The 104,059-nt window shown below is 40.4% G+C and overlaps 1 protein-coding gene across 1 annotated transcript; it reads left to right on the top strand.

Moving 5' to 3' along the window:
* The first annotated feature begins 5,170 nt into the window (after positions 1 to 5,170).
* Positions 5,171 to 91,544, top strand: LOC136883123 (uncharacterized). The gene is made up of 8 exons (XM_068229602.1): positions 5,171 to 5,184; positions 14,322 to 14,421; positions 18,661 to 18,736; positions 21,627 to 21,712; positions 66,326 to 66,506; positions 74,203 to 74,288; positions 77,793 to 77,946; positions 91,393 to 91,544. Exons 2-8 carry the CDS (start codon positions 14,341 to 14,343, stop codon positions 91,542 to 91,544), a joined length of 816 nt encoding a protein of 271 aa, XP_068085703.1. The 5' UTR covers positions 5,171 to 5,184; positions 14,322 to 14,340.
* The last annotated feature ends 12,515 nt before the right edge of the window (positions 91,545 to 104,059 follow it).

Raw genomic sequence — 104,059 nt, 5'->3', positions numbered from 1 at the left:
GAGGGTTGAAACTTTAATAGTGGCAACTATTTAATAGCCGCCTCTGTGGTGTAGTGGTCAGCATGATTAGCTGCCACCCCCGGAGGTCCGGGTTCGATTCCCGGCTCTGCCACGAAATTTGAAAAGTGGTACGAGGGCTGGAACGGGGTCCACTCAGCCTCGGGAGGTCAACTGAGTAGAGGTGGGTTCGATTCCCACCTCAGCCATCCTGGAAGTGGTTTTCCGTGGTTTCCCACTTCTCCTCCAGGCAAATGCCGGGATGGTACCTAACTTAAGGCCACGGCCGCTTCCTTCCCTCTTCCTTGTCTGTCCCATCCAATCTTCCCATCCCTCCACAAGGCCCCTGTTCAGCATAGCAGGTGCGGCCGCCTGGGCGAGGTACTGGTCATTATCCCCAGTTGTATCCCCGACCCAAAGTCTGAATGTCCAGGACACTGCCCTTGAGGCGGTAGAGGTGGGATCCCTCGCTAAGTCCGAGGGAAAAACCGACCCTGGAGGGTAAACCGATTACGAACGAACGAACTATTTAATAACAACTGATACAAAAGAGATACATATTACTAAGTTTTACTGCCCTTCAAAGTAGTCACTAGCATTGTGTACAACTCGTCGCCAGCGATATAGAAGTCTTAGAAAACGTGACGCTCCAAATCACATAATAGAGTACTTCTTGTTGTCCCGTAGCAGGAAATTCTTTCCTTTCATCGCACTAAAAAGGAAATCCGAAGACGGGATTTTTTTATTTCTAAGAAAACAGTTAGTGAAGTTTTAAGACCACCTGCTAACAGGTATTTCAATTTCTCTCGCACGAAAAGATTCATCAAACAAATAAACCAGACCACAGTGACCATTCGGGGCAAAACAACATATTTCACAAATCTGGGGGAGCCGAAAGATGTTTACAGAAGAGGCAAGAACATAAATCAAATATTTGAGTGAAACCAAAGTTTGGTGTTTTAACTAAAGTCACAAGAGTAAATAGCAGCCTCTGTGGATCCGTGGTAGAGTGTCGGCCTCCAAATCCCAAGATAGCGGATTCGAACCCGGCAGAGGTAGTCGGATTTTTGAGGGGCGGAAAAAAGTCCATTCGACACTCCATGTCGTACGATGTCGGCATGTAAAAGATCTCTGGTGATACATTTGGTATTTACCCGACAAAATTAATTAAATCTCAGCCATAGACGCCCAAGAGAGATCCGGTTTACTCTGTCTGCCATCTAGCGGACCTAGAGTAAAACGGAACGTCGAAATTGACGAGCAGACAGCCAGATGGCGTCAAATCGAAATGTCTACACACGGTAGCTGAGGCCATACGATTATTTATTTATATACAAGAGTGAGTAACATTTCAATCCACTCAAAAAGCATTATAGTAGTGAATAGAAATCTAACCCAGAGCTGAGCTTCTCCAAGAAATTGGCAAGTTCTAGACAGCTGAACTTCCAAGAGCAGGAGGTACAACAGGAGGAGGACGATGAGCCAAAGAATGGCAGCGATGTTATTTAAAATTGTTCCCCAAGAAGACAATATTAATTTACTCTTAATGTTAAATTAATAATTGAAGATGAAAATTTTTCCACTACTGTATTGTACAATGTAGCATTGTCATCAAATAATAACTGTGTTGCACTTAACGTACGTTTAGTAGTATTAAGTCTTCAACTTCTCTAAGAATCAATTCCAAAATGCACTATGTCCATTGTTGTTTGTTCCAATACTGAACATGTCCGCTTGTACTTTCCAAAACTCGACACGTCCAAACAACTTTCAATGATCAATCAATACTGATCTGTATTTAGGGCAGTCTCTCAGGTGGCAGATTCCCTATCTGTTGATTTTCTAGCCTTTTCTAAAATGATTTCAAAGAAATTCGAAATTTATTGAACATCTCCCTTGGTAAGTTTTTCCAATCCCTAACTCCCCTTCTTCTGAACGAATAATTGCCCCAATTTGTCCCTTTTACTTCCAACTTTATCTTCATATTGTGATCTTTCCAACTTTTAAAGACGCCACTCAAACTTATTCGTCTACTACTGTCATTCCGCGCTATCTCTCCACTGACAGCTGGGAACATACCACTTAGTCGAGCAGCTCGTCTCCTTTCTCGCAAGTCTTCCCAGCCCAAACTTTGCAACATTTTAGTAAAGCTACTCTTTTGTCGGAAATCACTCAGAATGAATCGAGCTGCTTTTCTTTGGATTTTTTCGAGTTTTCGAATCAAGTAATCCTGGTGAGGGTCCCATACACTGGAACCATACTCTAGTTGGATCTTACCAGAGACTTATATGCTCTCTCCTTTACATCCTTACTACAGACCCTAAATGCCCTCAAAACCATGTGCAGAGATCTGTATCCTTAATTACAATACCATTTATGTGATTACCCCAATGAAGACCTTTCCTTATATTAACACCTAGGTACTTAAAATGATACCCAAAAGGAACATTCACCCCATCAACGCTGTAATTAAAACTGAGAGGACTTTTCCTATTTGCGAAAGTCATAACCTGACTTTTAACCCCGTTCACCATGATGTCTTTGCCTACTATCCATCGTACAACATTATCGAGGTCATTTTGCAGTTTCTTACAATCTTGTAACTTATTTTTTACTCTATGCAGAATAACATCATCTGCAAAAAGCCTTATCTCTGATTCCACTTCTTTAATCTTATCATGTATATATATATATATATATATATATATATATATATATATATATAAGAAAACATAAAGGTCCAATAATACTGCGGTGAGGAATTCGCCTCTTAGTTACTATAGGGTGAGATAAAACTCGCCTACTCCTTTATTCTCTGAGATCTATTTTCTAGAAATATTTCCACCCATTCAGTCACTATTTTGTCTAGTCCAGTTGCGCTCGTTTTTTTTCGAGTAGTCTCCCATGATCTATCCTATCAACTGCCATAGATAGGTCAATCGCGATATAGTCCTGAATCCAAGATATCTGCCATACCTTGCTGAAATAATCGCCAACTGTGACAAATGAATTCTGTGTTTTCTTATATATATCAATGATATGTGTAAAGAAGTGGAATCAGAGGTAAGGCTTTTCGCAGATGATGTTATTCTGTATAGAGTAATAAATAAGTTACAAGATTGTGAGCAACTGCAAAATGACCTCGATAATGTTGTGAGACGGACGGTAGGCAATGGTATGGATGATAAACGGGGATAAATGTCAGGATGTGAGTTTCACAAACAAGAAAAGTCCTCTCAGTTTTAATTACTGCGTTGATGGGGTGAAAGTTCCCTTTGGGGATCATTGTAAATACCTAGGTATTAATATAAGGAAAGATTTTCATTGGGGTAATCACATAAATATGATTGTAAATAAAGGGTACAGATCTCTGCACATGGTTATGAGAGTATTTAGGGGTTGTAGTAAGGATGTAAAGGAGAGAGCTTATTTGTCTCTGGTGAGACCCCCAACTAGAGTATGTTTCCAGTACATGGGACCCTTACCAGGATTACTTGATTCAGGAACTGGAAAAAATCCAAAGAAAAGCGGCTCGATTTGTTCTGGACGATTTCCGACAAAAGAGTAGCGTTACAAAAATGTTGCAAAGTTTGGGCTGGGAAGACTTGGGAGAAAGGAGACGAGCTGCTCGACTAAGTGGTATGTTCCGAGCTGTCAGTGGAGAGATGGCGTGGGAGGATATCAGTAGACGAATAAGTTTGGATGGTGTCTTTAAAAGTAGGAAAGATCACAATATGAAGATAAAGTTGGAATTCAAGAGGACAAATTGGGGCAAGTATTCGTTTATAGGAACGGGAGTTAGGGATTGGAACAACTTACCAAGGGAGATGTTCAATAAATTGCCAATTTCTTTGCAATCATTTAAGAAAAGACTAGGAAAACAACAGTAGGAAATCTGCCACCTGGGCGACTGCCCTAAATGCAGATCAGTAGTGATTGATTGATTGATTGATTGATTGATTGATTGATTGATTGATTGATTGATTGATTGATTGATTGATTGATTGATTGATTGATTGATTGATTGATTGATTGATTGATTGATTGATTGATTGATTGATTGATTGATTGATTGATTGATTGATTGATTGATTGATTGATTGATTGATTGATTGATTGATTGATTGATTGATTGATTGATTGATTGATTGATTGATTGATTGATTGATTGATTGATTGATTGATTGATTGATTGATTGATTGATTGATTGATTGATTGATTGATTGATTGATTGATTGATTGATTGATTGATTGATTGATTGATTGATTGATTGATTGATTGATTGATTGATTGATTGATTGATTGATTGATTGATTGATTGATTGATTGATTGATTGATTGATTGATTGATTGATTGATTGATTGATTGATTGATTGATTGATTGATTGATTGATTGATTGATTGATTGATTGATTGATTGATTGATTGATTGATTGATTGATTGATTGATTGATTGATTGATTGATTGATTGATTGATTGATTGATTGATTGATTGATTGATTGATTGATTGATTGATTGATTGATTGATTGATTGATTGATTGATTGATTGATTGATTGATTGATTGATTGATTGATTGATTGATTGATTGATTGATTGATTGATTGATTGATTGATTGATTGATTGATTGATTGATTGATTGATTGATTGATTGATTGATTGATTGATTGATTGATTGATTGATTACGCCAAAGCTCATCTTAAAATGAATCGGCGCGCATGCTCTTTATTATTCGCAACTGACGATTTAAACCAGTCGAGGATCATTTTCACGCCATCTGTGGCCCTGCCCTTTCTTTAACCGATACCTTCATTCTTCGAAGTATCGGATGTCTTCCATTTTTTCTCTCATTAGTGTTACGAGAGGATGATTGGTCAGTTGTACTTCATCTCAAAACAATAATCGCTACTGCCACTACCAGAGATATTTTCTTCACGTGGGACTGAAATTGTGCACATTTCTCCCTGGTGAAATAAGCGCGATTATTTTTCAAAGCATAATTTCCGATGTCCTATCGATTAGTCAACTAAATTACTTAATTCGTGACCTCCCTTTTGCTCTTCTCCCATGTAAAACAACGAACTGTCATTATCATTATCAGATAAGATAGCATGCATTATTATATTGTGATAACATCTGATTTGTGACAGTGGTGTTTGGTCTGTGCCGGAGGAACAGAAGGTAACGTGAGATTACAGGTAGGTTTTTATACTTCTTCTTCTTCTTCTTCTTCTTATTCTTCTTCTTCTTATTCTCCTAGCCGGGTTGATTGGCTCTACGGTTAAGGCGCTGGCTTTCTGAGGCCAAGTTGGCAGCTTTGATCCTGGCTCAGTCCGGTGGTATTTGAAGATGCTCAAACACGTCAGCCTTGTGTCGGTAGATTTGCTGGCACGTAAAAGAACTCCTACAGGACAAAATTCCGGCGTCCCCGAAGTCCGTAAAGGTAGTCAGTGGGACGTTAAAACATTATTATTATTATTATTATTATTATTATTATTATTATTATTATTATTATTATTATTATTATTATTATTATTATTATTATTATTATTATTATTATTGATGATGATTCGTTGTGCCCAACTGTGGAACGCATTTGAACTTATTTTTGCACAATGTTTCTTCTTCTTTTCTTCCCAATATCTCTTCATTTTTTTCACTGTCTTCCTTTCTGGGTGTTTCTGCCCAGCCTGAATTTTTTCTTGTTGGTTTCTCTGCAAATTTATGTTTGTTTACTAAGCTTCTAAATTTCATTCTATCTTGAATGGTTTCGTCCTCAGTACCCATTTCTTGTAGATCTTCATGAATTTCTGCTAACCAATTGTTGCGAATTTTCAGGGTTAGAGCTAAGTTTAGAATTTTCTTTGTCAGCCTGTTGTTATCCATTCTGTGTAGGTGTCCGTAGAATTTTAGTCGTCTCTTTCTGATGGTATCTGTGATTTTTTCTGTGAATTGAAAAATTTCGTGTGGTTTCTTTTTCATCCAAATTCCATTTTCGAACTTTGGTCCTAGAATTTTGCTGAGAATTTTTCTCTCTTGTTTCTCAATGCTTTTCATTTGTGACCTGCCGCCAATGATCAGTGTTTTAGATGCATAAAGTGCCTCTGGTTTGATGACTGTATTGTAGTGTCGTAATTTTGCATTTTTTGATATACATCTTTTGTTGTATCTGTTCCATGTGATTTTGTAAGCCCTTTACAGTTTAGCAGTTCTTTCTCTTTTAGCTTCATGATTTAACCCTGCTGGCTGAATAATTTCACCTAGATACTTGAACTTGTCTACTTGGGAAATTATTCCACATTTAGTGATTAATGGTTGATGGTCGAATCTTGATTTAGTTCCTTCCATATTATTATTATTATTATTATTATTATTATTATTATTATTATTATTATTATTATTATTATTATTATTATTATTATTGTTATTATTGTTACGGAGATTATCCGTGGAGCAGAAAGAGGTGACAGAAGGTGCGAGTGTTGAATGGATCTAACTACCACATCAAAATTGAATTTAAAAGTTTAACAAAGGTTATTTCTCTTTAAATCGCTAACTTAACAATCTTTTCACTGACGGAACAACATGAGGTTACAGGTACAATGAAAATTTCAAAAATTGGAAAATTCAATATTCAGACCTTGACAATTCTGGGCTACAAGCCCCTAGGTTACAAGTTTACAATGAAATGGTATTATTTAGGTAAGGGCAGAAAACCCCTAATTCAAGATCACTTGCTCCCAACATTTACAATACCTTGCCTTCCAGAGGCACACTTTACTATTACAAACCATGAAAAGAGCTAACAGGCTCTCAGTTTCTTCCAGCCTACACGAGGCAACATTACACCAAACTCAAACACTTTCTGGCCTCTCAAGGCGCAAATTACAAATAGAAATAGTATTACACAGAGGTATCTAGTACCCAACCTACAGGGCCTTTGCGGAAAAGAATAGGTTAAATAAATGGCCCGAACACAAACAGAACGGAGGCGTTCACAACGCTCCCAGATAATGAAAAATTAAAACCAACAGGGCTTTCGGCCGATGAAACAGGGGCTATTCCCAAACTACTGAGGTGGCTCGCATGGAAATTGCCTTAAAATATTACAGAGAAAAAGGTTGCTAAATCGTAGTCACCTCAAATCAAGATGAAGGGGAGCTCGAGAGGGTAACTCACTCTCTATCCCCAATGTACAGTTAAAGACCTTATGAATTTTTCACATTAGCCGAAAGAAGATTTACATTTTAGAAAAGTTGGTTACATAGTTAGATATTCGGACCTTCCCCTCGGATAAAGCTGCGGAGGTAGCTACAGAAAAGAGAACTTATGTGGCCATTACCTTGTAGATGTTCTGCGGGCCGGAGAATGAGGCGCCCCGCCTCCTGCCTTAACACACACACTTAGAAAGACGGCGATCAATTGACAAGGAAACATGAAAAGCCGTAGTTTATATACCCTCAGGGAAGGTTCGAGAGGATTTGGGGCTAATCCGTACACACCCTCTCAATTTTATTGGTTAAACTCAAAGGTTACACTCAAAATTGAACAAGAAGCCTGTGATAGGTTGAAAATTAATTACATAAATTTTTCATTGGCCAAATTCAAAACTGGCGGGATGAGACAAGTGGTGCAAACCTAGAGTTACAAAAAAAAAAGCAAAAAGCAAAAAGCAAAAACCTATAAACACAAAATTTCTTTCAGAAACAACTTCCTTTACTTTGCACCAGAGTGCATGATCATAGTTTTTTGGTAGTGTTATCTGTGGAAAAATGTCCCAACTTCTTGATGTATAGCAAAACAAAACAAGGAGAAATTCAATCAGTTTAGGAAACTTCACAATAACAAAATTACCTAATATTTCAGTGGTGACATCTTCTGATTAATGTTCCAACTTCATATAGTATCTGCTGCTGCTGCTGCTGGCTATTTGCTTTACGTCGCACCGACACAGATATGTCTTATGGCGACGATGGGATAGGAAAGGCCTAGGAATTGGAAGGAAGCGGCCGTGGCCTTAATTAAGGTACAGCCCCGGCATTTGCCTGGTGTGAAAATGGGAAACCACGGAAAACCATCTTCAGGGCTGCCGACAGTGGGGCTCGAACCCACTATCTCCCGATTACTGGATACTGGCCGCACTTAAGCGACTGCACTTCATATAGTATAAGTTTCACCTTTTGATCGATAGGGGAGTTTATTAAGGCGCTGATTTTGAATGAGCGGAGTTGAGGTGTACCTCCCGGTACATTTATTATTATTATTATTATTATTATTATTATTATTATTATTATTATTATTATTATTATTATTATTAATGTCCGACTCCCTGGCTGAATTGTCAGCGTTGAGGTGTTCGGTTCAGAGGGGCCGGGTTCGATTTCCAGTCGGTTCGGTGATTTTAATCGCGTCTGATTAATTCTTCCGTCTCGTTGATTGGGGTTTTGTGTTTGTCCCAACATTTTACTCTTCATATTCAGACAACACATTACACTACCCACCGCCACAGCACCACGCAATAGTGATTACATCGCTCCACATAGGGGTGGCATCAGGAAGGACATATTACCGTAAAACTGGGCCAAATCCACATGTGCGTCACAGTTTGCACTCGCGACCCCACAGCTATGGGTAAAAGCGGTAGAAAAAGTATATTATTATTATTATTATTATTATTATTATTATTATTATTATTATTATTATTATTATTATTATTATTATTATTATTATTATTATTATTATTATTATTATTATTATTATTATTATTATTATTATTATTATTTATTATTCCGCCTCTGTGGTCTAGTGGTTAGCGTGATTAGCCGTCATCCCCATAGGGCCGGGTTCGGTTCCCGGCTCTGCTATGAAATTGAAAAGTGGTACGAGAACTGGAACGGGGTCCACTCAGCTTCGGGAGGCCAACTGAGTAGGGGAGAGGTCGATTCCCACCTCAGACATCCTCGGAATGGTTTTTAGTGGTTTTCCCACATATCCTCCAGGCAAATGATGAGATGGTACCTAACTTAATGCCACGACCGATTTCTCCCCTCTTCTTTGTCTATCCCTTCCGATCTTCCCATCCTCCCACCCACCACAAGGCCCCTGTTCAGCAGCGCACGTGAGGCAACCTGGGCTAGGTAGTGGTCCTCCTACACAGTTGTATTCCCCACCTTAAGTCTCACGCTCCAGGACACTGCCCTTGAGACGGTAGAGGTGGGATCCCTCGCTGAGTCCGAGGGAATAAACCAACCCTGGAGAGTAAACGGATTAAGAAAGAAAGAAAGAAAGAAAGAAAGATAGATAGATAGATAGATAGATAGATAGATAGATAGATAGATAGATAGATAGAAAGAATTATTATTATTATTATTATTATTATTGTTGTTGTTGTTGTTGTTGTTGTTGTTACGGAGATATCCGTGGTAGTCAGAGGTGAAAGAAGGTGTGGGCTGGAATAGGTCTCAACTACAAAATTAAAGTTAATTTAAAACTTTAACAAAGGTTATATTTTCTTTTCAAAATCAACAAATAACAGATAACAACATTTAACAATTTCCACTAGGTGAAATAACAACGAAAGGCAGGTACAAAATAATTTTACCCGTTCAGGGGTGTTTTACAAGGTTTTGGGCTTCGAGCCCCAGTCACAATCCTTGAGCTATTAGCCCAACTTTACCAAGGTACAAAATTGAACAAAAGGGCAGAAAACCCCATCATGCCAAGGAGCACTTGCTCCTAATTACAATGTTAAGCCTCCTAGAGGCACACAGAGATAAAATTTAGGAGAGAGCAGACCTGCTCTCAATAGTTCAAGCCTATCAGGAGGCCATAAGCAGACCTTACACTCAACTGCCCTTAAGGCATACTTCTAAATGAACAGGGGCAACTTGTACCCATTCTACTGGGCCTAAAATGAAAAAATAATAGATTAATTTAAACGGCCCTAAATACAAGGGGAATGGAGGCGAGAACTTGCACTCCTAAATACACATATTAAAACCTAAGAGGCACTAGGCCGATAATACAGGGGCTAATCCCAATCTATGGAGGTGACTCGTATGAGGAAACTTAACACATTAAGGAAGCGTAGAAACGGTTATGAAAACGTAGTCACCTCAATTTCAAGATGAAGGGGAGCTCGAGAGGGTAAAGCGCTCTCTATTCGCGCTTTACAGTAAAAGAGATTTGTAGTTTTTACATAGACTGAAAAGGACTTTACATTTTAAAATGGTAGGTTACATATTAAAGGTTTCGAACCTTCCCCGAGAGTTAAACTGCTGAGCTAGCAATAGATACGGATGTTAAGAGGCCATTACCTTGATGAAGAACTGGTGCCTGAAGAACGGGGTGCTTCCCGCCCGCTGCTACATATCCGCACACTGAGCTAGATGTTATACTAGTGGCCCGGAGACAAGAAAATCAGCAGTTTTTATACCCTCGTGGAAAATTCGGGACTTTTCAAGAATGAGTAGACACACCCCCTCAAGTTTATTGGATAGCTAAGAGCTACATATCCGTATCGAAGAAGACATACATGATTGGCTGAGAATTAATTAAAGAAATTCGGGATTGGCTAAGTTCAAACATGGCGGAAGGAAGGATTAATATTGCCAACCCAAAAATAAAAGTACAAAAATTTAGTAAAGGCAACAACTTTTGAATACAAAATTTCTTCAAGAAGGTTCATTCCTTTGCACCAGAGTGTATTACCATAGTTTTTGGTAGAGACATCTGTTAGAGAATGTCCACACTTCTTGATCACAGAAAAACAAAAGTAAATCAAAAAACACTCAGTGACATCTTCTGGTAAACCGTAGAGTTAGTTCGATTTTTAAAGTTCAGGGTTTCTCCTGTAGAGTAGGTTAAATTGGCGCAAGATTTGAACTTGCGTCGTAGAGGTGTACCACCCGGTACAATTATTATTATTATTATTATTATTATTATTATTATTATTATTATTATTATTATTATCATCTTCTGCATGGGTTTTTCCCGAATTAATTGATATTGACATTTGGTGTGGATAAAGCCTAGTTTTACGACCGGAAACCTGTCCTGACGCCACCCTAAGTGGAAGATACTTTACTGCGTCGTTCTGTGATGTCTTGTATGTACACAAAGTGTAAAAATAAAGTAGATCAAACTTTCAGGACACGTTCCTCACACGTACAAGAAGAAAATATGTTATATGGACATGGGTCCGGAGACGCTTCATTTCCATGTTAGAACTCATTTTTTAGAACTCTACATAGTACATTGGTCATGGGAAACACATAGGAACAGAACGTACCAGCAAACCACATGAAACACTTTTTTCCATGAAAAATTCTAAATGTCCTCCGTTAGAGTGCACTAACACGTTGGGCGCCAACTTTTTTTGGAAATTTGTCTTTAATTTAACCCTCTTCAAGGACATCGGTGTCCGCCATGGCCTAGGTGGGAATCAAACATAACGTGTTACCCGCCGTAGCATTGAACCCTGGATGCGCTGATTCAGTGCGACGGCTGGTTGATGTATGGCCGGGAATCGAACCCGGGTCTAACACTCCCGAAGACCAGTAAGCTGTCCATTCAGCCAAAGGGCCAGGAGACAGTTTAGCCTTTGACTTCGGTCGTCCCGTGTGGTTGAGCACATCAGGTGATGACATATTTCCACCGTCCTCTGCCTTCAACAGGTGTTTCAGCATCACTCCAAGACAGTACATCAAACAACAGGTCGTTGTTGAGTTTTCACCGCCTGATATTTCAAGACGACCACTGCAGTTGTTACTTAGTGTTCTGAATTGCATTTTACTTGCTATTGCCGGTCACAAGTGCGGATAAAGGAGGAGGCTGTAATTTTACAATCACTGCGGGGATTTTTCAATTCTTACCCTGAAGTGGTAGGGTAGCCGCCTAGAGGGTAACACAATTTTCTCAGGCCAGGAGATGTGTGGTGGTGATTTGAAGTCAGATGAAGTGCGAGAAAGAATCATATGTTGCCTTGGAATAGGGACTGTCCCAGTATTTGCCCGGTAGTGAGAATGAGAAACCATAGAAAACTGTTCTCAGGACAGCCATCTCGGTGAGGCCTGCCCACTATGTAGAGCCGACTATCTTTCAAGCCGCATTACTCGGTGTGCGGTTTATTATTTGTAGAACGCAATGAAATTTTTCTTTTATATTTTTCTGCTTCTTCTGTTTCATTCATACTGAGGCTTTACTGTGAAACTAACTTGACTACAAGCTTAAACTTTTTCAGTAGCAAAAAAATTTACCTTTTTACATAATTATGACTTAGAGCTGGGCCCTATTTCATAACGTTTACATATTGACAATATCCTGTTTCATAAAAGCTTACAAGTTACAAAATTATAGATTTGTACGATAAATTTACAAATGTCTGTTTCGTAAAACGTTTGAACTGACAGGTAAAAATCTGACAAATTTGTCAAATTGTAGCCCACATGTAGTGTTATGAAACAGATATATGTCATTACTTTTGACATATTTACAAATTTGTAAAATTGTCATTGCAGAAGTGACAGGTATTCTTTATAAGTAATGTGTGTATAACTTGGGAGTTCATTTTCGTGAATGTTTTGTGATTTAAATTCTCTTATGGATAATGAACTGCAGTAACAGCAGTAGTGAGAGTGGTGAAGAAATTTAAATGAGGCCACGCCGGGTTTTTTCGACAAAGGATTAGCCTAACCTTCAACTTGAGTGACTATTCATCGCATCCGGAACCATCTAGTGCGTTATATAGTAAACTTACTAGATCTGACATAAAATTGTCGCGTCTGACATACAATTGTCACGTTCATGAAACAAGTTCTTTAACTTTGACAAGTTACTATGATTTTCCTTGTCAAGTAAGGAGAAATTGTAACATTTATGAAACCGCAAATTGTAGTGATATATTTACAAATTTGTCAGATCTAACATAATTGTCGAAATTGTCGAACCCGTCAAGTTTTATGAAAAAGAGCCCTGGGGGCCGTCCGAAAATTTTTGTACCGAAATAATGTCATGAAACAAAATGTGTGATGTGATGTTACCTGGCAACAGTACCTTCAGAGGTGTACAGGCTATGAATCTCTATGTCATGACCATATCTAGTACGAAAAGATCTCGTGCACACCCGTAATATGTGTCTTACTAACGACAGAGAGTTTGCTCTAGTGTCATCAAATGAATCAGCAACATACAGTTGTAGTGCACAAAAAAGTTGCAATGTGGCTGCCTCCTTGGCAGTTTTAGATCTCGGTCGAAATGTTGTATTAGAGTGCAATTACTGTCCGATGGTACAAACATGCGTGAAGCAACAAGTTTGAATGGGAAAGGAGGGGACGGAAGGTATTGGAGAGGGTAATTGCTACTATGCTTACTGGAAACGAAATTAAGCCAAGTCGCCAGCTGGCCTCCCTACAGCAGAAGTAGAAGCGCCGACCAGAAGCCGATGTGAACACTTCCGTAGCAACTAGCGAAGTGAACGTTTCTCCCCTCTCACTCACGCTTGCAACACACTGTGCTAGGCTTGCAGGATATAAGAAGGGGGGTGTACAGCAGAGTGTCGAACGGAGAGACTGAAACAGAACTTGGCATTAAGCTCATGGTATCCACCAGTCATTTATTACCCACGCCAGCGTAGATCCTGTTATACGAGGTGCGTTTATCAACTGTCTCCTTGGCAGCGCTAACAGCCAACTCGTTTCCCGCTACACCCACGAGGCTTGGAAGGCACAGAAATGTGATTCTGGTGCTAGCAATCCAACACCGAGCTAGCAGGTCCTGGATCCGCTGCACTAGAGTGTGCCGCGGGAAGCGTGCATCATTAGGCTGTAACGATCTCAAGGAGTTATCACACAGTAGAAACTGCGGTAGAGTTTCAAATACAGCATAGAGTTCTGTTGTGTACATGCTACAGATTCCGGCAGTGGTAAAAAGAACCCTGGCTTTGTAATCTCCTTTTATCTCCTCCCGAATCACCTCCTTAATTTTCTGCCTCGCCCTGTGTTCTAATAGCCACTAGTAATTTAGAAGCAACAAATTATTTTAGTAACTGTTGCTTTGATACCAAAACTAATGCTAATATTGATCAAACTACAGATTTCACTTCCTTTATATTGAAAATTAAAATAAATGCATAAAATAAATATAGAATGCATAAGAAAATGTTATTGTACGTACGAAGTGAAGTAATTGAGTTTAATACTTTCTGGAGATCAACATTTCTCGTTCAAGTATAAACAGTTTCATTTCATCTCTTTATAATAGTAACTACTATGCCGCCTAAATATTTATTTAATTTCATCTATTTTTGCTTCTAATTCCAGGTTTACTTTCCTGAAGAAGATGAAGTGCTTAACAGTGAATAAATGTTGCTGCGGATGTTCCCTTAGACAGGGCTCCATTTTCACCGGAGTGGCCTTTGGGGTAAGTATGTATCAACTGGAAGGATCGTGTGATAAGCAGAGGCATCAAACAAACGCTGATAAAGACCTTGGTGTTCTCAACTTTCCTTATTAGCGCCGAAACTTGGAACATTAAAACAGAAAATAATTTACGCCTCCGAGTTCTGGCCATACTGGAGGATGCTGAAAATATAGCGGATGGAGAAAAGGACTAGCGATTCAATCCCCAGTAAGCACCATATGAAGAAAAAGCTATTCTCCATTTGTTACGAGAATTCTGCAGTCCTTTAGTTATATAGTTCTCCTCCAAGAAGACAACCTAAAAATAAATAAAAAGTGTTAAATTTCTCCTTGGGAAAATCAAGCGATCATAAATAACTATGTCTTTCAATAAATAAAATTCAATTTATTTCAGAAGTGAAGCTTCCACGGTGTGAAGAATTAATTTAATTTCCGGGTTGAACCGTGTTGTAGTTGTCTGCACATCACGTGCAGTTTGCCGACGTTTCGAATACATTGTAGTATTCTTTGTCAAGGCGATTGAAATACCCCTACTCGATCCGAGGTAATCAGTCTCCCAGGCAGAAATTACACTGCCAGTCGCCTTGAAAAAGAATACTGCAATGTATTCGAAACGTCGGCAAACTGTACGTGATGTGCGTACAAGTACAACACGGTTCAACCCGGAAATTAAATTAAATCTATTTATTTATTTATTTATTTATTTATTTATTTATTTATTTATTTATTTATTTATTTATTTATTTATTTATTTATTTATTTATTTATTTATTTATTTATTTATTTAAATTCTACAAATAGAACGGAGGCACTACTGTGAAATAATATGCATAAATGAAAGTTGAATAATTTGAATTGGTTAAAACACTACTTTATAATTGCATGACAGAGAGAAATTAAAAATAAACACTAGCCTATTATACTCAGGACAATTGAATTTGGAAGAATAGCACCCCACAATGTCAGTTTGTTTGAATTATTTGACAAATGATAAGAAGGGGGAAAACCTAAAGATAAACTGAAATTATTAATGCAGTCAAAACAAAAAAAAAGAAAGACAATTCAGTGGGACTAGTGTGAAGGGAACAATGATATACAGTTATAAGAGCCTAGAATCGCAGTCATGTGCTTCCAGAAGAAATTCCCTGAAAATTTCTTCCAGTTTGCAGCACAGTGTACCAGCCAGGTCTATCAAGGAGAGAAGAACGAAAAATTGGCTAGGGGCTTTACGTCGCACCGACACAGATAGGTCTTATGGCGACGATGGGATAGGAAAGGCCTAGGAGTTGGAAGGAAGCGGCCGTGGCCTTAATCAAGGTACAGCCCCAGCATTTGCCTGGTGTGAAAATGGGAAACCATGGAAAACCATCTTCAGGGCTGCCGATAGTGGGATTCGAACCTAGTATCTCCCGGATGCAAGCTCACAGCCGCGCGTCTTTACGCCCGGTAACGAAGAATTGAAAACACTTCTTACACCAATGGCAATTAAAGTATTTCTTGGTATTCAGTGCATACTAAATTTCATAAAATGTCCACAATGAGGTTAGCATGAAGTTCAAGAATTGGTATGGATCGCTTAGCCGTTTTTGTAATGGTTAAGACCCAGCAAAGGCATTTGTGAGGGCTCATTCTAAGCTGCAGTTTGGATAAAATGTAACCCATTCAGACCAAGTTAATACCTAAAAAAAGGAAATAATATTAAAGAATAAATAAGTTCTGACTTGGATCTATAAAGGGTATAAAAAATAATACATTTTTGAACGAGCTATGAAAAAAATTTGTAAATTTTCTTCACATTCTAAAAATATTTTAAAAGCCCTCGCGGGCCGCTCATATGGAGTGAGGGCGTATGACCCTGTTGATGGTGATTCGTCCAGCGGTTGGGAAAATAAGCCTTGAGCAGTCACCTTGGTGTTATTCGACAGGTGTAGGCTATCTGACAACACCCGGTTCACCCTCTTCCCATCTCCTTATCATCAGTATTATACTGTACCTAGATGCGCAGATTGCCCAAGGGAGTCAGATATGAATTTTCAGTGAATGTCTTCTGGAAGTACATTACTAGGATTCTTGGCTCTTACAACCGTATATTGTTGTTCTCTTCACACTACTCCCACTAAAATGTCCTTCATTGGCTGCCATTTGGAAATCTCTGATGCTGTATTCATAGATGCAACGAAAGAACAAATTAGAAAAATACAAAGCACCATGAATTCCTGCATCAGATTTATATTTTCGTTACGCTACGACACTCGTGTCACACCTTACTACAAGCAACTTTCCCTCCTAAAATTTGAAGAACTCAGAAATCTTCATGTAGCCCTGTTGGTGTACAGATCACTGACTGAGAGAATTCCCCTGTACCTGTAATCAAACTTTACATACCTTTCCTCTTTTCACCAGCATAATACACGCTCTGTTACTACACTTGCCATTCCCTTTAGCAGGTCAGCTGCCTTTAATCGCTTATTTATTGCGACGGGGAGTAGATTATGGAACTCTGTTCCAAATAACATCCGAAGTAGTAACTCACTGGCGTCTTTCAAGTCTTCCTACAGAAGGTATCTCTTAGATGCAGCAGCCCACGGTGTGAATCTTGATGGGTGAATGGTGATGTGTGGATGTGTGTATAATTTAGTTAACTTTTCTTTAAATTAATTTAAACTTATCATTAAATTTCATTTATTAGTTTTACAAATGAAATGTGCATATTGGTATAATTATGATGTATTTATTTTGAATTTATGATACAAATTAGTTTCTTTTAAAATATTTTAATATCCTCTACGGTTTTTCCTGTACAATTACGTGGTTAAGTGTAAGAGAGGCCCATGAGTCCTAACTTCGCCACTATTAAAGACAAATAAATAAATAAATAAATAAATAAATAAATAAATAAATAAATAAATAAATAAATAAATAAATACCATTAATAAAAACGAGATGGTGTGTGTTTGTTTGTTTACATGGTATGTCCCCAGTTTTGGTAATTTTTGCACTGATCAACTGAAATAACTGGTAATTGGTTGGCCCTATACAAAACGAAGAGCTCAGTGTGACCCCGAAGTAACATATTCTGCAAAGGAACGTCATATGCATTGTCTTCGTAACTGTAGCGGTTTTCGACAAAATTCATCTTTCTTGCGCTTCTGGCTTTGGCCGCCTTCGCTTATGAATATGCTAGTCATTTCACACGAAAGTGGGAGTCACGTGAAGCCACATTCGTAATCACTTGTTTAAAGGCGTTGCTTGTTTGTGTAGTGATTGTAAAATATTTATCTGACCTTGGAAAATTGGACTGTGGGAAAAGAAGAATAATCGTATGTTATCTTTGTATTTTCATATGTTTATTTGTTGGACTCTAAAAAGAAAGTGACTGTGTGTGTAAAATGGTTAAATTGGTTTTTACTCTTTAGATTATGGGCCGATGACCTTCGATGTTAGGCCCCTTAAAACAACAAGCAAGAACTCTTTAGATTGAATGATTGATTTGTGTAATATTGAACTTGGTTGTTCTAGTTGTTTCCTTTATTTGTAATTGTATCTTTTAATTTGTCAATATTATGAGTTCGAGGTGGATGATCGTGAACCTTTTCTTCCCCAAACGTTATACTTTCCCATGGACCTCAATAGGGCTTCCTTCTACCTTCCACAATTCGGTCCGTAGTTGTCATTGTTAGGCCTGTAAGTTATGATTACTTTGCCTATGGTTCGATGTTGCGTATTGATAAGTTAACCGTCACGTTTCCAAGCTTTGGTGTAAAACCACCGCAACATTGAGATTTTTCTATTTTCCCTATTTATTATTATTATTATTATTATTATTATTATTATTATTATTATTATTATTATTATTATTATCTAATTTGTATCTTGTTATTATTAGTATTTTTATTATTTGCTAGACACGTTAACCGATTGCGGTTACATTGGTTTTTAATATTATTATTAATTATTTCTTAATTCACGAACGCTTACCGACAGCAGCTACAGTTTGTTAACAGGCCTGCTGAAGAATGAACGCAAAATTCTGCGGAAAGCGTTTGGAGGCTACAATTGTATAGTTGAGAGTGATTATCCATATTTGAGAACTACTTCAGTCTGTAGTTCATGTATCCAACCATTTTCATTATCATCGTCATCGTATTATATTTATATTCAATGTTTCTATCCTTCTAATATTTTTAACATAGGTTTAGCTTATAATTCACATTTCACTACTGCCCTATATGTTTTACAGGTACTTTCGCTACTACAGACTGTAGGCATAGGATCTGTGGCGGATCATCTCGCCAAAGAAAACGGTGGAATGAATGGTAAGTGCTATTTTGAAAATACAGTAGAATCTCGATTGTCCGGACCTTATCCGGACGCGAAGGACCCTTCTTTATTTAATTTTTTTTACTTTCTACTTCATACGTTACGTAATTTGGCACCGGGAAGAAGTGAAAGTCGTCTGTTTACTTGTGTGTCATGTGCCGGCCAGTTTGTGAGTTCTTCATTGTTTATCGTCTGTTAGTGACAGGTATTTTGTTTAGTGTTCCGTGTGCGGGATATCAAACACAAGGTGAAAAAATTTTTGTTAATGATTAAGGACCACGTGGTGATTTTGGACCATTATTCCCGGGAGTATCAACTTTAAGATTCCCACAAAGATATAGCAGATATTTTAGAATCAAGAGGTCAAATGAAAATTTATCGTCATTGACCTATTCAAGGGCATTAAAAGGGTAGATCTCGGAAGATTACTGACGAAAATGAGGACTCTTGGACTAGACGAAAGAGTGACTGAATGGGTGGCTGAACTTCAAGAGAATACTGCTCAGAGAATTAGATCTCATCCTGTAATGATTAATAGGGGGTCCCACAAGGCAGTGTTATTGGACCTCTGTGTTTCCTTATATACCGTACATAAATTATACAAGTAAAGAACTAAAATCACAGATATAAAGTTTAGCGGATAATGTTATCCTGCATAGAGTAATGAATAAGTTATTGGAGTGTAAGCTATTCCAAAAACATCTTGACAAATTTGTGAGATGGACAGCAGGCTATGGCATGTTGATAAACGGGGTGAAAAGCCAGGTTGTTAATTTCGCCAACAAGAAAATTCCACTCTGTTTTAATTGCTGTATTAATGGGGTGATAATAACTCATGAGGATCACTGTAAGTACTTAGGGTTATAAGGAAATATTTTATGCGGTTTATCACATTGACGGGATTGTGAATAAAGGTTATGACAGTATTGAGGGCTTGTAGCAAGGATGTAAGGGATAGGGCGATAATTTACTGACAAGACCGCATTTACAATATGATTCTACCAGGATTTCTTGATTCGTGAACTGGATAACATCCAAATGAAAGCAGTATGATTTGATGCGATTCCCTACAAACGAGTAGTATTAAGAAAATGTTGTAAATTTTGGGTTGGGAAGACTTGGAAGTAAGAAGACGAACAGCTCGAGCTGTCAGTGGGGATATGGCTTGGAATGGCATTATTAGATGATTAAACTTGAGTGGAGTGGTTAAAATTAGGAAGGATAATAATAAAAGTTGGAATTGAGGAGAACAAATTGGGGAAGATGGATTACGGATTGGAATCATTTACCATAAGTTCACGGCCACTTCCCTCCCTCTCCTAGCCCTTTACAATGCCATCGACGTCATAAAAACCTATCTATGTCATTGCGACGTAAAGCAAATTGTAATTTAAAAAATACACACTGCCTGACAAGAAAAGGTAAGCACCCGGAGGGAGCGGTCCAATATTATCTCATTTCGCTATACAAGCACACCATTGATGTGTGAGTAAATGATTGTATTTACAAGGATCTGTAATGTGTAGAGCGCCCATCAGAGTGCATTCGTGATGGCGCCGTCCTGCTATTGATACGTTTTTACCAGTCAACTGCTGTAAGAGAGTTAAGCAAAACGTGCAGAGAGGTCTACGTACAGTACGAAGCACCCGCGATGCCTCGCAGATGCGTTAGACACAGCCTATCCACCAACTGACAGCATTTGAGAAAGGCCGTATTGTGGGAATGCATGAGGCTGGTTATCGTGCAATTTCCAGGCATGTGGCCCATTCAGATGTCACAGGAGCCCGATGTTGGACTCAGTGAGTACATAAGAGCACCCAATCACATCGTGCAAGTTTGGGTCGACCAAGAAACACCACCCGGAGGGAGGACCGTCATATGGTGCACGAAGCACGACGGGATCCCATAACTTCGGCACCCGCCATCCGCGAGCATGTACTGTAGACTCTGCAACATACTGTGATTTCCCGCACAGTGTCTCGATGACTCGCATCCACCAGATTGGGATCCTACCGCCCCATGCGTGGGTTACCATTGACACCAGAACACCAACGCCTGAATTTGGAGTGCTACCTTGCCCAGGAGGGATGGATAGAGGACGACTGGCGTTGCATCATGTTTAGTGATGAGTCCCGCTTGTCCATAACCGCCGATGACCACCGTGTGCAGGTTTGGTAGCGTCGAGGGTAAATACTGCCCATATTGTGGAAAGGCACACAGGCGTAATCCCTGGCATCATGGTGTGGGGAGCCATGGGATATGCGTTTAGGTCACCTCTAATAGCGCTTCGGGATACTTTGACGGCACAACGATATGTCAGAGACACTCTGCGTCCGTACGGCCTACCCCTTATGGCACAAGACCCTGGGACAGTGTTCCAACAATATAATGCACGTCCACACGTAACACGTGTATCTATGGACTGCCTAGAGCATGTTGAGGTCCTCCCGTAGCCAGCAAGATCCCCGGACCTCTCCATTATTGAATACTTGTTGGATGACATTGAAACGGGACTCCGTCCCAGTACCAACTTGGGGAATCTGGTAAGATAGCTGCAACAACTGTGGACGAACTTGCCTGAGGTGAAGATCCAAAGCCTGTTAGACATCATTCCAAACCGAATAAGGGCAGCCAGTGAGGCACATGGTCTTTCAGCATATGTAGTTTCACTCACTTGCAACCACTCCTTCTGGGTGCATAACACTTGTTGTCAGGCTGTGTATATTACAAGGGATAAGTTTCATAAATTTCCAATTTTTTGGACGGACGGACGGACGGACGGACGGACGGATGGATGCGACACACCATTAAAGTATTATTATTATTATTATTATTATTATTATTATTATTATTATTATTATTATTATTATTATTATTACATTTCAGGTGATGCAGCCATCTTTACTGGAGGAACAATAGTGTGGGCATGTTTCACAATTGCAAACCTATTATTGATAGTTGGAGCAACTCAGGTGAGTCAACTTTGAAAGTACTAGAATATTTGACTTTTCGTAAATTTGTATTCCGTTTACCTTCCAGTATTCGCTTTTTAGCGAAGATACATGTTTTTCATTTCATCATACTTCTAGCGAAAGTCTATAACACAAGTTTCCTAATAAAATGGAAACAGAACGGAGGTTGGAAATGATAACGGTATTGTTATTAATAGGGCCCGGATGTTTACGTCATGCCAGATTTTTTCTTTAAATTATGGAAAGAACAAGTTAAGCATAACTTTATCTACGGTGACTAAAACAATGCAATTTTCACTGGTCATATAAAGTCATATTTTGGTATTGTAACCTTTCCTTGTCATTTTTCCGGTATTTTTCATATTATGGACATACAGTATTTCCCCGTGAATTTTCGGATTTTGATCATTTTTTATCGTTTTTCTTCCATTTTTGCATACTTGCTTGCAGTCGTCTCAAAGACGGATTTTTCACATACCCTAAATGTTGTCTGTAATTTCTTACAACTATCTTTCTTAGAAATATACTAGCAGTTTCCCGCTGGCTCCGCCCGCAATGTACATGCAAAGTTTCGAGTTAAAGAAATATAGCACATGATCTGCTGTGGTAATAGAATGTAATATTATGTCAAAAAAACACCAAAAAATACATCACACAAAGAAATTGAATTAAACGTTACTTGGAACAACACTTCGCGCTGAACTGTTAAAAAGTCCTTCAATGATCTTCATCATGGAGACAAATGTATTCATAATTTTTCTCAGAACCTACCGATTTAAGTGGTTATTACCTCAAAAGAAAGCGCTTGATCCACGGAGTGTTTTTAGACCAAAATGAACCGCGTACCTCAATAAGAACGAAAGATATGATTGCTTCAATGAGAAAAAATGTTAAAGAAATGAGACGTCAAATTGAATGTGCACTCATAAATTTCCTCAGATTGAACCAACGTGAATAGTTAAGATCTGAAATGAAAGAGCTTGATCCACGGAGTGTTCATAGGCCAAAACGAACTCCGTACCTCAATTAGAACCAAAGATACGATTGCTTCAAAGAGACAAAAATTTGAAAACATAAAATAATTTGAGGAAGGCGGAAGTTATGTGATTTATAGTACCTGATGACAAATCTGTGCATGAATACCATTCGGTTAAAAAAGGAATGAAGGAAATAGACCGGATAGAATGGCCAGACTGTAGTTTTCATAATTTTTTTAAATATATAGTTGCTGTGTATGTGTGTGAATTAGGAGGGTTAGCTGTATAGAAAGAGACAGATGAACAGAAAGCGACAGATGGAAAGGAAGCAAAAGGACAGTTGAGGATGACTGTTGTCAGGTTTCTTGCCAAGATGAACCGCTTCTGTAAATAACATTAGCAGGTAGAATTGTTTTCATGGAGGTGTCAAAGGAGAAAGGGTTGATAGAAAGGTACAGTCGGCTCAGTTACTGGACAGATTTCGCTGTATGCGTGTTAGACCGTGAATACTCTCAGTTCATTATGCCAAAACCTAACGCTTCGATAAAGTGAAAAATTGCTAGTATCTGTGCGGGAATATGGAGATAATCATTTCAGTACAGATGGCACTATTCTTTTCTGTAAGCTGTGCGAAATTAAATAGAAGTTAAAAAACTGTTTAATGATGAACAACACTGTAGTACAGCAAATAATAAAAACAACTTGGCTCGAAATGTTACATCACAGAACCGGCAACAGCTCCTGTTCCAGAGAATTTCGTCACCATCTATGACAAGCAAAACTTCATTTTGACGAGGGTTTATGTGTGATGATGATGATGTCTGCTAATATAACCGCTGGAGAAAGTCAATAATCAGCACTTCAGCAATTTATTGAAGAAATACCCAAATCAGCACATTCCGAATGCAACAGTACTTGTCAAGAACTACGTGACTACCTGTTAAGGAGATGTTTCAAACAGAATACAATCCTGCGTCGCTGAAAGCAAGATCGACGCTGAAGGGAGAAACCTGACAAACGTTGTTCCTGGTGTTCTAAGGGGAGACCGATCAGTAGATAAATTTCTCATTTTCTGTGAAGCACTGAACACAACTAACCACTCAACAATTGCTGTAACCTTCGATAATGCGACGAATGTGTTGTGGTCTGAAGGAATAAAGAGAGAAAATGTTCTACTCCCAGTCACTGATGCAGCTGGCAAAGGTCTGCAACTTCTCTACCCTAAAATGATACATGCATTGCACATGCACTAAATAGAGTTGCGGAAGAAATTCTTGTAAATTATCCCGATGAGGATAAGTTAATTTCACTACTGAAAAAATCTTCATCAAAACTCCACTACGAGTGCAAAAATTCAAGCAAATGATTCCTTCTGTGCCATCGCCTCCTCAACCCATCCTCACACATTGGAGAACGTGGCTTAACGCCGCAGACTACTACTGTACCAATTACAATGCTATCGAAGATGTTAATGCATTGAACGAAGGCGAAGTTTCCTCCATCAAAACTGCCAAGACGCTATTTACATGTACCACACTGACCGCAGATCGCGGTTATATCAAGTCAAATTTCAGCATATCATCAACAATCATACAATTAGAAGAAAATGGTGTTCAACTCTGTGATGCCCGTCAACTGGTAAAAAATGTTCAAAGTGAGTTGAAGGCTGTACGTGATGAGGCTGGTGAATATGTAAATGTGAAACTAGTGTGTGCAATATTGAGCGATCTTTTTCCTGTTACAAGTCATGGTTGCGTGAAATTAGAAGACAGTTCCTATTTGAAAACTTCAAAATGAATACCATTTCCTATTGTAATTCTTCCGATCGCCCATCAAATTGTGACATTTAGTTCTGTGCAGAGTCGAGAGTTACCTCTCTGGATTGAGTAATCAAATAAATTCAAAATATAATAATAATAATAATAATAATAATAATAATAATAATAATAATAATAATAATAATAATAATAATAATAATAATAATAATAATAATAATAATTAATATTGTTACTTATTTATTATTATTATTATTATTATTATTATTATTATTATTATTATTATTATTATTATTATTATTATTATTATTATTATTATTATTATTGTTACCGGGTTTTTGTGGTAGTTAGAGGTGAAAGAAGGTGCGGGGTGGTGAACAGGTCTCAAGCTACGAAAGTAAAATTAATTTAAAATTTAACAAGGTTATATTTTCTTTTCAAAATAAGGAAATAACAAGCATGGCAGGTACAGAGTAGCAAGTCAACAAAATGTAGTTACACAATTTACTGGATTTGGGCTTCGCGCCCCGACTTCACAATGCTTGGGCAATCAGCCCAACCTTACTTCAAAATAAGTTTTAACAGAGGGGCAGAAAACCCCATTCATGCTCAGGAGCACTTGCTCCAAATTACACAGAAAAGCCTCCTCGAGGCATACAACACTCAATTTTCAAGAAAGAGCTACTCGCTCTCAAACTTTAAGCCTCTGAAAGGCCACACCAAACTCCACCTTCAAGTTGTCCTCTCAGGACATAGACACAGGGGTAAAATACCCAACCTACTGAGGTCTATTAAGTGAGAAAAGATTAATTACATGACCTCTAAAATAACAATTTGAGAGGAGGCGAACTTGCGCTCCTAATACTCTTTGTTTAAAACCTACTTGGCACTAGGCCGTTAATACAAGGGCTAATCCCATACTAAAGAGGTGACTTAAGAAAGAAACAATTTACATTACGTTAAAGAAGAATAGGTTGAGAAAAATAAGTTCACCTCAAAACAATATGAGTGGGAGCTCGAGAGGGTTAAGCACTCTCTATCCCGATATGTAGTTTAAAGATAGAATAGATACCAAAGATCTTTACATTTTAAGGAAGGTTACATTATGGAAAAACTTCGGACCCGCCCCGAGAGTTAAACTGCTGAGCTAGCAAAGAAAGAAGTTATTAATCGGCCATTACCTTGTTGTTGACCGCTGCCGAAGAAAGAGGCGCTACCCGCCCCCTGCTATGTACTTTACACACTGAGAGATGGTACAGAAGTGGCGCGGAGACCCTAAAATCAGCAGTTTATATACTCTCGCGGAAAGTTCGAGGCGTTTTAGGAAGGAAAACATCCGCCCACAATCTTTTATTGGTGGTTAAAGAAAACCCCTACACAAGATGAAGAAGAAACACATCATTGGTGGAAAATTAATTTAAGAAATTCGGGATTGGCTAAATTCAAAACAAGGGGAAAGAAAGGGTTAATATTGCCAACTTAAACAATAACAGAAAGAAATTTAGCAAAGAACAAACTTTTGAAATTACATTTTCTCCAAAAAAAAAAAACAGTTCTTTCACTCCGCACTAGGGTGCACTATTGTTGATCTTCAGTAGTGTCCTCTAGAAGAGAAAGTTCACACTTCTTACTACAAGCAAAACAAAAATACGTCGAAAATGACACAGTTCAAAAACTCCAAAATTTCCACGTAATGACATCTTCTGAGAAACTTAAAAATTAATACCGTCAATAAAGTTCAGACTTCCTCCAGCAGAGGAGTTTCAACTGGCGCAAATTTTAAATTAGCGGCGTGGAGGTGTACCGCCCGGTACAATTATTATTATTATTATTATTATTATTATTATTATTATTATTATTATTATTATTATTATTATTATTATTATTATTATTATTATTATTATTATTATTATTATTATTATTATTGAAAGTGCTAGATGTTAAAAGTACATTTTTAATGCAATTTTAATTTAAACATTGGCAAAATTTGGAAGATTTCGAAAATGTGACCGAAATATTTTAAGTCGTATTTTCAAACATATGCTTGCATATTTCTAACAGTTTTAGTTCATAAACATCCGAGCCCTAATTATTATTATTATTTCACACTGCAGACTGATACGAATTATACTTCACATTGTCTACAAAGATATGTGCATAAAAAGGACATGAAGTGACAATTACACTTAATCAATAACACCTAGATACTGTCACAAACGATCGAAACGCGAAACGGGATTCATCCGAGAACAGTACCGGAAGTCAGTGTCTTAGCTGCCAGTAAAAACGACTTCCAGCAAAGTGCAATCTCGTGTCACGATGGCGTCTGTCCAGCGCAGGTAATTAAGCGGGTCGTCGGGATCTTAAACTGGCCGCTAGAAGTATGTTTCTAAATCTATTCATGTTGTAGGTCCACATATATTCCACATGCTGTAACTTGGCGGTTTCAAAGAGCTTGTATACACACAAAATATGTCTGCCATGGGTTGTTTTCGTTTGGTCCGACTCGTTGGCTGAATGGTCAGCGTACTGACCTTCGGTTCAGAGGGTCCCGGGTTCGATTCCCGGCCGGGTCGGGGATTTTAATCGCTTCTGATTAATTCTTCTGGCTTGTGGACTGGGTGTTTGTGTCCGTCCCAACACTCTCCTCCTAATATTCACACAACACACTACACTACCAACCACCACAGAAACACGCAAGAGTGATTACATCCCTCCAGATAGGGTTGGCGTCAGGAAGGGCATCCGGCCGTAAAACAGGGCCAAATCCACTTGTGCGACACAGATCGCACCCGCGACCCCACAGGTGTGGGAAAAGCGGTAGGAAAAGAAGAAGAAGAAGAAGGGTTGTTTTCGTTTGGCGTCTCATGCCAAGGAGCCTAGCAACATCTCCTGTCTCCTGGAAAAGTTTCCGTATCATACACTGAGCAAGCCCTAACATTCTAGCAACGTACCTCTGCGAGCAGCCTTCTTGAAACACTGTAAGTAAACGACAGGCTTCATTCGACAATTGTTTCCCTGCTGCGTAGCTCAGTCCACACCATCAGAAATTTCTCGTAAACACTGCACTTCGCATAGAGCAACCCTCGCGTACGCTTTGAACTGAAGCACTGCTATATTTCAGCTGACAATGGCACCTTCCGAACTTCCGGATAATAATACAACCCTTTGTTTTCCAAACAGGATATGTTATTGCCGTAATAATTCAATTCCCACCCCGGTATGCATTCATACAATGAATTATGAACATCTAAAAAACATGACATTTCTGAGCAGTGTAGATGGGCGGTAAACTGGATCCAAGTTCAAACCAACATTGTCGGGATTAGATGCGTATCATTCGTTGCGTCATTCTTTAATCAGATAAGAAAAATTCTCACCACCTGTGGGTGGGGGACGTGGACGAAGAATACACCCACGGTATCCCGTGCCTGTCCTAAGAGGCGACTAAAAGTGGCGACCAAGGGATGATGAAATTAGAACCATCAGACTACAGTACTTGTGATTATTATCATTACATGCGAGACACCATGGGTCGACGTTAGTTGCAACTAGTACCACCTTGCGAGGAAAATTATGGGTCTACATTACATAGGAGCATTACCATTATGCGAGTAACACTACGGGTCTGGGCGTTGTTTGCGATAATGGTCATCGTGTATATTCCACCGGTCGGTTCCACTGTGTTCAGAATGGGTCTGCGTTACCTATGAGTAGTACCACTTTATTAGAAACAACATGGGTCTACGTTGCCTGTGATTAGTACCACTATGTGAGGAAAACCATGGATCTGCGTTGCCTGAGAATAGGAGTACCATTATGTGAGGAATACCAGGGGTTTGTGTAACATGAGAATAGGAGTACCATTATGTGAGGAACACCATGGGTTTGTGTAGCCTGAGAATAGGAGTACCATTATGTGAGGAACACCATGGGTTTGTGTAGCCTATGGGCGTTGCCGTAATGTGTGATACACCATTGCTATACATTGCCTATGATTAGTACCACTATGTGAGCAGTACTAAGAGTATATGTGGCCTGTAATTAATTCCACTATGTGAGGAACACCGCGGGAATACCGGTGCCCGTGATTAGTCCCACTATGTGAGAAACACCACGGATCTGCGTTGCTTGTGAGTACTACACCATAGGTTTGCGTTATCTCTGAGTGGTGTCATTGTGTGTGACATACCATGGGTCTACATTACCTGTGATTAGTACCACCATGCGAGAAACACCATGTGATTGGTACAACTACAGGAGGAACACCATAGTTCTGCTTTACCAGTGATTAGTAACATTATGAGGAGCGGGTGACCCGGATTTTGGACCCCTTTAGTATAATTAGTATCATCCCAGTAATGCAGGCATTATGTTTTGGATCCACTGATTGTTTTATTTTACGATCATTTTTTCATTTTTCATGCGTTTTAGATTCTAGTCAGTGGATACATTTTGAAGTTTTAATTTTTGTCTCGTTCACGTCGTACCATTATGGGCCAATGATCTAGCTGCTAGGCCCCTTTAACCAATAAACATCAACATCAATAAACTCATAACTCAACGTCTCATCTAGTAATGAGGGGAGTTTTCTTGGCTTACTCTGAGTTTAAGTTGTGTGCATTCCTGATGTATTGGGAGGAGAGTGTTCTTACATCATTTGAGCCACTTGCTTTTTCAGTCTCATAGTTGATGAGATGTGTCTTTCATAACGGTGGTAGTGATTGCAGGAACAGAGATTCACAGGCGATGTACACACTCACTTCGTTTTGCTGCACTATTATTTCTCATAAGGCAAAAACTTCAAATACTCATTTTAGAGTAGATTTCCAGTTATCTTTTACCAACGGCACTGGAATATGCCGTTGTAAATCAGCCACTGTGGGAGAAAACAATCCAACTCAATTCAGCATTGGTTCAAGTCCAGGAGAATACTAAGTAAGAATAGCTTAAACCTGCGATCAGTCTGCGTCTTATATCCTCCTTTCTTTTGCCATCGTTAGCCATTCTACTACCTACTTCCTTTAAGACTGCATTTCCTAATCTAATATTTCCTGGATCATTTGGCTTCGTTCGACTGCACTCCACGACCCCTTTTTTTAGATTGATTTATTTTCATCTTCTACTCCTCCTCCAAGACTCTGTCCATACCATTCAGCAATGTATTCAGATCTTCTTGCAGACTCAGATTTAATAACAAAATCATCAACAAATCTCACAATTTTTATTTCCTTCCCTTAAATTGTGATTCCCTTTAAATTCTTCTTTGATTTTCTTTTTTGTCTGTTCCGTATAAACACTGAAAAAGTGAGGGGAACAATCTGCCTTGCCTAACGCCTTTCTGCGTTGCTCCTCCTTTATCATAGCCCTCGGGAAAATAATCCATTCAAATAATGGTATTTACTAGAATGCTTGCCAACAATTGTTCCTTAAACCACACAGTGAGCCTATAGCTGCCCATTTCTTCGTATTAGTCGTATTAGAAACCAAAAATGTGCCCTACACTTGGTTTTACGTTTGATTTCCCGGCTCTTGTCACGTACTCCGACAACACTGGCACAGATATTACTATCGCACCTCACGCACACCCAAAATACCTCACGGCAGACAAACTGTTCGTTTGAGTGACAAAATTGTGGTCAATTTTCCTGTACGCAGGGCGCATTAACTTAGCTTTCCTGCTGTGCTTTCGGAGACCGTTCATCTTCATCCCTCCTCGCCTCTCTCTTAGGCACGTATATTTCAAATAACTGACGGGAATATACTCTTAACCCTCCGAACAGACTATAGCACGTTTACGGATCGCAGCAACTCATAGCAATCTATGTATATAAAATAAGAGTTTTGTCTGTACATTGCTCAGAATTTAAAATGGATGGTATTTCTGTATCAGTCGTGTCCGCAGTAACAAGGAAGTGCAATTTCTAAATGTCTGTCTGTCTGTCTGTCTGTCTGTCTGTCTGTCTGTCTGTCTGTCTGTCTGTCTGTCTGTCTGTCTGTCTGTCTGTCTGTCTGTCTGTCTGTCTGTCTGTCTGTCTGTCTGTCTGTCTGTCTGTCTGTCTGTCTGTCTGTCTGTCTGTCTGTCTGTCTGTCTGTCTGTCTGTCTGTCTGTCTGTCTGTCTGTCTGTCTGTCTGTCTGTACACGCCTCACGAGAAAACGGTTGAAGAAAAATTAATGAAAATCGGTATGCAAAGTCGGAGAATAAGTCGCTACAATCTAGGCCATAAATAATTTTATTCACGCTGAATGAAATGGTAGTTTAGGGGAAGGACTAACATACAATTCTCAAATATTTATGTTATTAGTGGTCGTATCTCAATGAAAATCGGTATGCAAAGTCGGAGAGTAAGTCGCTACAATCTAGGCTATAACTAATTTTATTCACGCTGAGTGAAATGGTAGTTTAGGGGAAGGCCTAAAATTTAATTCTCAAATATTTATAGTGGTTGTATCTTAATGAAAATCGGTATGCAAAGTCGGGGAATAAGTCACTATAATCTAGGCTATAAATAATTGTATTCACGTTGAGTGAAATGGTAGTTTAGGGGAAGGCCTACAATTTAATTCTCAAATATTTGTTATTAGTGGTCGTATCGATAAATACTACATAACTAAAGTTCTATAGTATTAAATTTCCGATTATTTATGTCTTATACATTGTTACCATACCGGCTATGATCACAGAGATATTCATGAATTTGTATTTTTGATGTTAAGTCCATATCAGCACCGAGTCACGAGAAAATGGGTAAACAGAATTAATGAAAATCGGTATGTTAAGTCGGAGAAAAAGGAACTACAGTCTACGTTATAAATAATTTTATAAAACACCCTAATATCGCAGAGTCGAAAGAAAACTAAATATGAAGGGCTACAATATAGTAAGCTCATAAAATTGATCAACAATAACATTACATTGACCATTGTTTGTTGTGATGTGCTTTGTGTCCTCTGTTGCCACTCATCTCCCATAGATAAGATTACTGCTGTGTACCGAGCACTATTTGCTTACGTCGCACCGAAACAGATAGGTCTTATGACGATGATGGGATAGGAAATTGCTAGGAGTGGGAAGGAAGCAGCCTTGGCCTTAATTAAGGTACAGTCTGATGTGAAAATGGGAAACCACGGAATATCATCTTCAGGGCTGCCGACAGTGGGGTTTGAATCCACTGTCTCCCGGATGTAAGCACACAACTGCGCGCCCTTAACGACACGGCCAACTCGCCCGGTCGTACCGTGTGTAACTGCCTGCCTGAATATTGGCGGGAAGTACCTGCGGAGTTAGATAACTTTCTTCTTTTGTATGCCATTCGTGGTTCATTAATTTTCTGATACTACTGGCACGTAACACATTGGTTCATCACAGCATTCGAGCTATTCAATCCCTACTCTGAAGCACTGATTGGAATGAGCAGTGTGAATATTCAACAGGAATAAAGGCAGAAGAGTACTGTTTTCCGTTTGATCAAGTATTTTATATGATAACATTGCTTTTAATCGCTACATTCCTACTGACCTTTTTTGTAATGACCTATGTTGACATCAGTTAGGAAAACCACTAAGTCAGTCTTTCTGATAATCCCGTAGCGAAGCACGGGTACATCAGCTGGTAGTAAATACGATTAAGCAGATCTACTACCGTAATGATATGTTCTACTTTTGACAATCCAATGGTCTTTTCTTCTTTTTGTACAGGAGATCACTTGTCTGCTGATATTATGGATGGTTTCCCACACAATTAATCTACTGGTCTACGTCGGCTTGTACGCTTACCTCGGTTATGAAATGTCTACCCACGACAATGCTGGAATGTCTGTAGTAATGATTATCCTATGCACTTTGGTTCTTGTTGGTAAGTATATATAGCTAATAATAAAATCCCTTCACACCCTCCTACACACAGGTAAGACCCGTATAAATAGTACGGCTGACTCCACATTAACTTAAATGTAACTTTACTGTGGCTTTGCCCCAGCGTTAGGGAAAGATCTGATCAGATTATTACGTCCTCTAGACATCATTTACTCCGGTGGTAACGGCTGTAAATTGTGCAGTGAATTCCTTCGGCAGTAGCTTCAAGAAACGTCAGTAAATATCCCGTTTACTATGTTTGGAAGACAGGTTTCTTTAAGATTAGTACACCTACAATATTTATAACTACATTCAAGTAGCATTTACAGGTTTATTGGCATGAATTCACAAAACTAGGGTGGAATTAGCCATCCCATGTCATGGAATTACCCGAAATGCTACGAAATTAGCCGAAGTAATATTATTAGATTTAAGTGAATTAAATGAAAAAGTATAATATTGCTTTGAAGTACTAAATAAATATAGCATAAGTACAAAGTAATAGTTGTTCCGGTGCACTATAATAAGCTCGCCGGACAAAAAATTAGTCTAATACCGTGTAAGGGTACGTCCAAGATGCACGCTGGTTTTCTGAGTCAGACAGTCGGCGCCGAGTCGACATAAGTATGTCCTGTGTTTTTAAGCGGGACTGGCCATAATGCACCTGCGCGCAGGAAGCCTGCGCACTGGTAGTCTGACTCAGATATTTACCGGAATGATTCGTTCATTCTGGTTTCAGACAACCTGCCGCGCAGGCTGTTGATTTTCGTGTTGAGTGTGGTAATTCGCCCAGTTCTTCGTAAGCCTGTGTTCAAATTTTAACAAAATAAAACAAAACGTATCCGAACTCAGTCTGAAATATTCAAAAATCTGTTTTCGTCGACAAGTAACTGTGGAAAAAGGTGTTTGTACTCCCCGTAAATATATCATAATTCATTAATTGGATGTATATCACTTCTCATTCGTTTTGTAACATTGTCACTTAGCAGCAATAGAGCTGCAGCCTGTTCTCTTGTTAGTTCCATGCTACACTGATCAGTTGTATTTCATATCTTTTCTTTTGTGGCAGCTCTGTCTGCGCTGACAACCAGCTTTCATAATGGCCACATCCCACCTGCCACTCGGAGTCAGACATTCAGCGCCGACTGTCTGACTCAGAAAACCAGCGTGCATCTTGGACGTACCCTAACACCGCTCCCAGCTTTCAGCGAGAGCGGGAGTCCCAAGTTCCTGTATGAGGGCTATAACTTCGCTGATAATGGTATCCCAGAGAGCCACTATATTGAAAGGAGACCGATGTCTCAGTTTTCCAAATGCTTCCACAAATTTTCCATTGGATTAAAATCGGGGGATTTAGCGAAGTGTAACAAGGTGTCGGTGTGTCCGTCGAACCAGTCACGTGTGCGGGCAGACCTATGAACACTGCTGTTGTCATTTTGAAAAAGGGGAGTGTCCACAACACACTCATCACGAATGTACTGAATGAAAGGCAACACTTGATCACCGAGATGAGTGGGCCAAAGTCATGGTACGAAAAACACTCCAAAAATATCGCAGAACCACCTCCGCGCTGAATTTTATCTTTCACACGCCTGCGGGTAAAACAGCTCATTGGGGCGTCGGTGCACCTGTCGGAAAGACTATTCAAAGGGTGTCACAATTCAAGTATCTGGGATATGGATCTAGAAACAGCACTACAAGAAGTGTTTTTCCGAAATCAAAACAAATTTTGTGAAACCGTGACTTTCGATACCATACCAAAAGACGAAGAAGAATACGTTACATTGTCGAAAAGATCCATTTCTCAGTTCAGAGAGAGTATTCTACATATTTCTGTCTGGTGATTACTACTAAGTTGTACGCTTCGGAAACATGAACACTTCACAAAATCGATATAGGATTAGTCTTCAAAATGTGAAATCTACTGAAGACAATCAGAATGATAAGGAGATATAAGACTGCAAACTTGAAGGTTCCTGAAAGAGATAGCTCCTTCCATTTCAAATTATCTACACTAACATATGAAAAGTCAGCGGATAGGTATCGTGTAAGCTATCCCCTGCCCTGACAGAGTGTTGCAACTCGTTGTAGCGTCGCTTCCACAAGCAGATGAAACAAGAAGGAAAGACGTCGATTCATGCCGTTTGTATAGTTGACCACAGCTCCCTGACATTTCTATCCACAAGATATTTGGTGCGAATGGAATTCTCCACCGCTGTGAGTGAACGAAGTGGCCATAAGATCGTTAGTTCTTCACAATATTCCTCGAACCAATTCTGGACAATTTGGGCCCGATGACGCGGTGAATTTTCCTGCTGGAGCACCCCACAGCTGCGGAGATATGTGAAGTCAATGAAGGGCTGCAAGTGGTCACCAGACAGATCAAGGTGGCAGTCACCGGTCAACAATCTGTACAGGTGAAAAATAGGATTCAGTCCATGGCATGTCAACACATCCAACACAATTACCGAGCCACTCCCAGCTTAAGCTACTGGGGGTGGGGGACGCAGATCCACGGTTCACCCTGCCTGTCGTAAGAGGCGACTAAAACGGGCAACCAAGGACTGATGATATTAAAACCATAAGACTACTTGTGTTTAGGATCATAACGTGCGGATCACCATGGGTCGACGTTACTTCCGACTAGTACTACCTTGCGAGGAAAACCATAGGTCTATTTTACGTAGGACCAGTACCATTATGCGAGGAACACTACGGGTCTGGGCGTTGCACGTGATTAGTGCCATCGCGTGCATTCCACCGGTCGGTTCCAGTGTGTTCTGAATGGATCTGCGTTACCTATGAGAAGCAGCAGCATGGGTCTACGTAGCCTGTGATTTGTACCACTATGTGGGAAACACAACGGGTTAGGCTTGCACCCGTGAACAGTACCACTATGTGGTATCGTGTAAGCTTTCGCCTGCCCTGACAAAGTGTTGCAACTCGTTGTAGCGTTGATTCCACAAACAGATGAAACAACAAGGAAAGACGTCGATGAGAAACAACATGGGTCTAGGTTGCCTGTGATTTGTACAACTGTACACTGTATTAGATTTGCCGACGATATTGCACTTCTGGCTGACAATGAGAAGAACATGCAGATCATGCTCAACAAATTAACATCCATCTTAAAAGATTTCCAACTTAACATTAATGCAAATAAAACTAATGTTATGGTTGTAAGCAAATCTAAAATGAAGCCAGAGGCACAGCTCAGAATTGGAAATATTTTAATAAAACAGGTGCACAAGTTCTGCTACTTAGGATCAGTTATTACCGATGACAACAGATGCACTATGGAAATAAAAAGAAGGATTTCCCTGTGTAAGAAAGCCTTTGAGGAGAAAAAGCAGCTCTTAACTAATAAATCCTTAAATACTGAACAAAAGAAATTATTTATCAAAACGTTCATTTGGAGTGTGCTGCTATACGGCTGTGAAGGATGGACTCTCTTGAAGGAGGACGTGAAACGACTAGAGGCAGTGGAAATGTGGCTATGGAGGAAGATGACAAGAACTAGCTCGATTGAGAAGAAAACTAATGAAGCAGTGCTTAGAGAAATAAACACCCAGAGACATTTAATAACAACGATAAAAAGGAGAAAAGCGTCAGTTTTCGGTCACATTCTCCGGCATAATAACTTCATAAAGAACTTGTTCGAAGGCAAGGTGATGGGAAAGAAAGGCAGAGGGAAACCACGGAAGAAGATTATTGAAGAGGTAGTTGAAATGATGGGATGCCAAGGTTAAGGAGAGATGAAAAGGATCGCAGAGAGAAGAGATCAATGGTTGCAGCGACAAGGCGAAGCCTTTAGATAATGATGATGATGATGATGATGTGAGAAACACAACGGGTTTGGCTTGCGCCCGTGAACAGTACCACTATGTGAGGAAAACCATGTGAATGCATTGCCTGAGAGTAGTACAATTATTTGAGGAAATCCATGGGTTTGTGTTGCCTGTGGGTGTTGCCATAATGTGTGATAAACCATGGGTTTACATTGTCTATGGTTAGTACCCCTATGTGAGGAACATCATGAGTATAAGTAGCCCGTGTTTAGTACCACTATGATAGCGACACCATGAGTATACGCGACCTGTGATTAGTCCCACTATGTGAGGAATATCATGGGTCTGCGTTGCTTGTGACTGCTGCTCTTTTGTACGGAACACCATGGGTTTGTGTTAACTTTGAGTGGTGCCATTGTGTGTGACTTACCATGGGTCTACATTACCTTTGAGTAGTACCATCATGCGAGAAACACGATGAGTCCACGTTAACTGTGATTGGTTGTTCTGCTTTACCAGTGATAACTATGATGAAGGGCCGGTGACCTGCATTTTGGACCCTTTCGGACAACAAGCATCATCTCTGAAAATAAGGAATTGTGAATTGGATCCACTGACTGTTTTGTAGATCCTAGACAGTGGATAAATTTTGAAGTTTTAATTATCGTGCCATTTTGTTGCACCTCATACCATTAGGGGCCAGTGACCTAGCTGTTAGGCGCTTTAAAACAACAAAGATCATCATCACCCCCCAGCCTGCACGGTGCTTTGCTGACAACTGATGTGGTTGCCCCACCCGAACACTACTATAAATTCAAAACAACGGGAATCGTGACTCGCAGCATGTCACTGGTCCTCCTGGGATCTAATTGGCAACGTCACGCTCCCAGGCGAAACACAGTTGGTAAGCGCTTTACACTGAATGGAGATGTGAATGCTGTACTTTTCTAAATTCAGGGTATCAAACACAACGGATACACAGGAATATAAATATATTCCTGCGGACAATCCAGCGGCAAGGCCCGGTCAACCAAGCAACACCGGGCGTGGTCAGAATGTGGATGGGTGACCATCCAAATTTTACCCTTGCCGCTGGCTCAAAGATAAATTTAGACATTTTATTCAACATCCAGCCATGGCACGCAAAGAATAAGGTTGAATTTCACCATAATACCACTCAACAGCACCCACTTTACAGTAAAATTTCTACCATTTTATTATTATTATTATTATTATTATTATCATCATCACCCAAATATATTTTATTCTTTTTATACTTATTTTCTACAACAGGCCAGGTGAGGAGCGCGGCATAGCGCACCGGTACTGGCACCGCAACCGGCACCCCCCTAAGGGGTGTCCAAACTGAACATATGGGAAAATCGAGAGACCTGGAGAATAATACAGTTTGTGCCATCAAGACATAATTTCACCATATGCTTGTTAGATTTATAGAACTAGAAAGAGAGAAAGAGGGAGAGAGAGGCTGTGCCCATATAGAGGATGAATAGAAGAAGTCAAAGTGCTGACCCCTGGGGAACGCCGACACTGACTAGCTAAGGTGATGAATTTCCCGGTGTTCTGCACGCGGCACTTGTGATATTACAGTAAAACAGTCGTTAATTCCCATTATTATTTCATTAAATTTCCTTACGAATATGTCCAATGCAACAATGCAAAAATTCTGGTCCAAATAATAACACTGCATACTAAATCTTTGTAAATGTGGCGCATTAAGTGTATTTCTACTACTGACTTTAGTTACACTTGATGTCTTTTGTTTCAGCCCTATTCTGCTACAGCATTTTGGTTGTGTACAGTTACTACCTCATAATCATCTCCTCGCAAGCTGTTATTGAAGAACCGCCCTCACAACCTGACCCTAACGCTAGAAGATGGCGATGAATGAGTACTGCTCAACTGTCTATGAATTATCAATAGAAGATATGATCTCACTAACTGATACAATCATTCATAATGTGATCTGTGAACAGTGGAAACGCTACAAGTTTTCGTCAGAAACACTATAGAAGGAATTATTGCTGACTCCTACCATTTTCCAAGCAGAATTTCGAGTGCTGTAGCTCACTGACTCCTCGCGCCGGCCAGGTACAGGCTGAGCGGATTATCTGTGAAACGTGTGTGCGGTTGCGACCTCATCGGCCAAGCAGCGTGTGCTACCGGTCAGTCATCAAGTAAATTTTGCGATTAAACATGGAACACTTGAGCAGTTGTATAATAAATTACTATCTCCTGACGTGAAAATATCTTAGAAATAGGAATAACAATTTAAAACCTTAAGTGAGACGAAAATTGAGAAGGATTTAAAACGTTATAAGAAACGCGCGCAGTACAGTCGAGTTGCGTACACACATATGCGTGTCAGGAATTTACGCGTCCCCCAATAAGAATGGTTCCCGAAAATATTAATCGTTACGACGAAGAATTGACACACTTCTCGTTAATCCGGACTAACTGAGGGAATAAGTTGTCCGGATTAATTGAAATATACGACAAGAAGAGTAGGAAGTGTATTCAACTCCGTTTAGCGCAATAAACAACTTCTATTATGGTAAATTTAAAGGGCATACACCTAAAAAGTATTATTTGTTATGCTATGGCGTCTCTGAAAAGTCAATCTAAATCACTGAAAATGCATTCCTAACATTACAGCAATTTCGTCCGACTCGTTGGCTGAATGGTCAGCGCACTGGCCTTCTGTTCAGAGGGTCCCGGGTTCGATTCCCGGCCGGGTCGGGGATTTTAACCTTCATTGGTTAATTCCAGTGGCCCAGGGGCTGGGAGTTTGTGCTGTCCCCAACATCCCTGCAACTCACACACCACACGTAACACTATCCTCCACCACAGTAACACGCAGTTTCCTACAAATGGCAGATGCCACCCACCCTCATCGTAGGGTCTGCCTTACAGGGGCTGCACTCGGCTAGAAATAGCCACACGAACTTATTATTATTACAGCAATTTCGACTAAAACGTTGCTGCATCAAGTACATTTTGGGTGGCTTCAAAGAGTTCATCTTCTGTGCAGGAGGATGGGCACTGAGGACATAGAATGTAATGTCGATTACAGTCTACCCTACATTCACGCTTGATGAGTTTAGCATCGATATGACTCCATCTCGCTCAGTTAATTTTGAATCTGCCCACACCTGATCTCAACCTATTCAATTGCCAATCAGTCACTACTGATATGCTTTTAGGGCAGTCGCCCAGGTGGCAGATTCCCTATCTGTTGTTTTCCTAGCCTTTTCTTGAATGATTTCAAAAAGAAATTGGAAATTTCTTGAACATCTTCCTCGGTAAGTTATTCCAATCCCTAACTCCCCTTCCTATAAACGAATACTTCCCCTAATTTGTCCTCCTGAATTCCAACTTACCGGGTGAGTTGGCCGTGTGATTAGGAGCACTCAGCTGTGAGCTCGCATCCGGGATATAGTGGGTTCGAACCGCGCTGTCGGCAGCTCTGAAGATGTTTTTTCGTGTTTTTCCCATTTTCACACCAGGCAAATGCTGGGGCTGTACCTTCATTACGGCCACGGCCGATTCCTTCCCATTCCCTAGGCCTTTCCTGTCCTATCGTCACCATAAGACCTATCTGTGTCGGTGCGTCTTAAAACAAGTAACAAAAAAATTCCAACTTTATCTTAATATTGTGATCTTTCCTACTTTTAAAGACACCATCAAACTTACTCGTCTACTAATGTCGTTCCACGCCATCTCTCCACTGACAGCTCGGAGCATACCACTTAGTCGAGCAGCTCGTCTTCTTTCTCCCAAGTCTTCCCAGCCCAAACTTTGCAATATTTTTGTAACTTTTGTCGGAAATCGTCCAGAACAAATCGAGCTACTTTTCTTTGGATTTTTCCAGTTCTTGAATCAAGTAATCCTGATGAGGGTCCCATACAGTGAACCATACTCTATTTGGGGTCTTACCAGAGAGTTATATGCCCTCTCCTATACATCCTTACTACAACCCCTAAACACCCTCATAACCATGTGTAGAGATCTATACCCTTTTTTTTTTACAATCCCATTTATGTGATTTCCCCATTGAAGATCTTTCCTTATATTAACACCTGGGTACTTACAGTGATCCCCATGAGGAACTCCACCCCATCAACGCAGTAATTAAAACTGAGAGGACTTTTCCTATTAGTGAAACTCACAACCTGACTTTTAACCGCGTTTACACCATACAATTGCCTGCTGTCCATCTCACATTATCGAGGTCATTTTGCAGTTGCTCACGATCTTCTTATTTATTACTCTTAATTCCTCAAGACAGTATTATATGATCTTTATGTTTTCTTATATATATATGGCAACCAGTGTTCGCCATCTATATATTCTAGCTCAGTAGCTATAAGAACGCAACTCTTAGTTACATGCTAACCTACACGAGTTCATTCTCGCTAAGCAGCATACACTAATATGGGCATGGCACAGAAATCATATATCATATCATATATCATTTCTTTATTTCCTTCTGCAACACTACAGAGGAAATATATAAAAACATGAAGGTTATAGTTCGAATCTATGGCCATTGTACTTGAGGTGAGTCAACGCGATATTCCCTACCTTGGACCGCCCCCCCCCCCCCCCAACCACCGCCACCACACCTCCCAACGTTTAACCTGTTGTTAGGCAGGGGGACCCACTCCACCACTGAAAAATGAAATGGCGTATGGCTTTTAGTGCCGGGAGTGTCCGAGGACAAGTTCGGCTCACCAGGTGCAGGTTTTTATTTGACCCCCGTAGGCGACCTGCGGGTCGTGATGAGGATGAAATGATAATGAAGACGACACATACACCCAGTCCCCGTGCCAGCGAAATTAACCAATGGTGGTTAAAATTCCCGACTCTGCCGGGAATCGAACCCGGGACCCCTCAGACCAAAGGCCTGACGCTAACCATTCAGCCATGGAGTCGGACACTCCACCACTGATTCCCTTCCTTTCCTCCCTTTCCTCCCTTTCCTCCCTTTCTCCTCTCCCCTCACGGAATGCATGGCACAGAAATCGACCAGTTTGTTGAACGACGAACACGCCGAAGAGCTTTCATTCCCAAATATCTACCTGACTGAACCGCGTGCATTCAGGATTGAGGGCGTCACTCAGTTTATAATGGCTAAGGGTACGAACATACCGACGATGCATCACAGCTCGCGGTTGCGGTCGAAGTTTACGTCGCGGTCGATGGAGGGTGAACATACCGGGGAGGTTTGCCTTTCAGTGTTCTGAGATGTGTTTACATTGAGTGGACGTAATGTTTAGATCTCCGCGTTCAAGTTAAAGATAATTTATCCTCTACTGCTGAGCTTTTACAAGTATAGAGTATATATTTAAATGACAGTCAGCCCGCCAGTGGAAAGCTCATCCTACAGTATAAATCAAAGAAGGCAGGCGCTGAAGAACTGAAACATCACCCGGACAGATACCATTCATACATGAGAATGTCCCTTGAGACGTTCCAATACATATACAACAATGTGGAATCGAAAATTGATACTGAGAAGTACAATAACTACCACACGAATACACACGCGGGCTCTATGGACACCTGGATCAAGGGCATAGTAGAACGGGGGGGATATATCACGTGATCTCAATCCGGACAATCCAATCAGGAGCAAGCTACATCAATGGCTCCCGTTCTACAGCGATGGAAACACAAACTTTCTTGTCATCGCGCTAGACCTCCTGGTAAATCACGATAGTGAATGGAAGCGAGCATGTTTGACATGAACTGTTCCATTTAAAACTGTGTGTTTGTGTTACCAGGAGGTGACATCGAGGCATCGACCGCGATGTAAACCGCGACCGCGAGCTGCGATGCATCTTCGGTATGTTCGTACCCTAAACTGGTAGAAGAGAGAGTCGTGGAGAGAAGCCCGAACATGTCCTTCTTATGGCGATGAAGATTATATGTATCCCTTTGACAGAAGGTGTGTTCGCCACGTTCAAAACCACCGGTCATACAGCAAACCTTCCTCGCACTGACGTAATAGACAAGAAGTTCATGAAAGGCTGCATCGGGGGGAATCTCTCGTTCCTCAAATCGATTCCCAACTCAATACAGTACTGAATACAGCGGATGAATGACGTGTTGATGATGACCCGTCAACTCTTAACTTTGAACATAGAATTGTGGATATGAACCGGCTCTCTCGTCTTCTAAGCTCAAGAACATAAATATGATTCGAGGGTTCATTCCACATAATATTTCCCAGCAGTCCGCAACAACAAATCACGAGGAAGCACGTGCATTTTGTCGCGGATCCCATCAGAGACTTCATATCTCACAGCACTAGTCATATCCCGTTAGTTCATTCGACAATCGGCCGAGTCCGGCTAACCTCCCTCCCACTGTAGTTTTACCACGCGCACGTTCCACAGATAATTTGCTCACCCAGTAGAATGACATCTCTCTTGTGTCATGCAACGGAATGACACTCAGTTGAGATCTGAAGACTGAATGGATTATTGTCTGTAGACATGTTGTAGTTTTCACAGAAATCAATTATTATTGTCTCAAACTCTTCAAACTGGCAGCACGAATTTAATGGGTATGTAAATAAAGTATGCTTTGCTGTAATATACATTTTGCTTCTTTCGTCGTCTCTTGCAGCGGTATGGAATACAAGTAGATGTAGCAGATTTTAGAAGGCAGTGAAAGACAAGAGACAACAGAAATAACAGAAAAAAAGAAAGTAGGAACCCGATATCGCGAATTCTTTAAGATGATGTGTTTTTTTGCTTGTAAAATCTTATTGTTGTACATACAGCAGTGTAAATAAATGCATTAAATATTGATTACTGACCAAGAGTTATAAGCAGTAACATAACCAATTCTGGTATTTAACACCATCTAATGATCATCCTAGTTTATGGATACTGGTATTCAGTGGAAAAAAAATGAAATGGCGTATGGCTTTTAGTGCCGGGAGTGTCCGAGGACAAGTTCGGCTCGCCAGGTGCAGGTCTTTTGATTTGACTCCCGTAGGCGAACTGCGCGTCTTGATGACGATGAAATGATGATGAAGACGACACATACACCCAGCCCGCGTGCCAGAGAAATTAATCAATTATGGTTAAAATTCCCGACTCTGCCGGGAATCGAACCCGGAACTCCTGTGACCATAGGCCAGTACGCTAACTATTTAGCCATGCATCCGGACACTGGTATTCAGTGAAATAGTGAATAAAAACTGCAACGTTATTCGTGTCCATTGCTTGGATTGGTCCAAAGTCTTTGGATGATTTATGAATTATCTAAATATGGAATTTATCAAAATATATCAGTATTGTGAAGAGCTGCCTGGCCGAGGCGGTAAAGGCGTGATCGTTTCACCAGGAAGGACGTGGGTTCGAGTCCCCGTTAGAAAGCTGACAAAGTAGAGAAACGAAATTTCCACACATGGCCCGTAGGTTCACTCAGTCTACACCAAACATGAGTACAAGGTTCAAGTACTGTGAATCAAATTCCGGTCACGCCATGTAAGATTTGAGCTGGACAAAGCGGAGGCGGGACAAGTTTTTCTCCGCGTACTCCGGTTTTCCCTCTCATCTTTCATTCGAGTAACAATATAATTTCATGTGTCAGTCCTTAATCATTGTCCCAAGCGACTGCGACAGGCTTCGGCAGCCGGCACAAATCCTATCCCCGCTGCTAGATCGGGGCTTCATTCATTCCATTCCTGACCCGGTCGAATGACTGGAAACAGGCTGCGGATTCTTTTTTTTTTCAGAAGGTGATTAAAGCCGTGGAGGATAGTGGATTCCTTGTGATAAGAATTGTGACGGACAATCACAAAACAAACGTCTTCATGTTTAGACATTTTGGACAACTTCAGATATCCAGACGATATTCCAATCAAACTAGAAACAGGAAATCAAATCCTAATTTGCGGATACTAGGTTCGTGCTGTTTAAGAGAGGATGGAGTGTGACATTTGTGTCAGCAATATCTCACTGCCGAGAGCTTCGACACCGCTAAATGGAACTGATTATGCATCAGGACAGAGGAGTTCGATACCAAAACCTTGTTTTGTTGCTCTGGTGAAACATCTGCAGGAGTTCGTTTAAGCTGCTGTGCCCTATTGTCGAAGTTCTTCAAACGTACGAGCGTAATACGAAGAATTGCGACGTCTTCCCGTTCAGAATACCGGGCGAGTTGGCCGTGCGGTTAGGAGTCCGCAGCTGTGAACTTATCTACGGGAGATGGTGAGTTCGAACCCCCACTTTCGGCAGCCCTGAAGATGGTTTTCCGTGGTTTCCCATTTTCACACCCGTCTCCTTCCCATTCCTAGGCCTCTCCTATCCCATCGTCGCCATAAAACCTATCGGTGTTGGTGCGATGTAAAACAAATAGCAACAAAAAATCCTTTCAGAATGTGTTTTGTTACAGTGTGAGGTCAAAGAACATCAGCAAGCTGTTAGTGATGTTATACTAATCAAGTTCGTAAGACCTCTATTATTTGATATTGCGTTGGCAAGAACACAAAAAGTACGGTACCACTCCAAGCCTTCGTCCGGGAAAATCCTTAAATTGTGCATGAAGAGGCCAACTGCGACTTCATACAGGTAATATTGCCGATAGTTAATATTACTGATGTAATTTACGAGCTTAAGTGAACATATGACCATACTGCATAGTGTTTTGTAGGCTATCGTCATTAGAATAAATTTAGAACATTGTGCGTCTATGTCTGCCATCTAGTGGAGAAATTTTGTCGCAGCGTAGTCGCAAAAAGGCTCGCATAGAGCAGGCAGTATAGGAGGATCGAGACGGCTGTGAGTCGCGCCTTCCTGTGTTAAACTATTGGCATAGAGCAGGCAGTATAAGAGGATCGAGACGGCGGTGGTTGTTGTTTACACAGCAAAGCCAAACTATAGAATTCATGCTAGGAACAAGATTCGCATCGAAAAATATTATATAATGTGTGTGTGACATAGTCGTTGGCTTAAGATAATAACGGTTTAGAAACCTCATTTATCGATCGATCATATTTTCGATTCAATTCAGATTTCATTTTCATTCACTTGGCAGCACTACCGGAACCGGGAGAGCTCCCTCCTTACTCCTCACCAACGTACACAAGTATATCCAGAAAAAGTGTGCCGATAATACAGGTTACTATAGTCTCCGCCATGTAAGCGCATATACTAAGGGTGCAATCTAACCCTTTCTACCCTGTAATACCGAAGGCAGTGATTTATAGTTATTTTCTAACTGTTAGGTTTGTTTCAGTGTCGCTAACTATACAGTTTAGGGGCCCTACTTGCCGATACGACGCCTTACGGTTACTGTTCATTGTGCAGGTTGGCACTATGTAGTCATGACTTTTTCGCGACTTGCTACATTGTACGTACTGCCTGTGTCGTATTGTGAAAATCACTAGTATTACATCTGCGAGTATAAATAAAGCATGTTTATTTTTTCTCTAGGATTATAAATCGGTTTGTGTAATACCAGGTAAGAAGAATTATGGCATGTTCGAATACTGCATTTAATAACGTAGTTGGTGTGAAGTGACTAACGCAGCATTCTATTAATTAGAACTGATTTCATTCAATTCGTATGTATATAATCCAATTAGGAAGTGTAAGAAGCACGGAAAAAATCTTCAAAAACTCCTCCGAAAAGGAAAGCAACGTTAACTCCCTTATAAAGATCACTTCAGTTTAAATGTACGGAAATTTAGATATCAACCTAACCTAACCTAACCTAAATAACTTAACCTAACCTAACCTAAATAACCTAAATAACTTAACCTAACCTAACCTAACCTAACCTAACCTAAATAACTTAACCTAACCTAACCTAACTTAACCTAATCTAACTTAACCTAACCTAACCTAACCTAACCTAACCTAAATAACCTAACCTAACCTAACCTTGTCGTGTCACGACTTTGGTATGATTTGCAGACTTAGCCTTTGTGTATTGTTATTGGCTTATGGCATACAGTATGTACCTGTATGTGCTTGTGTGTATTATAACAGCGTGGTTTCACTTTAGTCCGACAAGAAGTAATAGCAAATTTCAAGGAGAGGGCTGAATCATTTACACCAGGCAAACACCGAAAAATATGGTCATAGTAATGTGTATATCATCAATATAAAGTTAAAAATATATAACAATAAACTGAGTGAGGGTGAGAAAGTGTGTTTATTTCCTTAATTTTTAATTGAGCTTGAAAACCGACTTAATTAGAGTAGAACGCAGCCCGGAAGGCGGTTTGAAGAGGGTTGCGCAGTAACATTCGCGCGCTTTGTAGTATGACGTGTTTTCCGCTGAGCCAATAGAATCATTTCAGTAAGAGGTGCCTGTTTGTGCTGGTCACGAGTGAATGTTTCGAGTTTTATTTGTAAATATCATAATCAACGAATTTAGGGAACTATTTGCGTGTGTACGATAGATCCAGGAAGAGCAAAAAGACAAGTATTCCGTCCACAGGCGAGGGAAATAGTATTTAAAGTGTATTTGTATTTGGTAAGCATGCAGCAGTAGGCGTTCATAGGCAGAGAAGGTGAGGAACGCCATGTTGCCACGCTTCAAAAGAAGAAAGCACTCCCGTGTTATATCGGCCTGCAAACAGTACAGAGGATAAAACAAGCTTCGGAAATAAAAATAATGCGGTGTTCAGGTCGCCAGAGAAGAACCCTTAGAGGAAGAAGCCAGTGACGGTCCTCGATGATTTCATTAAAAATGTTCTGCGTACAACAATATTGGATATGTATAAAAACGGCGAATATCCTACGGCATTGAAACTGGACTGTTCATTTACCTTCCTTAATATCTCGAACATTTTCCTCAACACTTTCGCGGGGTTTGATGTTAAAAATTAATTTGGACTTTTAGAAACCGTTTAAGCCCACAAAAAATATAGGTCATCGCTTTAGAATTCAAAATATAACTGGATGAAAAAATGTTTACACATACATGCTGTTATGAGTAGCCACATTGACATCACCGCACCTCATACTTCTATCTCTCTCTCCGGGCTGCGTTATACTCTAAGAATATCTTGATCCATCATTTACTTGAGTAAGGGAACTTCCATTATTGATACTTAAATTGAGGTTAGTTTGTTGATCGTTATGCCTCGTGATATCAAGTTGGTAGCAGTGATGAGGCATTAAAAATAGGAAATGGAGTGGCGGTATTTGCTATTTAATGTATAGACTTACGTGATGAGTAGTATACATCTGATACAACAAGGTAGGATGCAAGGCAAGCGAAGAGCTCCAAAATATCAAAGACTGGACTAGCATCCACTACACCGAATCACTCTTTAGTCAAAGAAAGGGATACCGCTTCCAGGGAAATCGAGAATGCCTGGGGGATCGGACATGGCATTTGAAGGAGGTTGGTGTTATTTATTATACAGCAAAACACAACCCAGAGATGCAGGTGGCATAAAATACGTTAATTTTATAGTTTTACAGGATGTTTCAGAACTATAACGGCAAACAAATTCAGGAATGCTCTTCGTGTCCGGGCGCGCTATTCAAATTGACCTACTTGCCGTATTTGCTATGCCAGAGAACCAGTCGCTGCCTATTGCAGTGCGTCAGAGGTGGTGGTGATTATTGTTTTAAGAGGAAGTACAACTAGGCAACCAACCTCTATTAACACTAATCAGAGAGAAAAAATGCCAGGGATCCGACACTTCGAAAAATGAAGATATCAGCCAAAGGAAGACAAGGGCCACGAAGGGCGTGAAAATGAAAGACTCCGTAGGTCTCGAGTGCTCTAATACCGTCGGGGTCAATAAGAACAAGAGTTCACCAAGGGAGGTGGGATAGGATAGATGCAAGTGAAGAGCCTGGCACAAGTAAGTGGAAGCAATGTCAGTACTCAGATATGGACCCCGTGATTGCCAACCCACGCTCCCTAGTTCAGAGCCCTTGAGGCCCGTTTTAGTCGCCTCAGGCAGGGGATACCGTGGGTGTTATTCTACCACACCCACCCACAGGGGAGTCAGAGGAGAGAGGGGAATTAAGAAGTGGAAGACAGAGGTAATGCTCGGTGCGAATGCACTAGTTTCTCGTTCGTTTCACATAGTCGCTTCCCAGCCCCAGTAGGCAGTGTACAGTTTGTTCTGCAGAAATTGACTACTGTGCGAACCCCATAGAACGAGAACATGAACTTGCACCAAGAATACGGGCAGCTTTCTAGGTCATTGGCGACACACCACACATCCTGAACCGAGTCCAAAGGTCACTACTACACTGTTGTGAACTGTGCATCGAAGTGGGATGGGGTCATATTGAATATCAACTGTGATCAAACCATTGAGCGTAATTTTTCCTTCGTTCAATATTTCCATTGCATGTATAATGTTGTGAGTGAGAGAATACACAATCATGGGATGGCAGCGGTGCATCTTCAAGAATATTAAATAATAAAGAACGTTACTGCGGCCAACAGGCGAGAGGAGAAACGATCCAGTGCATTCCTTGACTGAAAAGTGTGTCTTAATTACAGTGCGCTCTTGTGCTGTGTGTGTAGTTGCGACTGCTTAATAAACGTACTATGGGCATTGCCTGTAAGAGCAAGGACAATCCTGTGCGAGTCGAACGGGGGAAATTGTACATACGCGCGGAGCATTATCTCTGTCCCCATCACACACCCCACTTCCCCTCCCTTCCCTTCCCTTCTTTTCCCTGAAACACAGCAGCGGCGTGGGCTCTGGCATAGCAAATACGGTGAGTTCGCCTATTTGAATCGCGCGCCGGAAATAAGAAAGTAACCTCAATTTTCTCCAAAAGAAATATTTTCTCCGCCAATCCGGTTGCACCACCGTTCTTAGCATACCACGAAGAACATCCGTGATTTTTGTTTCTGTCAGTATAGTTCTGATACAACCTGTATATAATGCTAGAAATCTTATCTGGAAGAGATTACTATCGAGAACTTGACAACTGTATGAATCATAACCGCGTGTGGAGGATTATGTGATTGTAAGATGTTATTGATCTTGACCCTGATAATAACTTAAGTGATAATTACATCTTTTTTATGTTATCATTTTCTTGTTGTATTTTTTCAAAGATTGAGACTCCAGTGGACCTAAAACTCAAGTTCAGAGGACGGAAAGGAATTCCCCGACCATCTTTCGTTTTATGTATTATCAGTTCCTTAGAATTAAATCTCTATACTCCCGGGAAACTTGACTCTGAATGTCAGTTACGGTGTCATGTCTCTTACGTCTTCTGTCCAGCTCCTTGGCTGAATGGTCAACGTAGGGGCCTGGGTTCGATCCCAGTCGGGATCAGTGGATGCTCTTGATCACCTTAATACAGATGTTCATTACATACAGCACATGATACGGCCACGGAAACGCACAATAGTGATTGCATCCCGCTACATATGATTTGCGCCAGGAAGGACATCCGGTCGTAAAACTGAACGAAGTTCCGACCTCGGATCATTGGGAGAAAATATAAAGAAAGTGTCTTACGTCTTCATTTTATTCCTTGCTTGATTGTTTTTCCTAGTAGTTTAACGTTACACCAACACAACGAAGCTTGTCGGTGACAGAAGGATGGGAAAGGACTAGGAATGGGAAGCCAGCGACCGTGTCTTTAATTAAGGTACATCCCCATCATTTGCCTGGTAAGAAAATGGGAAACACGGAAAACCATCTTCAGGGCTGCCGATGGTGGAATTCGAACCCAGTATCTCCCAAAATGCTTATAAAAGGAGAGAAATGAGAACTGTCCTCAGCCAAAAACACAAACATTTCTTAAACTTCAGAAAATTGCGTACTCATCTGTGAATATGACGCAACTGCGATCATATTCTTAACGGAATCTTCGGACAAGGCCAGCTGAATTATCACATAAGAGCATCCATATCAGCATCATACAGTTCGTTAACAGATTGTGGTCCAGATATAGTTGTACTTTAATCCTAATGAAACTATTATCGAATATACACGTAATAACCCATAACCCCCTAATTTTAATAATACTTCTGCTAAAATCATTGAACCAGAAACAGGGGCTTCAACGTGAGCCTTAGGTAATCATAAATGAACAAGAAATATAGGAATTTTTACCAAAGAGGCCATAATCAAAACTGAATAAAACAGAACATTAAACAAATCCACATTTATTAATAGTCTAAGATCCAAATTACCATAAATTCGATAAATATTAAATAACCCAATTAAGAAGGGTAATGAAGCCAACAATGTATAAAATAATAAATATACTCCAGCCTGTAATCGCTCTGGTTGGTACCCCCATCCTAAGATCAAGAACAAGGTCGGGATTGGACTACTTTAAAAAAATAGATAAAAAGAGAATATACTCATTCTTCTAAAAGTACAATACAATATTAATAGTAAAAATAAAATATAAATATGAAATAATTTATTATAAAACTTAACTCGATAGACCGATTAATACACAAATTCAAATGCTCAACAAAATAAGGCCTTAAGATAAAATATCGTAACCAAAATAATAACTTAAATTATTTAAGTCTTGGTCAACACACTCCCTAACAAAATAAATGTTATGAAATATATTAAAAACTGAACAATTCATCAATAATTTATGAAAAAACGTAGTGGGATTAAAAACATAATTACAATAACATTGTCATCATCATCATCATCTGTTTACCCTCCAGGTTCGGTTTTTCCCTCGGACTTAGCGAGGGATCCCACCTCTACCGCCTCAAGGGCAGTGTCCTGGAGCTTCAGACTCTTGGTCGGGGGATACAACTGGGGAGTATGACCAGTACCTCGCCCAGGCGGCCTCACCTGCTATACTGAACAGGGGCCTTGTGGAGGGATGGGGAGATTGGAAGGGATAGGCAAGGAAGAGGGAAGGAAGCGGCCGTGGCCTTAAGTTAGGTACCATCCCGGCATTCGCCTGGAGGAGAAGTGGGAAACCACGGAAAACCACTTCCAGGATGGCTGAGGTAGGAATCGAACCCACCTCTACTCAGTTGACCTCCCGAGGCTGAGTGGACCCCGTTCCAGCCCTCGTACCACTTTTCAAATTTCGTGGCAGAGCCGGGAATCGAACCCGGGCCTCCGGGGGTGGCAGCTAATCACACTAACCACTACACCACAGAGGCGGACACAATAACATTGTAAAACTGTAAAAGTTTGAAAAAAAATCATCTTCCGTTGTATGACACCGCACTGTTGCCCAGCGCATTTCAAGTTCAGTTGAGCGTTTACGTGTTGATTTAACAGGCGACAGATCCACAGATGTCTGCACATTGATGCATGTTTCTCTCTTCGTTAAGAGTCCTCCTCTATGCGCTAAATCGCTCACATTTTCCCCATCGTAATAATGCAATTTTCGGTGCCTGTAAGACTCCGATCCCTTCTTGGAAGCGATTCATAATATCAGCCACCAGTACTGCGTCCCTTGTTTACACACATTGAGCCAAACAAACTTTGTTCAAGTTGTTCGAAACTGAGTCGATCGCCAACACAGACAGACGTGCTAGATCGAACTGTTCTGTTCCTTGCAACTCTTTTTTCGCTTTGTTGAAACCGATGTGCATTATTATGAAATAAAGAGAGTTGTGCAACAATTACAAATACCATGAACAGCCGTTGCCTACATTATTTTACAAGGCCGGGAAATACAAGCAGTTCTGCGCTAAAAATGATGTTCCATGAAATTCCGTCAGTCACCGCTAGGATCGCATTATACCACCCAAGCTACAGCATTCGCGCCTGTTTAGAACTCAACAGTAGTATTACTAATAGTGGTTGTTTTAATGAGTCATTGTCTGGACAATCATTATAGCATGTGCAAAATTATCTAATTCCCCAGCTACTTTCCGCCAATATTCATGTAGGCTATGCTGTTTTACTCGGGACGCAGCAGTAATCCCATATATCGCAGATGAGTGGCAGCAGAAGAGACAAAGAACATCACCACAAACAGTGGGCAATGTAATGTTATTGTTGATCAATTTAATGAGTTTCCGATAATGCAGGCCTTCACATTTATTAATCTTCTTCCGAGTCAAAAATACCACTCTTATCATAGTCGGTACGATAACTGAATAAAATACAGTATGTATGTATGTTCAGTCCGTCAGCGCTAACGCTAGTGGGATCCTCAAAATCTCTGCCATCAGCTGTCATAGATAGCCTAGGCGTCACTGAAGAGGCGTACTAGGGAAATGAGGAGTGAGGTAGCTTCCCGTTGCTTTCCTCACCGAGCCAGAGTTGCTATTACGTATCAGTCTGCCAAGCCCACTGAAATGCATACACCAGCCAACCCTATGAGCTACATTTTCACACCATTCATAGCAGGGATTGGTTGCATAAGAATTGGCATTACTAGCATCGCTCATAACTCAGTCACTTTCATATTGTCAAAGCCAAGGCTAAGACAGAGACAGATCTATGAAAGTAACAAAATTGCTCTAGCCTATACCAGAAGACATAGTGCACTGTAAACGCTAGGTCCTGCCAGCAAAGGCTTCAATAAAATACAAATGATCGGAAATTGTTTCCTCTATAACTTTTGTTATAGGACCAGTTACCGTGTTTTGGTGGATCAGCAGAGGTGAAAGAAGGTGCGGGCTGGAATGGGTCTAACTACAAGGCCGAAAGATGAATTAAAATTTAAATAAAGGTTATGTTTTCAAAACTTAACAATTTTCACATAAAATTTCCGATTTTAACAAATAACAAGAAGTCAAGTCCGCCTCTGTGGTGCAGTGGTTAGCGTGATTAGCTGCCACCCCTGGAGGCCCGGGTTCGATTCCCGGCTCTGCCACGAAATTTGAAAAGTGGTATGAGGGCTGGAACGGGGTCCACTCAGCCTCGGGAGGTCAACTGAGTAGAGGTGGGTTCGATTCCCACCTCAGCCATCCTGGAAGTGGTTTTCCGTGGTTTCCCACTTCTCCTCCAGGCGAATGCCGGGATGGTACCTAACATAAGGCCACGGCCGCTTCCTTCCCTCTTCCTTGCCTATCCCTTCCAATCTTCCCATCCCTCCAGAAGGCCCCTGTTTAGCATAGCAGGTGAGGCCGCCTGGGCGAGATACTAGTCATTCTCCCCAGTTGTATCCCCGACCAAGAGTCTGAAGCTCCAGGACACTGCCCTTGAGGCGGTAGAGGTGGGATCCCTCGCTGTGTCCGAGGAAACAGCCGACCCTGGAGGGTAAACAGATGATGATGATGATGATGACAAGTCAAATCAGGTACAAGACCAAGAAGGCCGAGATTTAGAGAGACTTTAATAATCTGGGCCACAAGCCCTATTTTTTACAATTCCTGAGCTCTCAGCTCACAACCACATATTAACAAAGGGCAGAAATCCCCTTATTACATGGAGCACTTGCTCCCACCTAGTAATGTCAAGCCTCCTAGAGGCACCTTTCAAAACACAATAAAGAGCTGACCCGCTTTCAATCTTTCAAGTCTATTAAAGGCAATACAATGCTTTACAATCACTTGCCATCGAGGTGCAACTTACAAGAATTAAACAGGGGTATCTTTGTACCCAGGGGCTGCCTGACCGAGGCGGTAAAGGCGTGTTCGGTTCGCCCGGAAGGACGTGGGTTCGAATCCCCGTCAGGAAGTCGTAAAATTTAAGAAACGAGATTTCCACTTCCGGAGGTGCATATGGCCCTGAGGTTCACTCAGCCTACACCAAAAATGAGTACCAGGTTAATTCCTGGGGGCAAAGGCGGCCGGGCGCAGAGCTAACCACTCTACCCCATCAAGTGCCGCGGTTAACAATGGTGGAAGCCCTTACCTTCCACTCCTCCAAGGGCCTACTTGGCCTGTACGGAGGTGACTTTGTCTTTTTTTATCTTTGTACCCAACCTACAGGGCCTTAAAGGAAAAATAATAGGTTAATTAAATGGCCCAAAATACCAATATGAATGTAGGCGTAGCTTGCGCTCCTACATGAAACCTTATAAAACGTAAGGGGCACTAGGCCTCTGATACAGGGGCTATTCCCAAACTAGGGAGGTGACTCGTATAAGAAAATTTTAATACATTAAGAGAAGAAGATCGGTTATGAAAACGTAGTCACCTCAAGTCAAAATGAAGGGGAGTTCGAGAGGGTAAGGCACTCTCTATCCCCGATTTACAGTTACATAATACGAAACTTTTACATAAGCCGGCACTAAGTTACATTTTTCGAAAGGTAGGTTACATTGAAAAGGTTACGGACCTTCCCCTAGGGCTAAACTGCTGAGCTAGCAAGAATTAAAGATGTTAAAAGGCCATTACCTTGTAGAAGAGCTGCTGGCGGATGAAAGAGGCACTTTTCGCCTCCTGCTATACTTCCATACACTAAGCTAGATGTTGTACGAGTGGCCGAGAGACAAGAAAATCAGCAGTTTTTATACCCTCGTGGAAGATTCGAGACCTTTCATGAATAATTAAGACACACCCACATGCGTTTATTGATCGGCTAAAGTTTACACATCAAATGTGAAGAAGAAGGACACGATTGGTCCAAAATTAATTAAAGAAATTCGGGTTTGGCTAAGTTCAAAACTGGCGGAAAGAAAGATTAATATTGCCAACCCACAAATGAGAAAACAAAATTTAGCAAAGACCAAAACTTCTGATTACAAAATTTCTTCAAAAAGTTCCTTCACTTCGCACCAGGGTGCATGATCAGAGTTTCTTGGTAGAGACATCTGTGAGAGAATGTCCACACTTCTTGATAATTAGTAAACAAAAACATTTCGAAATTAACACAGTGACATCTTCTGATAAACGGTTGAATTAATTCAGTTTTACAGTTCAAAATTTTAGCTGTAGAGGAGTACTTTAAGGCGGAAAATTCAAATGTGTGGCGTATAGGTGTACCAACCGGTACAGGACCAATAGCATAGGTAATTAAAATTAAATTTTAGGCGCCTTCCCCTAAACTACCATAATACCAGGGTGAATAAAATTATTTATATCCTAGACTGTAGTTTATTATTCCCCGACTCTACATACCGATTTTCATTAAATTCTGTTCACTCATTTTCTCGTGGCTTGGCGCTGATATGGACTTAGCAACAAAAATACAAATTCATAAATATATTATCATAGCCAGTACGGTAAAAATGTATAAGACATAAATGACCGGAAATTTAATTCTATATAACTTTAATTATGCAGTATTTATCGATAGGACCACTAATAACATAAATATTTGAGAATTAAATTTTAGGCCTTCTCCTAAACTACCAATTCACTCAGCGTGAATAAAATGATTTATACCCTAGGTTGTAGAGGCTCATTCCCCGACTTTACATACCGATTTTCATTAAATTCTCTTCAGCCATTTTCTCGTGATGCCCGTACATACATATGTACATACAGACAGACAGACATACAGACGTGACGGAAAATTAAGAAGTACATTTCCTTGTAACTGTGGACACTTCCGATACAGAAATACCATTCTTTTACATTCTGAGCAATTTATAGACAAAACTCTTTTTTTTTTTTTTCATAACCTCTGTGGGTGGGAGACGCAGACGAATAATACACCCACGGTATCCCCTACCTGTCGTAAGAGGCGACTAAAAGGGATGATTGAAACTACTTGTGATTAGTACCATCACGCGGGGAACAACATGCGTCGCCTTTACTTGCGAGTAGCATCACTACAGTATGTTAGGTACACAATAGGTTTGTGGTTAGTAGCAGCAGAGAGCGGTTCACTGTGGGTTTACAGTACCTGTGATTAGTACTATTATATGAGCGACACCGTGGGTCTGTGTTGCTTGTGACCTAGGCGAGGAAACCCATGGGTTTGCGTTGCCTATGAGTGGCGTCGTAATGTGAGAAAAACCACAGGTCTGCGTTACCTGTGCGACGTACAATAATGCTGAGTAGTACCATAACGCGTGGAACATCATGAGTCTACGTTACTTGTGATTAGCACCGCTACATGAGAAATACCATGGTTCTACTTTACTAGCGGTAAGTACCATTATGATGGGCCGTTGACCTGGATTTTGGACCCCTTTAGACCTCAAGCATCATCGATCAGGATTGTATTTTGGAAGCAGCCTCTTGATCAGCAATACTATTGTTTTAATATAGTTTCTGGGAAGGTGGAGCATTGCGGGTCGGATCCACTGATTGTTCAATCAGTCACTACTGATCTGCATTTAGCGCAGTCGCCCAGGTGGCACATTCCCTATCTGTTGTTTTCCTAGCCTTTTCTTAGATGATTGCAAAGAAATTGGAAATTTATTGAACAGCTCCCTTGGTAAGTTATTCCAATCCATAACTCCCCTTCCTATAAACGGATATTTGCCCCAATTTGTCCTCTTGAATTCCAACTTTATCTTCATATTGTGATATTTCCTACTTTTAAAGACACCATCCAAACGTATTCGTCTACTGATGTCCTCCCACGCCATCTCTCCACTGACAGCTCGGAACATACCACTTAGTCGAGCAGCTCGTCTCCTTTCTACAAAGTCTTCCCAGCCCAAACTTTGTAACAATTTTGTAACGCTACTCCTTTGTCGGAAATCGCCCAGAACAAATCGAGCTGCTTTTCTTTGGATTTTTTCCAGTTCCTGAATAAAGTAATCCTGGCAAGGGTCCCATACACTGGAACCATACTCAAGTTGAGGTCTCACCAGAGACAAATATGCTCTCTCCTTTACATCCTTACTACAACCCCTAAATACTCTCATAACCATGTGCAGAGATCTGTACCCTTTATTTACAATCATATTTATGTGATTACTCCAATGAAGATCTTTCCTTATATTTATACCTAGGTATTTACAATGATCCCCAAAGGGAACTTTCACCCCATCAACGCAGTAATTAAAACTGAGAGGACTTTTTCTATTTGTGAAACTCACAACCTGACTTTTATCCCCATTTATCATCATACCATTGCCTACTGTCCATCTCACAACATTATCGAGGTCATTTTGCAGTTGCTCACAATCTTGTACCTTATTTATTACTCTGTACAGAATAACATCATCTGCGAAAAGCCTTATCTCTGATTCCACTTCTTTACACATATCGTTGATATAATTATATAAGAAAACATAAAGGTCCAATAATACTGCCTTGAGGAATTCCCCTCTTAATTTTTACAGGGACAGATAAAGCTTCACCTACTCTAATTCTCCGCTAATTATTATACATTCATATTCATCCATTCATTCTTCATCATCACGTTTTGAATTCTGGTGAGTGGATGAATTTTGAACATTTAAATTGTCATTACATTTCGTCTGATTTCATACCATTAGGGATCGATGACCTAGATGTTAGGCCCCTTTAAACAGCAAGCATGATAATCATTATCATCAGAGTTTCGTAAAATTGTTAACTGCTATCTTCTATTTCGTACATCTCGTTTCCTGTTAATTAAGTACTAAGAAATGAAGTGGATTTCAGCTGTTTCTCGACAAGGTGTTAAACCAAGTACGATGTGGACTCCTTCGGAAAGGTCGGCGCTTTGTAGTAGGCTTTCTAGAGAACAAAATTATAGCGTGAAGACAATTAGAAGGTTTCTTCCTCCTAAATATGTACCTTCAGTAGGCTTGTTCGGAGCATTTCCTCAGCACAAACAAGTGACAGATACAACTACAGTAGGAAACCTCCGACGACAGCCCCTAACTAGCAATATCGGTACACTTTTATCCAAACGAAAATGTGTCTCTCAAGAAACTATAAGACGATGCAAATTGTAAAAGAATAGGAATACAACTATCACCGATTTTAAGACCAGTAGTTAGGAAGTCTCTTCGAAAGAGAGTGCTAAGCGAGACGCCGTTATAAAAAGGTTACCAACAAAAGTCATCATCTTCAGAATGAATTGTACAAACATAAAAATAACAAATCTGGCATGAACAAGCAACTGTCCGTACTTCAAAATGAAGTCCAAGAAGGTAGTATTAAAGACACTTCTTTGCTGAAAAATACTAGCATTGAAGGGTGTTTACAACCTATTTCTCTTCGTGCGAGTGAAAGGCCGGTCTTCGGCCTCATATGTGTCTCGGAAGAACTTGCTCATAAACTACAATTTTATTACCAGACATGTTTTTATCATATAACTTAGTGTGGCAAATGCAACGACTCTAAACATATTTTCTTCTGCGAAAAGTAATGAAACCACTCCCGGACAACCTATCCTTCTATCGCACGAGCAGGAATGAAAGTTTTACAGCTTAATAAATAAGCCTGTCAACAGAAAAGTACTGAAGTTTTGATTAGTGACTGTTTGTTTATGATCTTCTGGTGAGATGTATATATGACTAAGTAAAGCTCACAGTTATAATATGAATAAAAATGGTCAGTACATTCTCTCCTCTAATGCATTATAGTGCGCTCATATTTATGTAGACAGCTAAAGCGCGATCCTGGTGGCAGAGTTCTGAACTTCAGTGTTGCCCAAATAGCACGTCTGGGCGAAAGCTGGTTCTATTCCTGTGATTGTAAGATCTGCGGCCGTGAAAGTCATTTTTGATATGTTCCTAAGGTATGAGAGACGTGGTCTTCCTCTCGACTTCTTCCGTGGGATCTTTTCTTCGAAGACATTCTGGAGAAAGGTGTCATGTCGTAAGACGTGTCCAAGAAATTTAGCTTTCCTTTGCTCAATTGAATAAATTAAGGTCCATTTCTCATTAACATCATTCAAGATTTGGGTATTAGTCTTTTTTTCTGTCCAACCCGTCCCTGTCAGTCTTCTCCAGAACCGCATTTCAGTACCTTCTAGTGTTGATTGTGCTTGTTTTCCCGAAGTCCAGGTCTCACAACCGTAAGTTAGCACACTCCAAACAAAGGGTTTTAACAAATTTCTTCCTGGTTTCAATTCCTATGAGCTTATTTAACAATAGATTTTTCCTGTATTCAAACACTTGTTTTGCCATAGCAATTCTACTTTTGACTTCTGTCAGGCACTGATTATCATTGGTAATAACACGATCCAGATAACAAAATTCTTTAACCTGATCTATTTTTTCACAGCCTAATTTAATGTTTGTTTTCAATTGTCTTCTTCTTTTGAACAACCATCACTTTCGTTTTCTTTGTGTTTATTTTTAGCCTGAACTTCTCTAACGTGTTGTTTAGTATACCGAGCATCCTAGTCACTTTGTGCTCAGAATCAGCTATCAATGCAATATCATCTGCAAAGCAAATACTATGAATTGGTTTACCATTAAAATGTATCCCTTTGGTTTTATCTTTTACTGTTCTTATAGCGAATTCTATGAAAATATTAAACAGATTAGGTGAAGGGACATCCTAGCCACACTCTTCTTATTCTTGCTTCTCTTGTCGTTCCATTGATGTTTATTTCTGTGCTTTGGGCTCTATACAGGTTAAAAAGCAAACATCTGTCCTTCCAATCAAGAGCCAACGTTCTCAGAGTTTGAAGCAATAGCTTCCAATCAACCTTGTCGAATGCTTTCTCTAAATCCACGAAAGTTACATAAGTCTTCCTGTTAACTTCCAGTCTTTTCTCCAGGATTTGACGCAGAGCTAGAATTGCTTCTCTAGTACCCTTACCCCCTCTGAAGCCATATTGGTCGTCATCTAAATTCTGTTCAATTTTCCTGCTGGTTCGACCTTTAAGTATTGTCAGTAGGATTTTAGATGCATGGGATAGAATGGCTATTGTTCTGTAATCAGAACAGTTCTTGGCATTTCCTTTCTCTGGGAGTGTTATTGCCCGGCTCTTCATGAAATCAGCTGGTATGATTCCTTCTTCATAGCAGTTTGTAATGATATCAAACAATCTCTCATGATGTCTCCACAGTTCTTTAGGAGCTCTGCTGAAATGTTATCAACACCTACGGCTTTTTTATCCTTTAATAAGTGTAGAGCCATATTAAACTCACGTTTTGAAATTGGTGGGCCTTTCGTGTCTAACTCAATCAGGCTCTCATCCTCTACATAATCCCGAATGTTATCTATTTCCTTACCTTCAAATAGATCTTCAATATATTGCTTCCAGCTATCACCCACTTCCTCATTTTCAAAAAGAATCGTTCCTGCTTTGTTTTTAACCACATTAACATTAGAGAAGGTAAAAATATGTCGTGGCTGCTTCTTGGGAATACGTCCAACAAGATGGTGGACAAAAGACGGCGCCGGGACTATTTAGTGCCATGCAGGGTGCAATCCTGCTATATGTACATATCTATGATGGTGACCCTGATTTCGGGTATCTTTGTTTTTGTCATGGAGCCTGTAAAATAACATGTAAATATTAAGGCACTTACGGAGCTTCGTTTTGAAGGATTTTTTTAATAACTTTATGTAAAGTGCGTGGATGTAACTTGAGATAATGGTGTGTTCACAAAATGCGCTGTCGTTTTTAGTCTTACTTGTTTCGTCTTTATTTATTTTCAAGTACTAACCAAGACGTACAGTAGTTTCTATGTTTCCTAGCTTCATTTTCCGCTGAAAATTTACAAGAAAAAGAATTGTCTGTCGTAAAATATGGGTTTGTCGATTCCAGTCCTCGACTATTTTCTGTTTGGTATATCACTTCATAAAGGATCCATCATTGTCGGTACCATCTGTTCGGTAAGTTTATTACTTATGATTTAAAATTGTTTTTGGTAAGGGTTATAGAGTACGTAGGGTATTTTTCTTTCTATGAATACAGAAAGGCTGGCATTTGACTGTGTTTGGTGAGATAGCTGGTAGAGAGAGGTCAGATACCCACTACCTCTGTTATCTTACAGGGTTTTTTTATATACAAGGAAACTGTTCGTCTTGGGCCAGACAGATTCAATGAAACTTGAGTGAACGATAAATGAACAATCTTAAATTTAATGGTAATACTGTGATCATGTATCTATATCAACGCAGACCTGGACAGTGACAAAAAGACAGGAGAATAAAATCCATACCAGTGAAATGACTTTTTTAAGAAGTATGATAGGAAAGTCAAGGAAGGACAGTGTAATAAATGAGGACGCCAGAAAGAAAATCGTAATGAAAAAGCTTTTCGACAGAATGGATAGGGATGAACTTTTTGGACGTATGTTAAGAAGGGGGTAGACGGAAGGATGTCGAAGCGGATAATGGAGGACCAGATAAGAGGAGGGAGGGCAAAAGGGAGACCCAGACTAAGGTGGTTGAAAACGATCAAGAATAGTGTAATTAGATGAAACATGGATTGGAACATAAGGAGGAACCAATGGTGGTAAGATATAAGAAGATGGAAAAGTGTCATAAATATTCCCAACCCGGCGGGAGCGGGATGAGGGAAATTGGTGATGATGATGATGATGATGATGATGATGATGATGATGATGATGATTACTACCACTAAAATTTACAACCCTAAGGTTGATTGGCAGCAGTTCTCCAAAAGTTCCGGTTTTGTCTCATTCTCTTCAGTTCTACATAAGATTGGCCTCCCAGCTCCTCCACCTGTTGCCCAATATATTCCAGTCTAGGACTTCCCCTACAATTTCTTCCTTCCACAGAGTCCTCCAGGATGAAGGCTAGTAGTAAACTTTCATGTCTGATTATATGTCCAATCCATATATTTCTTCTTTTCCTCACATTCATAGACAAGCTCGGGGTTTGTCCAACACTTTCCATTACTTCCTATTTAGTAACTCTATTTGTCCAAGGAATTTTCAGTATCCGTCTACAGCACCATTGTTTAAAGGCTTCTTCCCTATTTCTCTCTGCCACCCCTAGTGTCCAGATATCACTTCCGTACAAAAAATACGCTCCATAATCTCTTAAATAATTGTTTCCTCAGTGTTAAGCTGATATTTTTAGATGTGAAGAGTTTTCTCTTTTTATTGAAGGCTATCCTTGCCTGGTTAATTCTGCTGACCAGATCTCTCTTACCTCGGTTATCAGCTGCTATTTTGCTTCCTAAGTAAGGAAACACTTCAACGTTACTGAGCTTATTCCCACGCAGAAATATCTTTATTTTTCTTTGTTGCTTACTTACCACCATTGCTTTTGTTTTGTCTAAATTTATTTTCATGTTGTATCCATATGTAAAACTACTGTCCATGGTTCTTCTTCTTCTTCTTCTTCTTCTTCTTCTTCTTATTATTATTATTATTATTATTATTATTATTATTATTATTATTATTATTATTATTATTATTATTATTATTATTCTGTAAAAGACACAAAACTAGATTTCCAGTGTCATTGTCAAAAACTTCTGCTGACGAAGAGTCATTCTACTGTTGTCATACGCAGTGGCGGCGCGTGGATAAAACATCTGGGGGTTCACTGCTTTAGAAAAGAACGTATTCAAATTTATTACTACTTGATGTTTACATAGATGTAAAATAGTGATATTGCTTGATTAGCAACGCAATTTTCCTTTTAAGGCACGCGACTGCAGCTCGAAGAAGTTGCTAAAATAACCAGGAATATAAGTTGCAGTTACTTTAAGCTGATCCAGTTTCATCTGATTTTGAAGACGTTGCTTGCGAAGGAATAACTGCTTCAAGAACGTGTTAGGCAGGCTACTGTTATTTATGTCTTGACGTAGTTTGCTGTTTACTTTTTATTTAAAAAAAACAAGGACTTTTTGAAATTTAGACCTTATAATAGAAATGGAAATCGTACGTTCATTCGTCACCAGATGGCACCCCGGACGTGGCAAAGCGTTAGCCTTTCTCGTGCACAGTCGAGATTTTCTTCTGATGGCGCAGAGCACAGTTCTCTGCGAAACGTAAAGAATTTCACCTTATTTTCTTGACACGGCATAAACCCAAAAGCCTATACAGTAGCATGTCTATAAAATAATGTTTGTTCACCAACATTCTAAAACCAGGCCTGTCACATATAATTTCACCTGTTATGCTGATTTCTTGGAGGTCTTTTTCTTTCTTTCTTAATCTGCTTCTAGTTCTTCTTTTTATGGATAAATGCCCACCCTACCCACATAACGACCGTAGATATTTGAAACTGTAAATCGGAATTGTGCGAAAAGGTCCAGTGTTAGCGCCAACCGGAACTGCGTGCCCTCTTGTAATTGGTACCCCTATCATCAAGAAGTGGGCTTGGTGTGTAGCCTGGCACGAAGTATACGCGACAGAAGGTTGAGAAACCCACGGACATCAGGTACACACTGGTGGACTGTTTCACTTAAAACTCTATTGTTACTTGCAATTATAACTTTACCGGCACACGCGGATGACAGCCTTTTATGCCAAAACCATACTGTTTCGCCCGACTTGTTTTCTCTCTGCTTATAAAAACATTACCATTAAATTTAGTTTACCCTTTTGCGAAGTAAGGAATTCCATGTTTTGCACTGCTCCATGAAACTAAGCAGAAAAGCTGAGTAAAGATCAGTGTCATACTCGGAAAATCTGGTGATAATTCCTGTTAATACATGGGATATCCCATTCTAAAAGTGGGTGGACAAATATGGATTGAAGGGAAACGTGAGCCACAGCGCACCTCATCCTTCTTGCGGTCATCGCAGGCATCTGCTGTCCGGAGTCGTGAATTTTCAGATTAATGAGAATATTAATTTAGCTACTAGTTCGTAGTCGTGAGTTTTGATATTACAAGGGCTGGTTTTCAAGTTTGGGAACTATTTAATTTATTGATACACAGCGTGATTCAGCCGCACCTTCCAATATAGTTTATGCAACCCACAATATTCATTCCGTCCTGAAAACATCTCCCCTGCAGGTATGCTCAGACAACACAACCACCTCACCATGATAGGACGCCGTAATGTTATACTCGTATTAAACACTGGAAGACATGCGTGTACCTTCTAGATCATATGAACCTGACACGCCGGCGAAACACTAAATTGATATTGCGACCACAGTAAACCTAATACTTGCCATAAGCTGCCTAGTGTGCCGTACGGAACCATAGTGTAGTTTGTAAAGGCGTGGCGGAGCGGGCTTGCATGTCAGCTGGGAGGTTCGAGTCCGGGGCGAAGATTACAAATTTATGAAATATTTGTTCAATACGCACCATACGCAATGTAAGTTAATACCCACTTATCATACAAACTGTGTGTGAATGAATGTGTTTGTGGCCTTAAGAAGAGCCGATTAGTTAGCAGGCCGGACACATACAGGCCGGAAATAATAGGAACACAACTGCCCTGACAATGTTTTATCGCAAGAAATGCTCGATGTGATGACCGTTTCATTTTATGCACATTTGAGACCGGTGTCCAATAGATCGTCTTGCGCGTTGAAGCATTCCAGGTGTAATTGCTCGGCAAACGTCCGCGATGAGTTGTCGGAGCTGGTCGGGGTTTTCCGGCGCTTGAGTGTAAACGATGTTCTTCCAATGTTCCCACAGAAGAAGTCTAACGGCGTTAAATCCGGTTATCTGACGGGCCAAGGAACAGGGTCTCCTCGTCCCATCCATTTCGCAGGCAGTTCCTCGTTCAGATGGTTACGAACGGGCAAAGTCGAATGTGGTGGGGCTCCGTCCTGTTGCAACCACATCGTCAAACGATCGTGCGAGGGCACATCCTCCAGCAGCAGTGGGAGTTCCTGACGCAGAAAGTGCAGGTAGCGTAGGCCCGTCCAATGGCCCTCAAAGAAATAAGGTCAAACCAGGTGATGCCCCAAGATTCCACACCAAACATTCACTCCCCATCGTATTTAATGGACCGCCTGTCGCACCCAGTGAGGATTGTCTGGACTCCAATATTGCATGTTGTGACGATTGACGTTTCCATTATTGTGGAAGAGCGATTCGTCTGAGAACAAGATACGCGATACGAATGCTGCATCATTGTCCAGCCTACCTAACAGCCACTGACAGAACTCCATTCGAGCTTCGACATCCTGCCCATGGAGCTCTTCGTGTAGCTCAAGATGGCATGCAGTATTCGCCAGATAGACGACTGGCTAGTGTTCACCTGTCGTGCAATCGCCCTTGTACTGATGTATGGATTATTTCGAGCTGCCCCCGGAACGGCCTCTTCTGTTTCACCGGATGTAAGGGGCCTATCGCGGACTGGTGGCTACTTGGAAATCACTGAACATTGTACCATACTCGTACCACGCAAATGACATACTTTTATAACAAAACCATACTGTTTCGCCCGACTTGTTTTCTCTCTGCTTATAAAAAAAATAACATTACATTCCCTGCAGGAGAATAGCACCCATATAACCATGTGCACGTTAGTTAGGCGTGACAACAGGCTACCTGCACTTGCAGCGTTAGGAACTCCTACTGCTGCTGGATGATGTGCCCTCGCACGATCGTTTGAAGATGTGGTTGGAAAGGACGGAGTTCCACCACATTCGGCTTTGCCCGTTCGTAACCATCTGAACGAGGAACTGCCAGGGAAATTGATAGGACGAGGAGGCTCTGTTTCTTGGCCCGCCATATCACCGGATTTAACGCTGTTAAACTTCTTCTTGCGGGGACATTTGAAGAACATCCTTTACACTCAAGCGCCGGAAAACCCCGACCAGCTCCGGCAACTCACCACGGACGCCTGCCAAGCAATTGCACCTGGAATGCTTCAGCGCGCAAGACGATCTATTGGATACCGGGCCAGAATGTGCATAAACCAAAACTGTAATCACATCGAGCATTTGCTGCGATAAAACATTGTCAGGGCAGTTGTGTTCGTATTTTCTGCAGTCCTCATGTGTCCGGCCTGCTAACTAATCGGCCCTTCTTAGAGCCACAAACACATTCATTCACACACAATTTGCATTGAAGCGGGTATTAAACTCACATTGCGTGCGGTACGTATTAAACAAATATTTGTAATCTTCGTCCCGGACTCGAACCTCCCACCTGACATGCAGGCCCGCTCCACCACGCCTTTACCACCTACGCTACGGTTCCATACGGCGCACGGGGCAGCTTATAGCAAGTATTAAGTTTACTGCGGTCGCAATATCAATTTAGTGTTTCGCCGGCCTATCAGGTTCATATGATCTAGAAGGCACACGCATGTCTTCCAGTGTTTAATACGAGTATAACATTACGGCGTCCTATCATGGTGAGGCGGTAAATACCAAGATATCCGGTTCTGTTGTCTGAACATACCAGCAGGGCAGATGTTTCCAGGACGGAATGAATATTCTGGGTTGCATAAAACTACATTGGAAAGGGCGGCTGAATCACGCTGTATGTACTCCTTTCTCTTCAGCGTTCGCTTAATTTATTTTTGCAATGTTGCTCAGTTCTATAGAGTTCATTACACAGTGAGCTACTGGCAACCACCATTTCTCCAGTGTTGATTTTCTGTTGTATTCCAGATCTGGGCACTCTACATGATAAGTGAGTATGCCCCCACCGTACTTGGAAACACCTACTGTTCAACGGCTGTGGATAGTAGGGAGAAAAGCGAAACAACTGCCCTGAAAATAGCCAGAAATCTGGACATGATTACGGAAGCAAATTCTGGAGTTGTGTGGAACTCGTGTACTATTTCAAAAGGTAATTAGAAAAGTTAATACATGTTATTTCACTTAAAATAAACTATGTATGTGGCACGAGAAGTCCCGGCAGCTTTTAGGTATGGAAGAGGAATAAATACTACACACTGCTAAAATAACAGCCTCGATGAACTGTGCAATCTCGTGGTGAGTCAGATGTTCTACATTTCTGAATTTATTTTAATTATATCTGAATTTTAACGGCTTTAAAAGTGCGAATATACGTATAGTATCACTCGAATTAAAAAATAATTTCGTTCATGTAGGAAAACGCAATTTTCAAATGTAAATGTTGATCCACAAAAGTGTGCGCCAAGATCCACAATTTTCACCATACTTGCAATTTTTTGTGTCTTATGCCTGAAAAATTTGTCAGCGGGAAAGTTCTAGTGGAAAGGATGAAATATATTATGGAGGAAAAGTATTTCCAATGGACCATTAGTTCCTTCACAATAGGAGTGAAAAATGGCACGTTTATATGGCAAGTAAGTTGTTTCTGCGCGAATACCAGGTGTATGCATACGTTTCTGCCGGCTTATGTGGTAAAGAAAACACGCAATTTTCAAGGGAAATTCATTTCTTGTTTATTCAAAATATTCGCCATCGGCTTCTACGCACTTCGCCCATCTTTCAGGTAAGTTATTAATACCATGCCAGAAAACAGCTTGTTTTCTGCGGCAAACCATTCATCGAGCCATCTTCCAACTCCTTCGAAATTGCTGAAGTGCTGCTCTGCAAGCGCGTGCCCTATTGATGCAAAGAGGTGATAGTCAGATGGCGCCAGGTCTGGGCAGTACGGCGGGTGCGGAAGGATGTCCCATCCAAGGGTGTCTTTCACTGGTATTGCTGTGTGAGACGGCGCATTGTCGTATAACAAAATCACTCTGCCATGTCTTCTGGCCCACTCCGGTCGTCTTTCGATCGATGCGTGATTTAAACTAATTATTTGTTGGCGATAGCGTTGCGCATTAACGGTTTCGTCGCGCTTCAAGAGTCTTCGCACTTTTGTGGTCTACCAGAGCGCGCACGGTCTTTCACATTGAAATCATCACGTTTAAATTGTCGAAACCATGTCTCACATGTTCTGGGTGTTCACTATATGTTTCTACCAGCAAACGATGACTTTCCACGGCCTTTTTCCTTTTGATTAAATAAGAAAAGCAATCCGTGCCGCAAATGTTCTTTTTCAGGCTCAAAGGTCGACATGATCACTGAACAATACAACACAGACGCTAGTGTTTGACGGGTTCAAATTGTGTGTGTCGGTAGGTTAATGTCAGACGAACAAAATGACGTGCCAAATTCGTACGCTGTATACTGTTCGCTGGCGCCTCCTGTTAGTGAAACCGGAAGAGACTTATGCATACACCTGGTATCTCGTGACGACATTATACAGCCAGGTGGTGGTGGTGATTATTGTTTTAAGAGGAAGTACAACTAGGCAACCATCCTCTATATAACAATAATCAAACGGAAGATATGGAAGGGGTCCGACACTTCGAAAAATGAAGATATCGGCCAAAGGAAGACAAGGGCCACGAAGGGCGTGAAAATGAAAGACTCCCTAGCCCTCGCAAACTTAATAGCGTCGGGGTCGGAAAAGAACAAGAGTTGACCAAGAGAGGTCGGATAGGATAGATGAAAGTTAGGAGCCTGGCACAAGTAACTGGAAGCAATGCCAGGACTCAGCTGAGGGCCCCGTGGTCACCAACCCATGCTCCAAAGTTCAGAGCCCCTAGATCCCCTTTTAGTCGCCTCTTACGACAGGCAGGGGATACCGTGGGTGTTATTCTACCACCCCCACCCACAGGGGGTTTATACAGCCAGGGCCATACCATTGTTTAGTAAACATGCCGCTAAGAAATCCACCATAATTTTAAATAATAATAATAATAATAATAATAATAATAATAATAATAATAATAATAATAATAATAATAATATAGCTACCAGTGTTTACTACTCAGGAGGTAACCAAGGCAAAGCGTAGTGCTCATGAGCAAAAACCCACTCCTCCTTGCAACCCTGTCTCAAGCGACATCTCATGGCGTGGACTACAAAACAAAACAAAAGTTTAAGACAACCAGCGAAAATCAGTTAACGTACTCCTGGTCATACATTTATGATACGAATTGGTCTGCAAATATATATGGCTTACTCGTGTTGATATATAACTTATGAAAAAGAACCGTTGAAATATCGAATGAAGTTTATAAGTTATAATTTTTGAAATATTTTGAGAACATAAAAGTACCCAGCATTTTGGTTTAAAGGCCACCCTGTTCACTAATCTACAGCAAGCATTATGGCTACTTATTTTTTTCTAAATACTTATCCAATGTGTGGTCCGCGGACCCCTGGGAGGCCGCGACGATAAACCAAGGAGTCGGCAATAATAATGTAAGTTGTAAGTATTTCAAGAGCGATATTTTATTGTACACACACAATTCATAGATCATTATTCTAAGTTTAGGAACTACATCTTCACTCTTGTATAACTTACATAGGCCTACAGTATATGGAATTCTTGGTCGATAAATGGTACAAGTTGACAGTATCTTTTGAACACTTTGACACAACTCCACGTGTCTGATCGACTTTTGGGTCCGTGACATCTCCTATACCCTACTATTTCTAGAAAGGAAACTCTGCGCTTAATGCCTTTCATGACAATATACCTACGTGAGTGTACCTTTTCTGCTTTCACACAAATGAAAACGAAGTACAGAAACAGGTCTGATGGAGAGGCTGATTTTCGGTTCCGGTGACTACGCTTTTAAAACGCTTGGTCGTTGGAAAACAGCATCATCCTCCTATTGATCCAACAACCCAAACAAGTTAATTTACTGAAGTAAATTTTCAGATCCAGACTGTTTAATTATTAGCCTAGTGTCACATTGTTTTATATTTCTGTGCATATAAAAAGCATCTTTATGTAAATGAAGTTAAATTTAGTCCTTTATTTATTTAACGTATGATGAATACAATATTATATACAATACTAGCTGATGTACCTGTGCTTTGGTATGGAATTCTAAATTGTATACAGAATTCTAGGTTAGGTAGTGTACACGTTGTAAGATTGTAATAAATTGCATAGCTCTTAGCGTTACCCTAGAAACGCGACGGGGAAGTGAAGACTGGGTTAGGGAATTTTCATTATAATGGTAGGCCCTCTTGCCTAACATCGGTCACAGTTAAGTTGGGGAAATTTCATTGTAATGGCAGAATCTCACTCTCCAGCTGCCTTTTTACATCCTCAGAAATACTGCCTTAGTGGTTTTTGCCAACTAAAACTAACATAGGTCATTACAATGATTGCAGAAGCAATGTCGCGATTAAAAGCAATGTTATCAAATGAAATACTTGATCAAATGAAAAACCACACATTTTCTCACTTGTAATGAACAGTAGTGCGCTGCGGATCTGACAGTCCAAAGTTCCAGAGCTGGAATGACCAGGCCGCAGTCAGACGTGAGCCGTGAACACTTTTTTTGGGGGGGGGAGGGGGGCGAAGAGTGGAGTGTCCCAGGGAAAAAACTATGCCCTTTTACTCCCTGTTTCCTAGGAGTACCCGAAGAGTTGGAAAATCTCAATTCACTACACTGGCGGGGGGAAATCTGTCTGACTTGGAGGCAAATTTTTCCTCAAACCCAGAGGAGAAAACCCCCCTCTTGGCTGCTAATTTGAATAAAATGAATGTAAATTTAATAAAAGTGAAGGGTTAAGAGATTTTCTTAAGAAACGGCTGATTTCAGGTTTGAATGTTGAGTTATTTAGTGAATTGTTGTGCTATAATTTGGAATAGGCCGAAATTGTAATTCTAGATCAGGTCATAAGTGAGCCTCTGCCATTATTCCGTTAATTGTGCACACTGATCAATCCAATCAGTGCGTCAGAGTAGATCGATTAGCTGGAATACTACGATGAACCAGTGTGTTACGTACCAGCAGTATTATATAATGTGTGAACCAGAGGAATTGTATGCTAGAGAAGAAAGTTATCTAACTCCCCTGCTATTTCCCACTAATATTCAGGCAGGCTGTTCTACTCGGTACGTAGCAGTAATCCCATATATCGGAGATGAGTGGCAGCATAAGAGACAAAGAACATCACAACAAACATTGGTCAACGTAATGTTAATGTGATTAATTTTATGAGCTTTCGATATTGTATGCCTTCAAATTTAGTTTTCTTCCGACTCTGAAATACCACTCTTATCATAGTCGGTACGGTAAAACTGTATAAAACATTAAAAATCGGAAATTGTATTCTCTACAAATTATGTTATATAGTACTTCGCGTTAGGACCAATAACATAGATATTTAAGAATTTAATTTTAGACGCCTTCCCCTAAACTGCCATTTCATCCAGGGTGAATAAAATTGTTTTAGATTAGACTGTAATTTCTTATTCCCTGACTCTATATACCGATTTTCATTAAATTCTGTTTACCCATTTCTCGTGGCTGGCGTTGATATGGACGTAGCAACAAAAATACAAATTCATTGATATCTCTGTTATCATAGCCGGTACGGTAAAAAGTATAAGGCAAAAATGATCGTAAATTTAATTCTATATAACTTTAGTTATGCAGTATTTATCGTTAGGACCACTAATAACATAAGTATTTGAGAATAAACTTTCAGGCCTTCCCCTCGACTACCATTTGGCTCAGCGTGAATAAAATAATTTATATCCTAGATTGTAGTGGATAATTCCTCGACTTTACATACCGATTTTTATTAAATTCTCTTCAGTCGTTTTCCCGTGATGCATGTACATGCATAGAGACAGACAGAAATTACGGAAAAGTAAAAAAAGTGCATTTCCTTGTATTGTGGACACGACCGATACATAAATACCATTCTTATTAAATTCTGAGCATTGTACAGACAAAACTCTTATTTTATATATATATATATATATAGATGTACAACAACCATCTCAAGTTCATAACTAAAGTTCCATATCAAAAGTTGAGAGCCAGAAAAGAGCTTCACCTGAGGTACAGTGTAAGACCTCTATAGAGCCTCTATAAGCACGCAAAGGACACAAATGCAATGTGATCTACTGTCTGCTCCTCTTCTCCGCACTCACATTGCAGTGATGTCTTCATCCCCCTTTGGAGAGAGTGACTCCACATCTACCTTGGCCGGTCCTAATTCGGTTTAGTTGCATCCGGGAGATAGTAGGTTCGAATCCCACCATCGGCAGCCCTGAAGATGGTTTTCCGTGGTTTCCCATTTTCACACCAGCCAAATGCTGGGGCTGTACCTTAATTAAGGCCACGGCCGCTTCCTTCCAACTCCTAGGCCTTTCCTATCCCATCGTCGCCACAAGACCCATCTGTGTCGGTGCGACGTAAAGCCCCTAGCAAAAAAAATCGGTTTAGCGTCCTCCACTGCCGTCTGGAAAGGGAAAAACCATCTGGGCACTTTCAGGGGTTAATGATGTAATGATGTGGTAACGAGGATTTCTGTTGTCATTGTTCTTTCCAGACATCCGATAATACATCCTGAATTATACCAATACAATCAAACATGGTAACACTACAAAATTCTGGTTTTTGTTCACTGAATTCTGAATTCTGTTCTAAGGCTAGGGGATTCTTGGATAAGATTGAAATATTCAGAGGGGGCCTCAGGCACGAAATGTTTGGGAAACCCTGCGATAGAGTGTATATTTTCGTAAAAGCTGAAGAATGAAGTATCACAGGTCGTTTTCTCTGTATTTTCACGGCAATAACTTCCCCGATCGGACGGTAACTCTAACTTTAAAGATAACACGCCAGTCAGAGATATTGCTCAATCTGTAACATATAACAACCCCTGCGATCTGTTGGGCGAAGCGTGTACTACGTGAGGAGTGAAAGTTCGGTGACGGTAGCTCATTCCAAAGAGTTTTCTACCATTTTAAATACGGTTTTAGATCTTATTATTTAAATGCGAAATTTGAAAAAGAACGTCCCCAGAAAACAACTATCCTATGCCAATTTAATCTTTCGGCTTTTATGCCAGAAGACAGTCTATTGGATAGTTATTTATAAAAAATAAAGTAGTCGTATATCTTCTGTAGTTTAGTGAACAGGTTGATCTTTACGCCCAAAAGTGGAGTATTTTTACAGGTTCTCAAAATTATAACTCTTAAACTTCATTGGGTATGTCAACGGTTGTTTTTATAGTGTGTATATCAACAGGAATAAACCAGAAAATACTTTGCAGACCAATTCGTAGAACAAATGTAGGACCACGAGTTCATTAATTGATTTTCGCTGGTGGTTTTAAATTTTTTTTTAGGTCCTGTAGTAGGGTCGATTTGGTGTTACAGGAGTCAGAATCAACGGATAGAGACATCCTCGACTGTCCACGTCAGAGTCTATTTTCTGTGATGTCCAATGATATGAGATAAGAAAACAGTATTTCTAAATTTGGATTGTATACCACTATCCTATAAACAATAAAATATTAAAATGTTTTCTCTGACTGTTACACAGCACTTTATCTGTACCAGTCTGTTTGGTATAGAACTGTTGGAGGTGGGTTTTTTTTTTTTTTTTTTTTTTTTTTTTTTTTTTTTTTTTTTTTTTTTTTTTTTTGCTGGGGTGAAGCATAAATTCAATTTGCACTTCCTCCATACTACCTGAGTGTACCCATCTGGGCAAAATTTACATCTGCTAAGCTTTACTGTAAGGTACCTCGAAGTGTAAAATAGGCCCCGACGGTCTTAAAGTTCCGGAGATTATACTCCTTTAGGAAAATAGCATCCATACATTGTCCTTTAGCTAAGAGACTATAAGTCTTAAGAATTTATTTTTGAAATAATGGACATCTTCAGATCATTGCCAAACACTTGTGAAGACCTCTTGGTCCTGCGAAGACTTAAATGCCTTGGTTTGTAAAATTGGAGCTCATTCTCCCCTATTACTGTTAGAGAATTATGGGAACTTGTCTCCCCTGTTGGTGGTGGTTATATCATTCTACAGCAAACGAAGGAATTATCTGAAAGGACACATTTGACACGGACAGAAAGGACTGAACATAACATATTCTGGAGGATATTTCATACTTGGTTGTAGTACTCAGTACTGCTTCACGGAAACGTGTGGTGGTTTGCCGATATTAATTTAGCCTGTGTTCTTGATAGTTGGTCATGGAGGCCTCTAGTTGTGGTGTCTCCTTAAAAACACTACCTCCACCTGTGTTCAGTCAAATATTTCTGGTTTAGTATGATTAGACAGTGTAATATTCTCATCCGACAATACTACTTGTCCCTAAAAATAGCATTACTTTATCTGCTGTATGTACATACCATTGACATCTCTGTCTTCCTACTAACTTATTTTTAAGCAAATTTTCATTCCTCCCCTGAAGGGAAAGGTAACGCTTTCTCTCTTGTCAGAAGATTCAGGCGGGTTAGGGCTGAAATAAGGGATTTAGAAGTTAGGTAAGTAATGTATATAAATAAGGAGATAGAAGGGGAGTGGGCTATTGGCTAATCGTATTTTTCTTTTTCTTTTATTCAGTATTTTTATTTTTTATTGTTATTCATAGTACGTAGTTTGGGATATGTACAGTATAGGTTTCATCAAGATGTTGTATATAATACATATTTGCTTTTAAGTGTCTATTTACATTATTTATATACAAGGCTTCCCATAACAATTAACTTAATATTTACACATTTTTGTCCACAGGAAATCGGATCATTATTATGATATACATGGCGTTCATCTGCCTGCTCCTATTCTTTGATATATTACTTCTGATCGGGCTCCATTTGGTAAGTGAGAGTTATAATTGAAACCTTCCCAGTATAAGGATGTAACCAACAAATTTTCGAAAAACCGGGCGAGTTGGCCGTGCGCTTAGGGCCGCGCAGCTGTGAGCTTGCATCCGGGAGATAGTGGGTTCGAACCCCACTGTCGGCAGCCCTGCAGATGGTTTACTATGGTTTTCCATTTTCACACCAGACAAATGCTGGGGCTGTACCTTAATTAGCGCCATGGCCGCTTCATTTCCACTCCTAGGCCTTACCTATCCCATCGTCGCCATAAGACCTATCTGTGTCGGTGCGACTTAAAGCCAATTGTAAAAAAAAATTTTTGAAATGTGACATTTCAGTGGAAATGAGGTGTACCATCACTCCTCTATGTTGTGGTGTCATCTTATGCCTTAATTTGAAAGTCAAGCTGTGTACAGCCAGCAGAACTTTGTCCTCCGTGGTGTAAGGATGGAACATCAGTCAAGATCAGTGCTAGTGTTGGTTCATCACCGGGTGTAGTAGATCAATTAAATAAAGGCCACTTTGAAATGTACTCTTGACATTTTTATTGTTATTGTAGTTTTTTATTATTACACTAACAGCATTTAATACCATCAAGTGGATGTACAGGATTTATCTTCTGTTATATACGAGGGTTGGAACTTAAATAGTTGGAACTTAAACTGCTGCGGAGACGCTGTGCAACGGAATCTAGTATTTGTCGCTGATAGCACACGTTGGTTACATACCTACCTTACCTCAGAGCAAATGGACTCGCCCTTACCCCATCACCTGCGTGCGCACAAGCGAGAGAAACACAGTCACTTGTGAGCCAGCGGTCTAACGTAACGTTATCACTATGTTTTCTAAACAGGAACAGCGGAGTTGGATCAAGATTGAATGTGCCAGAGGTCGTACAGCATGACAGTGTCATCAAGGTCTTCAAGAGGCTTGCGGGGAATCTGCATTGCCTTACAGAACAGTGGTACGTTGGGTAAAAGCCTTCAACAATGGTCGGCAAACTGTGGTGCATTCATCGGACAGGTCATCCTACGAGCGTCAGTGAAGAAGAAGTGCATGCTCTTCGATTTGATTCCGAAGATGAAGGAACCATTTCGTGGCATTCGCTTCAGAACTGTTGCAGAGATTCAACAGGCAGTAGACTGCTCCATTCGCACCATCAACAGAACAGGCTCTGCTAAAGGTATACTACGACTTTCACTTCGCTGGCAACGGGTTATACACAACGCTGGTGACTACATTGAAGGACAGTAAAGGTTGATAACATGTAACTCTTTTGTATCTGTTATAAATAAATAGTTGCCACTATTTAAGTTCCAACCTTCGTACAAACGTAAGACTTACTTGTAGATTATTTTCAGTTGTATCAATTTTATTCCAATTCATACATTATAGTTAAAACCTCAAGTTATAACAATAAAATATTGTTTTAATATATGAACTCATTCATACACTTGCATATGCAATTAATTCAAGTACTGTATACCATGAAATAAACCCCAAAAGTAATTTTCCTCTCTTCTGAAAAATTACCGATCTGTTGGTTACATCCTTATTCCGGGGACGTTTTCAGTTCTAGAAAGTATTATCCGAAAATGAACTCTGCTTAAACCTCACACTAGCATCTAGCAATCAACATGGAAATAATGGAAAATGGAGACGGGTATTAGGTACAGTACATAAAGATATATTATATTATATTATATTATATTATATTATATTATATTATATTATATTATATTATATTATATTATATTATATTATATTATATTATATTATATTATATTATATTATATATGTATTTCTTTTTGTCAGTACAATGTTGTCTGGTTCCGTGCCTAACTAGTTAGCATGCTGGCCTTTGGTCCAAGGGATACCTGGCTGAATTCTCGGCCGTGTTGGGGATTTCAACCTTCATTTAACCTCGGGACTTGATGTTTGTGCTGTATTCAACATAAGATTTCATCCTCAGTAAGTCGCGCAGGTCAACTAAGGACGTCTACTCACAAGAACTGCTCCAGGACGTCTCTTTAGACCACATGCCACCAAAAATTCCAAAGTAATTTTATTCGCGATTACGTGAACAATACTCTCCGAAGCTACACTCGATGTTGAGAGACCACGCTTTGTTCAGCAATAATATTCAATAGGCACTTCTACATTTAAAAAGCTGTTTGTGACAAACAGGGGAGACTCCTTCTCGAAAATAGTACATTCACTCAATAGGGAATGGCGTGAAGGAAATTATTTTTAACATAACATGAGTTTCGAAAGTAGAAGAAAACACGAGAGGAGCAGCGAGGTTTAGGTGTTTTTGTGTGTTTTGGGGGGGGGGGGAGGAATAACAGTGACTGATATTCGCAGAGAAATGTTGGATCACAGCATCATCCCCATATCGTAGAGGTTCTTTGAAGAGGGTCCAGTAAACCATGCCAATGAACTACGCTCCACCTGATTTGTGTCGTCTGTTTCAACAGCATCCACTGTCAGAAACATTGAGCCGGCTATTCGAAAGGATGGACGGTTTTTTTTGCGGGAAGGGGGGCGAACCATGGCACAATTCAATACTTCATACGGCCTAGATTGGTATTTCATAAAATCAGTGTGTGCTGGGTGCCCAACAACCTGTCAGGAAGGCCAGAGAATGATGCATTACGATTATGAATATCATGACTTTTTTGGAAAATGTGGTGACTGGCGATGAATCCTGGGGGTGAAGTTCTCACAATTTCTTCATTAATGACTGGCTTCTCAAACATTGAGGAAGATTACCCGCCGGTTCGACTGTTAACCAACAGCAGATGACTCGTATACGGCTGTCTGTGGGGTGACTCGACTGATGACCAATAGCATGGCATGCTTGCCCCGTAATTAACAGACTCCACGTGGACCGCAATCTTCAAAAGGTTGCCAGGCGTTATCGAGAAAATTGCGAGAACTATACCACTTCACGTCCAAAGCAAAACAGGCCAGTATGGTGTGGAAATATTCCGATTCAAGGTTGCCTAATCGGAGAGAAAGGTGGCAATGCCCGCCCCATGGAGATAAAAATATAAAGAAATCCTATGAATTTATTTAGCATAATAGTTAGGACCAATATTCCTGACGAAGTAACGAATGGCCCTGTATTTTAACCAATTTCGGCATGACACGGACACCCGGCCAACTATTTACATTTGTTTTCCAATATATCGTTTTGTATTCCAGTGATTCATCTTATCCAACGCATCCGTTGGACATAAATCAATGACGTCACTGATACAATTCACAGCACAGTTTGCGATTAGTTAAAAACCCGATCATTGCCTTTGTTTCGCTGGAAAGCAGGTACAAACTACTATTGTTTGGAATTCATATCAAACTGGAAAGAATTCCATGCGTTTGAAGTCGCTAGTCACTTTATAATTTGGATCATATAATGCCATAGACTTAGTAATGGTTATAATATTGCTAATTAGTACACTTTTTTACATCTCTTTCAGTATGTTTCTTTGTCAACAGATGAATCCCACCCTGGTTTTGATGTGGGTCATATCTCATCTGATTGGTCTGGTACTACTCACTGTTGATTTTGTAGTCCTCTTCGGCTTCTACACATCCTCAGGAAGATTCAAAGAAGCTTTCGGAGTTGTCATTGGATACGTCTTTCTAACTGGTAAGTAATGAATGTAGGAGATCACTATATCCTTATCATACTTGATCCATCGTGCAAGTGCACTGTGCGCTAGAACCTTCCCCAGCTGCTGACACAGGAAAGGACAGGTCAAGACCAAGTACCACCAGTCAAACATAACAACATAAGGCAGCAAATAAAACCAAGCAAATTGTTCGATGCAAAGACAGAAGCAACTGGGGGAATAACATGTAAGTCCGCGAATTTCAGCCAAAGCCAGCAGGATACCGGTCGGAATTTGAACCCACTTTCCTCAATCATAGGTAATAAATTTCATTAAATTCCGACTGAAGAGCAATATAATGTAAAATAAAAGCTAAAGGTTTCCACCTATTCAGTACCATTTATTGTAACCTTAAAAAAGTTACATATAATTGATTAAACTAATTTCGGTCTTGCTAGAGAGCATCATCAGTCAAAACCAATAAAAGTTAAGTAAAGAGATGAATTATAGATAAAATTGATGAAGCAAGCTTGTGTTGTGCAAGACAAGTGAAGATTTGTATGTTAAACACTCATCACAAACTCATGTCTTGCGTAAATCCTCAGCTTTCTTCCAATTTGAAGAATGCACTTCACAGAAGGCCAGGTGAAACACTTAAAATACTAGCACTTGAACAATCTTCTAGAATTCAGTTCAGCTGAAACATGTGTGAACAGAGTGATGTTGATCACTTTTATGAATTTTGACTGATGATGGTCTCTAGCAAGACCGAAACTAGTTTAATCAAATATATGTAACCGTTTTAAGGTTACAATAAATAGTATTGAATAGGTGGAAACCTTTAGCTTTTGTTTTACATCCACTTTCCTAAAATTAAAGAATCTAACTAGGGTAAGACCAAACTACTAAACGATAACAGGATTAGAAAAAACAAAGGGGGTTGTTAAAATAAAACCAAGAGAACATATGGGCCTTAACACACACACAAAACAAATTAAAACGAGCCATGGATCAGAAATAAAAAGGAGATTTACGATTACCTTGGATTTCGGCATGGGAGGCAGGCCTCAGATGGTTATCCGAATACATCAATCTTGATACTTTATCGTAACATAACGTACACTCAAATGAGAAAGAACTAGACAGCAGCAATTTACCAAAGTGGGTTTTTTAAGAAGTAAGCCATACTTTCAAATGCCGACTCAGTTAAATGTAACTTCAAAGCTTTTCAGTCTGTAGAACACACAAGTTCAACATAAATATTACTCTATAACGTACCTGTAAAAAACACTACTGAAGAGGGAATAAAAATACACACTATTAAACAAAGAACGGAGAGCCTCCGTGGTTCAGACGGCAGCGCGTCGGCCTCTCACCGCTGGATAACGTGGTTCAAATCCCGGTCACTACATGTGAGATTTGTGCTGAACAAAGCGGAGGCGCGACAGGTTTTTCTCCGGGTACTCCGGTTTTCCCTGTCATCTTTCATTCCAGCAACACTCTCCATTATCATTTCATAGCATCTATCAGGTTTTCAAACAAAGAATGACTTGTTTCGTTCTTAAAGGAACATCATCAGATTCCATCAAGCACTGAATATTTGGAAATATTTATGTTTATTTCTACCCAAACACCTATGAAATTAAAATCTAGAACTTATCTTTATGAAGTCCTACTTGTCTCCACTCCATCATACATTGCGAGGCGTGTGAAGAAAAAGCGCTGCTCTTTCAGACACCGTTTGCGCGCGCGTACATACAATCTCGCGTTTCTCTCCGTGGTGCACAGTCCATTCTTCATGGCAGTCTTCAGTTCACTGATCCCTCGTCACTCAGCTGCACTGTTCGCTCTCATCGTCAGTTCACACGCAGCACTCCAGAGCTCCGACGCTGCACTAATTAGGGTGCTAATACTAGGTAGTATCAAGGTGAAATGATCCTGATCGGACAAAGAACAGGTAGTGTGTAGATCACGGTAGCTAGAAGAGAGACGGCAGGTGTCACGAGATGGATGCGCAGTAGACTGTCGTAGTCGTGACGTCACTGGGCCGTCCCTCCCATTACATTACGCATTGTTTGGCGCGTTAATATCAGTCTATATACTCTCTGGTGTCTGTGATTTCATTATAAGCAGTGATTTTCGGAGCATTGCTGTTCGTCTACGGTCTGCACATTGTTTCTTTAATTATTTAATTACTTTCAAGACGTGCGAATATTTTGAAAGTCGTAAACTTGTGCATATCGTTCGTGAATGAAGTGAATTCCAGTGTATATGTCGTGTTTGTGCTGTTAAAATGCCGTGCTGTGTAGTGGCAGGCTGTACAAACCATCCCAGCCCTAATATACTTTTGTCAAATAGGGCTTCATGCTCTACTGGATATTCAATATTATTATTATTATCATTATATTTTGTTAGCAATAAAAAACAATAATATTAGTACAGTACTTACTATTTTCAGGAAAAGTAACAACATGCAGTATTTAATCTTGCGTATTTTATTTAGACTTTGAAAATCCACAGCCTGTTTCGGGTTAATATTATATCTTGGTTGTTAAGCTCTGATTTATTTAATCTGTACGTGTATAGGATTGAGAACTGTAAATACTAAAAATTTCCGGCATGTTGGAACATTTAAAAGTGAGTTTTAAACATATTAGCAAAAGTTGTCACTATTCTGGATTTCAAAGTACATCTGCAATATTTACGAAAGCACACAAAAAAAAAAAAAAAATAATAATAGTTCTATGCAATATCTTAGTGGTTTTCTTGTGAATTTATTTATTACAACGTAAACGTAATTGTGATAAGGAACAAAGCGGGGTGCTCGGCACGCTGATTTGCAGTAAGTTACAGCGCCTGGGAGACTAGGGTCCGCTGACGTCACACGCTCCTGGCCGGCTGCGCGTGACACCTACCGTCTCTTTTCATCTACCGTGGTCTAGATTAAGTGATCCTGTTGTGTAATTAAGACGCATATGGTGGTATGATATAGTAAATATTGCACTCAGCTCAGCGCAGACTACTACCAAATAGAGTAGAGACAAAACGCCACATTTCCGGATTTAGCTTTGTTAAAATGGGAGACAATTCGCAAGTGGCGATCCTAGTGGCGTGACCTGGAAATTCGCGCTAAATTCAAATATCAATGGAAATGTATATATATGGAGATGGATAAATAACGTCTAGAAAGAAAGTGTTGCTAAAATATTAACTTCAAAGTTGCTAAAGCAATTCTGGATACATGAATGAAGAATTATTTTACAGGTTATTATTTAAAGACTGAAATTAGACATATAATCAAGATGTGAAATTGACTGCTGTAAAAGGGCATGATCTTTCATATATGAATTACTTTTTTAGCTTTAGCATACCTGCCTGAACTTTCACGGCTAGATTTGTCTTTTTTCTCATTTAAAAGCATTGTACATCACATTAGGACACTTGTCAATAAAAATATCGGCACATTCCTTACATACATGATTCAATGAATTTACATTTAAGAGCTGGACAATTTTCCTTTTAACTTGAAGCCTACTAACAGAAAGAAAGCTATAAATTTAGCCGCAAAAACATTCAAAATATCCCTATAAGCAATACTTGTCATTAGATTAGGGTAAAGCGAATTTGCATCATCATCACATTTCTTAAATCTCCCAAATTTTCTTCAGTGCTTGACAACGCATTACGGCATTCCCAACGGGGTAACTTGGAACACAACTAGCCACACATATATGCATATGCATTTTCCTGAATTAAATCAAAACCCACAGATCACACCTACAACAACACATCGGTATTGAAGGTTAACTGCTGCACTAATACAATAACATAAGCTTATTATATTTTAAGCCAGTTAAAATATGAGTCGCGCAGGTCAGATATTTAAGAAGTAGGCCTTCTATAAAAATATCTTTGTAACTGGAAGAATATATATGCAAACACAGTATTTACTTACATTTTCTTGACACGAGGGAAACGGAAGGAAGACCGCGAATCCTTCTGCACTTCATAGTTATTGCAGCCAAACGCAGCACGTTATCTTTCCACTCATATTGACAGGAGATATACAGGAATTACACACGCTACTATTTACTTATGTCAACTTAATTCAAACGCATAAAAAACTCCAAAAACTTCACAAACAAATAACGTGCTCCTATGACAGAATCAGTAACTCTCAGGTCACTCCTCTAGATAGAGCTCTAATCGCTGTCCCTCGATATCTCGCAGTGTCGAGTATTGTCTCTACTGTATTTGCTACTACCGGTTATCCTTGGGGGTGAAGGGGAAAGGTGTGAGCGCACGTGTTCCCGAGACAAGGTGACCTGGCCTAACTGGGTGGATTGAGGTTGGTTGGGAGTGATAAGGCAGATGGCCCCTACTGCTGGCAATCTGTGGAAGGGGAGGGGAATATCTCTCTACTGGGCATCCGTAGAGAGAGTGGAAAACGTTTGCTCTGGCTACAGGATATTCGTGGCTAGGGTAGTGTGGTACACAAGCGGCCACACGCTCAGTAAGGTAAGGAGGCAAGGGCTTCAAACGCATGGAATTTATTATAGTTTGATATGAATTTCAAACAACAGTTAACATGTGCCTGCTTTCCAGCGAAGCAAAGGCAATGGGCGTGTTTTCAACTAATCAGAAATTGTATGGTGAATTGTATTAGCGACATCATTGATTTATGTCCGATGGATGCGTTAGACTCGATGAATCGCTGGAATACAGAACGATATGTTGGAGAACGAATGGTGTGTGTTCGACTGACTGAATTTTTTTAAGTTACACTCTTCGGGTTCTACATATCCGCAGGAAAACTCAGAGAAGCTTCTTGGATAGGTCTTTCTAACTGATAAGTATTGAGGGTACGAGATCACTATATACATATCATACCTGATCCATCGTGCAAGATAGGTTTTAAAACAACTGGCGCTCGTACGAGTCAATCCGAACTGTATTGACTGTTCGGTTCTCACAGAGCGCATCTCTGTTTATTTTTCTATTGCTATGGTTGGCCAGTGGGTGCTAGGTACAGAATTTGTCGTTGTAAGGGGTAGAACCACCAGAGGAGTGCGACAGGCGTCGGCAGCCGGCACATTTCCTATCCTCGCCGCTAGATGGGGGCTTCATTCATTCCATTCCTGACCCGGTCGAATGACTGGAAACAGGCTGAAGGGGTAGAACCAAAACTCGCTGAGTATAATTTTATGTTTACTTATGTCTCTTCAAGGAAAATAAAAGCAGCTGTTTCAAAATGTTCTACACGTATGTGTAATGTTGAGAAATTACCTCGTAGGAACAAAATTAAATCTTACATCTGACTGAATCTTTTTCAAAAAATGTCATTACAATGTTGAAAAACTACCTTCTAGGAACTCTTAGAAGCAAATTAAATCGTACATCTGGGCCATCCTTTTCATTTAAAAAATATCTCCAATTAGAATCCGTTTTATCCGACATTCGCTGAGGATAACACTGTTCAGACTCGTGACACAATTAAATACTTGCACTAACACACATTAACAGGGGTAAGATGCATGTTGTCCGAAACTATACAACAATGTTAACATCTAGGACAAAAAAAAATTTAAAAATCTTTAAAATTATAATTTAGAGATCGGGTGTAAATAGTGAGTAGGCGTAATTGTAGTATTTAAGGTAGTAACAGATAAATTAATTGTAACAAAACATCACTATCACTATCACTATCACTATCAGCCATATTCAATCGTTTTTACGATGTGGCCTCTTTAAGTCCAAAGCAAGGTAGGTTTTCATGAGGTCTCTCCATCTGGGACGGTCTTGAGCGATGTTCTGCCAATTGATCCCAGTAATCTTTCGGATGTCTTTATCCCATCTGTCCGGTGGTCTTCCCCTTGGTCTGAGATGATCTTTCGGACACCACTCAAGCACAAGCTTTGTCCACCTACCATCAGTTCTCCGAGCAACATGGCCTGCCCACTGCCATTTTAGGGTAAATACCCTTTCTAAAATGTCACTGACCTTTGTGACTGACCTGATGTAATCTGCTCTCTTCCTGTCTTTCTTCGTCAAGCCTAGCATGAACCGTTCCATAGCTCTTTGGGTTGTTCTGAGTTTTTGCTTAACAAACTCGCTCAATGTCCAGGTTTCACAACCGTAAGTCAGTACGGGGAGAACACTCTGGTCAAAGACTATCTTCTTTAGGTGGGGTGGCATGTTGGATTTGAAGACTGAAGAATTTCTTCCGTAGGCTTGCCATCCTAGTTTGATACGTCGGAAGATTTCCGGTCTTAAGTCCCCTTTCATGTTTACAAGTTGCCCAAGATAGACAAATGCATTGACCTGTTGTAATGTGGTGTTTCCCACATGCAGCTTTCCTGCTGGGGCCCATTTGTTAAGCATTACTTTGGTTTTAGAAAGGTTCATGTATCAAAATAATTTGGGTTGCAATGTAAGACGACTCTCTCCCCAGTTCGTGGCGATCCAAAACGAGGGGATGGGAGTGTTCTATTCTACTCGTATCCAACATTGTGTTATCCGACACAACTTTCAAATCGTGGAGAAATGTGTTAAGGGAGAAGGAGTCAGATAAAAATTCTGATTGTGCAGAAGTTAGCACGAAATGCATGTACAATATTGTAACTTGTTTGTGGGGTGGTAGATAAAAAAAATACAAGACTGCTAGGGTTTAGTCTAAGATTTATGCCCGGTTTCTGGAACGTGAGATATCGAACCTATAGCGGTATCGAATGGTTAACTCGTGTTTTGGCGTTGCGCGAACGTAAGATACATCTATCGATTCGATAAATCTCCTGCTAACTTAGAGGGCCCTGAGCAGGAGATATCTATTTGTTAACTTGGTAACTCGTGCGCAGTACTTCAGTATCAGCAACTAACATTGTGTTTGTTAAAATTTTCTATGGCTTTCTCATCTTCTTCCGACGAAGAAATTGTAGAAAGGGTCAACATTATAGAACGACCACAATTATATCATCGTCGGCCTAATGTTCTAATGAATTATAGTGAAAATGAAATTTAAAGACAGATTGAGGTTAAACAAATATACTGGCATAGGTTTGGTAGAGGTTACAAGCGACAACTTGCATCCTGTGACAAATAATTTTCCATTGTACCCTGTTGATGAAATATTAATTACTATACCCTTATCATATTTGTATCTGTGACTGCATTCGTGTTCATAAAAGCACTGGTACCAGTAACTGAGTATACCAGATAATTACACATTTATCGTAGCAGGCCTACTTGCATTGACAGTGAGCATATACTTTTATCGTGGGATTGTTTTTAATTAACGATATTCCATTACAAGGAACTAACAGGTTATATAATTGTGTTAATTACCCGATATATATAGTTATACCGTGGTCAAACAATGTTCATATTTTGGAATAACAGGAAAGAGACACCGGTACGGTATATTTAAGGCTCAGTGCAAACAGGATCGCGCGTGGCACATGCTACTGGAGTGCATATTTCATTAGAAATTCTCAAACAATGTCAAAAATTCTTCTGACAGTCCTTAAACACTACGAAACTGTCACCCACGTCTGGAAGAACTAGTCGAATACAAATTTATCTCTGCATGGCACAGAGGAGATAATGGGAGCTGCACAGAAAGCTCAAATGCGATGCATTACATGTGCGCATGCGCCTGCCAATCTAGGGAACAAATCTAATGCATAAAAGCAAAGCAGTACGAGGGGTGGCATCTAGTGTGTATTAATGAAACTTGATCAATGAGCCAACAGTTGACAGTTCCATAAGTTAGCAGCTATTACGCTGTGCAACGCAGCGAAGATTTATCGAGTCGAAAGCTGTAACAAAGCAATAGCTATCGGATAGATATCTCACCATTCCAGAAACCGGGCATTAGCCTTTTAACTAACTCTAATCATCACTTACACACCGGCTCAAAATTACACTACTTAGTGATCTCTATGTTCTCACTGGTATTTCAGTCTAACACTTACGAGGTAAAACAGATCCCTTGTCCACAACTTTTTTCGGCTGGGTGGCGCTCGTCTCGTCGCATCCTCAGTCGGCCCAAGAATAATCTAACGGGCAGACACCTAGTTGGTGGTCGCCTTCCCTCATCATGCCATTTTACTCCTGCATCATTAAGAATGTGGACAATACTTTTTCTCCATCCGCCATTCGCCAAGAACTCATCCAATCTGGTGCTAGCGTCCATATCGTTTTCCGTCTCCAAGATGCTTTATCTGGTCAACCTTCGCCCGACATTGTGGTCTTCTTTCGTACTCCGGATGCGCCGCTGGATTATGTCCAGAATGGCCTCTACCTGTGCGGTGCTATGCATTCAGCGGTCCCTACTCCTGACCATATTTTACATCAACTGGACTCTGACCCTGACTTCCCCCTTCGCTTCCGGATCGGCCCCGTTATCCCGTTTCCTTGTCCCCTCACTACTTCTGTCCCCACCTCGCCGCCTGTTTCTATTCCTACCACAACTGTCACCACTTCTGCCCCCACCTCCCTGTCTACTTCTCCCACCACTGTTACGACTAGTCACTCCTCCCCTTTAATGTCTCCGTCCGCCACCCCTCTCACTTCGCCTTTCTCCCAACCTTCCTCGCCCCCTGCCACTAATCCGGCTGTTACTGTTGCACCTCAGCCAGTCTTCCACGATCGTGTCGCCTCTTCCCCACATGTTTCTCAACCGCTCTCATCATCGAGCTGTGTCATCCGTGGAATCGACCCGGCTGTCACTGAACGTGAACTGCTTCAAGAACTGCAACAAGCAGGGGTGCCCGCTCGGCGGGCATTTCGCATCTTTAATGCTGAAGGCCCAACTTATATGATTCGCCTCCAGCTTTCTTCCGTCGAGGATGTACATCATCTCATTGCTACTGGCGCCCGTTTTCGCCGGCGGACATATCGCGTCGAGCCTTCCCGCTCCCCGCCTCGCGCCGACGATCTCCCTCTTCGTCGCCCTACTCCTCCCCCTGTCTCTCCCCCGCCACCCATCCCACCGCCGTCGCCTCATACTGTAAATTTACCCGCTCCACCATCTCCTTTCATACTACCCCCTCTTCGGATTTTGGATCTCCTTCATCTCTACGCCACCTCCGTTGCCAATATGACTACCACTCTCTATTACCTTCTTTTACAATATTATCCTACGCTGTACTCGCATTCCCTTCCACATCCTTTCCCCATACCATCCTCAAATTTGTAATCGCTTTTCTCATTCTGTGTTGTAACTCTCTTCTCTGTAATGCGCGCCCGAGATACGCTGCCTTCATTTTCATTTCTTTTCCTCTCTCTCGTGTTTGCGGAGTTTGCCTGTGCGGAGTGCTTTGCGGGTTTGCCCTGGGGTCCGGCTTGCTGTGATGGTTCCCCCTTCGCTCAACTCGATTCTCGCCTTCTTCTTTTGGTGTGTACAATACATGCCTTTCTACATTTTGTTGTTCTCATTTATGCTTTTCTTTCGCCGGCTGAAGAGCTCCTTTGTTGAGCTGATGGCCCGCTTTCCCCCTTCTGGGGAAAGAGTGAACATAACCGATATACGATACGATACGAGGTAAAACAGTTACCGGTACACTACAAAGTTCACATGAGGAACAACCAATCAAAACGTACACTGAGTGGCCAAAAGTCACGGGAAGGGGTGTCCCATTAGAAAATGTGCCATGTATAACCCCTGAGCGTTGCGGCTAGCTGCGGCGTAGCTCAGCAGTCTGCCACAGACACCAGTGTCGTGAAGATGGCAACACGTCGCGTGTTATCCGACTTTGAACGTGGGATGATCATCGGCGCACGGCGCATGAGTCATAGCGTTGCGGAGATTACTCGCGAATTCGGGTTTCCGAGGTCAACAGCGTCGACGGTGGAACTTCAATATCGCAGAGAAAATGTTGCCACCCGCGTGAACCGCCGCATGGGAAGACCACACGTCTTTAACGAACGGACATCATGTCGCCTCCGCAGAACCATACTGGGCGCTCAGCGGGCTACTGTGAGTCAGATCATCACCCCGTTGAATATTGGGAGTCAGGAACTCATTTCTACCAGGACTGTAAGGATGCAACTGCACCGTATAGATTTCACTAGCGGACGACCAGCTCGTGTCCCTTTGCTGACACCTCGACACAGAGCTCAACAACGTGAACGAACCCGCGAACATCGGTAGTGGACCACGGAACAGTGGCGGCGTGTGGTATGGTCCGATGAATACCGGTTCCAGTTGTATCGAGCTGATGGGCGCGTGACATTGTGGGGTATGCCCGATGAAGCTATGGATCCTGCATGCCAATAAGGTTATGTCCAGGTGGAAGGTGGCTCAGTTTTGGTCTGGGTGGCGTTCCCGTGGTCGTAATTAGGCCCCATTGTCCGAATGCAGGGAGAGTTGACAGGTGCACATTGTGTGGACATTCTTTCGGACCATCTGCATCCCTTTCTGACCATAGAGTACCTTGATTTAGATGCCATATTTACGCAGGACAATGCGCCATGTCACCGCTCTGTGGTGGCTCGCAGGTGGTTGGAGGAGCACTCCAGTGAATTTGCGACAATGGATTCCAGAACCTCGATCTTAATCCAACAGAAGATTTAGGAGGTGCTGTCGATGTTGGTGTACGCTCCACGAACTCCGCACCAACTACACAAGACCAATTGTGGGTAGTAGTGCAAGATGCGTGGGTCCACACCCCTCCAGAACGATTCCAACACCTTGTAGAGTCGATGTCTCGCCATATTGCTATCGTTTTGAGGGCTCGCGGAGGAGCTACTCCTTATTAACATCACCTGCAGTGTCTTCCCATGACATTTGGCCACTCAGTGTATAACGTCCACCTCTGGACAAAATTGAGTATGATGCGGTTTCATGGAGTATATTTTGTACACTACATGTTAGCGCATTCGGATTTTATCTGTCTGTATAACAATAATATATAGTACATCGGGGGAAGATGCCATACTTTTTGGTTCTGCATGAAATTAGGACGGGAAATACTGAGATTTTCAAAACGAGATTTATAACACATGTTTGGCAAAGGTTTTCTCAAAATGAAAACCACGGTATATGTTAAAAGCATAATATCTGTATCCTGTAATATAATATTTTTTTATAGGTTAGCGTACTAGGCATCTCACCCCGAAGACTGGGGTAAGATGGCAAAATACATTTGATACAAATATATAAATGTTACTAATTCTAATATGCGATTTATTGTAAAATAATACACAAAACAATGATGCATTATAATTACCAACCCTTCTACGATTGATGTTCACCTTTTTTCAGCACAGTCGGTACACACGTATCTGCTTCATCTGTGCATGTTTCGTGAAACTATTTCTTACAGTGAATGTACTGAATCCAGTCCACTTGTGGTCCGTTTCTTTCTTAACAGTTTATTTTGCACACAACACACTCATTTCAGGTTTTCCTGCTTTATCAACACAGATGCAGTTTTCTTCCTTCCTTTTTCTAGTAGTTCCAAAATTCCTATCGGTGGTATCTTTTCAAACGAGCTCCCTGGTTTAGCTGCAACACATGTACTAAATGCAATTCCCGAGCAGGCTGTTGAGAGTCATTATTCTGCAAGAGAACATCCCCTAATAATTTGAAATAATTTCTAGTGTCTTCTCTTTTGGGTCCCATTGCCGTATCGATGGAAAACTTCTCAAGAATGACTGCAACCAATTCCATCCTGGCGTTCAAACACCCTTGTTGAAGGAATGATGGATAGTATTCGCTTCGGCAAATTGAAATGCTAATCTTCGCAAACCTTCTCCAGTAGCAGGAAATCCGGAAGCCTGTATTGTCTCTTAATGTACAGTACAAGTTGTTTCTCATTTCCTGCTCCTTGGCAACCTACGAAACAAAACAAAATATTACTAAAAAGTAATATTGTTTTATCGTAATTATCAGTGATTATAATTATCATTATTTCTGACCTTTTATTTTATTATGTACCTATATTTATTTATTTATTTATTTATTTATTTATTTATTTATTTATATTTTGAAACTCAAATAAATGTCTTATGATGAAGCCCCATTCCTCGTTTATTTCATTGTTTTTCTCTATCCGCCTTTTCAAGGTCCGATATGGAATGTCATACTCCTGAGAAGCTCGGAAACAGTTCATGCCACCAGGTTCAACATCTTCCGTTGCTCAGTCGAGCCTTTTTTCACTCCACTGACCTCTATTTGTGTTCTTACATAATTTCTAGGCATTGCCTGGTAATAAATATATATATGGAAAAGTTATTATGAGTGTCCATCTTACCCCGAAGAAAATGTGGCGTCTTCCCCAGGGATCGGGGTGAGATGCCAGTTGAAATATGTGATCCAATATGGCAGCAAAGAGATAGTAACTTGACACACACACACTTCAAGATATACACTACATGATAAACACTTAGTTACAACTGGTACATGGGTACAGGAATCACTATTATTGTTTCTAAATATATCTGCAATTATTTTACAGCGTAAATTTTAATACTTACCACAGATTTTAGGCTCACAAAGGCGAAAAATATCCGTCACAACTGAACTGAATGCTTGCCGCTCGAGACAGTGACTCAAGGAAGTAGTGGACGGATCCGTACTGCGCTCTCTTGACACAGTGAAGAAACAGGAGCAAATAGGCGTCATACCCCGATTACCATCTTACCCCGATACACCTTACTATATTGGAAGTAATAAGCTGTTAAAACAAATCGTGTATTGTCCTCGCGGGTGATAAATCAGAACGTATAATGTCTCATTTTACTGTTTTATTACATGAAATGCACAAAATGTAATAAATGTAGCCTATTCTAGACAATAATATTCTACCCATAATAAATTATTGTACTGAACCCGTTTTTACAAAGTAATTCTAGTCTTTGTTGAATTACTTCAGGCATATATTAATTTTATGCTATTCTAAGTAGAAACTGTAAATTTGATGTGACTGAAAATCTAATTTTGTAAGTTATAATTTTCATGCCTTAAAATTAATGTGAATTAATGATTATAAAAATACAGTCAACTCATCAAAACATATAATGTCCGATAAAATAGATCAAAATGTGTATTGTCCAACATGTATATTAACTTTCTAACATCCCCAATACATTATTGATCTCTTGCAACATGACTTATAATTCAGTATCGCAATAAGAAACTATGAAAACTGCATTATACTGCATTGAATACTATAAGTTTTTCGCTTCCCCTGAAAAATTTATATTAATGGGCATTACACGTTTTGATACTCTCACTGTGCACACAATATTTTCATCTGCGCCCGGATTCCAGACACGATTAAAAATCGTGTAACATTCGGGATATGTGAGGACGTATGGTGGCCTTATAATTACCCCCGCAGTGTATCCAGAACAAGAGAACGAGGGAGGAGGAATACCCTATTACCCATTCGTGTTGTAGACAAATTCTTCCTTAATTAAGTAATGTATATTAATTCACACACAGGGTGTTTAGATCTATACTGCTTTCTCTTATTTTACAGTCATCACACTATATTTTCTACTTGTCGTGTACAACTTCTATCGATCCCTCAAATGTACCTGTGAGGGGTATGAAGCCAAGAGTAGTAGCAGTACTAGCAGCAGCAGCGATACCAGCAGCGAGGTTAATCGCAAAACTCGAAATAAAAAATAACCAGTCCTCGCTGTTATTATTTATGTATTTAATAAATGTATACATTAAAGCATTTAAAGTCAATATTTTAAGATTCATTTCAATGTTTATAAGTAGTACACTGAATTTCTCTCATCGGTTGGCCGGCAGGCGCACCTAGTTACAGCGACAGTTCAACACTTAATACACGTTCTAAGCACGGACCTGAACTGGGAAGGGCGGGCATTCCCGTGCTGTCACTGCGGGAAGTGATGAGTCAACAGGAGGCAGATAAGCCGGGCGCGCCTGCCGGCCAAACGATGAGAGAAACTCACAGTATTTACTCCTTTACAGTTCACATTACCAGTAATGCTTAATTCTTCTTCTCAGAGGATGAGACCTCGGGTGATCCGTACATAGCAAATGAGACATAGATAAAGGGAGTTCTTTTTTACCTTCACCCGCAGCCGAATGCAGGCCACGTGTGTTTTTCTTTCTTTACATGGTCAGCTGAAAAACCTTACTAATGGATTTATCATGCGTATTAATTAACATGCCTTTCTTACCTAGAATAAGTGTGCATATTCTTTTTACAGTGAACAGTGATAGATTGATACGGCGCAAAAACTATACACGGATCGTTTGTACTAGTGGAACAGCCGCTGTAAGTAGTGTGATTTTTTTTTCATTCAGTTTGTTTATTCATGATCATGATTTTACAGTCGGTCAGCGTAGAACGGTCCTTCAGTACGCTTCGAAGAGTGAAGACCCGGCAGAGGAGCATTATGGGAGAGGATAGGATCACCGGATTATGTCTTAAGTGTGCATCGCAATTTTGTTAAAGAAAGTTGGGAGAGTGTCGAAAAGAAAGTTTTAGAAAATGTTTCCACAAATCCGAGAAAATTGTTATTTGTCTAAAATAGGGTGACCAGATTTTTCAAACAGAAAAATGGGACATTTCAAGATTTTCTTGGCTAAAAGATGTAACAAAACAAGACACTTGTGATTAAAATTCAGCAGTACCCCATTGGAATATGGCTCATTTGTGTAAGTTATTTCCCACTTGAAACAAAGAACTGAAGTGTATTATAGACTTTTGACATATTTTTAAGGTTTTAAGAATATTTCAGAAATTATTTGTTCCTAAATATATCGCTCAGGTGTATTACGACTTTGCCTTATACTAACGACATTCCACGTCATCTCTCCAATGACAGCCCGGAACATACCACTGAGTCGAGCAGCTCGTCTCCTTTCCAGAGTTACTTCTTTGTCTGAGATATTGTAGTCGGTCTTGCTTCGAGATACTGAAAATTCGAGTAATGGAGGTTCGAGATATCGAGATTCGACTGTACGTAACAGTCGTGAGAGAATAGAGCGTTCGTAGAAATGTCGTATGGCTTTTAGTGCCGGGATATCCCAGGGCGGGTTCGGCTCGCCAGGTGCAGGTCTTTCTATTTGACCCCCGTAGGCGACCTGCGCGTCGTGATGAGGATAAAATGATGATGAATGCAACACATACGCCCAGCCCCCGTGCCGTAGGAATTAACCAATTAAGGTTAAAATCCCCGACCCGGCCGGGAATCGAACCCGGGACCCACTGATCCGAAGGCCAGTACGCTGACCGTTCAGCCAACGAGTCGGTCAGAGCGTTCGTTGATTTCAGTAGAAGGCTCAAACGAAGACATTTAATATGCACTGAGTTTTACGGATAAGAATCAAGCTTCTCAATACGAACAGCACTCATAATAAAATTCACGATGCGTGAGAGAGGAATAAATGAGTGACTGGAAGAAGATAGTAATCAGTTTTAAGGTCGTGCAGCTGTGAGCTTGCATCCGGGAGGCAGTGGATGCGAATTTGTAAAGAAAAAAAAAGTGCAATAGTTACGATCTAACCTTGGTCTACCTTTTAAAAGAGAAGTAACCCACCACATTCTTATCAGTCTTCTTCTTCCTCTTCTTCTTCTTCTTCTTAAAGGGTAAAATATGTTCACATTATTCACCTAAATAGGCAGCAGCAACTTCTGCAGCAACAGTGTCCCTATAGTCCGTATTGCCGGAAAACACAAGTACACCACACATTGTCTCCAGGACCGAACATGAATCCCATGTCACGCACTAGCTAGCTAGCTCCGCCGTTAGCCGTGCCGAGCACCGCCATCACATCCGAAAGCCGAACATGCGATACTTAGTACCGCCTTTAAAAAGCGCATGGTTGACCACGAATGGATGATGCGAACTGCTTCGTAGTGTTTCACCCTCTGCTCTCTTAACCTCCAGTAATCGGTTTCTGCACATTTTTGGTGTCATTTATTAGTAATTGTATTCGGTCTTTAGTGAAGTGAAATGGCGTATGGCTTTTAGTGCCGGGAGTGTCCGAGGACATGTTCGGCTCCAGGTGCAGGTCTTTTAATTTGACGCCCGTAGGCGATCTGCGTGTCATGATGAGGATGAAATGATGATGAAGATGACACATACACCCATCCCCCATGCCAGCGAAATAAACCAATGATGGTTAAAATTCCCGATCCTGCCGGGAATCGAACCTGGGACCCCTGTGACCAAAGGCCAGCACGCGAACTATTTAGCCATGGATCCGGACTCAGTCTATAGTAGTAAAGTGCTATTACTACCTGACATATGATTTGTATGCGAATGCATATTCTGTTTACCGATATGTAGACCTCCAAAACCGACAAGGAAGTGCGTCTGAAAGAGAAAATGGACAAATTAGTAGGTCTAATATTGGATATCATGGGCGCCCATATGACAGTTTGTATGGGGGGGGGGGTGGCTATACCTGGTGGTATGTAGTATTTTTAATATTTTGGAAGATGAATGGCGACTTGTATTCCGCAGTAGACCAACATTCACGATATTCCCTGCCTGTTGGTGGGGGGCTGTAACTTCCACTTCTAGTAATACCGACTTGTAAATCATTTTCTTGAAAGAAAAACACCTGACTTGTTCCTTTACCTGAGAGCTAGAGGAGGTCCGCCCCCCCCCCTTGCCCCCCGGGCATGGGCGCCCTTGTTGGATATAAATGCATATTTGCATATATTCGAGATTGGTGCAAACGTTCCAAATTTCGGATTTATTGTGCATGTTTTTGACTTATATAATACATATGTTTTACAAGAAGTTTTCAACAAAATGTTAGTTAATGCCGTGATCTCCTTCGGCAATGAAACGCTTCAAATGGAACTGATACTTTTCAAGACACACTTCCAGAATCAGTCAAGAACCTAGAAACGCGTCGGTTGCGTCTTGGTGGCTCGCTGGACGTAATATAAAACGTGAATCGTGAACTGGAAGCTATACCAGGAAACCTCGGATTTCGTCTGCGAAACAAAATATCGTGATGTCCTTAATCGAAATCCGGGCTAAGACATCATGTTAACTATAAACAAATATTTGGCTGGTTATGATAATGTGGATCTACCAGAATGTTTAACGCCTACACTCGCTCCCGAATTCAAGTACTGTCCTGTTATATCCGTAGATGTAGAGAGAGATCATTCTCCGCATTTAAGCTAATTTTAACAGACAAACGCCACAGATTTAAACCAGAAAACATGGAGAAGACTGTTGTAGTGTACTGAAGAGCAAATTACGGACAGGAAAAGTAGGATGTGCAGTGGGTTTTTTAGGGCAAGTCCACGAGAGTCCCTGGGTGAAAACTATGCGCCTCTGCTTATCTATTTCTGAGAGTGGCGGCAAGTAGGAAAAGTCTCTGGTATTATACTGGCGGGGGGAAAACGATCTGGCTAAGAGGAGGTATTTTCCTCTCGTCAGAAAAGGAACCCCTCTTCGCTTGTGGAATAAATCAAATTTTGAGTCGGAGACCTATTTTTGTGGGTGAAATTTCCTTCTTAACAAACAGCCCCTTTCAGGGGTTTAATTTGGAAGTTATTTAGTAAGATATGTGTTTAATAATTTGGAAAAGGCAGAAATGGATTCTTATTTCAAATTAAAACAGATCGTTAGGGAGCCAAGGGCCGCGATGCTTTAGACGAGTCCGCCGTTTCTTGGCTCTCACGACCTGTCTTAAGAGTAGGGATACCAGGGTCGGTTGAGTGGCTACACACAACTCTGCAGCTGCTGCAGGTTTTGACCACCTGCTCCCAACGTTGTTCATTTGAGCACAGTGTGTGTGCCGTGTAAGACCTGTTTGACACAGTGCGTGTTTAGTTCGTTGGTTCTGAACTGCGAACAGGAACATGAACGACCAAAAGATCAATGTACAGTTTCGCTTTTAAACTTGGCAAGACACCGAAAGAAACGCATGCGGTGCTGGTACGTGTTTATGAAGGTCAAGCACTGTCCTTGAAGTGTGTGTACGAGTTGTTCGCCCGTTTTCGAGGAGGCCGGGAAAGTGTTTCTGACAACCCCTGTAGCGGAAGACCGGCGACCGCAGTCAGTGACGAAAACATTGAGAAGGTGAGGCCATTAATCACGAACGATCAGCGATTAACTGTGCGCATGATAGCGGACGAACTGCGGATTAACCGTGAATCCGTGCAACAAATCGTTACCCAGAAGTTAGGGAAGAGGAAGACGTGTTCTCGTTTTGTGCCACATCACTTGACTGACGATCAGAAGCAGGCACGTTTAGAGGCTTCACAGGATTTTGTCGAAACGGCGGGTGCGACACCAAATTTCTTGAACTGTATTGTCACTGAGGATGAAACCTGGTATCTCAGGTACGACCGTGAAACGAATCGGCAAAGCATGGAATGGCGTTCTCCGGGATCCCCTCGTCGGAAAAAGGTCAGAGCCGAAAAGTCACGCATCAAAACGATGCTCATCATATTTTTCGATAGTCAAGGTATTATCCACAAGGAATTTCTACCTGAGGGAACGACGTTGAAGGCTGCACGCTACATTGAATTTTGACCCGTTTCATGAAACGTCTACGCAGGGTACGACCGCAGTACGCACAACAAGGTTATGGTTTTTTGTCCATGACACACACAGCCAATATCGTCAAACAGTTCATGGAAAAAAGGGGGTGATGCAACTTGAACATCCCCCATACTCGCCAGATCTCAATCCTCCAGACTTCTCCCTATTCCCACGACTCAAACTCGCTTTGAATGGAAAGAGATTTGACGATTCCTGACATCCAACGAAACGTGACGAGGCTTTTGAACACCATCCCAAAAGAAGCCTTCTTGCAAAGATTCCAGGACATGTATAGCCGATCTCAGCAGTGCATAGTTATGGAAGGGGAATATTTCGAAGGAGAGTAAGGTCACTGTCGTGTGTTCTTCATCTATGTTGATAGTACAGGACTATTCACCGAACTTTATTGTCACATGTATTTGCTTGTGTGTATTATTACAGCGTGGTTTCACTGCAGTCCGACTAGTAATAGCAAATTTCAAGAAGGGAGCCGAATTATGTACATCAGGCAAACACCGAGGAATACGGTTGTAGTAATGCGTATACCAAAATAAAGGCAGAAATATATAACATTAAATTGAGCGAGGGTGAGAGAGAGAGTTTATTTCCTTGATTTCACCCTGAGCTTCAAAACGGACTTAATTATGAATAGGAATATCTTGATTGATCATAATATACTTGGCTAAGGGAACCTCCATTATTGATACATTGAGGTTAGTTGTTGATGGTTATGTCTTGTGATTTCAATATGTAACTAGTCAAGTTGGTAGCAGTGATGGGCCATTTAAAAAAGGAAATAAGGCGGCGATGTTTGCTTTTTAGCGCATAGCCTTACTTGTCGAGGATAGCCGCCAGCTGGCCTGCTGACAGCAAAAGGAGAAACTTGGACAAGTGCATTCAATTAAGAGGAGCCTATGTGAACACTTCCGTAGCAACTAACGAAGTAAACGTTCCTCCCCTCACACTCATGCTGCAGCATATGGACTCGCCCACATACAGAACTTATGAAGGCTCAACTAAGGATTCGTGCCATCGCTACCAATAAATTATATCCCTGTCTAAAATCATTATTATATGGAAAATGATTTTATTTCCATTTCTTAAACAACTATGCGATTAAAATCCCAGCAAACATTAAAACAGAAAGGGATACAATAATGTACGAGTGAAATAGTTTTGTTTCTTACAAACATCGTGGCCACAGTAAGTGACTTTCCAAGACCCACATTCTCTTACTGAAAGAATGAAATGTCTCCTTTTGTTTTGTTAGTCCGTTTCCTCGGGGAATGTGAAATACTTTCTTAATAGGTTTATGATGTCCTTCAAAGTTTGCACTTTCTTTTCTAAACGCCGTTTAGACTGTTGTAATACCTTGATCCTGGACCTCGCCTGAACCAACTTTTCTTTGGTATCTTCCAGTTCAACTGAAACAAAGATAGGGAACAATTCAATACAATAAATGATGAGACGACGATAAAAATAGCTATGATAACTTTTCTGTTTTGATATGAGGTCACTGTAATGATTTTACATTTCTAGTGATATCCAATTTGTTCGTGATGGCAAAGGTGTTGATAAGAAGTGCATGAGATCGGGTTGTACAGTCGAACCTCGATATCTCGAACTCCATTACCGAAGTAACTTAAATTTCCCGGCCGTTTGTCCTATTCTTCATGTGTATTTATTTCTCTATTACTCGAAATTTGGTTACACGAATTTCTCTATTTCTGGAAGCAAAAGTTTCCTCCCTTGAAGAAAAAAAAAAAAACCTCTGTAACTCGAATTTTGTACAACACTGACTGTGCAATACAGCATTTGTAGTTAACAAGTAAAGAAAGGGTTACAGCGATGCTTGGAGCTAATATGACGGGAACCGAAAAACAAACTTCTAGTGATCGGAAAATCGGCGAAGTCTCATTGTGTTCCATAACCGGTCACGTATGGAAGCAACCCCGGAAGTCGTGGATGAGAAGCTCCATTTACGAATCTTGGCTGCGTTGTTTCGAACCTACATACAGAGTCAGTCGAACATAAATGGCAGTGTTTCTCACAGCAATAAATGTTGTTGAAAAGTATGTGAAAGAAAAGAAGGTTAACAGTAAAAAGAAACAGAAGAGACTAATGATTTTTTTTTCAAAGGTGTTAACGAAAGTATGTTTTTTCCCTACTGTATGTGCTGTATTCTATCTTCTAAAAAGTTACTTTAATAAGGGTCATAATTAAAGCGATGCCATAAAATACGATAAATATCGTAAAAAATACTGTAATAATTATAATCCCGTAGATACATATGATTCAATTATGCGCTATATATGTTCAAAATAAAATATACGCTCGAATAAAAATATATGCTCGAAATAAAATACAGTATATGCTCGAAATAAAATATATGCTCGAATTAAAATATATGCTCGAAATAAAATATATGCTCGAATTAAAATATATGCTCGAAATAAAATATATGCTCGAATTAAATATATGCTCGAAATAAAATATATGCTCGAATAAAATATATGATCGAAATAAAATATATGCTCGAATAAAATATATGCTTGAAATAAAATATATGCTCGAAATAAAATATATGCTTGAATTAAAATATATGCTCGAAATAAAATATATGCTCAAAATAAAATATATGCTCGAAATAAAATATATGCTCGAAATAAAATTTAGCTCCCAAGGTGATTCGAGATATCGAGATTCCACTGTAGTAGACCTACGCTGTGCTTAAGAGGAGAAAGGCATCTAAGGGAGTAATTTACCATCCAGGGCAGTTTTAAAGCAAATATGTTTCCTAAAACTTTCAATTGCTTTTATATATCTTAATTTTTCTTCACTAGAAATGCTAGAAATTGTACGGTATTTCTGCATGCTCCTTGCGACAGAGTTCTTATCGGAATCACCTGCAATTTTCAGAGAATGTTTGAATATGTACAGGAAATAAAAGTACCGGTAGTTCTGCATTTTATTATTAGCTGAATATTACCTTCATAATTTTACTCCAGAAATAGTACGAAACTAGATCTTTGCCTAAAGAATGAACAATGAAAAACTGAAAAAAATATCTCCAATAGTTTATATCTGACTGCAAAATACGGAGATGTTCTCAAATATATGAGTATATTTTTGACAAGTCTGCAAAATTGTAGCCCATAAAAATTAAAACAAGGAACATTTTTCATGCAACACATAAAAATAGAAATTATTTGTCAATAATTTTGCAACAAATTAACCAATCAACTCCAAATTGTGTTGGTGCTACATTTTATTAATAAGTACTTGTATTTTAAATTTGCTTTTGATAAGAGGTAAATTGTAGAGGTTCAAAATGTGAGTAATGACTCCATAGCGAGCCCGTAGGAGTGGGGCAAGGATTGCACTAAGATAAGAAAGAACTGTATTCACCTAACAAGACAGTCAGCTAACATAAGAAAAATAATTCTGATTTTTATGGCTCTCATAAAGTTGTTCACTTCATATGGAGTCAGGCCGAAATACGAGTTATTTCGTGGAATGTTTAAAAAATTAATAATATCTAACGGACAGGAAAATAAGTACAGAAATAGTATGTTTACATTCATATTAAATTCTGTGCGTCTTAACAATGGTGGTGGTGGTGGTGATGATGATTGGTTTAAGAGGAAGTACAACTGGGCAACAATCCTCTTTATAACACTGAAAAATCCACAGCCTGTCTCCAGTTATTTGACCGGGTCAGGAATGGAATGAATGAAGCCCCCATTTAGCGGCGAGGATAGGAATTGTGCCGGTGGTGGCGGTGGTGATTTTTGTTTTAAGAGGAAGTACAACTGGGTAATCATCCTCTCTGAACAAATCTGCCGAAGCCTGTCGCACTCGTATGGGGCAATGATTAATAAATAAATAAATAAATAAATAAATAAATAAATAAATAAATAAATAAATAAATAAATACTTAAATGCATTTAGGGCATTCGCCCAGGTGGCATATTCCCTATCTATTGTTTTCATAGCCTTTTTCAATCAATCAATCACTACTGATCTGCATTTAGGGCACTTGCCGAGGTGGCAGATTCCCTATCTGTATTTTTCTAGCCTTTACTTAAATGATAGCAAAGAAATTGGAAATTTATTGAATATCTCCCTTGGTAAGTTATTCCAATCCCTAACTCCCTTTCCTAAAAATGAATATTTGCCCCAATTTGTAATCTTGAATTCCAACTTTAACTTCATATAATGATCTTTCCTACCTTTAAAGACACCACTCAAACGTATTCGTCTACTAATATCATTCCACGCCATCTCTCTACTGACAGCTCGGAACATACCACTTAGTCGAGCACCTCGTCTTCTTTCTCCCAATTCTTCCCAGCCCAAACTTTGCAACATTATTGTAACGCTACTCTTTTGTCGGAAATCACCCAGAACAAATCGAGCTAGTTTTTTTTTGGATTTTTTTCCAGTTCTTGAATCAAGTAATCCTGATGATGGTCCCATACACTGGAACCATACTTTAGTTGTGGTCTTCCGTAGTACAGTCCATTGACCTCCTGAATCCAAGATATCTGCAATATCTTGCTGGAATCCTAAAAGTTGATCTTCAGTGGAATAACCTTTGGCAGATAAATGATAATGGAGAGTGTTGCTGGAATGGAATATGGCAGGGAAAACCGGTGTACCCAGAGAAAAACCTGTCCCACCTCCGCTTTGTCCAGCACAAATCTCACATGAATTGAACCGGGAATTGAACCACGGAACTCAGCAGTGAGAGGCCGGCGTGCTGCCGCCTGAGCCACGGAGGCTCTCTCTATAAAACACTAATCAGAGAAAACAAATTGAAGGGATACAGCACTTCGAAAAATGAAGTTATCGGCCAGTGAACGACAAAGGCCACGAAGGGCGTGAAAATGTGACTCCCTAGGCCTCCCAACCTAATACCGTAGGGGTCGGAAAACAACAAGAGCTGACCAAGAGAGATCGGACATAAAAGGTGAAAGTGAGGAGTCTGCCACAGGGAAGTGGAAGTAATGCCAGGACTCACCTAAGGGCCCCGTGGTCGCCAACCCACGATCCCAAGTTAAGAGCTCCTCGGACCCCGTTTGCCTTTTACGTCAGAAGAGGGATGCCGTGAATGTTTTTCCACTGCCCCCAACACAAAGGTGGTGGTGATTACTGGTTTTTTTATTATTAAAATGCTATTTGTTCGGGGCGTCGACCTATGAAGATCTTTTGCCCCTACTTGCACCATATGTGAGGAACCTGCGTATATAATGTAAATGGTGGAAGTGTAAAGTGTTGAATGTGAGGAAAGGAACGTTAAGGATGACACAAACACCCAGTCCCCAGGCCAAGGATATTAATCATTTACAATTTAAAACCTCTAACCCCCGGCCGGGAATCGAACCCGGGGCCGCCGGGTGACATGCGGACACATTGCCCCCTACACCACGGGGCCGAACTGATTACTGTTTTAAGAAGAAGTACAACCAATATAACACTAATCAGAGAGAAAAAGCGGAAAGGATCCGACACTTTGAAAACTGAAGAAAGACAAAGCACAAAGGGCATGAAAATGAAAGACTCCCTAGCCTTCGAATACTCTAATAGCGTCGGGGTTGGAAAAGAACAAGAGTTGACCATAGGAGGTCGGATAGAGTAGTTGAAAGTGAGGATCCTGGAACAAACGGAAATAATACAACGACTCAGTTAAGTGCTCTGTGGTCGCCAGCCCACACTCCCAAGTTAAGGGGATACAGAACGGTTAAAATGGTCAAAAATATCATTTTTTGTTTTCTTAATTTTATGAATCTCTGAAGTCTGCTCTTTAAAATGATGTATAATACATTATAGTTTAACCATTAAAAGTTGCCACAATTTTAATTTAAACTTGCGTTAACAATGAGAAAATCATATGTGTGGAAAGTTTTAACTGCAGTTTTCTCAGTTTCCAACTATTTCAAATGTATGTTCCTTTTTCTAGGTGACTATTTATCACAGAGCTGTGTAATTTTCATCATGAATTTGTCTCATATTGGTTAACATTTTAACGGAGGGATTTCCTGATTTATATAAAACTGTTTGAGATTTGCCTGTTTATTTAGGAAAAAATAATTTTACTTACTGACTGTTTAATTAAAATTTGTACCTGAGTCCCCTTAAGTCCAATTACAAAAACGCTCCGTCAGTTTGTCAAGTAGGGTTTGAATAAAATGTGACATAAATTTCATTTTAAAAACTTTATTAGATTCTGAGAAAGAGGAACATGAATGAAACAAATTTAACATTGGTAAGATAGGCGGCTCCGTATCCCCGTAAGATTCGCTAGGGCCCCTTTCAGTCGACTCTTAGGACAGGCAGGGGTACCATGGATATTATCCTACCGCCCCCCACCCCGTGGTCGGAAATAACGTGTACGGGTATATAAGCGTTAGAGGTTAAAATTCCCGTTTACCTCCCACATGTTTCGGGACATTCTGTATAGTAATTACAAAGTTACCTCATATCGCGTAGCTCAGCTCTGCGGACAATATTCAGCTTCGGGAAATGGAACTTAAAAGACATTTGCTCACTGTTATACTTCATTTTAAAAAAAAGAAAACTTGCCTCTCATCTTCTTTGTCGGCAAGTCATTGTCTAGAGGAAGAGAAAGTCCAGCAGGATCATTATTTTCTAGTTCTCGTTTCATTGATGATGCTCCTTCATTCTTCTGATATTGTAAATGTTTGGGATGACCAGGAAATATCTCAGGAACAGCGTTTTCGCGAAGTCGGACGACTGATAAAGAACTTCTGTCTATCATCTCTTCCTAAACATTACAATTTGTATATTTAGATTATGCTCACACGGTCCGTAATTGAAGAGCTTTCTTGCAAATACAACTCCAGTCACTTTTTACACATTCTTGTTTTTGTGTTTTAAAAAATTCTTGTTCGAATAACATGTTCAAGCTCCAGTATAAAACCGTGCAAAAACATTGAAGCCACGCCCAATTTACGTTTGAAAACGCGCGAGCATGTTATTCTAATCAGATTTTTTATCACAAAAACAAAAAGTGTAAAAAATTGCGTAAGTGGTGTTTGCAAGAAAGCTCCTCAATTCTAGACTGATAATTAGCTTTTGGGCTTTTGCTATGTCATAAAAGAAGGTGAAATTCTGTACGTTTTAGAGACGTCTTGCTCGTGAACAGGCGAGATTTTATTCTGAAGACGCGAAGCTAAGTTCTCTAAGAAACATAAAAAATGTCACCTTCTTTCCTGTCATGGCAAAAGCTTAACAATTACACATTCACTCTCAAGAAAACATTCACAATCACAACAATAAAGTGGCTAACAACTACAGGATAAATACAATATTATAACTATGACTGTATAATTCAAAATTTACCTCATACATTAGATATTTTAAATCTCAGATTAACTGATGTATAGTCGTTCACCCTCAAACCGTACACCGCGGCACTCAGTACCCCAGAGAATTTGTAATTCGCAGTAATTTTGTGTTTGCAACCCCTAAAGTTCCTTGACCTTTCCTCGACCTTCGTACTCTCTCGGCTCGTGCACGAATTCTAACGAGTGACGACTGCTTTTATATCAAAACATATGTTTGGGACATACAGTTCCCCAATGTACGGTAAACGAAACTTTATTTATTTGTAGCCAGTTTGGTTTT

The sequence above is a fragment of the Anabrus simplex genome, chromosome 11 (assembly GCF_040414725.1).
Source record: "Anabrus simplex isolate iqAnaSimp1 chromosome 11, ASM4041472v1, whole genome shotgun sequence".
NCBI classification, from domain to species: Eukaryota; Metazoa; Arthropoda; class Insecta; order Orthoptera; family Tettigoniidae; genus Anabrus; species Anabrus simplex.
This window is presented reverse-complemented; position numbering and strand designations above follow the sequence as displayed.

Excerpts from the sequence above, each read along its gene's own strand:
- LOC136883123 (XM_068229602.1), top strand. The coding sequence starts at position 14,341 with ATGAAGTGCTTAACAGTGAATAAATGTTGCTGCGGATGTTCCCTTAGA. Across the intron at positions 18,737-21,626 it reads AGAAAACGGTGGAATGAATG|GTGATGCAGCCATCTTTACT; the intron begins GTAAGTGCTATT and ends ATTACATTTCAG. Across the intron at positions 74,289-77,792 it reads TTCTGATCGGGCTCCATTTG|ATGAATCCCACCCTGGTTTT; the intron begins GTAAGTGAGAGT and ends CTTTGTCAACAG.